The 121,896-nt window shown below is 38.6% G+C and overlaps 1 protein-coding gene across 1 annotated transcript; it reads left to right on the forward strand.

Moving 5' to 3' along the window:
- The first annotated feature begins 33,462 nt into the window (after positions 1-33,462).
- Positions 33,463-120,809, forward strand: LOC136886794 (adhesion G-protein coupled receptor G4). The gene is made up of 10 exons (XM_068230966.1): positions 33,463-33,550; positions 39,566-39,842; positions 57,741-57,986; positions 71,195-71,440; positions 71,535-71,717; positions 79,009-79,321; positions 85,459-85,810; positions 90,105-90,223; positions 106,034-106,301; positions 119,641-120,809. The coding sequence occupies exons 1-10, from the start codon at positions 33,463-33,465 to the stop codon at positions 120,657-120,659; spliced, it is 3,111 nt and encodes a 1,036-aa protein (XP_068087067.1). The 3' UTR covers positions 120,660-120,809.
- Positions 120,810-121,896: the final 1,087 nt, after the last annotated feature.

Consider the following 121,896-nt stretch of genomic DNA (forward strand, 5'->3'; position numbering starts at 1 on the left):
TGAGAGGATTCGTCATGCCGATACCTCATAATCTGCAGGCTTTGGGCTGAGCACCGGTCGTTTGGTAGGGCACGGCCCTTCAGAGCTGTTGCGCCTTGGGGTTTGGTTTGCTTCTTCTCTTCTCTGCCCCATTGCTGCTTCTCTGTCCTGTTCCTGTACGTTTCTCGGTTGGTGAGCTCTGGCATATTGGTTGGTGTATATTTATTTCTCCAGTTCTCTGTCCCTTCTTCCCTGATCCACATCTCAGTCCCATTCTTCCAGAGTTGGACAACTCAATTGGCTCCCTTCTTTCCACTCATCCTACCCACTTTATTGTCATTCTCTCCATCTCCTTCCTTATCACATGTCCAGGAAATTATGTTCTTTTAAGTTATATCATCTTCCGATATCATCCTGATCTTTTGGTTCAGTTCACCCTTTGATCTTTGTCCCATCTTTCGTCTTCCCTTTCTGGTCACAGTATCTTTCTCAGAATTTTCCTCCAGTTGCTCTGCCCCTAGAGGCATTATCTTGGCTGCGTTCATTGCTGCTGCTGCTTGAAAATGGGTTCAGTTCAATTTTTGTCTGTTTCTTCATTTGTATCAACATTACAGGGAAACTGCTGAACGGGCTTTATCTAAACTAGGTTTTTAACAGATTGTGTTGTAGGCTGTATGTTATTTATCATATGACTTTTACCTGAAAAACTACAGTATTGATTGAAAGATGAAAAAAGTACTATATACAATATATACATAAATAGACATGACAAGAATCAATACATCTATATTTTTGTGTCCAAACTATCCAGCCACTGTTTCACAGAAGGTGCAGCCTGAACTAAGTCCGTTGGATCCTAGGCTGCAGTCTGTGATGTGTTTATAGACTGCGAAGGAGCATGACAGTCACGCGGGGGGGGGGCTTTGTCCCATCTGAACAAGGAGTCTGTTCGGATCCGTCCTGCTTGGCAGATGAAATCCTGGAACAGGACTGTTTTTGCTGAGCAGAGGCCAAAGCAAATGGTTAGTGTTTGTGGTCCACTCCCCTTTCCATTTATTGAATGGATTAAAGAGGTTCTGGGTTAGTTCCTGGATGTAAACAATAGGCGGATGTGTGGCCTTCAGCCTGCCATTCTGAAAGTCTGGGATGTCGTGAAGGCTGTATGTTATTTGATTCATATACAATGTCATTGCAGTATTAAGGGGACCAAAACAGGAAATGTAAAATTTCTTCAATAATATTAGCTGCATCAAAAAGCTACGTTAAAAAAAGCCGTGCAAATTTTAAATTCAGATCTTATGTTTCTAACCTTCTTACCCTCTAAGAAATAACAGTGGAGATATTTGTGATTGTTACATTTTTCACAAACTTCCAAATAGCTTCGTAAATATTAGTTTTATCTTGAAAGCATATAGAAAGTGACTATTTTGTACTATGACATAATTGCTATAGCATGGAAAATGGCATTCTCTAATTACTCTCCACACTGTTTTATTACAAATCATCATTGAATGGTTGAATCCTGCTTCACACTAATGTAAACAGAGATCATGAATCAAGGAACACCACACTTAACCTTGTTGAACTGTTTCTCCACCTGATTGCAGCACTAGTGGTTCCGTACTCCTCTACACCATACATGTTCCTCAAGCAATCTGCCACCATAACCATGTTAAATTATCTGAAAGTTAAACAATTTCAGGTTGCGAATATCACACTATAACATCAAGTTTGTGTTACCTTCATTAATTCAGGACTACAGGACCATGTTGACGACTCTGGTAGTTTAGTGGAGTGTTGGTTGGTTCAAACAATGTCATAACTTTATGTATGCACCTTTCATATATCTTTCATAGTAACACAGAAAACAAATCAAAAGTCACTGCATGAGTCAAACATGAATGGTAACGTTACAGTTCCTTATACTGCTGCTAGATGGGACAACTGACCCATGTAAGATAGGATATGAACACTTATTTTGAAGAGAACCAAGCATGTTTTCCCCGCTTGTTCCTACCTTGATTCTCTGAACTATATCATGATAGGCAGAACATACGGCAAGGCCTACAAAAGTGTGCTCAGAGAAGTCATTAAAAGAGAATGGAAAATGATCGAGGAAAGATATGTGATGGTACGCAAAAGCTGCAATGCACCTCTCTATTAACCCAAATATTTTTAACTTTTTTTTTTTTTTTTTTTGCTAGGGGTTTTACGTCGCACCGACACAGATAGGTCTTATGGCGACGATGGGATAGGAAAGGCCTAGGAGTTGGAAGGAAGCGGCCGTGGCCTTAATTAAGGTACAGCCCCAGCATTTGCCTGGTGTGAAAATGGGAAACCACGGAAAACCATCTTCAGGGCTGCCGATAGTGGGATTCGAACCTACTATCTCCCGGATGCAAGCTAACAGCCGCGCGCCTCTACGCGCACGGCCAACTCGCCCGGTATTTTTAACTTTATCACATGAAGTCAAAGTTTTCTTAATTGGGACTGCCGAAAAAGGATTACCTTTACCTTTTTCTAACAGATATATTAATACCAATGTATGTATTTATGGTACTTCTTCACCTTCCTCTGTCTTCCACCATTTCTCTTGCATCATTATGTCCCAGTTCAGGTTTCTTCTTCTTGCACTTCTCTTTGTCCTAGGTCTCCCTCTCAGTCTCTTTCCCTCGAACTTCATCTCCATCATCTGTTTTTGTATTATTTCATCCTCCATCCTTTTTTATATGTCCAAACCATCTTAGTTTACTCCTACCAATTCTCTCATTTAAGTTCTCTATTCCGACTTCCTTTCTCATATCTTTGTTTCTCAATCTGTCTTTCCTTTCATACTTCTTATGTACTTGATTTTGCTGGCTTGAATTCTGCTTTTCTCCTTACTTGTCACTGTCCAGGTCTCATCCACATGCATCAATATGGGTGCATAATACATTCTGTACATTACCTCTGAAAATACATTGCATACATGATTTGAAATAAGTGAAAAATAAATAAATCAAAAGCTCACAAATGTGATGTGATAAATATATTAGCCCCCTTTCATATTTCGGTATCAAAAATGAAGGAACCAAATGAGTTGAGTGCTGAGACAAATAATTATAGTTTTGGATACGGGAAAAATAGTTCATTTAGCTCAAAAAGTGTCTTAGGTTACAAGGCCTCAAAACATGGCCAAAATGCTCAGTGTTCTGCAGTCAACATGTTACAAATATGCCAGTGTTCAGTGTGATAATGGGAATATTCACGAATATAGTTTTCATTATCAAGCTCATCAGCGAGGAGCATCGCTGGTGTGGACCTATTGTTCAGTCGTCGTAGTAACAAACCCGTCGACAGTGATGATAGTCGTGATTGTTTTGATAAGCTACAAGCGTGGCCATGATCAGGAAGATTGAAATGAGAAGAAAAACTTGGAGCAATGATCACTGTAAGAGTGGGGGGAGAGCAGGTTGAAAGGCTTGATTTTAACACCACTTAGCAGGAAGAAAATAAAAAAAGTGATGGCCTACGATGTCAAACTTACCAGCAATAACATTACAGTCTCTTCTGCCACCAATCATCTCAACTCCACTGTTGGCAGCCCTTAAGATGGTTTTCCGTGGTTTCCCATTTTCACACCAGACAAACGCTGGGGCTGTACCTTAAGTAAGGCTACAGCCGCTTTCTTCTCACTCCTAGGCCTTTCCTATCCCATCATCGCCATAAGACCTATCTGTGTTGGTGCGATGTAAAGCAAATTGTAATTTTTAAAAAAGTTTGGAGGACAGATGCAAGTGACAGGGAGTCATGTCTGGCAAATAGGGTGTATACTCCACTGTGCCAACCTTCGTCTTGCACTGCGCAGGTAATAGCCTCGTTTATGAACGCATAATGCCTGCTGTCACAATTTTGTTCCCTTGTGGAAACTGTTGGCACAGTTGATGTGGGAGGTCCTGGAAAAATGGAGTAAAGCCCACAACTATGGTTCTGGTGTTTCACACTTGGCGAGTAGGTACGTTGATGTGAGCGCTGCAAGTGGAACATCTAGGTATTAGGTCTGCCGGTGCTACAGTGAACTTAGTTTGGCTCTCATTTGGTGACAGATGAAATGAGAGCAGAAAAGGCTGGATATGAGTTAGAAAGCAAAGTACAGAGAATGAGTTTTTTCGTTCAGTACATCTAGCTGTTGCACTTCTTTGCTATCCTTTCCCCAGATCACATCATCTACAAATAGCAGTATCTTCATCTATTTATCTCCATAAACTTCCTTTGTTTCCTTTACAATTTTGTCCATGACCATAATAAACAAAGGTGACTGCACACCCCACTGTCTTAGTCCAGTCTTATTCCTAAACCATTCTGTCTTTCCAACTGGGGTGAGTACTCTGCTAACGCAGTTGTTGTACATTGCTTACACCATTTCTAACATTTCTCCTCGGAGTCTTTTTTTAACCATGGTTTCCCAAACCTTCTCTCTGGGTACAGTATCATATGCTTTTTCTATATCTATGAAAGCCATGACCAGATCCTTTCCATATTCCCAATTCTTTTCCATCAGCTGTCTCATGCTAAAGATTGGGTCCACTGTAGATCTTCCACTTCTAAAGCCATATTGTTCCTCTTGTAACTCTCCTTCAATCCTTCTCATTCTTTCTAATGTCCTTTCCAGCATTTTAACTACCTGCAATATAAGTGTGATTCCTCTATAGTCACCACAAACTTTCTTGTCCCCTTTCTTACATACTGGTATTATTATCCCTTTTTTCTGGTCTTCTGGTACACTTTATTAGTCGGTACAACCATTGCATACCAATAAGTCCAGCAACCTTTATCATTTCCACACTGATTTCATCCATTCCTGTTGCTTTTCCCATCTTCATCTTTTGTACCCCTAACTCCACCTCCTGCATTGTTATATCATCCTCTGTTGTTGAGTTCTCACACTATATTGCTTCTCTATCTCCCCTGCACAGTTGTTCACATTCAATAGCTTATCAAAATACTCCTTCCATGTTCTCTTTATCTCTTCTGGGTGTGTTAACAATTCCCCATCTTCCTTTTTTGTACCAGCTTTGTGATAACTCTTTCTGTCCTCTTACTTCTTATAAGTCGATACAGCATCCTTTTACTGCCACTTACATCCGCTTCCATTTTATGTGTAAATTCTTCCCAACTCTTCCTCTTTTCTTCTCCTACCACCTTCTTACATCTCCGTTTCCTGTTGAATACTTCCTTTAGCTTTCTTCTGTTTGATCTCGGTTCCATTCTCGCCAGGCTGTCTTCTTTTCTTTCACAACTTTCCTCACTTCCTCATTACACCACGGCGTCTCCTTTCCTTTCACTATTGTAGATGTCCTGCCACAAGTACTCTCTGCTGCACTAACAAATGCCTTTTTTAAATTGGCCCACTCCTCTCCTTCATTTTCCATTTCAGTAACTGGGATTTGTTGCTTTAATCACTCCTGAAAATCTTCCTGTACATTTTTGTCTTTCAATTTCCATATTTTTATTTTGCTTTCTCTTATTTCTTTTAGTTTTTCCATTTTCCCAACTGTAATTTTGCCAGCACAACTATGGTCCCCATCAAATGCTTCTCCTGGTAAAGCTGTCACGTCCATCAACATCCTGTGATTTGTCCTTTCTACCAAAAAGTAGTTAAATACTGATTTTGTTACATCACGCCACCCATATCTTGTAATATTCTTGCTATTTTTCTTTCAAAACCATGTATTCCCCACTATAAGTCCATTCCTTTCACAGAAGTCCACTAGTTCCTCTCCTTTGCGATTCTCTTTCCCATATCTATATGGTCCAATGACACGTACCTAGGCGTTCATAAAGGGTACAGATCTCTGTACATGGTTATGAGGGTATTTATGGGTTGTAGTAAGGATGTAAAGAAGAGGGCATATAAGTCTCTGGTAAGAGCCCAACTAGAGTATAGTTCCAGTGTATGGGACCCTCACCAGGATTACTTGATTCAAGAACTGGAAGAAATCCAAAGAAAAGCTGTTCAATTTATTCTGGACGGTTTCTGACAAAAGAGTAGCGTTACAAAAATGTTCCGAAGTTTGGGCTGGGAAGACTTCAGAGAAAGGAGATGAGCGGTTCGACTAAGTGGTATGTTACATGTTATGAATCTCATTATGATAACCTTATTGGAGTACAGAATGTAAACATTTTCAAACAAATTTATTAAAAACCACCATTCCAATACTTTACAGTCTTTAAGTTTAAGATATAAATGTTACATAGATGTTAAAATGGGACACTTTCAGTAGAGAGGTGGCTTGGAATGACATTAGTAGGAAAGTTCACAACATGAAGATAAAGTTGGAATTCAAGAGGACAAATTGGGGCAAACATTTGTTTATAGGAAGGGCAGTTGGGGATTGGAATAACTTACCAAGGGAGATGTTCAATAAATTTCCTATATCTGGGCAATTATTTAAGAAAAGCCTTGGAAAATAACAGATAGACAATCTGCCACCTGTGCGACTGCCCTAAATGCAGATCAGTAGTGTTTGATGTTTATGATATGTATTTAATATTGTAAATAAGTATAAGTAATGTGTAACATGATCATTAACATTATATTCAACTAGCCGATGTACCCGTGCTTCGCTACGGAATTCTACATTGCATACAGAATTCTAGTGTACACGTTGTGAGCAAGATTGTATTAAATTGCATAGCTCATAATTAACGTTACCCTAGAAACGCAACTGGGAAGTCACCAAACGTCTTTTCTCATATGAAGATTGAGTTAGGGAATTTTCACTGTAACCGTAGACCCACTTGCATACCATCAGTCACAATCAGGTTGGGGAGTTTTCCTTATAATGGTAGACACTCACTCTCCACCTGCCTTTTTACATCCTCAGAAAGACTGTCTTAGTAGTTTTCCCAACTGAAATGAACATACATTATAATGACGTCAGTAGGAATGTCGCGATTAAAAGCAATTCTTTTATGTGAAATACTCGATCAAATGAAACACCACACATTTTCTCACTTTTAATGAACAGGACTACACTGCCGATCTAACAGTCCAAAGTTCCAGAACTGGAATGACCAAGCCGCAGACAGCCGTGATCCGTGAACACTCTTTGTCCTTTTTCGGCGGGGAGAGGGTCGAATAGTGGAGACTCCCAGGGCAAAACCTATGCTCTTTTACTAATTTGTTTCCTAGGAGTACCCGATGAGTCGGAAAATATCAATTCACTACACTGGCGGCGGAAAAATCTATCTGACTTGGAGGCAAATTTTTCCTCCAAGCCAGAGGATAAACACCATCTGCACTGATAATCTGGAATAAAATGAATGTAGAATTTAATAAAAGTGAAGAAGAAGAAGAAACTTTTCTTAAGAAACGGCTCTTTTCAGGGTTCAATTTTGAGTTATTTAGTGAATTGTGGTGCTATAATTTGTAATAGCCCTAAATTGTTGTTCTAGACCAGCTCATACTACTACTACTACTACCACTACTACTACTACTACTACTACTACTACTACTACTACTACTACTACTACAAGTCAGCCTCTGCCTTAAGTATGTACACTGCTCATTCAAAACAGCGCATCAGAGTAGGAATCGAATAGCTGGAATACTATGATGAACCAGTGTGTTACGTACCAGCAGTATCAGGAAATGTATGAACCAGAGGAATGGAATGCTAAAGAAGAAAGTTTTCTAACTCTTCAGCTATTTCCCGCCAATATTCAGTCGGGCTATTATACGCGGGACGCAGTAGTAAAATCATCTATCGGAGTTGAAAGGCAGCATTAGAGACAAATAACATCACAGCAAACAATGGTCAATGTAATGTTATTGTTGATCAATGTTATCCGCTTTCGATATTGTAGGCCTTCACATTTAGTTTCCTTCTGATTCTGAAATACCACTTATCATAGTCGTTGTGGTAAAACTGAATAAAACATAAATGATCGGAAATTATATTCTTTGTAACTTTTGTTATCTAGTACTTTTCGATAGGACCCAAATTAAATTTTAGGCACCTTGCCCATAATCACAATTTCATCCAGGGTGAATAAAATTGTTTATAGCTTAGATTGTAGAATCTTATTCCCCGACTCTATATACCGATTTTCATTGAATTCTATTAACCCATTTTTTCGTGGCTCGGCGTCGATATGGACTTAGCAACAAAAATACAAATTCATAAATATCTGTGTTATCATAGCTGGTATGGTAAAAATGTATAAGATATAAATGGTCAGAAATTTAATTCTATGAAACTTTGGCTATGTAGTATTTATCGATACGACCCACTAACAATATCAATATTCGAGAATTAAATTTTAGGCCTTGCCCTAAACTACCATTTCATTCAGCGTGAATAAAATGGTTATAGCCTAGATTGTAGTGGCTCATTCTCCGACTTTGCATACCAGTTTTCAATGATATATGACCACTAATGACATAAATATTTAAGAATTAGATTTTAGGCCTTCCCCTAAACTACCATTTCACTCAAGGGGAATAAGATTATTTATAGTCTAGATTGTAGCGACTTACTCACTGACTTTGCATACCATTTTTTATTAAGATAGGACCACTAATAACATAAATATTTGAAAATTAAATTTTAGGCCTTCTCCTAATCTACCATTTCTATTCGTGTGAATAAAATTATTTATGCCTTAGATTGTAGCGACTTATTCCCCGCATCCTCGTGTCGATTTTCATTAAATTCTCTTTAGCCATTTTCTAGTGAAGCGTGTACATACATACAGACAGACAGAAATTACGGAAAAGAAGAAAGTGCATTTTCTTGTTACTGTGGACATGACCGATACAGAAATGACATTCCTTTCGAATTCTGAGCAATGTACAGACAAAACTCTTATTTTATATATATAGATTTCCTTCAGGCTCTCTAATAGGCATACGTTTCACAGCATCAGGATATTAAAATAAAAGCAAGACTTTTTTTTCTATCATATAATATCAGTACAAAAGAAAATATGGTTTAAACCAAAAAATACCTGTTTACTCATCAACCCTTAGCAAAGGTGCCAGAACACTTGTCTCAGCCCCAGTATACTGTATCTAGCCGTAGTGTTAAGCACTGGAAATATTTAGGTTGTGTGTGAATTTGTATATGATGATGCTGTTCTTGTACTATTTTCTTCCCATGGAATTGCTTGTTGTACTCTTGTTGCAGTTGTTGGGCAATTATGTTTTAACTTTACTTTATCATCACACTACTGTAAGTGATCATTGCCACCGGGATATTCCACAACAGCAACAACAACAACAACAACAACAACAACAACAACAATGTTGTTGTTGAGTCATCAGTCCATAGACTGGTTTGATGCAGCTCTCCATGCCACCCTATCCTGTGCTAACCTTTTCATTTCTACGTAACTATTGCATCCTACATCTGCTCTAATCTGTTTGTCATATTCATACCTTGGTCTACCCCTACCATTCTTGCCACCTACACTTCCTTCAAAACCGGGCAAGTTGGCCATGCGCGTAGAGGCGCGCGGCTGTGAGCTTGCATCCGGGAGATAGTAGGTTCGAATCCCACTATCGGCAGCCCTGAAAATGGTTTTCCGTGGTTTCCCATTTTCACACCAGGCAAATGCTGGGGCTGTACCTTAATTAAGGCCACGGCCGCTTCCTTCCAACTCCTAGGCCTTTCCTATCCCATCGTCGCCATAAGACCTATCTGTGTCGGTGCGACGTAAAGCCCCTAGCAAAAAAAAAACTTCCTTCAAAAACCAACTGAACAAGTCCTGGGTGTCTTAAGATGTGTCCTATCATTATATCTCTTCTTCTCGTCAAATGTAGCCAAATCGATCTCCTCTCACCAATTCGATTCAGTATCTCTTCATTCGTGATTCGATCTATCCATCTCACCTTCAGCCTTCTTCTGTAACACCACATTTCAAAAGCTTCTATTCTCTTTCTTTCTGAGCTAGTTATCGTCCATGTTTCACTTCCATACAATGCCACGCTCCACACAAAAGTCTTCAAAAACATCTTTCTAATTCTGATATCAATGTTTGAAGTGAGCAAATTTCTTTTCTTAAGAAAGCTCTTCCTTGCTTGTGCTAGTCTGCATTTTATGTCCTCCTTACTTCTGCCATCGTTGGTTATTTTACTACCCAAGTAACAATATTCATCTACTTCCTTTAAGACTTCGTTTCCTAATCTAATATTTCCTACATCACCTGCCTTCGTTCGACTGCACTCCATTACTTTTGTTTTGGACTTATTTATTTTCATCTTGTACTCCTTACCTAAGACGTCATCCATACCATTCAGCAACTTCTCTAGATCTTCTGCAGTCTCAGATAAAATAACAATATCATCGGCAAATCTCAAGGTTTTGATTTCCTCTCCTTGGACTGTGATTCCCTTTCCAAATTTCTCTTTGATTTCCTTTACTGCCTGTTCTATGTAAACATTGAAAAGGAGAGGGGACAAACTGCAGCCTTGCCTCACTCCTTTCTGGATTGCTGCTTCTTTTTCAAAGCCCTCGATTCTTATCACAGCAGACTGATTTGTATACAGGTTGTAGATAATTCTTCGTTCTCGGTATCTGATTCCTATCATCTTCAGAATCATAAATAGCCTGGTCCAATCAACATTATCGAATGCCTTTTCTAGATCTACGAATGCCATGTACGTGGGCTTGTCCTTCTTGATTCGATTTTCTAAGATCTGACGTAAAGTCAGGATTGCTTCACGTGTTCCTACATTTCTTCTGAAGCCAAATTGATCTTCCCCCAACTCAGCTTCAACTTGTTTTTCCATTCTTCTGTAAATAATACGTGTTAAAATTTTGCAGGCATGAGATACTAAACTAATAGTGCGGTAGTTTTCACACCTGTCAGCACCGGCTTTCTTGGGGATAGGTATAACAACATTCTGCCGAAAATCGGATGGGACTTCTGTCTCATAAATCTTGCACACTAAATGAAATAACCTTACCATGCTGGTTTCTCCTAAGGCAGTCAGTAATTCAGAGGGAATATCATCAATTCCAGGTGCCTTATTCCTATTTAGGTCACTCACAGCTCTGTCAAACTCTGACCTCAAAATTGGGTCTCCCATTTCATCAGCATCAACAACCTCTCATGTTCCAGAACGAAATTATCTACATCGTTACCTTGATACAACTGTTGGATATGCTCCTGCCATCTTTCTGCTTTGTCTTCTTTCCCTAGAAGTGGCTTTCCACCTGAGCTCTTAATATTCATGCACCTAGATTTCCTTTCTCCAAAGGTTTCCTTGATTTTCCTGTATGCAGCATCTACCTTTCCCAGGACCATACAGCCTTCGACATCCTTGCACTTCTCCTTCAGCCATTCTTCCTTAGCTACCTTGCACTTTCTATCCACTTCATTCTTTAATCGCCTGTATTCTTTTCTGCCCTCTTCATTTCTAGCATTCTTGTATTTTCGTCGTTCATCAATCAGGTCTAGTATCTCCTGAGTTATCCACTGATTCTTAGTTGATCTTTTTTTCCTTCCTAACATTTCTTCAGCAGCCCTACTGACTTCATTTTTCATGACTCTCCACTCTTCCTGTACTGTGTTTCCTTCGGCCTTTTCATTTAGTCCTTGTGCAACATGTTCCTTGAAACAATCCATCACACTCTTTTCTTTCAACTTGTCTAGATCCCATCTTTTTGCATTCTTTCCTTTCTTCAATTTCTTCAACTTCAGATGGCATTTCATGACCAACAAGTTGTGGTCAGAGTCCACGTCTGCTCCTGGGAAAGTTTTGCAAACCAACACCTGGTTTCTGAATCTCTGCCTAATCATAATGAAGTCTATTTGATACCTTCCAGTGTCTCCAGGTCTCGTCCACGTATACAGCCGTCGTTTGTGGTGTTTGAACCAAGTATTGGCGAGGACTAAATTATGGTCAGTGCAGAATTCAACCAGCCGACTTCCTCTTTCGTTCCTTTGTCCCAATCCAAATTCTCCTACTGTGCTACCTTCTCTTCCTTTGCCTACCACTGCGTTCCAGTCTCCCATCACAATTAGATTCTCGTCACCTTTGACATATTGTATTAAATCTTCTATCTCCTCATATATTCTTTCAATTTCTTCATCATCCGCTGAACTAGTAGGCATATAGACCTGCACTATTGTGGTGGGCATTGGTTTGGTGTCTATCTTGGCGACAATAATTCTTTCACTATGCTGGTCGTAGTAGCTTATCCGCTGCCCTATTTTCTTATTCATTATTAAACCACCTCCTGCATTACCCCTGTTTGATTTCGTGTTGATAATTCGGTAGTCGCCTGACCAAAAATCCTGTTCTTCCTGCCAACGTACTTCACTTATACCAACTACATCTAACTTTAGCCTATCCATCTCCCTTTTCAGATTCTCTAACCTACCACAACGATTCAAACTTCTAACATTCCACGCTCCGACTCGCAGAATGTCAGTATCCATCTTCCTGATGATCGCCCCCTCTCGTGTAGTCCCCACCCGGAGATCCGAATGGGGGACTAGTTTACCTCCGGAATATTTTACCCGGGAGGAAGCCATCATCAGTACATCATTCATACAGAGAGAGCTGCATGTCCTCGGGAGGTGGTTACGGCTGTAGTTTCCCGTTGCCTTCAGCCGTGTAGCAGTATCAACACAGCTAAGCCATGTTGAGTATTATTACAAGGCCGTATCAGTCAACAACAACAACAATAATAATAATAATAATAATAATAATAATAATAATAATAATAATAATAATAATAATAATAATAATAATATCATCCTTGTCCTTTTCCCTTAGTGTCTTCATGGTTGTGTTTGTTTCCTCTTCTCTCACTAACCTGTCATTCTGTTTAATCTATTGTGTGTTTCCCTGTATCTTCCTGTTTGTTGTGTATCTGTTATGATACAATCATTCTTGCAGCCTTGGCTCCTCAGTGCTGATAATAGCGCCGTCCATATCAGTGCTTCCTTTGGTCACGATGCAGGATGGAAAACCACACAGACAAGTCAGTTACATCGAGCTGTGCTGTGAGGAGAAAAAATTGAATGGGTAAGAGCTGTTTCTTGTTAACATTCAGTAGAATAACCAGACAAGTCCTTTGAAAGGAGACCCGTTATCTGAAATATTAGCTGATATATACTTAGATAATCTTATTATCATTTCTTAACAATTTGGATAATAACATTAAATTCACTAAAGAAGATGAGATCAATAGCTCTTTAAACTTCCTAGACATCAAAATCACATGAGTATCAAACAAATTCGACTTCCAAATATACAGAAAACCCACCTTTTCTCCAACTAGCATAAAAAATGATTCACTACATCCCAACTCACATAAGAAAGCCACTTATCACAGTCTAATATATAGGGCATTAAAAATCCCTATGTCTTCTAGTAGGGGCTGCCTGGCCGAGGCGGTAAAGGCGTGCTCGGTTCGCCCGGAAGGACATGGGTTCGAATCCCTGCCAGGAAGTCATAAAATTTAAGAAACGAGATTTCCACTTCCAGAGGTGCATATGGCCCTGAGGTTCACTCAGCCTACACCAAAAATGAGTACCAGGTTAATTCCTGGGGGCAAAGGCAGCCGGGCGTAGAGCTAACAACTCTACCCCATCACGTGGCGCGGTTAATAATGGTGGAAGCCTTTACCTACAACTCCTCCAAGGGCCTTCATGGCCTGTACTGAGGTGACTTTGTCTTTGTCTTCTAGTAATTTAAAATAAGAATTACAATTCATTAAAGAAATATATAAATTCAATGGATTTAATACTGATATAATTAATAAAATCATCAACAAAACCAAATTAAAACTAGCTACAAATTTAACTCCATTAAAACCCGTCGAACCAAAATACGCTAAATTCAGGTTCACTAACCATAATATACATCCAGTTACCAATCCCTTAATGAATCACGATGTAAAAATAGCCTATACTACAAAAAACACTAATCGTAACTTATTCTTTAATCATTTATCTATTAACGTCACAGATAATCGTTACTCTGGATCAGGTATATACAGATTAAAATGCTCTACTTGTAATTTTTCTTATGTTGGCCAAACTGGCTGCAGCTTTTTAACCAGATTCACCAAACATTACAATGCACTAAAACACAATAAATTCTCTGCAATGGCCAACCACCATGAGGGACACAGGGCATAAATTCACTACAATAGAACAGGACCTTCATATCCTCAAAAGAATCGTAAAAAATGAGCTCATGACAGAATACGAAAATTCCTCAACCAGCAGTTTAATAAAGATAAGAATTTAAATGATATCATTGATAAAAAAAGCCCCATATACGAATACAAGAATCAATTCCCCTCACCAATATATTCTTAAAAATTTTCAACTTTAAATTAATAAGCACTCCCACCTCCTCCATAACTAATACGCTCCTCTCTCTTCCTTCCACCGCTAGTACCTCCCATTCAAGTACAACCAATAGAGCTATAGCTACACCCACTCTAATACTGCTCCCTCCAACGGCATCCCACCGCTACAATACGCGCAGCAATACACTTTCTTCTTTCTCCCCTACCAGTAGCAGCTCCCCTCCAAGTACTGCAAACAAGCCCATAGTCACGCCTTCACAAACAGATTCCCCTCCAATTCAAACCTACAGCTATAACACACGTAGTAAGAGCTCGACAGTCGTCAATAACTTTCAGCTCATAACATAACAAGTTACCCTCACCATCGTCAAATGGTAAGTGCACACGATTTCCACCTAAAAGTTTTATTACGATTTTTTTCATACAATTAACACCACGCTTTTGGTTTCCTTTTACAAATTTTACTTCTGATCCAACATTCAACACATTAGCTACATTCTACTGTCACATTGCCTTTTCGACCAGCTTGTCAACAAACCCATAATCTCAACAACGTTATAACATCATATCAAATGAGATGGTCCATAGAGGTCCAATATAAACATATAAACCTCGTACTTCTTCATCACAGTGAACCACAACATCACCATATGCTATTGACTTTTGACTTTTAACTTACATAAATTATCATAGGTCACTTGACCATCTCTCAACTTTATTTTATTCAACATTATGTTTTAAAAATACGATTCCGATCGTCATTTTCATTATTATCTAGTTCCAACCACTAGTTGGTCAACATCATTTTACAGCAATTTTACCACTTGTCTATAACCAACTGTCGGTTTATTCATTTTGCTCATATTAATAGTCTTTTAATATTACTATTGTAAATACTTGCCTCAATTATAAACTTCTCACTCATAGCCTTGTCTTTAAAACCAACATTGTACTAGTCTTTTACCATATGTCAATTTTCTTTCAAGTCTATTCAAGGCTTTTTATAAATTTGTTTTATCTTATTTATATGTAAATCAGGTGCCTGATTTTATTTCAAGGTTAAACCCATGGCTGATGATGCCTATATGTAAGGCAAAACATGTACCATTTTATTAACATGTCAATGTAATCCAACAAAGACAAGATTTATTGTGTTGATTAGGTGAAAAAATTAATAAATTAACTTATTGTTATTATTTCAATCAATTATCATTAATACGGATCAAAAATGATATTTATCACTTGTAACAAATTGGTTTGCCGCGGATGAATTGCTTACACTCGTGGCACACGAAATACAGGATCAAAGACTCATCAACAGATACCTTCTCTTCATTGGTAGCATTTATAAGAATTGACTTGTTTAGATGATCTATAAAATTTCTCAATTTACACACTGTGTCACCTGTCAGGAGGTCCAAATTGTCACAAAATAAAGAAATCAGAATATTTGCTCAAATATATTCCTGCGCATACCGTTTCTAACATCATCTGAGTTCTCCCAGAACATCATTCTTCGTGGTAGGGGTACATACCCACTCAGGAAAAGTATGCTGAGAAAAGAGTACATCTCTTCCAACGATAATTGAAACTGTGGATTATTAGTGTAAGAGGCATAACCAAGGTTATATTTCAATATTTGAAGAACTGTATCTGCTTCGAGAAATGCATGAAAAAGATCTATAGGATGTGATTGGATCGTAAAATTTCTTTTATCTGGATGACGAACACTGGATGAAGAAGACGTTGGGAATTTCACATCACCTATTTCCCAATTGAAAGAGTAAGATTTACCTGTCCCATTAGTACAATTTGTGTCCAAGTCACTATCGTCAACCTGTTCATTTTCCGGAAGTGGTTCAGGCTCAGCACTGAATTCGAGAGGAAGTTCTGAATTGAAGTTACTCTTTATTAGTACTTGCACCACTAACTCTGCTGGAGCTTGAAGCTGAGCACGATTTAGTCTGTCAGGTTCTGAACAATCTTCATCACCAGAGTCAGCATCTTCAGGTAGCCCAATAAAGATATCAACACCTGAGTCAGGGATATCTGAAGGATTGGCCGCTTCGAGCTCATCCAGAATTTCTGCAACTGTTAATTGCTGTACTCTGCAATAAATTACAGAGCAATTATGAATACTAAGACTAATTACGTAAGATTTAAACTAAATATATGCTCATTATCGAGCTAATGTGAAAGTCAGTGATAGTTCTCGGGAAACTGGCCAGCGGGTCGTTAGCGACCCAACTAGGTTGTATTGAAAATACTGGAAATTCTAAGCAAGTGATGCGGATATCAAATTATGTATGTAAATTATTGAAGTTTTCAATTGTAAATACAGCAATGAATAACATGCCAATGAGAATAGTTGTGAATTCTACTTACATTCTTCTCCCGCGTGCAGAGGGCTGACAATCCATCTTTTTTCTGTTGACTGCAGATCAAGAATAACACAATGAATCAAATTCCCGCCTAAACGTATGACAAAATATATAATGGCTACCTTAATCAATCTTACAAGTGTCAAATGTGATAGGTTAAAGAAGGATAGCATAATTTGATGGGTTGAAAACAACCCACCTTGGCATAAATGGGATAAAGGGGATTAGTAATAATAATAATAATAATAATAATAATAATAATAATAATAATAATAATAATAATAATAATAATAACAACAACAACAACAACAGCATCCCACTAACTACTTTTCTGGTTTTCGGAGACGCTGAGGTCCCAGAATTTAGTCCCGCAGGAGTTGTTTTATGTGCCAGTAAATCTACCGACATAAGGCTGACATATTTCAGCATCTTCAAATACCACTAGACTGAGCCAGGATCGAACCTGCCAAGTTGGGGTCAGAAGGCCAGCGCCTCAACAGTTCGAGCCACTTAGTCTGACAAAGGGGGGTTAAAAGAAGTGAAAATGGGGTGAATTTTAAAATGAGTGTATCTCAAAATCTTAACATGTTACAGACATAAAAATTGGTATTTGGAATCTTCTTTAAAAATAAATTCTTAGAAAATTCACTTAAATGGAAGGGGGGGGGGAGGGGGTCAGGGGAAGGACCAAAAATGTGATTGAATACGTTGAAATGTGAAAATTGGTGCTTGGAATTTCCTTTGAAAATAAAGAAACACTTTTCTTTTTTCTGACTTGAGAGAGGACTGTTTCTCACATGTACAGTTCTGTGCTGCATGTTCCAGAGTTAGCTCTGCCAGTAGCCTGGTCATCTCAGCCCTAAAAGGCAATAGCACAATTGTTATGTACAAAGAGGTTCTGGGACAAATGAAATGCAATTTTTCAGTCAGTTTTTATACGTACATTAGGGATTTTCAGATAATGTCTTAGTGCAGTACTGAGGAGCATTAATTTTTTTCAAATTATGAAATTCTCCCGAGCAAAGCTGCAGGTAACAGCTAGTACCTAATATTAAGCCATCTTGGCACTTCATCTATTATGAGAGAGTATTTTTGGTAAGCTTCATCTTGCAAGGCAATCGTAGATTTAACGAAGTATTGAATTTTTTTTTTTAAATGGACATTATTGCAAACACTGCTCATGTTTGTTCCAGATTGTAAACACACTGCAGTGGTTGGGCTCTGAGACAAAGATAGCTGGTTTCTTTCGGGTGAACAACAACCACATTATCTATTATGGTTTGTCATCAAGGAAGGTAAGAACTCATAAATAATAATTATCAATAATAATAATTGTTACGGGGATACCCATGGAGCAGAAAGAGGTTAAAGAAGGTGCTGGGGTGAATGGGTCTATCTACAGTATCAAAAGTGAATTAAAACTTTAACTGAAGGTTATATTTTCAGAACTTCAAACTTAACAAATTTTCATTAAAACATCAGGTACAATGACAATCTTGAAACAAGTCAAGGAAAATACAAGATTTGTGAACTTTACAGATCCTGGGCTTCAAGCCCCACACTTTACAATTCCTGAGCTCCCAGCTCAAATTTTCAAAAGAGCAGGGCAGAAATCCCCCAATTCAAAGAGCACTTGCTCCCAAAATTACAAGATCTAGCCTTCAAGAGGCATTCGTTACTCTTACAACATTTTGGAAAAGAGCTAACAGGCTCTCAGTTTCTCAAGCCTACTCAGGGCAACAACAACTTTCAATCTCTGGCCTCTCAAGGCACACTTCCTAATTGAAAAAAAAGTTTTCTACAGTGGTATCTAGTACCCAACCTACAGGGCCTTTGCAAAAAGAACAGGTTAAATGAATGGCCCGAACATAAACACTGCACTCCCAGAAAATGAAAATTTAAAACCTACATGGCTCTCGGCCTATGAAACAGGGGCTAATCCCAAGCTACTTGAAGTGGCGCGAATGGAAATAACTGTAATACATTGCAAAAAGGTTGCTAAATCGCAGACACCTCAAAACAAGATGAAGGGGAGCTCGAGAGGGTAACTCACTCGCTATCCCCAATTTACAATTAAGGACTTTATGAAATTTTTACATTAGCCAAAAGAAAAGTTACATTTTAGAAAAGTATGGTTACATAATAAAGAGTCAGACCTTTCCCTCGGATTCAACTGCAGGTGTAGCAAGAAAGAATGAAGTTATGTGGCCATTACCTTATAGATGTTTTGCTGCCGACGAAAGAGGCCGCCCGTCTCCTGCTTAAGCACACACACTCAGATGGACGACGATCAATTGGCCAAGAAACGTGAAAAGCCGCAGTTTATAAACCCTCAGGGATGGTTTGAGATCATTCACGACTAATCAAAACACACCCTCTTAATTTTATTGGTTAAGTTCAAAAGTGACACTCAGAATCAAACAAGAAGCCTGTGATAGGTTGAAAATTAATTACAGAAAGTTTTGATTGGCCAGATTCAAAACTGGCGAAAAGAAAAAAGGAGGGTTACCAACCCAAAAATAAATGAACCTAGAAATACACAACTTCTTTAAATTATAACTTCTTACACCTTGCACCAGGGTGCATGATCATAGTTTTTTGGTAGTGTCATCTATGGAAGAATATCCAAACTACTTGATGAATGGCAAACAAAACAAGGAGAAATCAAGTCAGTTTAGGAAACTTCACAACAAAACAATTACTTGATTCTTCAGTGGTGACATCTTCTGATTAAAGTTCTAAGTTCCTGTTGTAGTATTTTCCACTTTTGTTCAATAGGGGAGTTTATTTGGGCGCTAATTTTGAATGCGCGGCATTGAGGTGTACCTCCCAGTACAATAATCATCATCATCCTCCTATCCCCTTATCCAGTTCCTGCCAGGTTGGAGCATTTATTGCACTTCCCCACCTTCCTCTCTCCTTCCATCATTCCTCTTCCGTCATCTTGTCCCTGTCCAAGTTTCTACTTTTTGCACTGCTTTTTATTGAATCTATCACCTTGCCCTTTCTCTCACTCTCCTATCCTCAAACTTCACCTCCATCATCTCATTTGGCATTATTTTCTCCTCCATCCTCTTTACATGTCTAAAACATATTAGTTTATTCCTATCAGTTCTCTCATTTAGGTTTTCCGTTCCAACCTCCTTTTCACATCTTCGTTTCTCAATCTGTCTTCCCTTATCTTTCCTATAATACTTCTTAGGTATTTTATTTTGCTGCCTTGAATTCTACTCTCTTCCCCATTGTCATGGTCCAGGTCTCAGCTGTACAGTCAGTATGGGTGCATAATACATTTTGTGCATTATATCTTTACACTTCCTTGGCACTTCCTCTACTCTGCCCTGCTATACCCTCTTGCTAATCTCTATGTCCAGCCTTGTATTTTGCATGAATTCACTCCCTAGGTTTTCAAAACTGCCCACAATTTCAAGGCCTTGACGACCAATTTTCACAATGCCTTCCCTGTCTTTCTCCTCTTGATATCACCATGGTCTTGTTTTTCTCTGTGCTGAATTTCATACCATACTTTTCAATATCCTTGTTCATGCATCCAGTTGCTGTTGTACATCTTTGCTGTTCGTTACCCAAATGACAATATCATTTGCAAATAGTATTAACTTCATCTCCCTATTCCCATATGCTTCCTCTATCTCGTTTACAATTTTGTCCATAACCATTATTAACAAAAGAGGTGACAGGATAGTCCAGGTGCATTTCTAAACCATTCTGTCTTTCCAACCAGAGTGTGTATGCTGCTGATGCAGTTGTTGTACATTAATAATAATATTTTTTTTTAATCTGGAAGATATCGATCTCTTGAACGACTCAATAGACTTTAGTGTACAGGCTCTCTCATATAAACTAGAGCAGCGTTTTTACTCTCCGTTTGGGGTTCTGCAGTGTGGAAGGCGCGCACATAGTTCTTGACCTTGCAAGTAGCCTGCATGTGAGTCGCAAGTCTGAAGCTCAGCTGTTAACATGGTGGGAGAGTTATCATCGCAACACCGTATATTCGTATGTAAAAGTTCTGGTTTCATCTTAATGGTTGTATGACTAGTCATAACTCTCACTAATGGTGTGCAGAAAATCCTGAGGGTGTTTATGAAGTACTTCATTATGATAGGAAGATTGGTGTTTGGTGTGCTGTTACTGCAAGACGAATAATTGGATATCTTTTTTGAAACGACAGTAAATGCAGAGAGGTACCAAGATGATATTTTGACGGCATTCTTCCATCAGTTAATGGAAGAAGAAAAATCACACGGGTGGTTTCAACAAGATTTAGCCCATGCTCATACAGATTCCCTTCTTACAATTTCAGAAGTGTTTGCAGACAGTGTTCAATGCTGTTCTATTTCCTCCTCGTTCTCCAGATCTAGCAGTCTATGATTTTTAATTGTGGGGCAAACTGAAATAAAAAGTTTATGAAACAAATCCTCACACATTGGAGGAACTGAAAGAAAACATTCCGAATGAAATCAGAAACATTAAAGTGGCAGAACTCACACGCATCAGCCAGTATGTTCTTCTCAGATACAATGCCTGTATAACGCAGGAAGGACGGCACTTCCAGCATCTTTTATACAACTTGAGGACAAGACACCAAGATGAAGATATACAGACATGGTAGGGACCGGTACACCATGCAAGGAGAAATTGTTGGAGGAGCTCCATATTCCAACCCATCCGGTTAAATTCTGTGCGTTGTGACTAATGGAGGTAGTGGGAAACCTCCACTCTTCCTCAACTTCATCACAAAATGCCAAACAATATTTGTACATGCTTAAGACAGGGCGGCCACGCACGACATAATTGCAGCTGAGGCAGCTGCCGTAGCGCAGAGGACAAATACCTTGTGTTTGGTCTAAGTTTATATTAGAGACCTTGTATATCATTGGTTTTGTTTTTGAGTGCTTTACATCATACTTGTTCCTATTGACTTGCCTTCCTCCTTGCCACGTCCTCTTCAAACCTCAATGCCAAGAACAGTCATAAAAATGTTGAGTGTCTGACATGTGAAAGCAGGTGCTGTTCTCCCTATTCGGAGAGTCTACCTTACAAGAGGTGCATCAGGCTAGTGATAGTCACATGAAAAAAAAAAAAAAATCAAATGTTGTTCTTATATATTTGATGGGTTGGAATATGCAGCTCCTCCAACGATTTCTATCCTTGCATGGTGTACCGGTCCCTACCATGTCTGTATATCTTCGTCTTGGTGTCTTGTCCTCAAGTTGTACATCCTTCGTAATCTGTTTGTGTCCTATGAGCCATGCTTCTAATATCTGTATTTCGTATTGTTTGCGATCCTACTCCAAGCAAATCTCATTCCAGCTGCCTGGATTCTGCTCACCTCTCTGTCCCAAGTTACTCACCCATACACAGCACCATCCGGATAAATTCTGTGCGCTATGACTAACGAAGATAGTGGGGAACCCCCACTCTTCCTCAACTTCATCACAAAATGCAACACAATATTTGTACAATAATGGGTACAGACATTCAGATTTTTTTTTTCCCCTTTAGAAATATTATTTAAGATATTATTCAAACAAGTAAAGTATGACAATGAAATAAAACCGTTATAAGTCTGAATACAATATTCTGAATATTTTCCACTTTCCAACCAAAGATGTTGAAGAGAGGATTCACATCTAATGGCATAATGATGTAGTATACTCAACATCAGTTGACAAAATCACATACTAGCTTTGCTCAGAAATGCAATGACAAAAGCTCAAAGCTATTTTGCCTGAACCAGAGCAGCTGATCCAGCAGCCATCTGAATTTAAATTGTCAAAGATAAGCACTATAACGTGCTCCTAATTTTTCTACTATTCTACATGATTCTACGTCTGCTACGCTCGACATGCTGCTACTAACCTCTGTGTGTGTGCTCTTTTCGCCCGTCCAGCTGATACTGTTCGCACGCCTGCCCTCCCTCCTCTCCTCCCCTATCACCTTGCTGCGCAATGTGTACCTTCTGCTCTCGTCTTCTCTGGATGTTTCCATTGTAATATAAATAAGGCCTGCTCTGGGCTCTATCGGCGAGTTGGATGAAGAAGACGATTTGTGTGGAGGGAGGACTTTCTTTTATTTGCGCTAGCGGCTGGTCCGTGTGCAATGTTTTAAAAATGGTGTTTGTTGTTCATGATTGAAGCCCAAGGACTGCTGGACGGGTGAGCGAACTTTAAATCTATATTCTCTTCCCATACTTAATTTCCTCTTTAAGGCTGTATTCCCCTATTTCATCATGCCAAACTGGCTGCTAAAGACTGTTTACGCTACCAAATATCACTGTCTGAGCTGTTGACATTGGTGTTTGTCTTGGAACCACACTACGACTTTTTTCAAATTTCGCTTTCTACTACGTGAGAATTACAGTGATATGAACCATTGGATACTAAAAGACTTGGTGAACAAACGCAAGAATAGGACTAACTGTATTCATATTAACGCCTAGCTTTTGTTCGAATTTCAGGATTGTATTAATACTTGTAGGTTCTATCTTTCCTAATTCCTGCTGCCAGCCTTAGGTACTGTTCTCTTCCTCGTCCTTCCCTTTTCCCCACATTCCTGTTCCGCGGTTCTCCTTTCTTCTTCTTTTGCGATTGTACAGTGGCCTATATGCCTGTTCAAAATTCTTTTAAAATTTTGTGTTAATGGGTAATATCTGTTTAGCATTTGTAGGATATTCCTAATGAAAACTATTGTAAAATTCATCTCTTGTTTTGATTCTAGCTGTTTTGGATAGAAAATTGTATTATTTAATGGTCGTCCCATTTATTTTAAAAATCCGAAGTATCTATTTTTGAAAATATTGTTGCTCTCTTTAATCATCTGTTCACTTTCTTTGGCATGTAAATATCGTTTTTGGTATTTGTGGTAATACATTATTATTATTATAAAAAAAGCAGTTCCTTCTCTTTCCCTGATTACTGTCACACGTATTTCCATGCCCCTTATTATCTGTACTTACCTCGGGTCCCTCTGGAAAATGGACACAGTAAAATGCTTCCTTGTGCGCTCTGCTAAAACGCTTCACTTTGAAACTGAAATCTGAGTACTTGTATACGCATGGATTTTGTGGAGAGCTGTAATCCTTTTCATGGCATGCCATACTTGGATGGACTGCTGTTTGTTTACGTTACCGCGTTAGTCGGACTAGTGTCCAAGTTTATGACTTAGTCATATTCTTCAATGATCCCTAATTATTTGTGAGTGCACTACAATTATGGCCATGTTTACTTTATTGGTTTATTGATTTGCCTTTTCCATACTGCTGCATTTCGATTATTCTGAGTGTAGGTGGTTACCCAGATATGACATCACACCCAAACTATAACGTTTCAGCACAAACAGTATAGAGTTATAAAATAGAGATCAAGGCATATGTTATGATAATATTAGGCTTCCAATGATATAATCAGTTCATTCTTGAGCTAATACCTACATCCTACAATCCACAGCCTTAGCCCTATCATATTCTGTTGCTGAATACTGCTGTCCAACCTGAATCAATAGTACTCACACTAAGATAATAAATGTACAACTCAACCAAGCTATGCAAATATACACGGGATGCATTCGGAGTACGAACACGCTATATTCTCAGCAATATTCCACCTCCAGCCCTAAGATGATCAGAAGCACTTCTAAAAACATTCAACATAATCCAGAGCTACTCATTCACCAAGATATTGCACAAACAGAACATCAACGCTCGAAATCAAGGAAACCACTGTGGCACACAGCAGTTAACTATGAAAAATCCTCCTTCAGTGTTACCAGTTCATGGAAAATCCAGTGCAAGCAGTCTTCAGTAGTCAATATGCTGTACATCTAGTTCAAGGACCTTCTTCTAAGGGAATACAAGGATTCGACTTTCCCAGACATCAGTGGAGATCATCAACCGGATACGAACCGGACAAGGCAGATGTCGGTACGGGGATGGACTACCTCTGCAAATTGTGACGGTAGTGCCTCATCCTTGCTGACTGTCTTCTTCGTGCTTTCAGAGGAACGATAACAGACATCCAATAGAGTGGGTCAGAGAACTAGACCTAGAATTTTACGAGCTTGTGACTGTGCACATTTGCCCACAAAATATATATATATGTAAATAACTTTAATTCAGCCTACAATAAATAAACAATTTAAGTAAATAAATAAAATCGACATTATTTCTACATCGTTAAGCCAGGAAAAACATATACAAGTGAAACATTATTTAAATTGAATACCCCATCAACAACAGGCAAACTGCAGAAAGTTGATAGAAGAATTTTTTGGAAAATTATTAATAAAAAACATCACATTGATGGCCAGTGGAGACTGATGCAAATTCAGTACTTTACAAGAAAAGTGAATCGATCATTGACACAATGAAAAAGTGGAGCACATATACCACTTACCAAATACTAGACTCCTGAAACAACTTTTTGATTTCTTTTGGAATAGTAAAAAAACACAGAGTTTAAAGAAATATAAATGGATTTATATGAATTGAAAATGAACTAAAGATCAAATTGAAAATAGAGAAGAGAAATGGATTCTAAATAACAAGTACACAAGACATTCACTAAAATATTGCAGCGTAAGCAGCATGTTGTATCCGTCACGGAACAAAATACTTACCGATGACAATATTTAACGTAGAAGGGAGAAGCCCACTCCAAGAGTAGATTCATCAAAAGGCCGGGAACTAGTACTCACTTAAAGCTTTAGCCCTCCTTACCATGTCATGAGAAATGAGCCACACCTTTAAACTTAAAAGGTTTTAATAAACGCAGTCATAATTACAGATAAAATTAAAATTATACTAAGTAAACAAAGAAATAGAGTGACTCAATGTCTTGTCAATTAAATTAATATTGTTGAACAAATAAAATCAGTATTTTTAGATCAAGATAAAAATTCAAGGTTGAGGTACCTCAAAACAACCTTAACTATAACCATAACCACTTATTATTATTACTATTATCATTAGTGTGTGTACCATATCCAGAACCTCAGAATTAGAACAGGCCTTGGTTAACTAGGCAAGGAATATAGTCAAATATAAATTAATTTTGCTTCTTGAACATGCACATTTAACTGGCAATAAAAAACTGACTAGCTAGCAGAATAAATAACATAGTCATCAAGCACCATTCCATCCATCATTAACATTCAAAGACAGTCATCCATTTTTCAACAACAGAGAGGGCAGAAAAACCAATCATCATCATCAAACAGAACTCGTAATCAGGCAACAAGCGGTAATAAAGGCAAGGCAGTAAGCATAGAGAAAACAAGCCTCACGGCCACTAAATAATGTTGAGGTTTCGTTTACATTAGAGAAGAACGCCTTGAAATGCAGTTTTAAATTTTTAGGCCTACATTCACCATGCAATGTTCACATAACACCTTGAATGAACTTTAACCATGGATTAAAACCATAATATAGCCTTTGAAACTTACTAGAAGGCATGTTTACTGAATTAAGATTATCATTTTAGCACATTTTGAGGATTCCAAACAGAATAATTGTGAATTACAGGTGTAGTTCATCTGCCAATTGGATGGCCACCAGAACCAGTTCCACACATAATTTTGAGTTACAGCTTACAAACGGATTACATATATATCTTGAGGTTCAGGCTACCACACTACTTAATTAGAAATAAAAATTAAATAAACTAGGTTACCGCATGGGCACGTGAAAACTGATTTGTCCTAAAAAGGAAATATCCGTAGTAAATCAAATAATAGCGGCTAGCGTCGACTTAAGGAAAACATCTTGAAAAAACGAAACCCACAAAGGTTCCTATCCAGGATCAAAATCCTCTCTTGCAGACATCCTTTTCTGCCACACAAACCAATTTGCTTCCGATTCAGAAACCATCTTGACCTCGATTACAAAGGTCATTATTTACTTGTCCAGTTCAACTATTTGCTTTATTGACGCAGTTCAGACTGGCAGCCACAAGGAGTGCCACCAGCTGGCTGAGGCTTTATTAACAAGCAGCGCCAACAGCCAGCGCTGTGATGCTCACTAGTTTCAATTCATAATGTGATATGAATTTCAAATCACTTGCAAAAGGAGTCCAAGTTCCTTAATAATGTCTCAATATCTACAAAAGAATGGGCCGCAAGATCATCCAGAATGAAGAAGTTTTGGGAAAGGGAAAAGTTGTCAAGTGTGAATCCTTTATGTTTCCAAGGAAGTTTTTAACCATATTCCGGAATGCTGTCCATGCCGATCGCTCTGCAGCGCACATAACATCTTCAAAATTAGCATCAGAAAGAAGTTTTCTGATATCTGGACCTGTGAAAATACCCTCCTTGATTTTGGAATTACTGATGCCTGGGAATCGATGACACAGGTACTGAAAGCATTCACCGTCATTGTTTAGGGCCTTAATGAATAGCTTCATAAACTCTAGTTTGATATGAAGCGGAGGTAGCAGTATTTTTCTCTTGTGAACAAGAGTTTCTTGTTTTATGTTTTTCGACCCTCCAATCCATTTTCTACATGGCCATTCTTTTTGAGTCCAGTGATGTAACCTTGCTCGACTGCCCCACTCACACAGAAAGCAGGAGTGTTTTATGTAACCTCCTTGTAAACCTTACAGAATACCTATCACTTTGAAATCACCACACACTTGCCACTTGTGTTCCTGGTACTTTAGTTTACACAACAGCATTTCAAGATTTCCATATGTTTCTCACATAATAACTGAATGAGCAACGAGAATGGATGAAAGTTTGTTTTCATTTGAAGAAGGACGCACTTCAAACTACGCTTGGAAGTGTCAATGAAAAGTCTCCAGTCAATAGCGTCATACTGTGGTGCTCCTAGTTTTAAGATGTTTCTCACATAATAACTGAATGAGCAACGGGAATGGATGAAAGTTTGTTTTCATTTGAAGAAGGACGCACTTCAAACTACGCTTGGAAGTGTCAATGAAAAGTCTCCAGTCAATAGCGTCATACTGTGGTGCTCCTAGTTTTAAGATGTTTCTCACATAATAACTGAATGAGCAACGGGAATGGATGAAAGTTTGTTTTCATTTGAAGAAGGACGCACTTCAAACTACGCTTGGAAGTGTCAATGAAAAGTCTCCAGTCAATAGCGTCATACTGTGGTGCTCCTAGTTTTAAGATGTTTCTCACATAATAACTGAATGAGCAACGGGAATGGATGAAAGTTTGTTTTCATTTGAAGAAGGACGCACTCCAAACTACGCTTGGAAGTGTCAATGAAAAGTCTCCAGTCAATAGCGTCATACTGTGGTGCTCCTAGTTTTAAGATAACCTCTGGAACGTTGTTGAAGTAAACCAAGGCTCCCTCTTCAGGAATGAAGGGTGTTCATGATGTCTGTACCAATAGTACATCGTCCCTGGTGCCAACATGTTCCTTTCATGAAGTCTAGAGCCGAGTAACTCGGCAGATTCCTTTGAAAGGCCAAAATCTCAAACGAAGTCATTTAATGCACTTTACTCGAAAAGTCTCAGTTCTTTTTCAATACATTCAGGGGAGAAATCACAGTTAGAGTTAGTGCCCACCATTTCTACGTCAGATTCAGAAGAGGGACAATCCTATAAATGTTCTGAACACTGTGGTACTGGTGCATCAGGGCCATGAGGAACGGGTAAAATTGCAGATCGAATATTGTTTGGATAAACAATGTTACCTTTGTTGCTGCTGTTAAATCCCTTCACATTCAGAGAACAGAAGTAGCAGTGAGTACTATAACTGGGGGTTCTCGCCACACCATTGGAATACTGAAAGGCAACACAGTTCTCTTGCCTTAACTGCTCTATACAGGTTCTACAAGCTTTATGTGGTGCCCGCGACTTGTCTTGGTCTCCAAGTTTCTAGCCAAGGTAGGCATAGTAGGCCTTTCTCACGAACTCAGTTATATTGAGCCGCTGTTTCATTGGCACGAAACTTCCACATACATAACAGAATGTATCTGGATTGTTCTTGCAACCACGTAGTGGCATGTTGATAGATGTAAGTTCAATAAAAATATTAACACAGTATCTCACTCACATATAGAACGCATATGAAGACAAAAATCTCTTTTCACTAGCAACCATAACACAACTCAGACTGTCGCGGACGAAGCCACTCACGCAAAACCGCGTGTTGCCGGCTCTATACTGAGCATGATAATACAGGACTACGAGATGGCTGGAGGGCATCGAATTATTAAAATAAATTAATAAAAGAATATGGAAATCTAAATTAAAGCAACACTCTTCCTAACAACATAAGAAGTGCATTAGTGCATGTGATGAAATAAACGTAATATAGGATTTTTGAGAAAGTGTGATATGATGGGGAAAAATTTAACATTGGATCCTTGCATTTCAATGGTGTTTATTGGTTTCTATATTAACTCTTGAACTGCTAGACAGAAGTTTCCTCCTGCTTGGATTCATTTGGTTATATCTTATCTATTGAGCTTTGCTGCCATTTTACTTGTTAATTGTTTCACTTTTATGAGGATACTTCTGTCCTATTCACTTGCCCCTCATAACTCTCGTTTTGTGAATCTTGCTCATTACTGTAATGATGATAAGTTTGTCAATATTCAAATTGAACTGTAACAACAAAGTCTCCTTGTGATTGCAGTCATGCGTCAGTGTGGGCAGCAAATGTGGTGCTGCTCTATGTCCTCGTGGTGCTTTTTACGTATGTTGGGGCCATTAAGGAAAAAAGTAAGTATTCACTTTGGTTATAGCATACATTTACTCTCATAATTTTCCTTACTTTTCTAAAAATTTGGAGCTATTTTACCAAGAGAATAACCTATATGAAGTGTCAAGATAGATCAGAATGAGGAGAGGGCAAAATGGAGGTCAGTGATCTGCAACCTGACCCAGTAAATCCCTGAACAAGGGTGAAAGAAGAAGAGAAGAAAATTTTGAAAGGTGGTAGTGATTACTGTTTTAAGGGGAAGTACCATGGCCTTCAGATACACACAGCTCAGTAGGCTGGATGGCCTAAAGTAACACGTGCTTCAGAGAAGTAAGCTCACAGGACAAAAAGTTAGTCACCCCTGGGGAAATCTTCACAAGCATCATTTAATACTGTGTAACTCCGCCTGGATTTGGTTAGGAAGTGAGTCCACAAGGTTGTGCAGGTACGTCGCATCCAGGAGGATTTGATTGTGCAATTCCTCCAAATTACTGGGATGCTGATGTTGGTATTTTACCCACTGTTCCAACATGTCCCACAGATTTCAATGGGATTCAAGACAGGTGATTTTGCAGGCTAATCGAGATGTAATAGAGTGAGGGAGTGTTCATAAAACTAGTCACACATGCGTCCAACCTGATTAACTCCGCTATTGTCATCTTCAAAAGTCGGAATATCAATAGCATACTCATCATGCAGATGTTGACTGAAAGGCAACATCTGATCATCCAGAATGTCTAAATAAACATTCTGGTTCATGTTAGTGGTCACCTCAGTGAGCAGATCCAATCCATATGAAAAACACCCCCGAAACATCACAGATCCACCTCTGTCTTGAATCTGACCTTGTGCACATCCAAGATGAAATGCTTTATTTGGCCTTTGGTGCAGTCGACAACTTGCGTCATTGGAATACAGGGAAAAATATGATTTGTCGGACCACATTACATTCCGCCGCCAGTCAGCTACTGACTGTCCACATTTGATTATTTCTAGCCTATTGAAGACGTACAGCTTTGTGCCTGTGTGAGCAATGGCATCTTGCGAGGTAACGAGCTCCAGATGTTCATTGCATGCAGTTCCCAGCGCATGTTCTCTTGCCAACAGGTTGGTATGGACCTACATTCACTGACTGCAGCAATTCCTATCGAGTTTGGAAGTGATTTTGATTCACGAGCCGGGAAACGTGTCTCCAGTCCCTCTCAGTCAGGATCTTCTTCCAGCTACAATTCTGACGTCTTGGCTTTTTGACCATGTTTAGTACACCACTGCTTGTAGACACGTTGAACAGTTTGTTGGGAAACACTAACAAATCCAGAAACTTCATGCACCTTTTTGCCACTGTCACATCCTTACATCTACCCATATGGATGTACACTGTCTGCTGGAAACATCAAAGTCTCACTGATCACTACTGTCTTATGCTCACGTAGAGGCAGCACGCGTGCGGTTGAGCATGGGACTCATTTGCTTTGCCATCCATACAAGATTAATGATCCATCTGTGCGTACGCACTGGGGTGACAATATTTTTGTCTGGTGATCTTACATTATCAGCCCAAACTGTCAATATGTTGGGGAGTGTTATTTTCCAATGTTATGATTTAGCCTCACAGTTATTTTTATTAGGCTATCACTCGTTAACAAGTATGATTGTCTTTCAAAAGTAAAGTTCAAATCACATGAGTTCTTTAATGGTTGTATAATTCAAGCCTGGAACCACAGACTCTTCCCTAATTTTGGCACACGGTGTCTTGTGTAGCCACTGGTCCTTGAGGGTTGATACTTCTGCTATTCATATGCTTTTTCCTAGCATTGTGTTTGTCGGACTGAAGTTTTCTCAGCTGTACTCCAAGGGATGGATGCCCTTGTTGGAAGGGGCGACTCCATTCTGGATGAGTGGATGCCACAACCACCCAGTTTACAGGGTCATTTCGACATTTCATGACATTCATCTCTAGAACATCTTTATAGCGTTATTGTAGCCCTCCCTATTTTCTCTGTCCAACCTTCAACTGATAATACACAGTTTATTTGAGAGACGTAACTAAGGCATGAGAATTGCATGACTGTCCATTGAAGCTGGTGTTTTATTATGAGAACCTCAATGCTTGTTGTATTAGCTTGTACCAAAATACTTATGTTAGTGTGTGTCTTGCCACTTTATTCCTAGGATTCTCCTAATGCAGCATTGATGGATACCTGCCAACCCTTCCGAATTTACCTGGAAAATTTCTGTTTTTAACTTGTCCTCCGATTTATTTTAACTTCTTCCTATTTTTGACCAATATAATGGTCAGTAAAAATAAATTCTTGTGCTTGTGCAATTCAAACAACATCCTTTTCAAGCGTATTTATCTGATACTTTATTTGGCGAGTGTATCGTGTTTCCTGCTCGCTACAGCACTGTGTATGTTTTACAGCTGGGAATTCGGGATGGCAGTCATCCTACAAGTGAGAGAGACTAGCGTACACTAGAGACTCCATTAATTGGGATGAAAGAATGAGTTTGTTACTATGTGATTCATGCACTGTTAACATTGTTTCTGCGCGTAGTTTCTTTGGAGTTGTAGGCCATGTTTTTTTGTTGCAGTTCTGTGCTTTTCCCCTTGTTGAAGTCATATGTAAAGAATGTATGAGACATATTGATGTGTTTTTTATGTGGTAATATCCCCTGCGAACCATGTGACCTTGCGCGTAAGAAGGCTTGCGCGTCGCAATGAAGCAGATAGCCGAGCTGCAGGTGCAATCATATTGGACGGATATCTGTTGAGAGACCAGACTAACGAATAGTTCATCGAAAAAGGAGTAGCAACCTTTCGGAAATTGCAAGGGTGGCAGTCTGGATCATTGTCTGATATGGCTTTGTAATAATACTCAACATGGCTTAGCTTTGTTGATACTGCTACACAACTGAAAGCAATGGGAAACTACAGCCGTAACTAACTCCCGAGGACATGCAGCTCTCTCTGTAAGAATAATGTACTGATGATGGCTTCCTTCCGGGTAAAATATTCTGGAGGTAAACTAGTCCCCCATTCGGATCTGCGGGTGGGGACTACACGAGAGGGGGCGATCATCAGGAAGATGGATACTGACATTCTGCAAGTCGGAGCGTGGAATATTAGAAGTTTGAATTGTTGTGGTATGTTAGAGAATCTAAAAAGGGAGATGGATAGACTAAAGTTAGATGTAGTTGGTATAAGTGAAGTATATTGGCAGGAGGAAGAGGATTTTTGGTCAGGCAAGTATCGAATTATGACCACAAAATCAAACAGGGGAAATGCAGGAGTTGGTTTAATAATGGTAGAAGTAAGGAGGATAAAAAATGCATACTAGTACATGCAAGGAAGAGCTTTCTTAAGAAAAGAAATTTGCTCGCTTCAAACACTGATATAGGAATTAGAAAGATATTTCTGAAGACTTTCATCTGGAGTATGTGGAATTGTATGTAAGTAAAACATGGACAATAACTAGCTCGGAAAGAAAGAGAATAGAAGCTTTTGAAACGTGGTGTTACAGAAGAATGTTGAAGGTGAGATGGATAGATCAAATCACGAATGAAGAGATACTGAATCGAATCAGGGAGAGGAGATTGATTTGGCTAAATTTGACGAGAAGAAGAGATAGAATGATAGGACACATCTTAAGACACCCAGAACTTGTACTTGTACAGTTGGTTTTTGAAGGAAGTGTAGGTGGTAAGAACGGTAGTGGTAGACCAAGGTATGAATATGACAAGCAGATTAAAGCAGATGTAGTATGCAATAGTTACGTAGAAATGAAAAGGTTAGCACAGGATAGGGTGGCATGGAAAGCTACATCAGACCAGTCTATGGACTGATGACTCAAACAACACGTCGTGTATTTCAGTGCACTATCAAAGGGTAGAGATGGGTCCACCTATCCAATACCATAAGCTTATATATTGTCTTATAAAACTGGGACTAGTTTCGATTTCATATATATATTGGGTCATCTACAGCCACGCTACACTTGAAAGACATAAGGTTTGTTCCAACAAGAACGGGAACAGTTTGCAAACTGGCTGACGCATGCGCAGTACAGAAAGAGCGTTCCAACAAACTTCAAACTCAAACATGGACTCGGAGTCGGTTGTTCCAGCAGACTATGGACCATTCCTGAACCAGTTTGTGGTCTGGCAAAGCAGTTCGTGCTCCAGAACAAGTACTGTTCGTCAGAGACATGCGCAGTACACCAAAATAAGTGTGAGCTGTGCATTATGGACCATAGCTGTCGCTTGGTGAAGCGTGAACAGCTGATCGGTATCATCTGGCGCGAGCAGACGACACGTTACATGTACAATTAAATAGAAGTACGGCATTGTTATACAACACGGATAGGTCTTATGGCAACGATGAGGGAGGAAGGGGCTAGGAGTGGGAAGGAAGCGGCCGTGGCCTTAATTAAGGTACAGCCCCAGCATTTGCCTGGTGTGAAAATGGGAAACCACGGAAAACCATCTTCAGGGCTGCCGACAGTGGGGTTCGAACCCACGATCTCCCGAATACTGGATACTGGCCACACTTAAGCGACTGCAGCTATTGAGCTTGGTAAAAAGTTATACAGTTAGAAAGTCATATTTGACTACACGCCGATAAAAAAGAGGCACGAGATAAAAACGAGAATGATGCATGACGATTTTGAAGGCGCTTACTTGAGCCACTAGTCACTGGGACATTCTATAACCAATAAAGTTGAAATAAATATCACATCAAAACCGCTGTGGTTGATGCCGAACTATGTTGTGGCTGAAGATGACCCAGTATATATGAGATAGAAACTAGTCCCAATTTTATAAGACAATATACAAGCTTATGGTATTGAATAGTGGACCCTTCTCTACCCTTTGATAGTGATCAGTTGTTAATACGGACCATAATGAAACTCTAACTTATGATATTTTCAGTGCATGTGTGTTCATTCTTTGTTCATAATTTTAATGACTTCAGTGTAATTTAGACAGTTGTGTCTGTGACAGTTTCTGGTATATTCTGTTCACATTATGGCCACAAAACATAACAAATGTAATCTCCAAGTGTTCAGAGCTACATTTAAAATTCAGTTTCTGTTCAGTTTACAGTCTAATAAAGGAAACTGTTATTCATTTTGTTCCACGTTTATTACATGTTATTGTAGCCATTTTTATGTTTTATTGGTTTAAGATTTTAAATGTTATGGTCAATTTGCATAGTAACTGTCTTTCTTTCACCGAGACCATGACGCAATATACGTGATGAAATCCAAAAATTAAAAATCTTCTTATTTTTGATTTCTAAAAGTTGGCAAGTATGGCTGATGGTATTTTTCCAGATATATGAAGTGCTTTCTGTATGTAACCCAAGTTTCACAACCATAAAATGACTTTGTATACATACAGCTTAGTTTGAGTACTGATGTTATGGTTGTCAAACACCCTAATTCGCATACGACCATACGCTGCGCTGGCACATTTGAAGCGATATTGAATTCTAGCTCACAGTAGAGCATTAGTGAACATTCCAGATGCATGTTGTTTGTTAGGGTGTGCGGGGAAAGTCAAAGAATGGATTTGTTTTGTGGGACTGCATGCGTGCTGTAATTTTCTTAGTGCCATGTGCAAGAGGGATTATCTTGTAAGAAGGATTAGAACAGTGAGTGAAAGTGTCCATGCTGTTGAGGGTGCAAGAAAGTTTTATGGAAACGGAATAAGAGATATAATGGTACTGCACAGTTTATTTAAGTTTTTCCTCATTCCACCATTCAAAGCTTTCTCCTTTAGAGTCTACCATATAGCAGAGATACTGCCAAGACACCGGAAGTTTGGACTGAACATCTACTTCTCCAAAGCACCAGCCAATTTGCTGAGCTGTACATGTCGCAAGCAGTGGTACAACTGAACAACTATCATCTCTGGACAATGACAGAAAAGGTATCGGCGAAAGAAAGGCAGAGGCCAAGGTGGGTCTTGCAAAGCACGTGTAATGCAGACCTATGATATTCGGCATCAGAATCCAACGAGAGGTGAGGAACATATATCAAGTAGGCGTAAAGAATACTAGGCTCGCTTAGGAGTCTGTGGTTACCCAACCTGGTGAAGCTGGGAATTCATACTGACCCGTCAGGTTTTCAATTCGTCTACTATTTTTTTTTTTAATATGTCTGATTGTCCTGACATTTTTTTTCAGACTCTACTATTCTTTCAAGTTTTCTTCCTGAAGAAAACTGCAGATATGAAATTTATTCTGTTTTAAATATGAAACACTGCTGATGGCTAAGTCATAGAACATTGTTTCTCCATGCTTCTGTTGGCAATAGTACATACAAGTTTTTGTTTGGCACAGCCATAATCCATTGCAGCTGTTGAATGTGTTTTTTCTTTAATAAATGCAGCACCATGCACAAATGAGAAAAATAGACTCGAAACTGATACTGTGCAAGCCCTAACCATTTTAATTTAAAGAATTTGACTTGTGCTGAGTTCTTTGCCAAAATATCAAAAGTTATAAAAACATACATAAAACATAAATAATTCCGTGAACCTAAAAATATGAACTTTACTCTTGTACATTTTGAAGTAGAATGTTCCCATTTGAAATGTAATTGTGACATAATTTATGATATGTGAGGAATTTATTTCCAAATTTTTATTATGTTCCAGTTTCTTACAAAATGATGATGATGATGCTTGTTGTTTAATGGGGCCTAACATCTAAGTCTTCAGCCAATAATGGTAAGAAATGAGATGAAACCTAATGACAATTTAAAAGTCCAAAAGCATCCACTGACCAGAAATCAGAACGTGATGACGAAGAATGAATGGGTGAATATGAATTTAAAACAATGAGTGGATCCGACCTGCAGTGCTGCACATTCCCAGAACTATCGTAAAACAATAGTGTTAGTGACTAAGGGACTGCTGCTAAAACATAATCCTGAATCGATGATGCTTGTTCTCTAAAGGGGTCCAAAATCCAGAGTATCGGGCCCTCATAATGGTACTTACTGCTAGTAAAGTAGAACTATGGTATTTGTCATGTTGTGGTACTAATCAAAAGTAGCGTAGACTCACGGTATTCCACACATTATGGTACTACTCACAAAGTAATACGCACGTGTAATGCAGACCTATGATATTCCTTACGTTGTGGTGCCACTTACAGGCAATGCAAACCTTTGGTGTTCCTCACATAGGTGTACTTATCACAGGGACTCGTGCTAACCCGTGGTGTTCCTCACATAGTGGGTACTAATCATAGGCAACGCATACCTACGGTGTTGTTTATAAGTTTCATTTCTGTATTGATAGATATTACTTTACAAAAAACAATATATATATGAGTCTCCACCTTATCAATACAAATTTATTTTACATAAGCAGGTAAATATAGTCAGGACTAGTTTCGACCCCTAGGGGGTCATCCTCAGTTGACATGCATTAAAAATGTATTATTTACAAAAACATCACATGTAGTGGTAAAAGCTTAAATTAATTTGAACCGATCATTAATGTTGGTATGTCTGGTACATTTGGGCTATTGTATGTGTCAATTTTGAGTTTTTAGCACACAGTGTGAAGGTAGTTGGTTGACTAGTGTGCATCATCCATGAAGACACATATTATTTTTTATGCTACTACCATCCAATTTTTGGGTTATACAATGTGGAATATACATACATTTGTGCAAATCAACAGTGGCAAGTTTAACAATATACATTTAAAGTTGGTTCATAAATTACACAAATTGGCTATTGATTAGTCATATGAAAATGTAGGACATTGGTTTGAACACTTTTGACTGAAATATCAATGTAACACCTTACAGGCATATATCTTAGATGCTAAAATCAGTTTATAAAGCCTGTTACTCTTGATTGAGTCTTGGAATATGGTTAAAAATTTTTAAAATAAAAACTATTTGCTTAGTATAGGCATTAAATAATGCTGTTAAAATGGACATATAGCTAAAACAGTGGTATATGTATGCCATATATGCCTGGTTAAAAACACATTACATTAATGTTATTGATATGTGGTGCTACATGTACATTGTTTTGGAATAAATGGGGTTGACGAATTTTTCACAACAGTCTTAGATATAGTGTTCCGATAAAATGGGTCCATAAAAATATTTATATGTAAAAAACGGTTAGGTAAGTATTTGAATAATCCGCTGCAGATCAGGTAATACTTAGTTATGTATCTGGAGATATTTTAGGCAGCTACTAATGTTGGAGTTATTAGAAATCTTGAATATATTAATGGAGCATGTTTTTCCATCCGTATGTCGTGATGTTTTAAGTTGGTGACATTTGTCAGAACGTGTTGAAATTCCTCCCCTCCAACCCCACTCCCATTACTAACACTCCACCCATTCCCCCAAACCTCCCCTCTACCGCCGCTAACTACAATCTCAGAGCAACACGTATCAGATCTCAACAGGCAGCTACAAAGAATGCACGGTTCCAACACCTTACGTAAGTAAAACGACATACGATTTACTATTACACTTTCATACCACACCATTATCACACTTATTATTTCTATTTCCAGATACTGTACCTTGTTTTTACAACATATACGCTTCCATGATAAAATCAACGTGCATCAAGACGCATAATTTCAACACGTTCTGACAAATGTCACCAACTTAAAACATCACGACATACGGATGGAAAAACATGCTCCATTAATATATTCAAGATTTCTAATAACTCCAACATTAGTAGCTGCCTAAAATATCTCCAGATACATAACTAAGTATTACCTGATCTGCAGCGGATTATTCAAATACTTACCTAACCGTTTTTTACATATAAATATTTTTATGGACCCATTTTATCGGAACACTATATCTAAGACTGTTGTGAAAAATTCGTCAACCCCATTTATTCCAAAACAATGTACATGTAGCACCACATATCAATAACATTAATGTAATGTGTTTTTAACCAGGCATATATGGCATACATATACCACTGTTTTAGCTATATGTCCATTTTAACAGCATTATTTAATGCCTATACTAAGCAAATAGTTTTTATTTTAAAAATTTTTAACCATATTCCAAGACTCAATCAAGAGTAACAGGCTTTATAAACTGATTTTAGCATCTAAGATATATGCCTGTAAGGTGTTACATTGATATTTCAGTCAAAAGTGTTCAAACCAATGTCCTACATTTTCATATGACTAATCAATAGCCAATTTGTGTAATTTATGAACCAACTTTAAATGTATATTGTTAAACTTGCCACTGTTGATTTGCACAAATGTATGTATATTCCACATTGTATAACCCAAAAATTGGATGGTAGTAGCATAAAAAATAATATGTGTCTTCATGGATGATGCACACTAGTCAACCAACTACCTTCACACTGTGTGCTAAAAACTCAAAATTGACACATACAATAGCCCAAATGTACCAGACATACCAACATTAATGATCGGTTCAAATTAATTTAAGCTTTTACCACTACATGTGATGTTTTTGTAAATAATACATTTTTAATGCATGTCAACTGAGGATGACCCCCTAGGGGTCGAAACTAGTCTTGACTATATTTACCTGCTTATGTAAAATAAATTTGTATTGATAAGGTGGAGACTCATATATATATTGTTTTTTGTAAAGTACCTACGGTGTTGCTAATATAGTGGTACTGATCACAGGCAATGCCAGACCCGTGGTGCTTCTCACATAATGGTACTAATTACAGGCAACGAAGGCCCGTGGTGTTTCGTATGTAGTAGTACTAATCACAGGTACTGTAAATCCCACCCTGATTCACACTCTGTTGCTACTAATCAAAAACCTATTGTGTACCTAACATAGTGGTACTACTCGCAAGTAAAAGTAACCCATGTTGTTCCCCGCATGATGGTACTAATTACAAGAAGTCACATGGTTCTAATTCGATCATCCCTTGGTCGCCCCTTTTAGTCTCCTGTTACGACAGGCAGGGGATACTGTCGGTGTATTTTCTGTCTGCATCTCCCACCCACAAGGGGTTATTACAAAATGTCCTAGATCCTAATTTTTGAAAGATAAGTGATAGGAACCTTGTCATATTCATGTTGTTGTCACTTGATTGATTGACTTTTTTGTTCCTTTATATCTTTGTCCACTAAGTCCAGGATGTTGTCCCTCTGTGGGAAGACAATGAGCTGGTGAGTTTGATGTGCTTGTCTGCCCACAGACTGCCTGCAAGGAGATGAGCCATTCTTCAATGCCACCTTCTGTGCGTACTGGCACAGAAGCCACCTCAACTGGGAGAGGGCTGTTCAACTCTGCATGCTCCTTGGCTCTCGGGACACTCTGGTGGATGTCATACCCAGGGCAAAGAGTAACCTAATGGAGAAGTTTCTACGTGAGGAGAACCTGACCAATCTCTGGATCCCTGTGAACCAGCCGGTGGCTAGTAGACCCCTTAAGTACGAGCTCATCAACCGTGATGGGGAATTTCCAGTACACTGGTGAGGAAACTATCTCTCTTATTAAAGTTGAACATTTAAATCCACCAGTCAATACTTTGTGATTTTTATCTCAATATTAGAGCAACATTGTAAAACAATGGGACAGGGAGCTGAAGTTCTTGCCATTTGCAGATATTGTGTACTCTGTAGGCACATGGACAACAACAAAACGTGATGAAAGCATAATCCAAGCAGCCAAGAAGTTGGTTGAAAACAATTGAGAATAGTACAGTGTGTTACAACTGAATCTCTGCAGTGAGCCAGGCTGGCATTGATGCTGCATATCTTGACAACGCTCGAGCCGAGCGGGATGCAACGCTGTTGTTAAAAATGTTGGGAGAAGTGGTCAATGGCGGGCAGGACTTACGATGCTTACTACAGATGGGTGAACATTTTTAGTGGGATGGTTTTTTTTTTTGGCAAGGTGACAAATGCACAAAGACAGTGAAGAGAAGATTTCGTGAATGGTTTCACGACTTTGTTCCACTGCATCGTGATACTGTGCAAGATTTAATAAATAAATTTTGTTGCTGCGCTACCATACTCGATGCTCTGAAGAGCAGTAGACTACCAATTTTAACGGAAGAGAAGCTTTTCAATGTTTCCGTCAGAATTCTTAATTGTCTGTCTAAATCCATGCGGAAATTGTCACAACAGTGCCTTCTCAGTGACGGGTGCAATGCCCATTGACCAACAGAGCACTCTGCTTCCCTGTAGGCCTCTACGCAACAGTCTTTTCATTGTTTGGGTTACTATTTGGAGTCATCCTTCTCATAAGATCATAACTTAATAATCTGCTTAATTCTTAAGGTTTCTGATGGACACCTGCCCAATCCAAGTTGTTCCAGAATATTCTCATTCCTAATAATGTCTCTCCTTGTCATTTAGAAACAACAACTGAAGAACTTCATTTCAGTGGCCTGTAAGAAATGTTTGGCAGGTCCAGTTGAAGTAGCCACTTCCAGTCTGTAAGTTAGAAGTGTTATGAGATACATTTTACACAGTGTGATTATAGAAGGTTGAGGAGCTGTGTCATCTCAAAGTGCTCGACGAACAAAGTGGTAGAATTTCAATGCAGCTTGTTTCTAATCACCCTTTTCTTGCTTAATATTTGCATGTATTTCCACACAATAAAGAAATAAATAAATGTCCTTTCGACAGTGTTATGGAGATGGTTGGCTCGGAGTTAGCTCCTAAACCGGAAGCTGGGACCTGGTCCAAGAACGAACTTTGCAACTTTTCATTTTGCACTTTTCAGTTCAGATTTTATTGCACCATCACTTTTCAGATTTAGCTTCCAAAGTGAAAAGTTAGTTTTTTTTGTTTTTTTTTTTCACTTTTCAAGCCTGTTATTTTCTTCCATTTGTATAGAAATGCAAAATGCAAAGAATTTTTTTTTTTTTACTAGTGACTTTATGTCACACCGACACAGATAGGTCTTATGGCGACGATGGGATAGGAAAGGCCTAGGAGTTGAAAGGAAGCGGCCATGGCCTTAATTAAGGTACAGATCCAGCATTTGCCTGGTGTGAAAATGGGAAACTACGGAAAACCATCTTCAGGGCTGCCAACAGTGGGATTCGAACCCACTATCTCCCGGACGCAAGCTCACAGCCGCGTGCCTCTAACCGCACCACCAACTCGCCCGGTAAGTGCAAAGAAATGACGTGAAAAGTTTTCATAAATCTCGCAAAGAGATGATTCCCTTTTTCATCTGTTAATTAACAAGTATGTTCACTAGTTTCTTGGTGTAGAAGTTACGACGACAGCTTTTGTTATCATCAAGTGAGGACAGTGATGAAGAATCCAACAAGAGAATGTACAAAGAAAGGCTTAATTTTCATACTCTCGCTTTGACAGAATTTTGCAAGTGTTTTCGTATTACCCCTACACAGGCTGAGTATATTCTTGAAATGATTGGTCATTTATTGGAACATCCAACAAGAAGAAGTCAATTCCTTTTCGAAAAAGAACAAATTCTTATATGCTTACATTGGTTAGAAAATGGTGCCCAGCTGCATGGTGTAGCAGCACTGCATGGGACATCAAAATCAATTATTTGCAGAACTGTTACCAAAGTCGTAGATGTTATAGGAAATGTAATATTTCCTAACATAGTACATTTGCCTGATAATCCACATAATATAGCGATGGAATATTTAATGAAGGGTGAATTTCCTTCTGTGTGTGGATGTGTTGATGGTACTATTGTTAATATTGATGCGTGACATCATTGGAGAGGTTATTTTTAAAGTTGCCAAAAGGATGTTTTTTTATATACTAAAAACTTCATATTTGGTCCGTATTGAAAGGAGACTAACATACTAATGGTCTATATTTTGTATTGTAATATACAGTATATATCTTTGTTCATTTGGTTATTCTGGCTGATGATGGTGTCCAAAGACATCGAAACCGGTCCCTAATAAAAATGTTGTGATCTTGTATTAGCGACATATTTTGTATTGATGTAAGGTGGAACATTTGAATGGGTGCTCGCAAAAACGGCCTAACCAACATTTTGTCAGAACAGAGATAAATCAACTTTTGCAAATGTCAAAAAAACCGAGCTTGATAGCTGCAGTCGCTGAAGTGCGGCCAGTATCCAGTATTTGGGAGATAGTAGGTTCGAACCCTACTGTCGGCAGCCCTGAAGATGGTTTTCCGTGGTTTCCCATTTTTACACCAGGCAAATGCTGGGGCTGTACCTTAATTAAGGCCGCTCCTTCCCACTCCTAGCCCTTCCCTGTCCCATCGTCACAATAAGACCTATCTGTGTCGGTGCGACGTAAAGCAACTAGCAAAAAAAAAAAGTCAAAAAAAAAAAATTATACCATAAAATTAATATTTGTTTCATTATTTTATCTTGATGTAGTACCTTTAAATTATCAATACCATATATTGGAACTGTATTAAAAATGAAAAGTGACTGGAAAGATAGGAATATAAGAAATGGAAGAAAATTGACTTCTGAGTTGACCTAGCTATAGGTAATAGTTTAGCTTAGATTCGTAACCAAACTTCATTTTATGATCATACAATACGAAAAGAGGGGTTTTATACAGTAAAGTAGACATAAAGATGCCGGCCCCTGGAGGCCCCGGGTTCGATTACTGGCCAGGTCAAGGATTTTTCTCTCGATCTGAGGGCTAGTTCGAGGTCCACTCAGCCTACGTGATTAGAATTGAGGAGATAACTGACGGTGAGATAGTGGCCCCGGTTTAGAAAGTCCAGAATAACGGCCGAGATGATGCGCCGTGCTGACCACGAGGCTCCTTGTAACCTGTAGGCCTTCGGACTGAGCAGCGGTCACTGGGCAGGCTAGAGCCCTTTCAAGGGTGTAGGTGCCGTAGGTTTTTTTAAAGACTTATTTTGAAATATGACATAACTTTCCCTCATGGGACAATCATCAGTCATATGGGTCATATTCTAATGCATTGGAAAATGATTCCTCTTGGCCATTGCCAGCTGTCAGTTCTCTGTAATACTGGTGATATCTTGCAGGGACATATTCAAGTAGCTCAAGCAAGTCCTTAAGCTGTACTTTGGTGACAGCTGAACACTAGCAAGTGATGGCCGACCACCATTACTGTTCCTTTGTGAAGGTCAACACAGTCATATTCCTCAACAATACCACATATATATTTAAAAAATACTTAAATGGTACACTCTCTTAAATAGTACGCCTGAAACTTTACTAATTAGTACTCTTTACTTATTTACTGATTTCATTCTCTTGGTTACTTTTTCTAGCAAAGACTGAGTGCTCACAAACTTATCACTTGCCATTTTTACTCCTTGAAATGGCTTTCTTACTCTAGCACTTTTTACTAAATCCATCCATCTGGCACAAAAACACAACAAACACCCACAGCCTCTAGTATGCATGGGAATAAGGTTTGCTAACCTACATATACAACAACGCCATCTTTACGGCCTCCTCTGTAAACGTCTGTTAGCCTGATTTTGCAATAACAAAATTGGTCTAAATAAAATGGCATAAAGTTCAAAGCGTTTTATCTCATGACACAGGATTACCTCTTGTTACCCCAACTCACAGAAGATACTTCAAACCTTCCGCAATGGTTAGCCCTTTTTTTCGAGCACCCATTCATTTGTACTCTCCTTTATTGTATGTTAAAAAGGATGTCCCATTTCTCCTTGAACTTCTAACACAGCGAGCTTCTTGTAATCGTCTTTCTTTCCGATGATAAAAGTTTAAAACTACCGGTACCACAGTTATACTGTTGAGTTCGCTGCAAAAAATAAAGCATTGAAAACATGGATTAATATACAGTTTTCCCATTGAATAAACTTGATCGGATCAATCATTCGCAAAGACTTTTCACATTGCAAAGAAATTGAAAGGTAAAACCTAGATCATGGAGGAACAGAAAAACTTTGCACTTTGCAAGAATTCTTAGTCTCAGCAGTGCAACAGAACAAAGGACTCCATTACTTCCCTCTTGAAGTTAAGTGAACAACCATTCTTGAGAATCAAGTTATGTAATCAGAATTTATTTTTGAGGCTCTTGCCGTTCTTTTCCTTATCTCTTTATCCAGCCTTTCCCAAATTTCAGACTCAAAATATACTTTATTTCCAGACCTGTAGTGAATATGTCACAAAAATACTTAAGCTTAAACATCATATTAAATTTACACAACATATTTCTTGTCTCTTTTATAAATTGCTTTACGTCGCACTGATACAGATAGACTGGGAAGGAAGTGGTACGGCCTTAATTAAGGCACAGTCCCAGCATTTGCCTGGTGCAAAAATGGGAAACCATGGAAAACCATCTTCAGGGCTGCCGACAGTGGGATTCGAACCCTCTATCTCCCAAATACTGGATACTGTTACATGTAATGAACTTCATGGTGGTCCGTATTGAAAATTGTATATTATCTTAAAACAATTAACTTTATTAAAATGGTCAACCTATTCAATATAATACATTCATAAGAATGTTTATAACTTGTCCATGTCTTTTTTTACAAGTTGCTTTACACTGCACCGATACAGATAGGTCTTATGGCGATGATGGGACAGGAAAGGGCTAGGACTGGGAAGGAAGTGGCCATGGCCTTAATTAAGGCACAGTCCCAGCATTTTCCTGGTGTGAAAATGGGAAACCATGGAAATTCATCTTCAGGCTGCCGACAGTGGGATTTGAACTCTCTCTCTCTCCCGAATACTGGATACGGGCCGCACTTAAGCATCTGCAGCTATCGAGCTCGGTTTACGTAACAAACATATTGAAACAGGGATGCCCGTACTTCAGTTTTGCGGAGAGCATGGATAACGCCAAGGCGTGTACGGTTCATGCTTTGGAGAGTACGAGAGAAGGGTAGTGAAATTTCATATTTAAAGTGGAACTTGAAATTTATTCAAAAGAAATGCATAGAAATTATATCACCTTTTACAGACCTTTTACAGACGGCTGTTGTCAGCCCTTGATGTTGATGGAGACTCGAACCTGGGGCGGTCGTCTGATGATAGTGCAGCGTGGAATAATTGTTAAGTTTTGTATTCCACAAAGTCCTATTAAAGGAGCAGAGAAATGTAGAACTTTCGCACAGAATGTCAATGGAATCTGATACGACACTTCTCTACCACACTGCACTGCGAATTAAGACAAGACACTGTTTGCTGGTCGAATAGGTTCCACTGTAAATGGTGTTGGACGCACATTTGAGGGGGAAAAAAAAAAAAGATGAGTTCAAAGACACAGTTCTGTGAGAATAATGCAATAGGCACTATTGAACTTGAAATGATAAGCAATGAAAATAATCTGGAACTTTCCGAGATGCGATAGTTTAGCACTTCACTCAATCTCAAAAGAAAATAAACGAAGTTCTTTGGACATAGTCTCTGCACTGTTTGCAATGAGTACATGCAATGTCCTAGCACACACACTCGTAGAAATAAATTAAAGTCTCTGCGAAGACAGAAAGAAACAGTTTATGACAGTCTCATGAAAGAGAACCAAGTTCTGTTACGACTCGGTCTTAACAAAATCACGTAATTTCTCAGAGGAAAAATTTTCACTGAGGCACAATATTACACGTAAATTCAGACATAGTCTTTATGAGGGAAATTGACATAGTCCCTCGAAAAGAATATTCCATGAATCAGCACTGTCCTTGAAAGGAAATATCGGCACAGTTTTATGAATTTAAATATTAGCACAGTTCTGTGAAATGGGTTGACACAGTCTTTTAGAAATGAAGATTGGCACAGATTTATGCAAAGAAAATGTTGACACTGTTTTTCTCACGGATTGACACAGTCTTTGAAAGAAAAGTAGGCACTGTTCTTTACGAAATAAAGTGACACTGACCATAAAAGAATTATGTCGCTAGGGCACAATTCTTACGAAACAGCCTAACAGAGTCTCTTGTAGAGGAAACAGCTAAAGCACAGTCTTTATGGCCTAAGTCCTTTAAGCACAGTTTCAAAATGTACAGTCTCTTCAATTACACAATTCACAAAAAAAATGAAGTTACACGGCTCGACAGACTAATATTAACAAGAATAAGCTTTCACTTACATGCAAATTTAAAGTCCACAGAGAAGCTTTCAACACTAGTATTACGTACTTTCGAACCCCGGTCCTCAGCCGGACAGAGTAACGAACCGTATCACATAGTGAGGCGACTGGTTCACGACGATGTGCTCGCTCGCACACACACACTGAGGCATCCAGTGACACACTGACCCACTCAAGGCTGGCAACTTCCTTTCATTGCCGAAGATCGGACGGCGAGACTGTAAATGTGAGCATCTTAAAAAATTCATATCTTGGCCATCCTTCCACAGATTTTAATGACATTTTGGTTAGTAGCATTTATTGTCCAGGCCTACAAGGTGACGTTCTCGAAATTATGATTTAACCTTCCGTTCGTGATGAAATGCCATAGAACCAAAGAGAACTTTTGGTGTGACGTCACTTGGCCTTGGCTGGCACTCTGGAGCAGCGCTTGCTTGCCTGCTGTCCCCCACAATGCCTGCATGCTCGGCGCTCATTTTGAATCCGTACAGCCGGGTGTTAGCGAGTTCTTCTCAAGAAATACCTGAACGCGAATGCTCGCAGGGCATTCCCGTTTCAATATGCATGTGATATTCTTGAAATTGATCAAAATTCACCAAAAGAATATGAAACTTACGGAGCTAATCATTTTTCAATGTTTAGGTTGGTTGTTTTATGTGCATTGTTGCTTACCAATAAGATAACTTAACATACCTGCCAACTTTCCTGATTTAGTCTGGAGACTCCCAATTTCCGACAGTTTTACGTGCCTCCCAATTATTCTATTATTTCTCCTGATTTTAGCTTGTATTTTGGTGAACTTCAAATATTCGTTTTCAAATACCACCATTTCAGCTTTGTACACCAGTGGCCGGAAGTCCTTCGCTCATTGGCCGCTTTCAAATGAAATAATTATTTTCACCATGTTGGTTAATCCTGTCCGTATTCACTTATATTCAACTTTATATAGAACACTTTCCCATCTTGTCAATACTTTTTTTCTTATACTTCATTACCATACATGTTTCGAGAGGTAATTACTCTCTTCTTCAGCGGTGCCAAAACATCAATAATCTTTGAACTTGGTACACTGGTACATATATACAGGGTCTTTGTTTATGCTTGGCAGGGACTTTATCGCTTGAACTTGGCCGTCGTTGACAGGCCACTACCGGCCCCTGGCGTGCGTGGTTTCCGGCACTTCTCCAGTTGCTGAGAGCTGAGCTCCGAGATAGTAGCGTGTTCAATGAAGCTACTGCATACTAGATGTCGTATTGTATAGTGTTTTCAAAATCAAATCAAAATCTCTTTATTTGCAAATGAGGTGTCTACCTCGGTGACAAATGGTACACTAAAATACATTATTGTCAAGCACTAAATATTAAATTAACAAGAGAAGAAAATTTTCCTATAATACAATATTATACAATTTACGCTAACAATGTTTTCTATAAAACACACAGCTCATCCTTAATAAATTTATATTATTTACAAAATTCTACTTATAATATCTCCTGTACTACTTACAAATATAGTCAACTGATATACAGTATGGGGAATTACTTCAAATGATACTATACAACTGGTATAAGATTAATATTTACATTGCATTTATTTATTTACTTTTTTTTTTTTTTTTACCCGTTCTGGATCCTAAGTAGCATAACGACCTGCTGCGTCTTAACCAGAGCCCCTTTTGCCACCACTTTTCAGAGTTCCTGAAAGGCCTTCACAGCTACCGTAGCGGTCCCAGGGCCCTCTAAGTCCCCACTGTACTTCACCCCTACAGGCAGTCCCCTACTTTGGCTGTCCAAACTCCTTAGACCAGGGGATAGAATTAATTTATTCACTCACATTTTTTTAAATTTACAATAACCTGCACTAGTCGAATGCCCTCTAATGCTTCATTTATTTTCTCTGTTGCTGTTTATTCTCTTCTTGAATATCTGTACAGATTTTGGAGAAGGATCAAACACTACCCCTGGTAAACTGTTCCACTCCTTCACACCCTTCCCAATGAATGAAAATTTACCCCAATCGCTTCTGCTAAAATTCCTTCTAATTTTATATTTGTGGTCAGTCCTGCCGATATAATTATTTTCCAACTGAAGCCTCTCACGGATATCTCCCCATGCTTCTTCTCCTGTATAGGCTCTATATAATCCTATAAGTCTAGTTTTCTCCCTTCTCTTACTTAAAGTTTCCCACCCAAGTTCCTTTAATATTTCTGATACACTACTCTTTCTCCTGAAATCCCCTGTTACAAATCTTGCTGCTTTCCTCTGCACACTATCTATTTCTTTTATTAGGTATTCTTGGTGAGGATCCCAAACACTGTTTGCATATTCCAATAATGGACGAACCATACTCAAGTAACTTTTTTCTTTTAATTCTTTGTTGCATCCTTTAAGTAGCCTCATTATGACATGTAACGATCTGTATGCTTTCCCAACAATGTCATCAATATGACCCTTCCAGTGCAGATTACTGTCAAATCTCACACCTAAGTATTTGCACTTGCCATCTTTTGGGATAACTACCTCATCCAAAGTATATTCAAATTCAGTTTTAAAGCTCCTGTTTGTAAAAGTTGTAACAGTTGATTTGCCTCCATTAACCTTCATATTATTTTCTTCAACCCATTGTTGGATACTTTCAAGGTCCCTTTGTAATTCTGAACAATCCTCAATGTTGTTTATTTCCCTATAAACAATTATGTCATCTGCATACAATCTTTTTGATGTTATATTGTTCCCTAAATCATTTGCGTATATTAAGAAAAGTAACGGACCGATTATACTACCCTGTGCAATTCCCTTCCAAACTTTCTCTTTCTGAGATACATTATTTCCTACTTTGACTTTCTGAACCCTTGAATTTAGAAATGTTTTTATCCAACGTGTAACCCTTACGTCCAATCCTATTCCCTCCAATTTCTTTAATAATATTCCATGTTCCACTCTATCAAAGGCTTTGGAAAGATCTATGGCTATGCAATCTAACTGACCTCCTGAATCCAACTGATGTCCTGTATAGTGCTGTAATGTTGTGAAATATTCGTTATGTGAACGTGTATATCTGCACATGTAATTAACATGAAAATCATGCGCTAGGACAAGACAAAAGTTTCGAGCGAAATGTCCGGGTAGACCCATTCCTATCAATCGGACAATAAAACAACTGGCCAAGAGATTCAAACCTACAGGTTCAGTAAACAATAAATATAGACGTAAAGCCAATCAATAAATGAAAAAAGGTTCAACCTAATCGATACTTTCTCTTTTTTATTTAGCCTTGGGCTATTTATAAAGACATTAATAATCACAGAACATGTTTCGATTGCTTAGCAGTCATCATCAGCTGTTTTACATGTAGCTTAGGTAAAAATAGCATAAAATCAAACTCATACTTTACATTGAGGGCAGTTGTTAGTTGGAAATTAAACTTAATATTAAAAACACTTATTGGACTAAAATATCTTAGGTTCAATATAAGTCCTGAGAGCATTTCCAATAAAATCACTTGCTGTTAAAAACTTGGAGATTTTTGGTAAAATGCTCCTGTTGAAATGTTTATGAAGTGTTTATGTCTTCTTAAAACGGCTTCTAGTTTTCTTCCCCATCACTTGTCTCTTATTAGGTGGAAAAGTCAACAGCGGGCCACACTTTAGTCCAATAAATGTTTTTAATATTAAGTTTAATGTCCAACTAACAACTGCCCTCAATGCACTCCCCCCCCCCCCCCCCTCTCACCTATACGCTTTCTACTAACACCTGTTTTTAATGTTTTAATGTAAATTATGAGTTTGATTTTATGCTATTTTTACCTAAGCTACATGTAAAACAGCTGATGATGATTGCTAAGCAATCGAAACATGTTCTGTGATTATTAATGTCTTTATAAATAGCCCAAGGCTAAATAAAAAAAAAAAAGTATCGATTAGGTGGAACCTCTTTTCATTTATTGATTGGATTACATTATCGATATGGGCATGAAGTGGATAGTTTGTAATAGACGTAAAGGTTGTTATCTCCTTACTGAAGCGTGTTTGGTACGAGGATCATAAGTAAAAATCTGTGGCCCCCTCGTAGCCCAGATTTAACAGCATGTGATTTTTATTTGTGGGGAATGTTAAAAAAATGTAGTTTATGGGAACAACCCTCACACACTAAATGAACTTAAAGACAATATAAGACAATATAAGAGTTGCAATTGCATCTATCAGTGCTGAAGAACTTGATAGAGTAACCGAAAACTTCATTACGAGATGCCGATTATTTTGGCAGCGCATGGGGCACATTTTCAGCATAAACTGTAAAAATGGTGAGTAAAATGCATGATAATGATTTTTGAGCATAAACTGTAAACATGGTGAGTAAAATGCATGATAATGATTTTGAGCACTGTATTCTGCCGTACATATGTACGTGCAGTAGCCAGCAACTGAACCGTCACTGGCGGCCAAGGTCGAGCGAGAAAGCCCTGCCAAGCATAAATAAAGACCCTGTACTTATCAACAGAAAAATTATATCCAAATCTTAAAATGGTTAAAATATTTCCTTGTGTTTCAACCTTTTACTTATTTACTTTGTCATTTTTTACAGACTTTAAAATAGAAATTTTCAAATTATAAATGAATAAAATCTTTTAAATTAGTCACTAAATGCTGAAATTTTAAATCTGTTCTGCTTTTGGAACTTACATCCTTATTTACATCTAAAAAGAAATAAAAATGTTTCCTTGTGTCTAAATTTATATTTGTCATTTATTAAAACACTTGAAATAGAATAATTTTCAATTTGTAAGTAAATAAATAAATAACTACATAACACCTATTAAGTTAGTCATTATGTTGAACTTAAAATATTTTCTGCTCTCCTCTTGAAAATTACTCCTTTCCTTAAGTCTGCTATATTTCTGAGACCTCTCATATAAATTGGAAATTTCCTCCTCTTAATCCTGTCTGACCAAACGACCCAATTTAACTGTCCAATTCTTCAGTTTCAACTGGTTACCAAATTGTCAATTGACAACAAGGAAAGAGCAAGAACATGTTTGTTTGATTCAGACTAGTGTAATAATATTTCATTTGTGGATAAATTTGGTTTCCTTCCAACTCTCAAATACCACTCTTATCATAGTCGGTAGGGTAAAACTGTATGAAATATAAATGATCATAAATTGTTTTCTCTATGAATTCTGTTATGTAGTACTTTTCAATAGGACCAATAACATAGGTATTTAAGAATTAAATTTTAGGCACCTTCCACTGAACTACCATTTCATCCAGTGTGAATGAAATTGTTTATAGCTTAGACTGTAGTTGCTTATTTCCTGACTATATACCAATTTTCATTAAATTCTGTGTACCCATTTTCTCGTGGCTTGGTATTCATGTGGACTTGGCAACAAAAATACATACAACATCATCATATACCTTTATACCTTTCAGCATTCAGTCTGCAAGCCACTTTCAATTTACTAAACATTGCCACAATCCTCTATCTGCAACTAGTGCTGTGGCCTCATTTAGTTCTATACTCTTATTATAAATCCTTAGAAAGTGAGTCTAATCATCATCGTCTTGGTCTCCTTCTACTCCTCTTACCTTCCATATTCCATTATTCTCCTAGGTAACCTATCCTCCTATATTTGTCTCATATGACTCCACCATTGAAGCTTGTTTATGCGTACAGCTTCATCCATCGAGTTCATTCCTAACTTAGCCTTTATCTCCTCGTTTTGAGTACCCTCCTGCCATTGTTCCCACCCGTTTGTACCAGCAATCATTCTCGCTACTTTCATGCCTGTTACTTCTAACTTATGAATAAGATATCCTGAGTCCACTCGGCTCTTGCTCCCGCAAAGCAAAGTTGGTCTGAAAACAGACCGATGTAAAAATAGTTACGTCCAGGAGCTGACTTCCTACTTACAGAACACTGTTGATCGCAACTGCGAGCTCACTGCATTAGCTTTACTACACCTTGATTTAATCACACTTAGCATACTACTATCCTGGGAGAACACACAACCTAAATACTTAAACTTATCTACCTGTTCTAGCTTTGTATCACCAATCTTACATTCAATTCTGATGAATTTCTTACCTATTGACATCAATTTAGTCTTCGAGAGGCTAATTTTCATACCATACACATTGCACCTGTTTTCAAGTTCCAAGATATTAGAATGCAGTCTCTGAGCACAATCTGCCATTAAGACAAAGTCATCAGCATAGGCCAGACTGCTTACTACATTTACACCTAACTGAATCCCTGCCTGCCACTTTATACCTTTCAGCAGATGATTGATTTTAATAATCTACTCTTAATTCCATAGTCCCCCAGTATGGCAAACATCTTTTCCCAAGGTATGCTTATGCTTTCTCTCGATCTACAAAACATGAAAACCACTGTCTATTCCTCTCGTAGCATTTTTCAACTACCTGGCACATACTGAAAATCTGATCCTGACAGCCCCTCGATGGTCTAAAACCACACTGGTTTTCATCCAACTTCCTCTCAACCACTGATCGCACCCTCCCTTCAAAGATGCCAGTGAATACTTTGCCTGGTATACTAATCAATGAGATACCTCGATAGTTGTTGTGTACCTTCCTGTTCCCTTGCATATAGATAGGTGCAATTACTGTTTTTGTCCAATCTTAAGGTACCTTACCAACACTCCATCCTAATCTTACTACTCTATGAAGCCATTTCATCCCTGCCTTCCTACTATACTTCACCATTTCATGTCGATCTACAAAACATGAAAACAGCTGTCTATTCCTCTCGTAGCATTTTTCAACTACCTGGCACATACTGAAAATCTGATCCTGACAGCCCCTCGATGGTCTGAAACCACACTGGTTTTCATCCAACTTCCTCTCAACCACTGATCGCACCCTCCCTTCCAAGATGCCAGTGAATACTTTGCCTGGTATACTAATCAATGAGATACCTCGATAGTTGTTGCTTTATGACAATGGAGTTTACCATCCTTTCCACTTCCTCAAGCGTAATTTCACCGATATAATTTTCTTCCTCCCCATGAGCTTGGTTGTTTGCGACATCACCAGAAAGATTTCCTTTTACGTTGAGAATATTTTCAAAATATTCCCTCAACTTTCCAGTGATTCCCTGGGATCTATTACGAGTTCACCTGAATTACACAAAACACTGTTTATTTCCTTTTACCCTCCCTTCCTAAGATTCTTTATTACTGTCCAGAAAGGTTTCCCTGCTGGTTGACCTAGCCTTTCCAGGTTATTACCAAATTCTTCCCACGATCTTTTTGGATTCAACAACTATTTGTTTCGCTCTGTTTCTTTCATCTACATGCAATTCCCTCTCTGCATCGGCCCTTATTTGGAGCCATTTCCGATAAGCCTTATTTTTACGTTTACAGGCTGCTCTCACTTCATCATTCCACCAAGATGTTAGCTTTTTTCCATCTTTACACTCAGTCATTCCTAGGCATTCCCTTGCTGTTCCTAGCATCCCTGTATGCCACCCATTCTCTTTCTATACCCTGAACTTGCTTTCTGTCTACTGTTTGAAACTTCTTACTAATCATATCCATGTACTTCTGTCTAATTTCCTCGTCCTGGAAATTTTCTACCCTTATTCATTCGCAGACAGATTTCACTTTCTCTATCCTAGGTCTAGGGATACTTAGTTCACTACAGATCAGATAGTGGTATGTATCATCGAAAAATCCCCGGAAAACTTGTACATTCCTAACAGATTTCCTGAATTAGAAGTCAGTTAAGAAAAAGTCTATTATGGATCTGGTACCCCTAGCCTCCCATGTGTAGTGGTGAATAGCCTTGTGCTTGAAAAATGTATTCATAACTGCTAAGTCCATACTAGCACAGAAGTCTAGTAAACACTTCCCATTCCCATTAGCTTCCATATCTTCCCCATATTTACCATTCATCCTTTCGTATTCATCAGTTCTATTTCCAACTCTCGCATTGACATACCCATTAGCACTATCCTATCTTTGCTGTTGACTCTGACTACGATGTCACTCATTGCTTCATAAAACTTGTCAACTTCATCCTGTACCCTCACATGGTGAATACACCGAGAGTTTTCTTGTCCTAATTCCTCCAACTGCCAAATCTACTCACATCATTCGCTCATTTACGTGCCTAACAGAAACTATGTTGCGTGCAATGGTATTCCTGATAAAGAGCCCTACCCCACACTCTGCCCTTCCCTTACTAACACCCATCAAGTACACTTTATAATCTCCTATTTCTTCCTCGTTATCTCCCCTTACCCGAATATCACTTACTCCTAGCACATCCAAATGCATCCTATTTGCTGACTCAGTCAGATCTACTACCTTTCTTCCATAAGCCCCATTAATATTGATAGCTCCCCATCGAAATCCATTTTGTTCGCCAAGTTGTTTTTCCAAGGAGTCCCTCGCCTGTCAAATGGGAGTTGGACTCCGTTACTCCCACAAGTCCGAGGCTTGCTCAAAATGTTCTGAGCTTGGTAATTTCATGAAGCAGGATGCTACCCTACTTACACCAAGTCCAAGTGAGGATCTCTCCCCTAACAGGTTAGGGACCATCGGTGAATTGTATAGTTCTAGCTGTCTGAGTACAAGGAGGACCATGACTCAGAATATGTCCGAGATGCCCACTCCCATTCCATAGCAACTGGTATCCTGGTTCTAAGGACCACTTACTAGGCCACTCAGCCTTTGCCCATGGTTCACGAACTAGGACGTGTCTACAGTAACCCACACTATGAACCATACGAAAATACAAATTCATGAATATCTTTGTTATCATAGCCAGTATGCAGGGGCGTATTCTCCTTGAATGCAAGGCATTCACTGCATGCGTTATGATAACACAAAGAACTGTCTGATGTACGATTTTAGGTTGTTTTAAGTCAAATATTAACGATTTCATCTCTCAGAAGTTCAAAAGGTCCGCGCAACAGTACTAGTTCCGTTGCTTGACTACGTGTGGTGCTGGTGTAGTCTCGCCGTCTACTCCTCTCTAGGAAGAAAGAGACAGCATGGCGCAGTTAAGGATGCAAGGCATTCAATCTTAAAATTGCATTCGGTGGCAGACGTAGTTCTGAAACCCTCCGAACGATGTCGCTGCAATTGAAACTTGGTCAGAATTTGTCACCCCATACCAGTGCTACCCTCTGCCATCTGTTAGCAACTTGGAGAAAGTCGACATCTTTAGCAGCGAACAGGACCCACAGATTATCCCCCAGCGAGAACCCAACGTGACGAAACTGACCAATGCCACTGAGGTGACTTTCTTCCAGTGCTTCAGTTGTGGCTAACTAGTGAGTTAATTCATTGTGTGTTTTGCTGATTAGTGAGTTCATTCTGTGTGTGCTGTTCCTGTGCTATTCGTCATTTTCGGTCTTTAATTATATTTTGCGCTTATTGTGGTATTAACGATGGATGAGTCTAAAACGGATATAATTGTAAATCAGTTTACTGGCCGTTCGTTTGATGAAAAGATTCAAATAGTTCAAGCCGGGAGACCTCTACCTTCCCTCGTATATTTCTTCTTTACCGGGCGAGTTGGCCGTGCGTGTAGAGGCGCGCGGCTGTGAGCTTGCATCCGGGAGATAGTAGGTTCGAATCCCACTATCGGCAGCCCTGAAGATGGTTTTCCGTGGTTTCCCATTTTCACACCAGGCAAATGCTGGGGCTGTACCTTAATTAAGGCCACGGCCGCTTCCTTCCAACTCCTAGGCCTTTCCTATCCCATTGTCGCAATAAGACCTATCTGTGTCGGTGCGACGTAAAGCCCGTAGCAAAAAAAATTCTTCTTCTTCTCCTTCTTCTTAATCTGCTTACCATCCAGGGTTGGCTTTTCCCTCGGCTTTTCGGACTCAGCGAGGGATCCCACCTGTACCGCCTCAAGGGCAGTGTCCTGGAGCTTCAGACTCTGCGTCGGGGACAAAACTGGGGAGGATGACCAGTACCTCGCCCAGGCGGCCTCACCTGCTATGCTGAACAGGGGCCTTGCGGGGGTTGGGAATATTGGAAGGGATAGACAAGGAAGAGGGAAGGAAGCGGCCGTGGCCTGAAGTTAGGTACCATCCCGGCATTTGCCTGGAGAAGTGGGAAACCACGGAAAACCACTTCCAGAATGGCTGAGGTGGGAATCGAACCCACCTCTACTCAGTTGACCTCCCGAGGCTGAGTGAACCCCGTTCCAGCCCTCGTACCACTTTTCAAATTTCGTGGCAGAGCCGGGAATCGAACCCGGACCTCCGGGGGTGGCAGCTAATCACACTAACCACTACACCACAGAGGCGGACTCTGGTAAATTTAAAAATAGAAAACAAGAATTGTGTACGCACGTTCAATCCAGGAACTTACAGTAAAACTGTTTGGCTCGAGTTCACTTACATGTAATTAGGGTGAGTAGAATTGAAATTTACTTAATACATTGTGTTAACTGCATGGTTACTAGTTGCATGCCTCAGTGGAGATTCCAGGATACGCCACTGCCAGTATGCTAAAAATGTTTTAAGACATAAATGATCAGAAATGTAATTATACATGCCTTTAGTTATGTAGTATTTATTGCTTCAACCACTAATAACATAAATATTTGAGAATTAAATTTTAGGCCTTCCTCTAAGCTACCATTTTGCTCAGCGTGAATAAAATTATTTATAACCTAGATTGTAGTGGCTCAATCCCTGACTTTACAACAGGTTTTCATAAAATTCTCTTCAGCCGTTTTCTCATGATGCGTGTACATACATACAGACGGACAGACGTAAATTACGGAAAAGTAAAAAGTGCATTTCCTTGTTACAGGGGACACGACCGATACAGAAATACAATTCTCTTTAAATTTGGAGCAATGTACAGACAAAACTCTTATTTTATGTATATATAGATATGCATTTGCTAAATAATGGCATCTAAGTGCATGATTGGTTCACACTTGTGGAGCATGCGTTCATACTATTTTTGGCTTGTCAGAGCCCGATAACATACTTCCTGTGACCGAATAGAGATGTGCAATTGTTAGCGTTGTAGCCTCATATAGCAACAGTCGGATTTTGAGACAATGACTGTTGTAATATATACCATAGTACTCCCGTATTGTGCAAGACATGTAGAATAAGCAGTTTTGACCAATTGTATCTCCTGATTTTTCTTGATTTTCATATCAAAATCTCCTGAAGTTTGGTTTTGTGAAGTTGGCAGGTATGCTTTAATTATGTACAAACTATGAAGTAATAAAATATAATGTTACTTAAATGCAAGCCCACATGTTTCTCTCTGTCTCAGTACAAATATAAGTCTAACTACCTTCCTACACTGCTTGCTCTAAATAGGTGTCTTTGTCTCTTATCAGGAATGAAACACCACAGTCGGCTGACATTCCCTGGACTAAGGAACCACGAAAGGGCTCCTGTGTTTTACTCACGTCAGACTCAGAAAACGGACTCAGTCTCCGCATGGAGGACTGTTCGTGCCGCCACTCGGTCATGTGCATTACAACGCTCATATACGACGACATGGTTAAGGATGCCCTGGCGGAGAGGGAGAGGGTGCTTGCCAAGTTTCAACATCCTGACCCTGAGCCCACACTACACTTCAGGTGACTTTTTTTTTATTGATAACTGGAGCTTAAGGCCAATTTACACAGGGAAAGTGTAGAGGAGTCAAGTGGCAAGTTGCCGCCAAGCTTCCCTTTGTAAAAGGGAGAGGCAAGTCAAGTTGTTAATTTTCATTCAAGCGAAAGGAAACTTGATGAACTATTTTTGTATCCACTTTACTCCACTACTGTCCTTGTTTAACCTCAATGTCCTTTTTCGCTCACTTGATCTCACAATATGGTTTTAAGGCATAATCTTTTAAATCAAATGCCATTATTAAGTTCTTAGAGGTGTACAAAAAATATGAAATTCTAGGCACAGTGATTAAATGGATAAAAACAAATGGCTTGTCCATGAACTGAAAGACCATGACTTCAATGACACAGACTTCGGCCTATTCCCAGTTACCTAAGGTTGACAGTTCATGTGGAGGGAGATATTCTCTATTGCGTGCTTCTCTGGTGGTATTTACTGTGATGTCTTGTTTATGAGATGATCACAAAGTTAGAGGAATTAACTGTGTGTCCAAACCTTGTCCCATTTTTCTAAGGGGTCAGATGTGAACTGCGATAAAACTTTGTAGCAAGTTTTTACGACTGGATGCTCTTCTGAACATCAACCTCATCAGAGGAGTTAATGAGACGAAACGAATGGTGTGATATATACCATAGTAGGATGGTAGAGGGTGAAATCCAGTGCCGGCACATAGCCTAACAACAAGGGGTCTGCTCAAGGCTTAACATATCCATCCGGCAGACGAATCACCATCAACAGCGACAAATGCCTTTGTTCTATATACAGTAAAACCTCGTTAAGACATTTCTGCTGGGGCAACAAAACAGAACGTGTTAAGTGAGAAAACGTACTACTGAATATAGCCAAAACTGGTTAGGACGTTTTTGTGGGTACTGAAAGAAAAATAACATCCAGGAGGAAATGTGCTAAAAATTAAAAACAATTACGCTTTTAAATTTAAGATTAGGTTTGAACATAAAAATAATCATGATAAAAACAAAGAAACAAGTGTTTACAATTATAATTAATGAAATAATACATTTTAAGATCACCAACATAACAAAACATCAAGGAAAAACTTTCTTAGAGACGCGAACTATACACGTTGCTTATAATTATGTTTGAATGCCCAACATCTGGGCTATCTGCACATGTTTCATGTGTGGATTAGCATCCACTTTCTCAATAAACTTTAATTTTTTATCATTTGTAAACTGTCTAGCTTTCTTCTCCATAACTGAATGTCCTGCAAACCACTATGCATAAGTACAGTACACCTAATTTCTGTATGTTGTTACACAATTCACTTTCTTTCTCTCTCTCTCTCTCTCTAGTCATTAGCTGTGAAGCTAGATGGCAGTAGGTCTCCATTCTTCACGTTTCTCTGTTTTTCTTTTCAGTTCATAGAAGGAGTCACATCTCATGGCATCTAATATTTGCATCATGTACTCTAGTCTTGATTGTCGTCTATAATTTTTTCCTTTTATGAAACCCTCTATTATTTTCTTCGGTAACCCATCATGTCTAAGTTCATGGCCTATTAGATGATCACACCGTCTTTTTATTTGTGTCATAAAACACCAAGGCCGCACACTGCTGGCTGCGCAGAAGCGTGTGATGGGGGAGAGATATGTCCATGCGCGTACCGCCATGTTGTGGGCGCTCCTCAGCTTGATGAGGAGATCGTATGGAATTCATGCATTAACTTACATTTCGCACATATGAGAACACCCGCCCTAGTAAATTAATGACAGCCTACACTGACTACCGTGTACACACACAATAAATATACATAAAATCAAGACTGTGGTGGTATTAAAAGATACTTCTGTATAAAATCTGAACAATCTACACGAATCCTTTGGATAGCCCAGAGGTAGTGCACATAAAAAAATGATTTTTTTTTTTGCTATTGGCTTTACATCGCACCGACACAGATAGGTCTTATGGCGATGATGGGACAGGAAAGGGCTAGGACTGGGAAGGAAGCGGCCGTGGCGTTAACGTACAACCCCAGCATTTGCCTGGTGTGAAAATGGGAAACCACGGAAAACCATCTTCAGGGCTGCCGACAGTGGGGTTTGAACCATAAATGAAATTTAAAAAACCTTTAGGAGACAGGGTGAGAAGACTGAAAGAATACACTACTGCAAAAATGAATATACAGTATATAAATAAGTACATATTTGAATTTCAGTCCCCCAAAACAGGAAATAACGAGCCATATATAGGCCTAACGGCACCTCAAAAATGATCATGTCGCTCACTTTAATATAAGGGGTCATGTTGTAACTGATTTGTTTGAACATTCGGAGTATATACATGTAGCCTAATTGAAACCTAGTCTCTACACTTTAGCTTTACTGAAAATACGAAGATATGTTCAAATGACAGCAGTCTACAACTTCAGTGTGATTACATATCGTGAGATAAAAATCACTTGTCTCTCAGCAGACTGGAGAACACATTAATGACATATTTACGAAATCCTGTACTGATAGCAATAATCTTCAATATCAACACAAAGGAAACCTGTGAAATAAAATCTTTCTGTGAAAGACAGATAGCTATGATTCCTCTCTGATAAGTTATTACAGCAAATTTTACCCACTTCTCTGAACAGATTGTTTAAAAAGTGCATGACTACAGAAATCTTTGTAAAACAATCAGATAAATTTATTTTTATAATTTTCTGAATATGAAATGCCAGTTCTGCAGTGTAGGGGTAGCGTGTGTACCTTTTACCCGGATGCCTCGGGTTCAATTCCCGGCCAGGTCAGAGATTTTTACCTGGATCTGAGGGCTGGTTCGAGGTCCACTCAGCCTATGTGATTACAATCGCGGGGCTATCTGACTGTGAGATAACGGCAGAGAGGATTCATCGTGCTGACCACTTGACACCTCATAATCTTTCTTTTTTACAATGGGCTTTACGTCGCACCGACACAGAGAGGTCTTATGACGATGATGGGAGAGGAAAGGCCTAAGAGTGGAAAGGAAGCGGCCGTGGCCTTAATTAAGGAACAGCCCCAGCATTTGCCTGGTGTGAAAATGTGAAACCATGGAAAACCATCTTCAGGGCTGCCGACAGTGGGGTTCGAACCAACTATCTCCCGGATGCAAGCTCATAGTTGCATGCCCCTGACCGCACAGCCATCTTGCCTGGTGTCTCATAATCTGCAGGCCTTCAGGCTGAGCAGCAGCCGCTTGGTAGGTCGTGGTCTTTCGGGCCTGTGGTGCCATGGGTTTTGGTTTGGATATGAAATAACGTCATTGGATGAGTAGAAGTTAAATTATTTCTGTCTGATTTGGATTTAGGTAAATGCTGCCTGACATTCGTTACACTGGTGGTGGTAGTCTGCCTCTATTGTGTATTTCTTAAAATGAAATTAATGTCTAGGGTTAGTTTGAGTTTCTCTGAGTGGTTTAGGCTTAAGTAGAAATGTTATAATTTAAGATGTAAAACCCTCCTCAAAATATTTTCTTCTTAAATACCTGTATTACCGCTTTTACGAACTCAATCTAAATAAACATTATCTGAGCACAAATAAAAATTGAAAAGTGCATTCTAATTTTTCACTAATATGAGCACCTTGATTTACACCAGAAAGAAAATACAGTAAATGAAGTTGAAAGTAAAGCACTGCAAAAAGAGTAACATGGTAGTTGAATAGTTATTTTGATTAGCATTTTCTAATGAAGACTAGAACTGACAAGATTGTAATGAGCTTTATTTAGACTTCATATTGTCAGATTTTTCTAGAATAGTGTATTAACAATTTTATTTTCTTATTATAAAGCAAGTGTGAAAAAATGGAAAACTTAGACTTATGATACTAATACAGTAAATCATTTTTCAGTTCATGGATAATAATTTGAAGCAATACCTTACCCTAATATTAAAAGGGTTTTATCAAGCTTTATCAATCATATCTTATGGATTCTAGGCCCAGGTTTATCAAATTTTTAATACCGGCGCACAGTCTGTAGGAAAAATATGTAGTCTTTTTCAGAACAATTATCCCCAATGAATTGGAAAAAGGCAAACAGAAAAAAGAAGAAGGAAAAGCCTAAACATTCTAAATTTAATGTCCATGTGTTCTCTGAATCAACTACCCTATAACCTGTTCAGTTCTCCATTATTTTATAACTTTATTTCATTTTATGGTAATTGGAAGTTATTTTCTAACAGTTCAATTTCTACTCACATGTGAAAAGAGATACCAGATCCCTTCTGATAGCAATATGTGCAAACGAAGGCTCGTGAATATCTTTCTATTCCACACGTAAGACCTAACTTTTAAGCCTAATATTGTCGGTCAATTTAACTACCGTAATGTATCAGCTCCCACATTCCTTGTAAATATTTGACAATATATTATCACTCCATCACATAGATCCACTAACAGACATGCACGGGACTGTAAACATTACCACGTGCTAGCCATGCATTTGAAGCTGAAGCGCCCACAACATGGTGATGCGCAAAAGTGTTCAATATTCCTCATAGTATCAGCATGTTCTGTGAGTCTAGGTAAGTAATACTAAAGTCTTTGTAAAACACCTCGTCGTTCTTGATGACGCTCACTGCAGCTGTGGGCCAACACACTAGGGCCGTGAAACTAAGTTCTCTACCAAATCCTCACCCAGGCCAGTCGCAACATGGCTGGGAACGCTAACTGAATTTTTTTGTGGTGGGAATGTTACGAATGTAGTAAAGAGTGGTGTAAATGTGTTATCCAGGTTTCTTTAATGTATGTAATAGGAGATGGACTGAGACTTTGGAATAATGATGTAATAGCCAGGGAAACGCACTAGAGAGGGACCTTTTAACCAATTTCAACTGTATTATACAAATAAAAACTATCTAACAGGGATCTGGAAAAAAACAGATACGAATTTTTCTGAAATGAGGGTATTTTAAGTCACATATCCGCGGTTACAGTGAAAACTATATCTACCATTTATAAAGATGAGAGGAAAATATTAAAAGGTGTGAAAGCATGAGAGAACAAATATGAAATCCTTTTCTGCAGTGGTTATAATATAAGTGCACTAAATGGTGTGAAAAATACTAAACAACAAATATGAAAATGTTCACGGGGGCCAATAAATATAGCAAAGTATTATTGCAGATCACACTCTTTCTAAAATAAATGTTCATAGGAAACTTTTATTTCAGAGCAGTGGGTTTTTAAATATTATTTTCTGGTCACACTCTTAGACAATTAATTTAAGGTTACACTCTACCACGAGTGACTGAGAAGAATGTGTTTGGCCGTCATTTTGAATAAACTTCAAATAACCTGAATGATCGAGTCGTAACATAAAGGTGTAAGTTCAACATTCACGACTTCTGTGCACTTTAAGATGCAGACACCAGTCCATTTTCTGACAGATTTTAATTTTGTCTTCATTATTAAGGAATTCCACAACTTTTTCCGTATCCATAACTAGGCTATTGCATGAAACATATGCACCATGCTAGTCAGTTTCATGAGATAATGTTCCTAATCGAGATATAGGCTGCCATATCACGTGACAAATCTTTGCTACAATTCACTGTACGACTCAACACAAAATAAATTTCTAACTTCTGAATGAAATGCGAAATACAAGCACAAACAGGCTCACTTTGTTACTCAGCAACCTTGCTGCTAACTGGCAAGCAAAACTGAACATTCTTGAGGCTAACGGCTCGCTCCCTGAAAATGCTTCTTATCCTTTGAAGTTCAGGACGGCCTTTTCCGATAATCACGTAGCTGCTGCGATGTGTCTTACCCAAGTCGGAAATCAAGTTTCTTTCACAAGGATGACAAAACATTTTCAGGACTAGGAAGTATGTCATCGTACTATGCGGTAATAGGTAAAATTCATTACGCGACAAAGCGAGGTATTTTTACATAGATTAATACGATGAAACTCGGGACTTTGAATTTATAATGTGCTAAATAGGAAAACATGTTAATGAGGAACGCACTAACCATGTTTTACTGTAAACACTGTGGACAGGTTTGGAACTGAATCCAAGCTTTTGGCACGCAACCTAGTATAGAAATTGTATACCACCACCTTTCCTGCTCTGATGAGAATGTTTGCGACCAACAGGACTCGAGTCGGCTAAGCGTGATATCAGACCATCTAGACTTGACACCTTAACGATCCTGGCCACAAAGCGGGGTAAGTTAGAGGAATATCCCAAACCCAGCTGGGGTCTGAACCTAGGACTCTGAACCGAAGGGCATTATGTTACGATAGACGTTCAGAGAAGAAATGGGAAACTATTTCGACAAGTTGTTAAATGGCAGTGAAGAAGAGAAGCTTGAAAACAATGAACCTATCAAACATGGAGAAGAAGAAAGACCAATTACGTGGTCAGAAACAGAAAATGCCCTGAAGCTTATGAGAGGAGGAAAATCACCAGGAGTAATCAATCAATCAATACTGATCTGCATTTAGGGCAGTCGCCCAGGTGGTAGATTCCCTATCTGTTGTTTTCCTAGCCTTTTCCTAAATGATTTCAAAGAAATGGGAAATTTATTAAATGTCTCCCTTGGTAAGTTATTCCAATCCCTGACTCCTCTTCCTATAAATGAATATTTGCCCCAGTTTGTCCTCTTGAATTTCAACTTTATCTTCATATTATGATCTTTCCTACTTTTATGAACGCCACTCAAACTTATTCGTCTACTAATGTCATTCCACGCCATCTCTCCGCTGACAGCTCGGAACATACCACTTAATGATGTAGATGTTGATTCCCATAGGGAACCTAAAATATTTGTCCTGAATGAGTAAATTTATAATACCAATATAATGGTCCGTTATTGGACATTATAAATTTTCCAGCTAACTAATTCTTGGTTGCCTGCGTTTCGCCCTTGTGTGCTAAGTTAGGCTCCTGGAAAATTTATAATGTCCAATAACGGACCATTATATTGGTATTACATACCACTTAGTCGAGCAGCTCTTCTTCTTTCTCTCAATTCTTCCCAACCCAAACTTTGCAACATTTTTGTAATCCTACTCTTTTGTCGGAAATCGCCCAGAACAAATCGAGCTGCTTTTCTTTGGATTTTTTCCGATTCTTGAATCAGGTAATCCTGGTGAGGGTCCCATACACTGGAACCATACTCTAGTTGGGGTCTTACCAGAGACTTATATGCCCTCTCCTTTACATCCTTACTACAACCCCTAAACACCCTCATAACCATGTGCAGAGATCTGTACCCTTTATTTACAATCCCATTTATGTGATTACCCCAATGAAGGTCTTTCCTTATATTAATACCTAGATACTTACAATGATCCCCAACAGGAAATTTCACCCCATCAACGCAGTAATTAAAACTGCGAGGACTTTTTCTATTTGTGAAACTCACAACCTGACTTTTAACCCCGTTTATCAACATACCATTGCCTGCTGTCCATCTCACTTTTTGTTATGATCTTTTCCAATATCTTGAGACACTATGGTAGCAGGGTAATTCCTCTGTAGTTTGCACAACTTTCCAATGGATGGATTATCTGCAGATATAATCAAAGCTGCAGGCATACAAGGTCTTCAGTGCCTACATCGAACACTAGGAGTAATCTGGAGAGAAAATAAAATACCAGATAAATGGAAAAAAGGATTGATCCTACCACTATTCAAGAAAGGAAGCAGAAGAAAGTTGTGCAAACTACAGAGGAATTACCCTGCTACCACAGTGTCTCAAGATATTGGAAATGATCATAGCAAAAAGATTAAGAACATGGATAGAACATCAGTTTGAAGAACAACACGGCTTCAGAGGCAACAGAGGAACAATAGACTCAATTTTTGCCATTAGACACTAATGGAAAAGTACTGGGGAAAAGGGAAAGATCTGATAGTAGTGTTCCTTGATATAGAAAAGCCTATGGCAGTGTTCAAGGAGCAAAATATGGGAATGTCTGCATAAACTAAGAGCTCCAAGTTCTCTAATTCATAAGATCCAACTGCTATATGAAAACTGTGAAAGTAGTGTACAAATAGGGAATGGTAGATCTGAATTGTTCCAAACAAAGAGAGATGTACAACGAGGCAGTGCACTATCTCCAATACTTTTCCTTGTGCTCATGGATCTAATCGTTAAAGAAATTAAAGCTGCAGAACCTGGAGATTTGAATGCAGTAGTGTTTGCAGATGATGTTGCCATTTGGGGAGAAACAGGGCAAGAAGTCCAAAGGAAATTAGATTGCTGGCTCAACAAATTTAAGGAATATAAGTTAACGGTAAGTAAGAATAAAACAGTAGCAATGAAATCGAGTAGAACACCCAGCGAATGTGATCTCAAACTTCATGGAGAGATAATTGAATGTGTGAAGCTTTCTTGAAAGTATTGTATTGAACCAGGGGAGTGCTAAATTGGAAATCTAGAACAGAGTGACAAAAAGTTCCACGTTCTTCTATCAGGTACGAAATCTAGTGTGGGACAAAGCAGTTCCCATAAAAGCCAAACAAACAATGTTCAAATCTTACCTCCTGCCAATCATGACATATGGGTTAGAGACCTGTGTGTTATTGAAAAGAGGCGTCAGCAAACTGCAAGCATGTGAAATGAAATTTTTATGATCTGCTATGCAAAAAACAAGAAGAGAGAGAATTAGTAATTAGTGCATTAGAAATGACGTGCAAGTGATCTGTACGATGGAAGAAAGACTACACATTGCACGGTTGAAATGGTTTGGGCATGTGCAAAGCATGGAAGAGACTAGAACCCCCAGATAATACTTGGAAATGGCAGTACCTGGAAGGAGACCTGTTGGACGTCCCAGAAGAAGGTGGCTGGACCAAATAAATGCAGACCTTATCGAGAAAGGAACAACACTGCAGGATGTGAAAGAAAGATGGCAGGAACTCATGGAGGCACATTGTCCACAAAAGTCCTACCCGGACCACTGGAAGGATACCCAGATGATGATGATGATGATGAGACATTCGGAGTTATCCCATACAAATACTGTACTGTAGGGATTTGAAGCTGTCACAACAGAGTAGAGACTGGGGTGTTAGGGCTGCTGTACTTCCAACTTTGTTCTAGTAGCTATACCACTCTCGTTATAATTTCTGGAAGATATTACCAATCTTATGAATTGCAAGTTGAGTTGTTGTAGAGGTCACATTGTACAGGTCTCCTTCACTAACCTAGGTTTTCCTCTTCCTAGGCTTTTGTTTGTACATCTTGGAGCAACAGTGCAATAATCCGCTGTATACTGGCTTGGATTCCGTACCTTAGGTATTTTAAAGTCAGTATGCAATTAAATAAGCTTAACTACATTACATACTGTTCCTCTTCTATATACTGTATTTACTGTAAGTTAACAAAAATAACAACTATCGAGCGAGTTGGCCGTGTGGTTAGGGGCGCACAGCTGTGTGCTTGCATTCAGGAGATAGTGGGTTCGAACCCCATTGTGGGCAACTTTGAAGATGGTTTTCCGTGGTTTCTCATTTTCAGACCAGGCTATATGTTAACTAAAGCCATGGCCACTTCCATCCCACTCCTAGCACTTTCCTATCCCATCGTTGCCATAAGACCTATCTGTCTCGATGCAACATAAACCAAATAGTAAAAAAAGAAACAACTACTACTACTAATGGCGATGATGATGATCTACATAAGTGGTGCCGAAACGCTGCACAGTTTAGAATACGATGATCCATCACAAAAATATTTCTGCTGTCTGTAAAACTATTAATTTTACTAAGTGTCAGGTACAGTAGACACATAACTCTACCACTGAGTACCCATGGCCTTCTAAGAATTCAAAGGCTCACATCTTTTGATGCCATTCTGTGGATTTGAGAATTGTTTTTGTAGAGGCCAGTAGGCCAGTACAGGGACATTTTCTTTTATCTATTCAGGGGAATGTTGCTCACGCTGCAAGCCTGCCTCCTGTCAAGTAGAATGTCATTCTCTCTTCACTAGAACTAGTGATGTTACACAGAGGGACTGTACAACCATAAAAATTTCAATATGATAGATCCGTATTGAACTGTGATTAATTGTATTTAAATATTTTATTATTATGGTCCACCTTTTCAGTACAAAATGTACAATGTTTTACTTTACATTTACATTCAGGGACAGGGTCATCATCAGCCTTAAAGCAAATCAACACAAACACATTGAAGAAAATAAACAATGTATAGGCACAAAGATCTTAAAAAACTGTATGCGCAACTCGTAGAATTGAAGTTAAGACTAGTTACATAAAATAAAATTCTGTTGAAAGTTCAAGCAATTTAAGACACAGTGTAGTGTCAATGAAATAAAAATGAAATATACATACCATGTAAGAATTTAAGGTAAGGTTTAAGAAATGCGCTGCACTACGTTAAAAAGTTGCTCTTTGATAGAGATTCATAAAAATCCGGGGCACCACACTACATTAAAATATTGTTTGCAATGGAGATCCTTAAATTGCTGGCCAAGGATGATGCGTAGAAGTTCAATAAAGGTTGAAAGATGATGATTGTTGCGTATGGAGGTCTAAATACATAATAGTAATTAAGGGTGGTTGGATTTCGCAGTTCAGTGTGGACTGTACAGTTGACTTGGATAAATGACAGCTAAGATTGAGTTATGTTAGGGGGAAGAATATACTTAAATGACATATGTCGTATGGGAATCACCTCGTATTGCAACAAGTTGAGCAAAGCTGGAAATGAAGCGTGAATGAGGAGTGGCATGGATGAGGTTTCAACGAACCCTTGAGAAGGAGGTGTGGGGAGGAAGAGAGGAGAGAGGAAGGAAGTGAAGCGGAAAGAAAAGGTGGGCGGGTGTCAAGGCGGGGCTGAGGGATTCTTCACATCGCCAAATTCATAAACAAGCTGCATATAATAGCATGGTTTATCGAGCCTTTACCGTACCAATGCCCAAAAGTGATCTTAAAAAAGAATTGAACAATATTCGTATGATTGCAAAAATTAGTGGATACAATAGTTATTTCATTGAAAGAATTATCAATAAATACAAATATCGCCCTTTAACCACTTTGAAAAAAGAAAAACCCAATGTTACTTTATTTTCTACCTTCACGTTCAACAAAGAAATTTATAGTCAGTAACATTTAAAAAACATCATGTTAAAATAGCCTTTAAACCTATCGAAACATCATGTTAAAATAGCCTTTAAAACTATCAATAATAATGCAACAATCTTACACAACTCTGCTTCTATTAATAAGACTAATAGTTTTTCAAAATCAGGAGTATATAGGATAAAATTCATCAGCTGTAATTTTTCTTCTGTTTGACAGACTGGAAGGACCTTTAACAAAAGATACTTGGGACATGTCAATGCCCTAAAATACAATAAATTTTCAGCAGTAGGACAACACATGCACAATTACAAACACAAGTTTACTGACATTAAGCAGGATATGGAAATCCTCGAAGTTATGAATAAAGGACCCCTCCTTAACATAGCGGAAAACTGCTTTATAAATTTGGACCAATATTTTAATCCAAATTACAATCTTACTGACATTTCCAAAAAACCGAATATTCTATTTGACCTGCTCATTCATATTTTCAGAAACACAAAATCAAATAGTCGAGGTCCAATTTTTCGTTCTATTTACAGTACTTAGGCAATCGTCTATATTCCCGAATCCCTCAGCCCCAACTTGACTGCCCCACCCCCGCCTTTTCACTAATGTTTCTTCGTTGAACGTGAAGGTAGAAAATAAAGTAACATTGGGTTTTTCCTTTTTCAAAGTGATTAAAGGGCGATATTTGTATTTATTGATAATTCTTTCAATGAAATAACTATTGTATCCACTAATTTTTGCAATCATACGAATATTGTTCAATTCTTTTTTAAGATCACTTTTGGGCATTGGTACAGTAAAGGCTCGATAAACCATGTATTTTATGCCGCTCGTTTATGGATTTGGGGATGTGAAGAATCCCTCAGCCCCGCCTTGACACCCGCCCCCCTTTCCTTTCCGCTTAACTTCCTTCCTCTCTCCTCTCTTCCTCCCCACACCTCCTTCTCAAGGGTTCGTTGAAACCTCATCCATGCCACTCCTCATTCATGCTTCATTTCCAGCTTTGCTCAACTTGTTGCAACACGAGGTGATTCCCATACGACATATGTCATTTAAGTATATTCTTCCCCCTAACATAACTCAATCTTAGCTGTCATTTATCCAAGTCAACTGTACAGTCCACACTGAACTGCGAAATCCAACCACCCTTAATTACTATTATGTATTTAGACCTCCATACGCAACAATCATCATGTTTCAAGATTCTTAAAACAGAAGAGCCTTTCTAACATCATGCATCGCATTCATGTATGCTGAATATATGAATATCTTGAGAGGACAGCGTGACTTCAGCTCAGTTGAATTTTGAATAGAAAGCATCATATTTAAGGAGCCAGCCTTGATTGAACTTCTATGCATCATCCTTGACCAGCAATTTAAGGATCTCCATCGCAAACAACATTTTAATGTAGTGCGGCGCACTAGATTTTTATGAATCTCTATCAAAGACCAACTGTTTAACGTAGTGCAGCGCATTTCTTAAACCTTACCTTAATTTCTTACATGGTATGTATATTTCATTTTTATGTCATTGACACTGCAGTGTGTCTTAAATTGCTTGAACTTACAACGGAATTTTATTTTATGTAACTAGTCTTAACTTCAACTCGATGAGTTGCGCATACCGTTTTTTAAGACCTTTGTGTCTATACATTGTTTATTTTCTTCGATGTATTTGTGTTGATTTGCTTTAAGGCTGATGATCACCTACAGTTAGGTTGAAACTAATCCCTGAACACAAATGTAATGTAAAACATTGTACAGTTTGTATTGAAAAGGTGGACATTAATAATAAAATATTTAAATACTACTGTACAACCAGTTGCTGTGGCTATGTAGCCTACAGGCCAGATCAAGACATGGACTCTGAAGGCCGAGATTTATGCGTAGGGAGGGGTGTTTGTGTGAAGTGAAGCAGCGTGGTTACTGTTGTGTTCATTACTGTTAGGGTGCGAATGCAAGACAACCCTTGGTTTTGCACATGAGATTCTGAGAGAAAAAAATCGTCTTGGATTCGGAGAAATATAGTATTTCTGCAAAGCACGTTACTTTAGGCCACGCAACTTAGCAAAACGTATCTGAAGCATGTGGTACAATATACATGGTGTTGTTCCAGATACAACACGGAAGGAAACGAACTGTACCTGCGAGTGGACCATCCTGAGAGAGTGCACCAAAACTCAACCAAGTGCTATCTCGAGGGTGCTCCACTCGAGAAGACCGACACCAGCACTGTTGAGCTACACCCAACAAAGGACGCCGCTGAGTTCCTGGTCTATACAAAGCACGAGGGATACATAACGTGCCAAGCTCGGGTCTCTGACAGTCTGCAGCTGGTCAGGACAGAGAGGATTCTGAGGAGGTGAGTCATTTCTACGCAATAAGTGGTTGTGTTTTACAACTGTGTTTAGAAGTTATGGACTGCTGTGGTCCTAATGTTGTACCATGTTTTACAGATCCACAAAGGAGGGGCAAACATATGTGCTGGCCATTAGGTATCGCTCCATATTATGCCGCAAAGGCTTCTGTGATCCTGCCGATCTAAACTACCTCGAGATTGTTACTGCTAGTAGAGTACGCAACAAACTCAAGACAAAGATGCGTGCTGATTCGGTACATGCGGTGAAGGTCGACTATCGGTGAGAAAACTGACCATATCTAGAGATAAAAGCTGTTGCATCTCATGTTTTTATAATGTTACCCATACGTAATACTGGAAAGGAACAACCAAGTGATATACTGTATAGGAAAATAGGATAAAGACGAGGACAAAAGTTTTGTTATATTGGCCCATTCCCTTTACAGTGGAACCTTAATTCTCTGTTTTTTGAGGGACCACAGAAAAAAAAACCGTACAACACGGGAAAACGGAAAATCCGGGAATGAATGAACCATCAACAATTTGGTTAACATCACAACAATGAAATATGTATAGTTATAATCTTATAAAGACTCCTAAACTAAACTAAACCAAACCACAGCCCCAATGGGCCCTCCGCCTACCAAGCGACCGCCCTCGGTCTGAAGGCCTGCAGATTACGAGGTGACGTATGGTCAGTGTGACTAATCCTCTCGGCTGTTATTCCGGGCTCTCTAGACTGGGGCCGCCCTCTCACCATTCAATAGCTCGCTCCTCAATTAAAGGTAATCGTAGAATGAGTGAACCTGGAACCAGCCCTTATATAGAGGTAAAAATGGCTGACCTGGTCGATAATCGAACCCGGGCCCTCCAGGTGAGAGGCAAGCAAGTTAGACCGTGGGACCAGCTTCAAACATGAATTACTGGTACGCGACTTAACAATCTCGAAACTTTACATTCAATTTTACTTGGGAAACTTTGTCAGTTTTGCTCTGAAATCTTCTTTCAGTTCAGCAACTTTGATCAGTCAGAGCCAAACTCTTTGAAAAACCTAATACCCGTAACGGCAAGCCAAACAACAATTGACCACAGGTAGTTGTTAATTCTTCAATCTAATAAAATAAAGCACATTAGATACAAAAACGCCCAACATGATGACAAAATCCTCTTTTTTTTATCTTCCATTCTTGTTTGGTCACCGGTATACTGTTCGTTGTTAGTTTATAGAAAACTTTTACCGCATAAATTAGGCCTACATCGGCTTTTCAAGGTTATGTTGAACTTGGAAATATGGTTATGAATTGTTTCGAATGTAAGTATCGATCTTCAAGTTCTCGAATGCATTAAATTCAGTTCTGCCTGTCACTAATCACAATCAAATTGGAAAGAGAAAAAATATCATTAACACTTCCGAAATTACGATTATTCATGACCTTAAACTCAGCTGAAAAGCGTGCTCGCTGTACAAGTCGGTACGAGTGCGAAATGATACAAAGCTTAAATGTAACGTACGCAAATAAAACGACTGAAGTTTTTACAACATTTTAACACAAAAGCGTGAAATTCCCAGTCTTATATTAGTACAAAAACAGTAATAGGCAATCCCAAAACCTACCATGGCTTTATGTATGTTAGGTGCAACATCTGTTCTGGTCTCGATAACATAATCATGTACGATATTAAAATACTACTGTAAATTTGTATTACTTAAAGAAGGAGCAGTTTCGATTCCTGCCTGAAAGCCAGTGACTATACAGTGTCTTGAGGGAAATGCCGAAAACCTGTTCGGCGATACACTAGAAAAAAGTAAAAAGATAAACTTCTAACCCTGGACATAATGTACACGTTTTGCAAGTACAAACATTTGACTAAATTTGTTCTGTCTTCAAGTAGAGTTGTCGAAATGTGCTATGTCTCCTTACAATTGTTCTGGACACTTTCTGCTTTATGATTTCCTCGGATTCTCTAAACAATACCACCCGAATGCAATGCTAAGATGGTTCCTTATGCAAGTTCGCCGCCGATCGCTTTTCCAGTACAGTACTTCCTCAAATTACCGCAATGACGAGATGTTAACACCAAGATCCGTAAGTATGCTGTAGCCGTCCTTTCGTGAGATGCAGTTTCTTGAAAAATGCATGATCGAGGATTTTGTGTTGATGGGACTGAAATTTCTGGACGGTTGATCCGGGAAATAGTTTCTTCGAGGAATGGATAATGCAGGATTTTTACTACGTGATTTAATTAGGATGCTCATGGGACCAGTAATTTGAACGCCCAATAGGGAAAACGTAGTTTCCGGGAACTTAGGATCGAGGTTCTACTGTATTCGATTTTATCTATTTAAAGTTTTTTTGCCTCTTCCATTTTTCTGTTTGTTCCTTTTTCTTCTTATCCTCTCCACATGCATCAAGACTGAAGATCTGTCATGATAACACCTCCTCTGCTCTCTTGGTGAAGCTGGCTGGGGGCTGAGAACTAGATGTAACAGAACTGGGGATAATGAGGGGAGATCGCCCCTTCTTTCTTCATAGATCTGTAATTATTAAACATCGGATCTTAAGGGTTTTACCTATTATTTTCTGTAAAACCCTCTCAAGCCTGTCTGTGACAATTATCTGTATTATGTACCTACCACCACACTAAATGAAAATTTTATAGTGCCTATACGCGCCTATTTCAATGTTATAATCTATTTTTTACCTTTCTGATCCCATAAGAACGTTTTTTCCTTTTAAATCTGGTATCAACAGCTCACTGCAGTTGAACGAGGCCATATAATAGGGCTACATGAAGGTGGATTTTCCTTCTGCACTACTGCAGAACGACTTGGCAGGAATGTCTCCACTGTGCATTCGTGCTGGCAGCAGTGATCACGAGAAGGTACGCTTGCAAGAAGACTGGGCTCCGGACGTCACTGTGGCATCACCGAGAGGGAGGACCGCCGCATTCGGCGTATGGCTGTGACGCAGCGGACTGCGCTGCAGCAGCAATTTGAGCGGCAGTTGGCAACACAGTGACACAATGAACAGTTAGAAATCGATTACTTTTTTTTTTTGCTAGTGGCCTAGGAGTTGGAAGGAAGCGGCCATGGCCTTAATTAAGGTACAGCCCCAGCATTAGCCTGGTGTGAAAATGGGAAACCAGGGAATACCATCTTCACTGCTGCCGACTGTGGGATTCGAACCCACTATCTTCCAGATTGCAAACTCCCAACCGCGTGCTCTTAACCGCACAGCCAACTCACCTGGTAATTTTTTAAGATGTTCATTCACGTAGGGCATCTGAAATATTTGTTCCGAATGAGTAAATTTATAATACCAGTATAATGGTCCGTTATTGGACATTATAAATTTTCCAGCTGACTCATTCCTGGCTGCCAGCATTTCGCTCCCGTGTGGTAGGCTGGCCAGCGTCTTGGTAGGTGTGTTAGGTACCAAATGATGAGCCCAGCCTAGCACACAGGGACGAAATGCTGGCAACCAGGAATGAGTTAGCTGGAAAATTTATAATGTCCAATAACAGACCATTTATATTGGTATCACCTGGTGAAATTGGTTACTTGAAGGACAGCTCTGAGCCAGACACCCTGCGGCATGCCTTCTGCTTACCCCAAACTATCGCTGTCTGCGTCTTCAGCGGTGTCAAGCGAGAGCTCATTGGAGGATGGAGTGGAGGTCCGTTGTGCTTTCCGATGAAAGGCGGTTCTGCCTTGGTGCAAGTGATGGTCGTGTGTTGGTTGGGAGGAGGCCAGGTGAGCGCCTGCGTTCCAGTTCTCTGTGGCGTCGACAAATTGGACCTACACCGGGAAATCTGGGGAGCAATTTCCTATGACAGCAGTAGCATCCCACGCACCCTGACTGCAGATGAGAACGTCCATCTGGTGATTCGACCTGCTGTGCTGCCATTCATGAACAGCATTCCCAGGGGTGTTTTCCAACAGGATAATGCACTCCCCCATGCCACTGCTGTAACCCAATGTGCTCTACAGAGTGTCGACATGTTGCCTTGGCCTGTTCGATCCCCCGATCTGTCCCCAATCGAGCACGTATGGGACGGCATTGGACGACAACTACGGCATCATCCACAACCAGCTTTAACCGTCCCTGTATTGACCAACCACGTGCAACAGGCATGGAACTCCATCCCAAAAGCTGACATCTGGCACCTGTACGACACAATACTGGCACGTTTGCATGCCTGCATTCAACAGAGGTGATTACACCAGTTAGTACGGACCAGCATGGCACATTTGTGATGGCTTTTCTCATGCAGATATTAACCTGTGGTCTTGTACCTTTAATCAATTAAATATGTTATCTCGGCAAATATAATGCCAAAATTTCCGTATTCTACATTCCTTATTTCATGGTGTTTGGATATTTTCTTCTGCCAGTGTATTTTTAATTTATTATTATTTTGAACTTGTATAGTACTTCTTCGTTAATTTCATTGCACCTATTAAACAAATAAGAATCTATTTTTATACATCTTTTCCACCTACATAGGCGTCTAAAACTTATCCTTTTGGAACCTAAAGATCCGATGTCTAGTAATTATATAAGAGCTGGAAAGGAACAAACAATTGTCAAGTAAAGTCAAGTCAGATAGAAAGAGAGAGGAATAAGGAAGGAACACACATAATTGGACGAACATAATGGCAGCTCTGTGTGGGAAGAGGGAGCATCATCCTAAAGAGGATGGAGGAGGAAAGAATTTATTACAGATCTTCCTCGTCAACACTCAATATTACATCCAATTAAGATGAAATTTTAAGTAGAGATGTTTCGATCCGGCATAGGGTTATCCTTGGTAAAATAAATATAATAAACTAAAAGTATTAGACACACAATATGAAGTGCCTGTTAAAAAGTGTTTGCATAAAAAAAAACGTGATGTGAGTTAAAATTATGACGCGGTGGTTGTTAAAACAGTATTTGAGCTGGAGGTATGTTGTAATTCTCGTTGTCCCCACTGTAGCTGTACACTGTTGACTTAGTTATTGTGTTCATTCATAGGCTGACACGTGTAAGATGTTACTGAAGTTGAACCGTCCATTTTCTAGTGTTACACGGCCCACTTGTATTGCCCATGTTCTCTGACTACAGAGTCCAGCTCTTGACCGATGTGCTCCCACAGTTGAAACATGCGACATGTTGTTAGGAGGAGGTGGAGTGCAGAAATGGAGCACTAACTGAAACCAAGTGTAATAATTGTGAATTCTTCTGGTCTTGTTTCTTGCTGAAAATAATTGGAACGATAGTTTCCCATATTACCGTATTTTCTTGCGTAATTAACACACTTTTTTGGCAAAAAATACAGGCGAAAACTTTGGATGTATAAATTAGTCCAGCAAATCAGATATTTAAAAAATTATTTATAATTCATTTACATTTAGAAGATACATTAAATATAATATAAACACAATTGGTTCAACTCATTTGCATTTATAGTTATTTGGTGTAAAATTTCGGCATGTGAACTTTTCTGAAAAGTCAAAGGATTCATCAGGTAAGCTGGATACATGGGTTTGAAATACCGACGCTGCAAAATATTCTTTCTGTTATGAGCTGACAATACGACCTGAAGTGAAATAAACATGAACTAATAAAAATACGCTGGGCATCAAAGGAGGGACCGTGCTAGACTTCTCCAAACCATTCGTAGATTGATGTAGATTCCCTAAGAACCTAGACCGCCGGGCCTTGTGGACAAAGGCAGTTAAGAGGAAGAACTCGACACCTGGTGTTCGTTGCGTTATTTGTACGGAGTACTTAAGCCCCGACCAAGTGAATAATACATACTTAACCAGGCCAAAACTGAGAGAGAATGCCTTCCCTGCCTACCCAAGCTACTTACGGCCATCAGCGCCTTAATAATAATAATATTTGCTTTACATCCGGCTAAATACTTTTACGGCTTTTGGAAACTGCTACTGCCGGAATTTAGTCCTGCAGGAGTTCTTTTACATCTCAGTAAATCTACTGACACGAGGCTCAGGAATGTTCAGTTTTGCTTGCTGGTTAGCAGCGAGATTGTTGACTAACACAGTGAGCCTATTTGTGCTTGTATTTCGTATTCCATTCAGAAGTTAGAAATTTAATTTGTGTTGATTGGTACAGTGAAGGGTAGCGAATATTTGTCATGTGTTATGGTAGCCTATATCTGGAATAGGAACATAATCAGATGAAACTGACTAGCGTGGTGCATATCTGTCTTGATATAGCCTAGTTACGGATATGCAAAAAGTCATGAAATTCATTAATAATGAAGACAAAATTAAAATCTGTCAGAAAGTGGACTGGTGTCTGAATCTTAAAGCGTGCAGACATCGCAAATGTTGAACTCGCATCTTTGAGTTTCAACTCGATCACTCAAGTTCACCGAAGTTAATTCAAAATGGCAGCCAAAGTCATTGCTCCCGGTTGCCACATGTTCAAGTGTAACCTCCAATTCATTGTCTAAGGGTGTGATCAGAAAATAATGTTTAATAACCCACTGCTCCAAAATAAAAGGCTTCTACTAACATTTGTTTTAGAAAGAGTATGATCTGCAATAATGCTGTACTTTGGTATTTTTATTGGCCCCCTGTGCATGTTTTCGTATTTGTCTTGTGTTTTTCAGACATTTCAGTGCACTTGTTATTTTATAAGCCCCAGTGGAAAAGGTTTTAATTTTTGTTCTCTCGTTTTTTTTCACTCCTTTTAATACTTTCCTTTCATCTTTAGAAATGGTAGATATAGTTTTCACTGCACCCGAGAATACACAACGTAAAATTCCCTTATATCGGAAAATATCGTATCTAGTGTTTCCATATTCCTGTTGGATAGTTGGATAGTTTTTATTCGTATATTCAGTAGTACGTTTCCTTGCTTAAAAAATTCTAGTTTGTTGTTCCCCTGCAGAAATGTCTTAGCGAGACTTTACTGTGATTTGCTCTTAAAAGCCTTCCCTTTCTGTCACAAGAAAGCCTACCACCAAAGGGGTTAAAGGACACTTCTGATGAAAGACCTCTCTCTGTCTGGTTCATTTTAGTCAGATCTTGGTCCATACACTGGGCTGTTTGATGGGGTAAGAAAACATTAATAATAATAATAATAATAATAATAATAATAATAATAATAATAATAATAATGTTATTGGCTTTACGTCCCACTAACTACATTTTTCGGTTTTCGGAGACGCCGAGGTGCCGGAATTTAGTCCCGCAGGAGTTCTTTTACGTGCCAGTAAATCTACCGACACGAGGCTGACGTATTTGAGCACCTTCAAATACCTCCGGACTGAGCCAGGATCGAACCTGCCAAGTTGGGGTCAGAAGGCCAGCACCTCAACCGTCTGAGCCACTTAGCCCGGCATAAGAAAACAGCAGCCATAGAAGTGCTTATTGCATATAATCTACTGAAGATAAATGTATGCTTCCCTGGATCTATTTTGTAAATTCTGTTAGACCTAGAGGTAGATAAGCCTTCACATACTACCACACTCTGAAACTTTCCCTCTTGATAAAATTACTATAGATTGTTTTGTGTGTCCAAAGAGGCTAACATTGATCCTCAAATCTGCTTTAGGAACGACACAAATGTGGTCATCACATTCAGAGTTCAGCTGCCAGAAGAATACGTCAAGGAGTTGTCCGCTATTAACCGCACTATACTGTCTGCATTGAACACATCTTGTGTGCTGACGGTGCGCAGTGCAGAGTTTTGCCCTGTGGAGACCAAGGAAGGGCTAACCTGGCCATCGACTAGAACCGGACACACTGCAGTCCCCCAGAGTCCTTGCAGGCACTTGGATGGAGTCCCGGTCAATCGTCAGTGCAAGGGAGATTTCATTGATGGAGCCTACTGGGAAGACCCCACACGGTGGTCTCCCGGACAGATGGTGAGTTTATCAACCATATTCAATTCTTTCAACCAACAACAGTTTGTGCTACAGCACTCCATGCAAACAGTACGCTACGCTTTTCGACCAGACTAGACCTTGTGGCAGCAGTAGGAGAGGTCCGCTCCTGACCTGCACGGAATCTACTACTGAGCGAAAATACATATTTAAGCAGATATCAACTGTTATGAAATTCTACGAATGTTAAACATATGATCAATGGAAGAGAGGTTGTAGACATGATGAATGGAAGACAATTACTATGTCTACAGGAAGCAGATGGAAAGTTAATATGGCTAAGGAATTGCTGTATAGTGAAAGAGGCTGCATGAAGTTTGTGCTGGCAAATGATCAGAAATTGGGTGTAAAATTGGATCTATAGATTGTTCTGAACATCATGTGTCGGCTCTGAAGAAGAGGAGGAACGATCTAAGATGAGCTCAGTAATATGCCTGGTGATGATTTGAATGGTCACATAGAGCATAATAGAGATAGTGAAAGGAAAAGAATACATGGGGGTTGAGCTTACAGAGATCAGAATCAGGAAGAAGAAAGAGTGGCAGAATTTGCCTTAGCAGCAGATCTGGCTCCAATCAGTTCACGTGACAGAAGGAGCGGTCAAATAGATTTGTGTGTAGAAGACAGAATGTTAACGAGGTGAAGAAATGGAGACACTACAGGCTCACATCTCAGTGTGTTGGTAATTGACTGTGATTTTGGAGTAGAAAACTCGAGGAGGAAAAGGAAGTAATATATACTGTACGTGAACCTTTTCTTGATAACTGAGCTCCCTAGTGGTGAATCGGTACACCTCGGTTATCTTCGAGATTTGCATCGGCAACCTTTGAAACACAAACTATGAATCGTTATGCATTGCCATGAGACATCTGGCATACACTTTACGTACTAGTACTGTTGTTGTTTACATAGTACCGGGTGAGTTGCCGGTGTGGTTAGGAGCGTGCAGCTGTAAACTCGCATCCGGGAGATAGTGGGTTCGAACCCCACTGTCGGAAGCCCTGAGGATTGTTTTCCGTGGTTTCCCATTTTCACACCAGGCAAATGCTGGGGCTGTACCTTAATTAAGCCATGGCCGCTTCCTTCCCATTCCTGGGCCGTTCCTGTCCCATCGTCAACATAAGACCTACCTGTGTCGGTGCGACGTAAAGCAACTAGCAAACAAAAATTTAAAAAAAAAAAATGTTTACACAGCAAAGCCAAACTACAGAATTCATGCTAGGAACAAGATTTGCATCGAGACATGTTATATAATGTGTCTGTGTGACACAGTTGTTGGCTTAAGATAATAAAAGTTTAGAAAATTCATATTGATCAATCATAGTATCGATTCAATTTAGATTTCATTTTCGTTCAGTTGGCAGTATAACCAGAACCACGAGAGCTCCCTCCTTACTCCTCACCCCCCGTAAAACCTGGTATCAAGAAAAGATTCGCATATAGTACTTCACTATGCAAGCAGACATCATGGATGCATGGGAGATAGAAATATTGTGTATACAGGAAACTAGATTGGAAGGGAATATAGGCACTCTTGGCATCCTTTTGGGCAAGACCGCTGTTCTATCTTAAATGTTATTATTTGTAATGGCTGTCCAGCTTCATGGCTAAATGGTTAGCGTGCTGGTGTTTCGCCACAGGGGTCCCGGGTTCGATTCCTGGCAGGTCGGGAATTTTACAAATAAACAAGGGAATTATAAGGTCCACCTATTCAATACTGAAGAAACTTACGTGATAGATACTACAAGTCTGTTAAATCTTCACATTTCATTTATTTAGTCATATGGGACCGGTTTCGACAAAAATTGTATGTCATTATCAGCTAAGACAAAGACATAGGAATACATTAAAATTTCCATCTCTAGTAAAATTATACCCATAATTTATAAAATTATTCATATTAGGGCTAAAATATTTATACAAACGTGAACTGGTAATTGTATTACATCGGTGTATGTTTTATATGATGAGGTGTACATTTTACTACAAAGCGTATTGTAAAAATATTTTTAGCATACCTCTCAATTACAATTATTATGGTGTACACCTCATCATATAAAACATACACCGATGTAATACGATTACCAGTTCACGTTTGTATAAATATTTTAACCCTAATATGAATAATTTTGTAAATTATGGGTATAATTTTACTAGAGATGTAAATTTTAATGTATTCCTATGTCTTTGTTTTCTTTTCTTAGCTGATAATGACATACAATTTTTGTCGAAACTGGACCCATATGACTAAATAAATGAAATGTGAAGATTTAACAGACTTGTAGAATCTATCACGTAAGTTTCTTCAGTATTGAATAGGTGGACCTTATAATTCCCTTGCTTATTTGTGAATCTCGATTCAATACAGAACCAACAATGAAGTTTTTTACTTCAAATCGGGAATTTGAACCGTAATTGGTTAATTCTGCTGGCACGGGGGCTGTGTGTATGTGTCGTCTGCAACTTCATTTCATTCTCATCATGACGCGCAGGTCGCCTATGGGTGTCAATTTAAATTACCTGTACCTGGCAAGCCGAACTTGTCCTCTGACACTCCTGGCACTAAAAGCCATACGCCATTTCATTGTAATGGCTTGGTGTTTGCGACACCTGAGAAAAGTGTATCTTTATGTTTGTATACTGTAAATATTCACTTGATGATATGCTATAAATTTCATGTATCATGTGAGGCCGGATCTCAAGGAATGCTGCTGTGCAAAACTTCCATTAGGAAGTTATGTCAAACAACTCATTCCATAGTTTCCCCCCAAACTTGTTTTAACTAACCCTCAGAAAATGCTCAGACATTTCTGAAATAATTCTTCAAGGGTTATAGCCATTGTAGAAACAATTTATGCCAAAATAAAAGTACTAGTTTTTGTAGCAACTGTAGGTAAGCGCGTACACATAATAATAATAATAATAATAATAATAATAATAATAATAATAATAATAATAATAATAATAATAATAACAATAATAACAATAATAACAATAATAATAATAATAATAATAATAACAATGATGATGATGATGATAATAATAATAATGGAATAAAACCAAATATTTAATGCCATGTTTGCATTTTGACAACTTTAAACTTACAGGTCTAACAAACGACAACTATGGAAGGATTGTGGAATGAACCCTAATGAGGCCATGAGATCGTATGTCGTAGGGAAAGGGAAATGTGCGTCAACCACCCTTGAGCTCAAATGTATTAAAAATTAACAAATGAAAAGATACAAATTCAAAATAGAACAAAAACAAATGACATAGCCGATGACAATTAAGCACATTTAAAATAAAGGATATTTAAATAAATTTAAAAACACTGATGATATGGATAAATTTTAACATAAGAGTTGATGAAGATTTACAGTAAGGCGAACTCCAAAAACAGTTACATTTACGTCAATTACAACTACAACTCTTCTGATAGTGGATTAGGTTACAAATTTAAAACAAAATTAGAGTTCCCTCAATAAACACAAATGTTGCTGTGACCGTCCATCGAGACACGGTCATTCAAAATTAAAATTGATGAATGTGGAAATCTAGAGGAAAACTCTGTTACGTGTAAACAAATTATATTACCATCGAAAGTTACATAAAATAAGAAAGGGCCGAAACACAAGAATCAATTTAAATGAAGTGAAAAGCAATAACCTAGCGCTTACCGTAAGAGACCGGGGAACCAAAGCGGCCGCTGAGGCGATCAGAATTCAAAGACCCGTACAAATTGCCTTGCACACCCGAGAAGCCCAAAACCGGAAATCGTGCGATTACAAGATAACCAATGAAAACACGGAATTTCCCTAGACCTATGTATTCACTGATGGGAAAGTCTGACCAATCCCAACTCTTCAGATTTCCGCAGGGGAAGTTTGAGAGAGTTCGACTGCAAAAGATGTAGAAATTTTGTTATTAAAATTACACGTGTGAGTACAGGCTGTCACAAAAGTTTGTTATCAGTTTGGATGCAAGTTACAACAGATCGATTACACAACCACAACTACAGGAAATTTTAAATACCCATCAGTTACAATAAGTAAAAAAAATTAACTTTCAACATATTCTTCAGTAATGTTTTTGTCATGAGTCCTAAAATCCTTATCCTAATTAACATTTTCTAAATCACATAAATTCTCAAAACATACATATTTTGCATAAGGTTTTACATAAAATTCTAAAATGATGACAAGGCCAAAATTAAATAACAAGGATTTTTGTGGCTTCACTGATCTCTGCACTCGGCTGTTTAACGTCGGTTACAGTTTTCTAATGTTAATCAGTATTTTAAAATATTGTTACGCCTCTTAATAATATAGTGACAGGGATTTATTATTATAATATAAAACAAAAGCTACAAGGTTTCCACGTATTGAATACTATTTATTGTACAGACTTGCTAGAGACCATCATCAGTCAAAATCATTAACATCAAGGCAAGACATGAATTATAGATAGATAAAATTTATGAAGCAAGCGTGTGGTGTTGATATTTGGTACAAGACAGGTAAAGATTTGAATGTTAAATACTCATCATGATCACGCCTTGTGTAAGTTCTCAAACTTTTCTCTCAGTTTGAGGAATGAACTTCACAAAAGACCAGGTGAAACGCTTAAAATACTAGCACTTGAAGAATCTTCTTGAAGTCAGTTCATTTGAACAGAATAATGTGCATGGGAAAGTGCTAAGATCTCTAGCAAGACTGAAAAAGATCCCTACTGAGAGGGACCGAAGACGTGTTTCACGGTTTGTAAATCAAAATCGCTTCCAAACCCGACAGGAATTACTGCTGTCAGTGAATGAAGGTCCATCCCAACCTGTTAGTGACAGAACATTACGACAGGAACTGTGCGCATGAACATTCATAGCCTGTCACCACTAAGAGGCCATTGCTCACACAGACACATAACGCTGCGCGTCTTCAGTGGGCTAGAAATCATTGAACGTGGACAGTAGCTGACTGGCGGAACGTAATGTAGTCTGATGAATCACATTTTTGTCTGTATTCCATGATGATGCCCTTTATTTAAAGGGGCCCCTGTTTGTATTCCAATGACGCACGTCGTCGAGCTCACTGGAGGCCAAATGAAGCATTTCATCCTGGAAGTGGGCAAGCCGGAGGTGGGTCTGTGATTATTGAGCGTGTTTTTCGTATCGTGGATTTGGCCCGCTCACTGAGGTGACCACTAACATGAACCAGCATGTTTATTTAAACATTCTGGATGATCAGGTGTTGCCTTTCAGTCAACATCTGCATGATGAGTTTGCTATTGATACCAAATTTTTCAAAATGACAACAGCAAAGTTATCCATATATGACTGGTTTTATGAATAGTCCCCGACCTTATTACATCTCGATTGGCCTGCAAAATCACCTACTTGAACCCCATTGAAAATCTGTGGCACATGTTGGAACAGCGGGTAAAGCACCGATATCAGGATACTTGCAATTTGGTGGAACTGTGTGATCAAATCCTCAGCGAGTGGCTTAACCTGAATGCGTTGTATCTGCATAACATTGTGGACTCACTTTCTAACCGAATCCAGGTGGTTATCAAGTCCAGAGGCAGAGTTACATGGTAAATAAATGATGCTTGTAATGATTTCTCCAGGGGCGACTAATTTTTTGTCCGGTGAGCTTATCATACTTGGTTATTAGAGCAGCACTTGCATTATTCTTGCAATACAGCAGGATCCTCGCGTTTGGTCTGTCTTCATCATAACAGATGATCAGCCTCAGTGAGACAAGAATTGTTCATATCAGCATCCACTTGATCCTTCCACTTGTTTTTGATTGATGCTGTGCTACCTGCCATGTACATGGTTATCTTAGTCACCAATCTGTTTTTGTGTGGCCACATCATCTGAGGCATGACTGAGATTTTTGTAGATAATGGTGCCACAGCAAAGGTGTTTTACACACCCTCTTGAGTTTAGTCACTTCAACTGACCAGCAGAGCATTTCTATTGCATGTAGAATTTGCGCATGATGCTGAGTTGCTGGCTCCACTTCATAACATAAGGCAGCACCCAATGTTTTGATTCACAAAAATGGCTGTTTCATGACAAAACCTTGGTAGTTTGTGATTTTTTTTTCTTCCTTCAGTGTTACGAGTCTGAACGTGAGGATAAAATCCAACATCTGACCAGGAGAAACATATCTGCCGAAGAGAAGCTGAAGAAGTTGAGGACTGTACTTGACTCCGAGCCCAGGCATCAGCTGAAAGTCAGCGAGATCAGAGCAATTTCAGAGATTTTCTCCAGCGTAACGACAGAGGGATTGAGCGATGCCGAAGTGCCAACCATTGCCTCCATCACCAACAGCGTCATACTGCTCTCCAAGAACGAGAGTGGGTCTGGGTCGCTGGCCACTCTGCAGGAAGAGTTCAACACAAGCAACAGCATACTGGCCTCTCTGGACAACATGTTAAGTGGAGTGCATCTGTCATCAGACAGAGGTAAGGACACTTCTCTGTTCCTGACAAGTAACAGAAAATCTCCCTTTGTGACAGAGTGTTGACCTCCAGATTGCAACAGGTAGTAGGTTATTTTGTCGGGCATTCCTTGCCATATGATGTCATCTCCAGTGATACATTTCGGGTTTACTGAAGAAAACAATTAAAACTAAGACACTGATTACCCAACAGAGATCCATTTCTATGCCATTTGTTAAGTAAAATGGACCATTGTAATTGACACACTGCCAGAATTAATGATGTCAAATCTTAATGCGTGCACATGGTAGCTGAGGCTGCACAATTCTTCTTCTTTTGTTTTTGGCCGAGTGTGGACCACGTTAATTCGAATACAGCTTCATCTTTTTCTGGGATTTAATCCTTCGTCCTTTTCAATCTGATCTCCTCCTCTCTTCTGTCCACAGTAGTTGGTTGTGGGATTTAATTTTTTCTTTAAACCTCTTGGTGGTCTTGATCCTCAGCTTGTAACCATCCCACTGTGAGCTCGCACCTAGGAGATAGTGGGCTTGAACCCCACTGTCGGTAGCCCTGAAGATGGTTTTCCGCGGTTTTCCATTTTCACACCAGGCAAATGCTGGAGCTGTATACCTTCAATAAGGCCACGGCCACTTCCTTCCCATTCCTAGGCCTTTCCTATCCCATCATCGTCATAAGACCTATCTGTGTCGGTGCGTCGTAAAGCAACTAGCAAAAAAAAAAAAAAAGTAACCATCCCTGTTGTTGATTTCCATTCCCTGTATTCTCGTTTCTTCCACCTCCCGATACTAGCACACCGTAATTTTCCTGGTCTCAGAAACCTTATTATCTGGTTGGTAAGTTTTCCCGAGTTTATTCTGTAGATATGTCCGAAGAACATGGCTCTTCTCTTCCGGATGGTATCCGAGATCTTTTCCCTCTTGAGGTATAATTCTTGGTTTCCTTTTTTTCTGTATGATCCATCCTGTGTTCTTTGGGTTCCCAGTATCTTCCTCAGAATCTCTCTCTCCACCAGCTCCAACTTCTTGACCTGTCCTGTTTTTATCAGGTTCAAACATTCAGCTGGGCTGTTCACTGTCCAGTTGTGTCCGAGTTTTCCATTAATCGAGATATTCTTCTTGTTGTAAGTGTTTGTAGTTAGTTTATATGCCAAATTCATTTTGTTGATTTTCGATAACAGTGCCTCTCTTTCCGACAGGTTATTGTCTATCTACTCCCCCAGATATTTGAATTTTTCCACTTTCTGAATCATTTCTCTCCAAACTAACATTCATCTGGGTGTCTTCTTGTTGGACATCCTGGAGTTGGACAATTTGGTTCTGTGCCTCCTCTAGTAACTCTGACAGAACCACAATGTCATCCGCAAAGGCTAAACAGTCAACTCCAATTCGTCTGTTCCTGCATCCCTTTGGTATACTGCCAATTCCTTGCATTTTGTGGTGCCACTCTCTAATCACTTTGTCAAGAGCAGAGTTGAATAGTTTGAATTCCAAAAATTTCCCATAGGAACCCTCTGAACTTGACCTTGGGTGTTGTGCCAGTTTAAGATTTTATTATTTTATTATTATTTATAATTATAATATTATTATCGTGGCACTATGGTTAGCAGTTCAGATGTTGGAATCACAGAAATATAATGTTTTATTACAACTGAAGTAACAGAGAAGAGAGATCCTTCCTCAGTGTTTGCCAGGGACCCACCATCCCACAGCAAGAAGTATTCCTACTTATATAATAGAATTAAAACCAAACACCCCGAAACCATAGCGAATAGAAGGTAAAATTGTGATCTCTCCCCTAGTTCATCGGATTCTCCGCTAGTCTGCTCTTCCAGCAGTAAGTGAGCTTGAGCTTATAAGTCAGCACATGGATAAAAGACTATTATTGCAAGCAAAATACAGTAAAACCTCGTTAAGATGTTTCTGCAGGGGACAAGGAAAATGAACATATTAAGCGAGAAAACGTACTAATGAATACACAAATAAAAACTATCTAACAGGGATATGGAAACACTAGATATGATTTTTTTCCAATATCACGGCATTTGATACAGATGTTGATACCCATATGGAACCTGAAATATTTGTCCCGAATGAGTAAATTTATAATACCAATATTTTTGAAAATGAGACAAAGTCTTTCGTAGTGTACTGGCACTGCCGGTGGCTCCAAGTAACCTACACAGTATGCACTAGCCATGCGTTTTGGTAGGTGTGCTATTTACCAACTGATGAACCCAACTTATCACACTGGGGAGAAACGCTGGCAACCAGGAATGAGTTACTGGAAAATTTATAATGTCCAATAACGGACCAACCATATTGGTATTATATACCATTTAATCAAGTAGCACGCCTCCTTTCTCCCAAGTCTCCCTAGCCCAAACTTTCCAACATTTTTGTAACGCTACTCTTTTGTCGGAAATCACCCAGAACTAATCGAGCTGCTTTTCTTCGCATTTTTCCCACTTCTCGAATCAAGTAATCCTGGTGAAGGTCCCATACACTGGAACCATACTCTAGTTGGGGTCTTACCAGAGACTATTTTTTTTCTATTTTGCTTTACGTGGCACCGACACAGGTAGTACTTATGGCGATGATTGGATAGGAAAGGCCCAGGAATGGGAAGGAAGCGGCCGTGGCCTTAATTAAGGTACAGCTCCAACATTTGCCTGGTGTGAAAATGGGAAACCAAGGAAAACCATCTTCAGGGCTGCCGACAGTGGGGTTCGAGCCCACTATCTCCTAGGTGCGAGCTCACAGTGGGATGGTTACAAGCTGAGGATCAAGACCACTCCAGTCGCCCGGGTGTGGTTAACAAGACTCCTCCACTCCTTTCTGTCCTTCCACTTTTCCTGCTCCATTACTTCCGCCACATCCAATCCAGCTTCTCTAATGTCCTTCCAAATCTGATCCATCCACATTCTTCTCGGTCTTCCAACTGGTCTCATTCCCTTAACTTCTCTTTCCAATTTCCTTCTTGCTACCCATTCTTTTCCCATACTTTTTACATGTCCGAACCATCTCAGTCTTGCTTTCTTTATGTTAACACGTCTTTGATTTTAATATTTTGAATTTCTTCTTGTCTTTTTAAACAATGTTCTTAAAAATTTCATCCAATCTTACTATCTTGTCTCCTATTATTTACCAGCGCTTCTAGTCTGTATGTTACAATTGGTATGAAATAGTGTTTATATAATGTTAATTTCGTTCTCTTGGGTACTTTGTCATCCCATAAAAGGTCTCTCTTAAATGTTGTACCTTTACTTAGTCTGTTATTAATTCCAGGGTTGATTTCATTACTTCCATTAATAATGCTACCCAGATATGTAAACTGTTCTACATTTTCCAACAGTTCTCTATCTATGTTCACATCCTTACTATAACCCCTAAATACCCTTATAAACACGTGCAGAGATCTGTACCCTTTATTTACAATTACATTTATGTAATTGCCCCAATGAAGATCTTTCTTTATATTAACACCTAGGTACTTACAGTGATCACCCATAAGGAACTCTCACCCCATGAATGCAGTAATTAAACAGAGGAATTTTCCTATTTGTGAAACTCACAACATTATTTTTAATCTCTTCTATCATCATACCATTGCCTGCTGTCCATCTCACAACACTGTCGCTCATTTTACAGTTGCTCACAATCTTGTAACTTTTTATTACTCTATACAAAATTACATCATCCGCAAAAAGCCTTATATCCGATTCCAGTTCTTTACTCGTATCATTTATATAAATATATAAGAAAACAAAGGTCCAATAATACTGCCTTGAGGAATTCCCCCTCTTAATGATTACAGCATGAGATAAAGCTTAACCTACTCTAATTCTCCGAGTTCTATTTTCTAGAAATATAGCCACCCATTCAGTCACTCTTTTCTCTAGTGGAATTGCACTCATTTTTGCCACCTGGACGACTGCCCTAAATGCAGATCAGTAGAGAATGATTGATTGATTTCCCAGTAGTCTCCCATAATACACCCTGTCAAATGCGTTAGATAGGTCAATGGTGATAAGAGTCCATTTCACCTCCTGAATCTAGGATATTCACTATATCTTGCTGGAATCCTACAAGTTGAGGTTCGGTGGAATAACCTTCCCTAAACCCAAACGGCCTTCCATCAAACCAGTTATTAATGCATAAGCAATGAGCTTCATTGTTAGTGTCTGTATTGATGGATATGACTCCTTAATTTTGCAAACATGTCCAATATAATCAGAAAGAGTGCGTTACCAAAGCTAACATGTAACTCATGTTGGTCTGATAACATCTTTCTCCCCCAGAAATGTCTGTGGAGAGCCAGTTTGCAACATTTGTCATGGATATAGACAGTTCTCTGTGGGACACAGCGTCAGCTATCCGAGGTGTTGCGACTACAAAGATTTCCAACCTTCAGGAGGGAGTAAGTACTACACTAAGATTATCAGCCTTTGTAAAGGTATCACTATTTTTTTTTTGCTATTTGCTTTACGTCGCACCGACACAGATAGGTCTTATGGCGACGATGGGATAGGAAAGGCCTAGGAATTGGAGGGAAGCGGCCGTGGCCTTAATTAAAGTACAGCCCCGGCATTTGCCTGGTGTGAAAATGGGAAACCACGGAAAACCATCTTCAGGGCTGCCGACAGTGGGGCTCGAACCCACTATCTGCCTATTACTGGATACTGGCCGCAATTAAGCAACTGCAGCTATCGAGCTCGGTAGGTATCACTTTTAACCCATTTGATAATGACTGTTAATTAGAAAAAGCAGTGATACAGTTCTTATGCTATTGATTTGTTTCACTTGTCATTTTCCAGATTACCATATTTCTCCGAATCCAAGACGATCCTGAATGCAAGACATCCCCAATTTTTCCTTCAAAAAAATTAAATCAGGCTTTAAAAAAAGTGCTTCATAAAATCATACGAATGCTCTTCTTGTACAGTACGCATTTTTAGACTATATTTGTCTTTAGGCCTACGCCGAACATTGGCTTTAGTTATGCCATATTGTTTTTGTGGCTGCACAACTGTTCTTTATTTCCGCAGGTTTAATAACCATTAACTTAAAATTGGCATCATAATATCAAAGAGAACACATTAAAAATTTGCCGGCAATACCTGTTCAACGTGTGTCTACAATACGAAAATATTCTTGCTGTCTATAAAACTTTATTTTACTAAGCGTCAGGTACAATAGACGTATTATAATTCTTTCACTGAGTAGCTGTGGCCTTTCTAAGAATTCAAAGGCTCGCATGTTTTGATGCCATTCTGCCATTTCTGTAGAGGCTAATAGAATGTCATTCTCTCTTCACTATTTCCTGAGATCCAGTCACGTTATACAGAGGCACTGTACAACTGGCTGCCATGTCTAGCAACGTATTTAAAGATAAAAATTTCATAATGTTCCATATTGAACTGTATCACAATTAAATTGAAATAAGACATAAAATGGTTCAACCTATTCAATACAAGTAAATAAGAAATGTAGTGTTACATTCTTATTAGATTAAAAGCGGTACCAGTTCCAACCACCAATCTGGGTCATCATCAGCCAATTGAAAATACAAAAACAATGCATAGGAAAACAAGAAATTAAAGGATAAGTCTTTCAAAAGCAGTTGAAGAGGCAATATAAAACAATAAGGATTAGCACTGTGCAATTTTAAATCATAAAATCCAGAAGAAGTTGAAGATCAGTCACTTATATGAAGCACGGCGCAAGCCCCTGAAGAGCAGTACAACACACGCAATGTCCAGCTCTGTGCCTCAAAATGTTTATGAGAGAGGTGAACAGTTCAGTCAACCAGCCTGCATACACTGTCAGGCGCGAAGTCACAACACAATTTAATAAATATCAAGTCCCAAAAATGTGTAGAAGTCGAAGACACATCGTTTAATTGAAGTGAGATGCTAGTTCCTGAGGATCAGCGCAACATAGGCCTAATCAATGTCCAGCACAGTACTTTTAAATGACGATGAAACTCGGTGAATAGCTTAATGATCAAGGCTGCTAATGCTTCAGTCATAAAAATATATATAATACAATTTAATATAACTGGTGTATGTATCAATGTTTTAATAATTAATGTTATTTGTTTTACGTCCCACTAACTACTTTTTAAGGTCTTCGGAGACGCCGAGGTGCCGGAATTTAGTCCCGCAGGAGTTCTTTAACGTGCCAGTAAATCTACCGACACGGGGCTGTCGTATTTGAGCACCTTCAAATACCACCGGACTGAGCCAGAATCGAACCTGCCAAGTTGGGGTTAGAAGGCCAGCACCTTAACCGTCTGAGCCACTCAGCCCGGCAGTATCAATGTTAATAGGATCTTGTAGATTCTTAAGAGATGTGGAACAGTTGATGTAAAAAACAATTGCGAAAAGAAAAATGGTAAAAAGCGCAATATTGGAAACAAATGAAAAATACATATGCATAGCATGTTATTTCTTGAAGATAAGAATTCGGGTCATACTTGAGGTAGCTTAAGGTAGCGTAAGGTATGAGTAAGGTAAATTTGAACTGTAGGTGGTAATATAGTATACAGTTCAATTCGGATAATAGATTTTTTTTCTTCGAGAGGAGAGGTGAAAAGAAAAGATAGGATAAGGTAATACAGGAGGAGGATTAGTAGATAAGAGAAGATTAAAAGAACTGGAAGTTAAAAGAAGATAGGAAAGTATAGGATAGGGAAGTAAAGGAGGGGTAGTTTAGGGTGGGTTATTGGAGGTAGAAAATGTGGGTTGGAACTGTGTAAGGCATGAAAAATTGAATTCGGGTTTAGAAATCTAGCATTTTTGAGAAGAAGAATTAGAAAATCGAAAAGAATATTGGGTTTTTCAGAAATGTCGTTTAAATTAATTAGGGCTGAAGTATTGGTCAAGGTGAATAAAACAATTTTCAGTAGTGGTTAGAAGGGGGCCTTTGTTAATGATTTTAAGTATTTTTAATGTCTTTTTTAATATTGGTGAAATTATGTTTGGAATGTTGTATGTGTTGTCCTATAGCAGAGAATCTGTTATATTTAATGGTGTTGATATGTTTGGAGTATCTGATATTAAAGTTGCGTCCAGAATGTCCGATGTACGAGGAGCTGCAGTTGTTACATTTGAATCTGTATACTCCAGATTTAGAAAAAGTATTAGATTTATTTAGTGATTTAGAGTTGTGTATTATATCAAGATTTCTGTTATTGGTTCTAAAAGAAATTTTCATGTTGTGTTTTTTAAGAACATTGGTTATTTTATAAGCATCTCGAGTGAAAGTAAAACTAGAAAATGCAGTGGGTTTGGTTTTGTCTTTTGTTAACGTAGTTTTACGATGATGTTTGAATTTGTTGATGATACGGTTTATGAAAATGTTGTTAAAGCCATTAAAATTAGTGATAGTATGGATGGTGTTCAATTTGTTATTTAAATCTTTTTTAGACATAGGGGTGTTGAAGGCACGAAAAATTAAGCTGTTATAAGTAGTACGTTTATGTGCTTGAGGGTGTGAAGAATCCTGCCATATTGTGGTTGCTGTTTGAGTGTGTTTTCTGAAAATTTTGTAAGTTAAAGAAGAAGGATGTCTTGTTTCCCTATCCATTGTTTTGCTGCCAGTGGTGCCCATTACTGTTAGGTCGCGAATGCAAGGCGACCCTTAATTTTTCACACGAGATTCTGAGAAAAAAATTGTCTTGGATTCAGAGAAATATGGTAATATCACATTTACAGATCCGCTAATGTATTTATAGGCCGCATTATCACCGAAGGTCATTCCTGCAATTCATATGTCGCTCTGTAAAAGTGGAGATCATCCGTAGATTACACAAGCCCTTTTCCATTTTGTTTGGCATTTGTACCTGCAGCTTTGCCTGTGTTTTTTAAATCAACCGTTAGATGCTTTTTATTTAAAAGCAAAAGAGCATTAGGCCTATATATATATTAACACACATAATTTTTACACAAATTGTATGAATTATACTTTTTAAATTATATTTTTACTTTCAGTGTTTAAGATATCAGGTTGGTGGATGTTGCAAGTAATATTAAAACAATATAAAAGACCCTATTATATTCAAAAAGTTATTTTTTCTTACAGAGCTTTCAGATATACTGTATTAAGTGTCCTTCCATTTGGTGCTGAGATGTATAGTGTGTTTGCCTTTCCAGCTCTTGAACAACCCACGTACTCTGGTCGTTCTTCATTTTTGAGTCCAATAGATTCAATAGTCCTGTCACGGTCGCCAGGTAACGTACTCATACAGATGCACATGAGATGTTGTCAGTTGATACAATTATATTTTCATATATATTTATAAATTAATACACACGTAACCTTAATCACTGTATCACAAAACAAAAACACTTCACTTTAGAATATCAACAAAGCTGCCATCTTTAAACAGTTGGCAATGGACACCAAATACCACAGAGGTTACACTTTGAACCACAGATGATGACTGATCAATTCAACATGGAGACTGCCTAACTCGGCATGTCAGCCACGTGCTACAATAACTCTCTTCCAGACCACAACTTAAGTAACTCAATAACTCACTCCATCATCAAGATCGTCTCTTTAAATATATGCTGGCCAGTCTTCCAGAAAGATACGTTACAAAAAAACTACCTTCTTGAATATTCTAGAGTGCGTAATCCGTAGGTCATAATACAGACCCGGCGAGTTGGCCATGCGGTTAGGAGCGCAGCTTTGAGCTTACATCCGGGAGATAGTGGGTTCGAATCCCACTGTCGGCAGCCCTGAAGATGGTTTTCCGTGGTTTCCCATTTTCACACCAGGCAAATGCTGGGGCTGTACCTTAATTAAGGCCACGGCCTCTTTCTTCCCATTCCTAGGCCTTTCCTGTACCATCGTCACCATAAGACCTATCTGTGTCGGTGCGACGTAAAGCAAAATAGCCACACAAAAAAAAATGTACAGAATATTCTCAATTGTTCTAGTGTCTATACCATTCTGGAAGTTACAGCGTGTTTCACAATTATTACAGATTACAAATTATACAGGTAAGAATAAATTATAATATCAAAATCAAATCAAAAATCAAAATCTCTTTATTTGCAAATGAGGTGTCTACCTCGGTGGCAAATGGTACACTAAAATACATTATTGTCAAGCACTAAATATTAAATTAACAAGAGAAGAAAATTTTTCCTATAATACAATATTATACAATTTACGCTAACAATGTTTTCTATTAAACACACAGCTCATCCTTAATAAATTTATATTGTTTACAAAATTCTACTTATAATATCTCCTGTACTACTTACAAATATAGTCAACTGATATACAGTATGTGGAATTACTTCAAATGATACTATACAACTGGTATAACATTAATATTTACATTGCATTTATTTATTTACTTTTTTTTTTTTTTTTTTTTTTACCCGTTCTGGATCCTAAGTAGCATAACGACCTGCTGCGTCTTAACCAGAGCCCCTTTTGCCACCACTTTTCTGAGTTCCTGAAGGGCCTTCACAGCTACCGTAGCGGTCCCAGGGCCCTCGAAGTCCCCACTGTACTTCACCCCTACAAGCAGTCCCCTACTTTGGCTGTCCAAACTCCTTAGACCAGGGGATGGAATTAATTTTTTTTATTTACAATAACCTGCACTGGTCGAATGCCCTCTAACACTTCATTTATTTTCTCTGTTGCTGTTTATTCTCTTCTTGAATATCTGTACAGATTTTGGAAAAGGATCAAACACTACCCCTGGTAAACTGTTCCACTCCTTCACACCCTTCCCAATGAATGAAAATTTACCCCAATCGCTTCTGCTAAAATTCCTTCTAATTTTATATTTGTGGTCAGTCCTGCCGATATAATTATTTTCCAACTGAAGCCTCTCACGGATATCTCCCCATGCTTCTTCTCCTGTATAGGCTCTATATAATCCTGTAAGTCTAGTTTTCTCCCTTCTCTTACTTAAAGTTTCCCACCCAAGTTCCTTTAACATTTCTGATACACTACTGTTTCTCCTGAAATCCCCTGTTACAAATCTTGCTGCTTTCCTTTGCACACTATCTATTTCTTTTATTAAGTATTCTTGGAGAGGATCCCAAACACTGTTTGCATATTCCAATAATGGACGAACCATACTCAAGTAACTTTTTTCTTTTAATTCTTTGTTGCATCCTTTAAGTAGCCTCATTATGACATGTAATGATCTGTATGCTTTCCCAACAATGTCATCAATATGACCCTTCCAGTGCAAATTACTTTCAAATCTCAAACCTAAGTATTTGCACTTGCCATCTTTTGGGATAACTACCTCATCCAAAGTATATTCAAAGTCAGTTTTAAAGCTCCTGTTTGTAAAAGTTGTAACAGTTGATTTGCCTCCATTAACCTTCATATTATTTTCTTCAACCCATTGTTGGATACTTTCAAGGTCCCTTTGTAATTCTGAACAATCCTCAATGTTGTTTATTTCTCTATAAACAATTATGTCATCTGCATACAATCTTATTTTTGATGTTATATTGTTCCCTAAATCATTTGCGTACATTAAGAAAAGTAACGGACCGATTATACTACCCTGTGCAATTCCCTTCCAGACTTTCTCTTCCTGAGATACATTATTTCCTACTTTGACTTTCTGAACCCTTGAATTTAGAAATGCTTTTATCCAACGTGTAACCCTTATGTCCAATCCTATTCCCTCCAATTTCTTTAATAATATTCCATGTTCCACTCTATGAAAGGCTTTGGAAAGATCTATGGCTATGCAATCTAACTTACCTCCTGAATCCAACTGATCTGATATGTCCTGCTGAAATCCCACCAGTTGTGCCTCACAAGAAAATTTCTTTCTAAATCCATACTGGCTCCTCATGAACCAATTTTTATCATCACATATCCCTCTGATGTACTTCGATATTAAACTCTCCAGAATTTTACAAACTATACTGGTCAGGCTGATTGGTCTGTAGTTCTCTGGTTTCCTTTTATCACCCTTTCCTTTATAAATTGGTATTATTATAGATTCCTTCCATTCCTTTGGTATTACACTATTATTTATGACATAGTCAAAGAGAAATTTTAAATAAGGCACTATGTACCACCCCATTATCTTTAATAGCTCCCCAGTAATTTGATCACTTCCTGCAGCTTTTCCTTGCTGAAGTAGTTGGATTTCTCTGAAAATATCTTCGTTTGTGAATGAGAAGCTTCTTGTTTCCCTCTGTCTCTCTCCCTCTCTATCTTCTGTGTCGGTTTCCAACTCTTGACAATCATCTACTGAATCTCTAAATTCCCTACTAAATAGGTTTGCTTTCTCAGTATCTGTTAAATAGTGTTCACCCCCTTCTCCCACCATTGTACGAATTTGGATTCCTTTTCCTTTTTGATTCCTGATATATGAATACAGCTTTTTCCATTTCCCTTTGTGGTCATTACCCTCTTGAAGTATGCCATTCTTATAATTCTCTTTTGCTTCCTTTTTCACTCTATTCAGTTCCCTCATTAGCTGTTTTCTAGTTTCTCTACTCTCCCTACCCTCTTTGATTTTCCTGTTTACTATTCTACATTTTCTTTTTAATTTTCTTATTTCCCTTGTATAATAAACAGGGTCTGAGGTCATTTCCCCTTCTTAACAGGTACAAATCTCTTCTCTCCTTCCCAAATAATTCCTTTAAATTTAGCCCAAAGTGTATCCACGTTACTCCCTTCACTTATCCAACAACTGAATTGTGATTTAAGGTAAGTCCCAAATTCATCAACTTTAGTTTTTCTGTACAATTTCTTGTCTTGTGTAACCCTCTTATTAAGCCGTTTTGGTACGAGTCCTACATCCATTATTACAGCCTTATGGTCTCCTATTCCTTCAATTACCTCAGTTTTATCAACAATTTCCCATGGTTTAACCAAGAATACATCTAGTAAGTTATTGAGACGAGTCTGTTCTTGTACTACTTGTGTAAATCCTCCCTCCCAAATTAACTTATTTGCCAGTTTCTGTTCATGGGCTTCACTTGCAGCTCCTTTCCATTCAACTTCAGGCAAATTTAGATCTCCCCCAATTATTACCATATCATTATTATTGTTTTTACGAGTATAATCTATTATTTTTTCAAAGATTTCCATGTCTCTTTCCTCTCTTCCAGGCCTGTATGTTCCTATAATTCCCACCTCCTTCATATTATCACAAACTAATTTTATCCGTAATATTTCATCCCTTTCATCGGTAAACCATTCATGTGAACAGTAAGTTTCCTTCACCAGAATAAACACCCCCCCTCCCTTTTTATCTCCTCGGTCTCTACGATAGACTGTGTACCCTTCTGGAAATACTAAGATATTAAGATATTAAGACATACAGAAGAACTGAATATCTATGCAAATAATCTGAAGTGTTTTAGGTAGTGATGCAAGTTTTCTGTACCTCTGTGTTTGGTCTCATTTGTACTTTGGTGTAGATTGGGTTTAGCCCTCGTTTTATCATGTATCCTTGGATGATTTTCTCTCAATTCAAATTCTGTTTCATAAAGTTTGACAACAAAAAACAATAAGAATTCACAGATAAATTATAATGTAGATACAACCTCTAAATAAGAGTTTCTAAAACAGAATTCTTCAAAGTTCAAAGGTAAAAAAAAAAATTAAAAAAAATAAAATAAATAATAATCAATCAATTTCCACTGCTGCCTTAATACTGCTACAGTACTTAAGCACTTTCACTATCTTTATTAAAAATTTTGCAATATTACTTTCACCTTCATTGGTTTCACCACATTTTTCTTGTTTTAACCACTTTAGTAAAGTAGTTTTGCTTCATATTTCAGTACCTACTGCTATTGCAATCAAGATTCTGTTTCAAACATAACCTATTTCTTGATATGAATCTCGTTAACATAAAACATAGATTAAATCTTAGTTTCAATACTAAGCATTAAGATATTGTATTACTATTACCAATTAACATTCATCTTGGTTTGGTGGAAGCAGACGACAATGATTAATGTCAGACGAAGCAATTCATTGTTGAAGCACATTTTTCCTTTGTAACATGCGGCAGAAAGAAATATCTTTCTTCAATATTATCGTCTCACCCATTACTAGGTGTATCATATGAGATTATTTTCTAGTACCTGACTGATTCAGTAAATTTATAGAACTTTTAAACAATTATAGGATTGCTCTTTTAAGAGCCAGTGCATACCGCCATAGATTTGCTGGTTTTAAAACTTCTGGTAATCTATTCAGGCAATTCAATAACTGCCGGTAGTAAGTGCCAGTGAGTACAAGCCCAACGAAAGACCTGCCTATGACAGTGTGCCAGAAGGTATGGGTGTGCTAAATTTCCTGATTAATAAATTAAGGCTGCTCTACCAAAAATGCTTTAGTTGTGTCCAAGTAGGGGATAAAGGAGTCCAGCAGGGAAATAAATGCCTTGTCACCGCTCCTTTGAGCATTGTCATGGATCGGATCATAAAATCTATTAAAGATCATTGCAAAGAGCCTCACACTCTAATATTTGCCGATGATGTTCTGATCTGGGGAAAAATGAAGCAGAAGTACAGGAGAAACTAAATCTCTGGAATGGCAAGTTTAAAGTATATCAGTCTGTTGAAATGAGGCACAGTTTCAAACATTTTCCTGGAGGGAACTCTGTTACAATCTGTTCCTAACTTCAGATACCTTGGAAGTATTATTTCAAAAGATAACATGGTAAACCAAGAAATACAGTACTTAATAGGACTTCAAAAGTTTCCCAAGTGAGAAATCTGCTCTGGGATGATCAAATACCCCAGAAAGCAAAATTGACCATGTTTTATATTTACTTCATTCAGTTCTCATCCATGGACTCTAAACATGTACCCTCTATAACAAGGCTAATAGTAAAATCCAGTCAACAGAAATGAAATTCAGCAGAACAATGACCCAAAAGACCATGAAGGACAAGATTGGAAATGAAGGAAACAGGAAGGAAGTTGCATCAAAATACCTGTTACCGAGCTTTTAGGAAGACGTAGGCTACAATGTTTTAGACATGTTAGGAGGATGGACAAAACGAAAACAGTAAGGAATTACTTTGACCCGTAGGGAGGCCAAGAAATTGACGGATAGACACTGAAATCAGAGGTCAGCAAAAGGAATGTCAAGTGGGAGGTCATAGAGGAACGGAAACTATACCTTGACTGGAAGAAGTGCTGACTGCTTGCACATCACACTCGAAAAACTGGAGCTGGAAAATGATGATGATGATGATGATGATGATGATGATGATGATGATATCTAAAATTTCAACATGTCATATTATTCACAACCAATGAAAAACATATCCACTGGAACATTTCATCCGCTATGTCAGAAAAGAAATACTGTTGTAATGTGTATCCAGATATGTTAACATATTTTAGTGCCAAAGAATTAGATATGCAAATTTATTCCTCCTTATTTGTATAAACACCAATTAAACTTACAGGTCGTTCGAGGCCTCACAGAGTAGTGTAAATAAAACTTGCACTCGATCAACTCAACTTACTACCGTACGCATTATCTGTAATGGTTGACCATGCGTAATGAGATTGTTCACCGCTGGCACCAAGTGACTATTGGTCACTGTCTTTGTATGCAATGATGCTGTCCAAGTCCCGTCTTCACATCACCGATATTCCTTATTCTTATTAAAAGAGTGAAAGTGGTAACAATAGTTGTTTACAAGAAACATTAGTTTTGTCCAATCACTGCATATGATTTCCGCCGTAGTCAACTCTGATAAATATCTAGTAATTATATGCTGTAATCAGCTCAGAAAACTCTAGACAATTTTTTTTACGAATACAAGTTACTGTGGAAAACTCCCGCCATGTTAAGGCATCAAGTCTATGGTCTGACACCGTGGTTAGCCGGTTCGAGTCCCATTGGTAGGAAAAAAAATTCACCATCAGAATGTTGGCCAGTAGGGTAGGAGAGGTGGTGGTATAAATCACTATATTACATACCAAGAGCCTGGACTCAGTTCTAGACCTCTCCACAGTGAGGGCATATTACTCTGTTGATGGCGATTTGTCCGTCAGATGGAGATGTAAAGCCTAGATCAGGGTGCTATTTGACAGAAGTAGACTACCGTATGCACCTCTCCTTTCCTACTGTCATATCTCACGAGCTACGCAGGAAAATGTAGATATGTGTTAGGGCTTAGAAGACGAAAGAGTGAGTAGAGATTATTTCATTGTTCCCCTCTCCACTTATGACAGTGCAGTGGTTGCATCCTTTCATTCCACCCACGCAAGAGAAAAAGAGTTCCAGAAAATAAAAAACTTTCCCTTTCTAAACTAATGTTTTCCTGTTAAAATTATTTGCTATAGCTTCATTTATAGCCTCTCTTATTTGGTGTAATGCATCCAACATCAACATCTTCCAAAAACATGCCTTTCCATCCATCAAAATGGCATCGTTCTTCCGTCCTTACGATGTGCAGTGGTTGTCTGGTTACAGGTATTTATTTGTCAACGCAAAATTGATTACGCTAATTTGAGATAAATGCCAGGCTCAAAACATATCCGTGTTAAAAAGGAATAATCAGCTGTAATGCTTTGTTTCCGAACAAAAACGTGAATTTGCATAGTTTTAGAAATCTTGTCTATTTTTCATGATGGTTGTGTGCTGTTGTGCCCCAACTAACCTTGTGTACCAGCCATTCACATTACACTACCATCTGCCGGACTTGTTCTCCACAGACTGACTGCCATTTTGAACGATCAGCTGACTCTCTCGGTCACCTGACGTCGCTCTAATGTCTTACACATTCTAGAATGAACTGTCAGTCATATAAAAATGCCTCACGTCGCGCAGCTGGGCAAGTTGAACGAGAGGCCATTCCCCGCTGGATGTGCGAGCACACCACACTGGACAGAGCTGGTTTCTCTAGTCCCTTCGACTGCTGCCGTTTTGGTTTCAGGTGAGACATAGAGATAAACTCATGTAAAACACACTTGCGTTCATCTTTCTAAATAATCACGGAGTTGGGAGAGTCACGCAATTCCACGGCACTAATATCCATTTGTGTTTTTGGCTACTAATCCTTAACGCAAGCTTGGACTTGCATGCTTTACCTATTTTGAACTACTTCACTCTTCAAGCAAATTCTATCTTCATGTGCCTGCCGTTACTCTTATTAGAACTCTTTCTGCGTCAGTTGTGTCTCTCAGTTTCCTCATTCCCGTCCTGCCTCCACCCCTCATCTTGTTTGAAATTTTGTACAATTGTATGGTATTAGGTACCGGTATTTAAAATTTAGGACTGAATTGTGATTAACTTAACTATCATTTGATCAATCTCACTGTTGATTCTTTTGAACTGTGTTACTTATTCAGTTAAATTTATGAGACTTATTAACGATTTGGCATAAGTGTTTCCACGTCTATCCATCTGTATTAACTATGCAATGTATTTAAACTAAACACATAACATACACTTCCATATTTGTCTCAGTATCCATCGAATTATATTTGTTATGCTTTGTACCTGCTGGTCACTTGTGTTCATACATGTATATCATATTCTAGTAAAAGGTTGTTATTATTATCATCAAAATTATCTTTTCATTTAGTTGCACATCTTGTTACCATCCTCTACGTCCCCGAACCCTCTGGCCTATATTCCACTGCGCATAAAAGTGTTTAATTATTATTATTATTATCATTATCAGTAATATTGAAGTTAAACCTGTACTCTGTCATTGAACAGTAGCTTTGGCCTAACATACGATCAACACATGGTGCCAGAGTACTATAATAACGTAGTAACAGTTGATAACAACATATAACAGTTCGTAAGAACATAATAGCAGTACCCTAACATAAAATGTTAAAACAAACAAATGTAACAACAGGGCAGCAGCAGCAGCACAAATGTAACAGTTGATTACGTGGTAGCTGCTGCAATTTCTTTCTTCTTTCTCCCAGCATTTTCTGTTCTTCAATCAACCTCTATTTTTCACTTGCTGTTAAACTTTTCAGCACACATTTCTTCTCCATAGCGATGGCGTTACCGTTCTGAGCAGAGCTCAACTAATCCAGCAGGTCAGAAGCTCCCTATACAGTAGAATTCCATTCGTCAGGCATCCGACAGTCCGGAACGCCCGGCACCATTCCAGGATTTTTAAAATGTTATTATCTCTTAATAATGATCTCTCGTGAACAATTGATGCATTATTTGTCAAAACCAATCGAAGTGTATTTTTTATTATTTCAAATTTAATAGTGCAAATGTATCTGATAAAATCCATTTGCTATGCATTGATTTACTTAAATATCTCTACAGTATCTCTGGAAATATTCAGCCTAGAAGGCTGTGTGCTATACTGAGTACTGGAAAGCCAACCATATGATTTAAAAAAAACAGATTTCAATAATTGAATGTACGGGCCACTTTCAAAAACGGATGGGAACATGCCTTCAAAAATTGAAGCGGACAGAACGAAAAGAGAAGTTGTAGATGGAAAGACTCTTAAATGTTAAAGGAAGACCTACAGATAAAAACATCAACGACATTATTGTGGAAATTAAATAACTAGAAAGGAGGTTCAACCTATTCAATACTCAAAAGAAAGAAACGTAGCAATCACATTTCTATTTAAATGGGACCGGTTTCGACCTTAGTCTAGGTCATCATCAGCCATAAAAAACATGTAAAATGTTTATGAATGTTGGAGGTCAGTTTTTCACTCTGTTAGGCACAAAGACACGACATCACATACTGTTCTGCACAAAGTCACAACATTAATAATCAACTTGCGAAGATCAAAAAGGCTTGAATTCGCAGACGAACAGATCTGTAGAAGAAAGCCGCCAGCTCCCGGTGACTACGCGGCACACTCAAGGTCACGCGCTGCGGCCAAACACCAAAGTAGAGTAGAGAACGTTTCGAAGGTCCAGAACCTGTCACGGCTGCGGAAAGCCAAGTACGTATATAAAAATATACGATGCCAATTAGTATAACCGAATGAGCACCCGTACTCCAGCTAAGATCTTGGTAAACAGTTGACTTGAAAAAACAATTGTAGAGAGAAGAAAAAAATGTAGTAAAAAGCGCAATATCGGAAAACAAATGAAAACTTATATGCACAGTGCGCTATTTAAAAAAAAAAAAATTTTTAGGTTATGATTGAAGTAGTCGAAGTTGGCGCAAGACAAAAATATTTTGAAAGAGGAGAATAAATTAAACGAGGAAGAGAGATAGTGAAATAAGAGAAAGAATAAAAGAAATTGAAGTTAGATGGTAATGAGGAAAGATAAGATAGGGAAATGAAGGAGGGGTAGTTTAAGGTGGGTTAGGAGGGTGGGTTATTGGAGGTAGAAAATGTGGGTGGGAACTATGTAAGACATGGAAAATAGAATTGGGGTTTTGGAATTTGGAATTTTTGAGAAGAAGAATTAGGAAATCAAAAAGGATATTGGGTTTTTCAGAAATGTCGTTTAAATTGAAATTAGGGTTGAAGTACTGGTCAAGGTGGATAAAGCAATTTTCAGTAATGTTTAAGAGGGGGCCTTTGTTAATGATTTTAAGTATGTTTATGTCATTGTCAATACTGGTGAAACTATGTTTGGAGTCTTGTATGTGCTGTCCTATGGCAGAGAATCTGTTGTATTTAATGGCGTTGACATGTTCAGAGTACCTGATATTGAAGTTGCGGCCAGTTTGTCCGACGTAGGAGGAACTGCAGTTGTTGCATTTAAATCTGTATACACCAGATTTAGAAAAGGCATTAGACTTATTTAGAGATTTAGAGTTGTGTAAGATATCAAGACTTCTATTGTTAGTTCTAAAAGAAATTTTCATATTATGTTTTTTAAAGATATTAGTTATTTTATAAGCATCCTGAGTAAAAGTGAAGGTGGAAAAAGCAGTTGGTTTTATTGTGTCTTTAGATAAAGTGGTTTTTGGACGGTGTTTGAATTTGTTGATGATGCGGTTAATGAAGGAGTTGTTAAAGCCATTAAATTTAGCAATGTTGCGGATGGTGTTTAATTCATTATTTAAATCTTTTTTGGACATAGGGGTGTTGAAGGCACGAAAAATTAAGCTGTTATAAGTAGCACGTTTATGAGCTTGGGGGTGCGAAGAATCTTGTCTTATTGTAGTTGCTGTTTGGATTGGTTTTCTGAAAATTTTGTAAGATAAAGAAGAAGCATGTCTAGTAATAGTTAGGTCTAGAAAATTAAGAGTTTGGTTGTGTTCTGATTCGAGGGTGAATTTAATGTTAGAGTCTAAGTTGTTGAGATGAAGAAGTGTAGAGGCTGCGTTGGTTGATTCCTCATTTAATATTACCAATGTGTCGTCGACATATCTCGCCCAAAAGAGGATGTTGGAGAAATTATTATTATTATTAATTCTTGTGTTTTCTAAGAAGTCGAGGTAAATTTCAGCAAGAATGCCAGAAGCAGGTGAGCCCATAGCCAAGCCATCTTGTTGATAAATGGTGTTGTCAAAGGTAAAATAATTATTGTTGAGAACTAATTTTAAAATAGACATGAAGTCTTGAATTTCAAGTTTACTTAGGTTACTGAATTTGTTTAGGTTGTTGTTTATAATGGCTGATGATGACCTAGACTAAGGTCGAAACCGGTCCCATTTAAATAGAAATGTGATTGCTACGTTTCTTTCTTTTGAGTATTGAATAGGTTGAACCTCCTTTCTAGTTATTTAATTTTTAACATCAATAATTTCAATACGGAACAATGAAATTTTTATCTTTAAATTATTGTGGAATGGCAATAAGAAACAACACGTTTGAAAAGAGGAGTGTGTTATTAAACTAATGATTCTGCTGATCAACATTTTACTGCAAAACCTCATGTTACAGCTGTTTTCGCTGTACGCCTTAACCTATATCGTAGTAAGAGGTACCGCCCGATAGTCCGGCATTTTCGGTAATCCGGCACTGGGCCGGTCCCGAACTATTGGACTTCTACTGTACTAAAGAGCTCAACCAGGGTTGCGAAGTAGTGTAAAGGAGGGTTTTAAGCTGCTGTGATATGTGGCTAGTCAAATAATACACTCTCACTAAAATATAAAGAATACTTATACTTGTTTAAGGAGACAACTTGCTACTATAGGAGCTAGTTCTGTGTGGGGATAATAGGGTATGCATAAGGGTAATGTTCTGCAGAACTTAGAGTTACAGAAAAATGTTTCCTACCTGAGCGTGAAATGTCCTTAGAGATGTTTCAAAGTTCAGTTACTAGATGTTTGACTGTATTCTCTCTTTCAGGACATCCAAACATTGTCAATGATAGACAGTCTGGATTATATTCCGGGCTCTGATGTCGTGTCAGCAGTGCTGTTGCCCGACTCCTTGTTCTTCAACGAGTCTAGTCGACATCGCTTAGTCTTCAATATCTTCACTTCCCCAGAGCTGTTTGGAGCAAACTCGTCATCCCCTTTCCAGCCACAGCACATCATCAGTGTGACGGTGAACGGCACACGACAGATGCTGGACAGCCCTTTGCGCCTCCTCTTCAAGAAAGGGGTTCCGTCAGGTATGTTAAATGACAGCCCCTCTGAACACGTGGAGAAATGCATCTGTAAAGACAAGAGTTTGCACAACTCTTTCCCTATCAGTACTGGGTTGGGAGCACTGATATTTAACAATATCTGAAATTCTTAAGAAATTGCTAAATGTTGTGGACAGAGTCTTAGAAAAAAGTAAACTATTAAAATAAATAAATCCAAAACAAACACAATGGAAATCCAGTTGATTGAAGATAGGTGATGCAAGAAATACTGGAATAGGAAGTATACTTGGATAGAGAATAACCAACAATGGTGAAAGTAAAGAGGACAAACTGTTCTACAGTACCCACAGATGGCAACGAACATCACTTGGTTGATTACATTGGTTCTCTCTTTGTAAATTGAAATTATATTTTTCTGTTATAGTGGAAGCAATTTCCTTTCAGTTTCGACTCAGATAAGAGTATGTTGGTAATTTTACGCTGCTGAAGAAGAGAACCCTTTAAGTTTCACAAAACATATACGGCTTTTAATAATGACGAACTGCTAATAGTATTAACGACGTATTTAAATAAATGAATTATGATTAAGCCTTTCTTTGACAGATCTGTCATTCCTGTTTCATACAACATGTCTCCTAGGTAATAACCCAATGTGCTCCTAGACGGCAAACTGGATAAATTATTTTGTGTGTAAGCAGTTTAACCCTTCAGAGAAATAAATTGCTAGATAATGAAGTTTTCTGACCAATGGGATGACAGCTTGTTGTGATTTTAACATTTGGCCCAGTATGAGTCTTCAAGATTCTGCTCATTGGTGTCTATTATTGGTTTTAAATTAGTATGATAGTGATTGCTGAACTCATCCGCCTTCGCTTTCTCTACTTCCAAATCAGATTAACAGCTTCTTTGTTTTCTAATTGGCACACCACAATTTCAGCCACAAACTGTTCTGTCTTTGTTGGCTTCAAGGCACTTCTTGGTTGCCTGTACTCCAACAGACCACGGGAACTACCAGCCAGCAGACCGAAATAAGCATTGTTATCGTAAACACCTGATTCATCATCAAAATTCTCCTCTCTCTTCCTCTTCTTTCCAATGTTTTGCTCTAGTTCATGTTTCCTTATTGGTTGCCTTGCTAGTTTGCTTGGGATAATCTTTAAATATGGAAGGAAATATATTTTCTTTCAATTTCCTTATTTTTAGTCCGGAGCGGTAATCTTCTTCAGCAAAATGCAGACTACACATAAATGATGTTCTGAATTCAAAATTTGGAACCAAACTGTCCCGTGAGATATTTTTCATCCTTTTCCGTCTTAGCTCTGCATCACATGGGAATTCGTGAAACGAAATGCCTTTACTTTTCCCGCTCTGGCTTTTGCAATACGGCACACAGCAATAAACCACTGTGTAAATAATATACCGGTACCTGCAAGTGAAAAATTATTCTGTATTTAGATGATAGCCACTTTTCAGTTTATAAGTAGACTATGTATTGAATAGAATAGAATAATTTTTGTTGTCGTTAGGCAACTGGCAGTTGCAATGAACAGAGTCAATGGTGCATGGTTACAAAACATTACAAGTATCTCATTAAGCATAGAAAGTAAATACAACTATATACATAAAAGTTAAAGTAATAACACTATTTGTCCAAGAAAGTGATAAATAACTAATAATTTACCAACGTGTAGGATGGTGTTGGCCTTTATTACCCCCCTTGAAACAGTGTTATTTTTTCTTTAAATTCAGATACTGAGTAGAAGCTATTGGATGTCAACCAATTTTTAGGGTTCTTTTGAAGTTACATGGGGGCATATCCTTTACTTGGGCAGGTAGTTTGTTGAATAATTTAATGCCATTACACCTACAGTTTTCTTGTGTTTTTCTCAGCCTGTCTGTCTGTTAGGTCATCAGCCCAGAGGCTGGTTGGATCCTCAAATAGCATCACCAAAGGCTATGCATTCATAGGGAAACCACAAAAACCAATGGCAGTACCAAAATGAGGCATACTAGGCAGATGAGGAGTGAGGTAGTTTGCCATTGCTTTCCTCACTGGGCCAGACAGTGCTATTGTAGCACAACTAACCCTACGAGCAACACCTTTCATGACACTCAGACACACTGGTTGTGCTCTGAATGTCATTAATAAGCACTACCTATACCCCAGCAGCTTCCATATTGTCACAGCCATGGATGAGACTGGGACTTCAGTGGAAGCTACACTTTGCTCTGGCCTGTGCCAAGAGATGAATGCAAAAGTACTGTATCCATCAAGAAATGACAGCAGGCAGTTTCTCAGCCTAACATGTGGTAAATCTAAATCGTTCCTATATCTTGTGCCATATGAGTGTACATTTCTGGGAGTTGTTAGGTCAATGAGATTTTATTCAGTATTGAGTAAACTATGATAAATGTATAATGACGGAAGAGTCATAATTGCAAGGTCTTGGAACATAGGTCTACATCACTCCCTTGTGGCCTTACCTTTAATACATCTTCTTGCCTTCTTTTGTCACTTGAACACATCTTGAGCCCCTGTTGAGTTACCCGATAACATGGTACCATATGATAAGTGTGAGTGAAAGAAGGCATAGTATGCACTCATCCTCTGACTACTACTAACTGATCCTTTAAGTCTGTGAAGCAAAAATATCACTCTAGCCAGTTTTGTACATAACTTTTGCGTGTGTGTGTTTCAGGTTAATGTACAATCCAGATACAATCCCAATAATTTGACAGAATTTTAGTCATTATTACCCAGATCTGAATTAATTAAATGGAAATAGATCACTTCTGTCTTGTTATTACTTAGGATAAGTTTATTTGCCTGCAACCAAGAGGATGATTTGTGTAGCATTTCTATCCTTTCCTCATCAACATATTTTAAGTCTCTATTGCTTGTTATGATAGTAATATCATCTGCACAGAGCACTGACCTACAGGGTAAATTACTGACAATATCATTTATATAAAGAAAGAAGAGGTAAGTTCCTATAACTGAACCCTAAACCACATCTGTTTTTACTTTGAGAGCCCCAGATCATTGATTTTCAACCAGTACAATTTGATACCTGTCATTGAGGTAGGATGTAATTAATAATAACTCTAAATCTTACACGCCATAGTAGCTAAGCTTACTTATTAGTATATTGTGCGGTACTGAATCAACAGCTTTACTGAGGTCTAACAGTGTAGTACTTGTAATGTGGTGAGACTCAAAGCCTTGAATTAGTTCAGTCACAACAGCTTCTAAGGCTTTAATGGTGGATTTATTTGTTCTGAACCCAAACTGTGTGGCATTTAGTAAATTATACTTTTCAATTATACTTTATACAATGTTCTATTATCTTAGATATGATTGGAACAATTGAAATGGGTCGATAACTGCCTGGATCCATATCATCTCCATTCTTAAACACAGGAATTGTAACTGTAATTTTTAGACCATCTGGGAAAGTCCCCTTAGCCAGTATCCAATTGATGAGGCGAGTTAGAGGAATTATTATTATGTCAATAATTTCTTTTAGAATAAAATTACTTATGCCATAGTAGTCTTCACAGTTTGAACAATTTAGTTCTGAAACTATTTTGCAGACTTTCTTAGGGCTTATAACTTGCCATTTAAAGGGGGGGGTCTGTTATTTTCAGGAGTTACACTATTCTTTAGTAGATTGTTGTATGCAGTTTCATTGTCTCCAGAGGTGTTACCGATATTCGTATGTTTGGCACTGTTTATAAAGTATTCATTAAGTACATTCGGTTCTATTGGCACAGAATTCTCCCTCTCCCCCCCCCCCCCCCCCGATTTCATTGTTTATGATGGACCAGGCCGCCTTACATTTATTTTTAGAGTTATTAATAAAATAATCATTAGCTTGTTGTTTTGCCAGTTGAATTTCCTTATGGTAGATTTTTTAATGAGGGTATAATTTTCTTTATCTGTTTGTTTTCCTTGCTTTGCTTTATTTTACTAGATCATCATTAAATTCCTGATGTTGTGATGCGAGGAGCGTAGCATTTCCCTTTATGCTTCCTTGATCTGTTAATTACCTTCGTAGTTCTAGGACAGCACTCTTCCACACAATAACCTAGTAACTGTATAAAATTTTCAGTTGCTTCCGAGGCATTATTTGAGTTTATTTATATATTATTATTTATTTACATACTTTATGCCCACATTGGAGCACTTAAATCAATACATTTGAGTTAATTTCTTCTTTTTCTTCTCCCAGAACTTTCTCATCCTCTCCGACCTGGAAGCCCTTTGTGTGTCTGATATAGTATATTGTTTCTGTTCAACTGTTTTTAGTTTGAGAATTATGCTTTCGTTCTTCAAAATCCTCTTCTCTTTTCTGTCTTTGATTTGTTGCCGAGTTATATCCAATTCTTCCAAATCATCCTGAACTTCTTTGAACCAATTATTATTGATTTTATTTTTCAAAAAGTAATCAAATAGTTGTTTCGATATCCTGGTGTCTGGTAATCTTGATATGTGACAGAAAAAGGAAATTCTTCTCCAGTTAGCCTACGCAGTGGCCTCCACGGTATGCACTAGCCAGCGTATTGGTAGGTGTGCTAGGTACCAACTGATGAGCCCACCCTAGCACACGAGGGCGAAACGCTGGCAACCAAGAATGAGCTAGCTGGAAAATTTATAATGTCCAATAACGGACCATTTATATTGGTATTATAAATTTGCTCATTCAGGACAAATATTTCAGATTCCCTATGGGAATCAACATCTATATCATCTGATGGCCAAGCAGGCATCAATTTTTAGTGATGAGACAAAGTCTCTTAGTGCATTGGCACTGCCGGTGGCTCCAGTTAGCCTACGCAGTGGCCTCCACGGTATGCACTAGCCAGCGTATTGGTAGGTGTGCTAGGTACCAACTGATGAGCCCACCCTAGCACACGAGGGCGAAACGCTGGCAACCAAGAATGAGCTAGCTGGAAAATTTATAATGTCCAATAACTGACCATTTATATTGGTATTATAAATTTGCTCATTCAGGACAAATATTTCAGATTCCCTATGGGAATCAACATCTATATCATCTGATGGCCAAGCAGGCATCAATTTTTAGTGATGAGACAAAGTCTCTTAGTGCATTGGCACTGCCGGTGGCTCCAGTTAGCCTACGCAGTGGCCTCCACGGTATGCACTAGCCAGCGTCTTGGTAGGTGTGCTAGGTACCAACTGATGAGCCCACCCTAGCACACGAGGGCGAAACGCTGGCAACCAAGAATGAGCTAGCTGGAAAATTTATAATGTCCAATAACGGACCATTTATATTGGTATTATAAATTTGCTCATTCAGGACAAATATTTCAGATTCCCTATGGGAATCAACATCTATATCATCTGATGGCCAAGCAGGCATCAATTTTTAGTGATGAGACAAAGTCTCTTAGTGCATTGGCACTGCCGGTGGCTCCAGTTAGCCTACGCAGTGGCCTCCACGGTATGCACTAGCCAGCGTATTGGTAGGTGTGCTAGGTACCAACTGATGAGCCCACCCTAGCACACGAGGGCGAAACGCTGGCAACCAAGAATGAGCTAGCTGGAAAATTTATAATGTCCAATAACAGACCATTTATATTGGTATTATAAATTTGCTCATTCAGGACAAATATTTCAGATTCCCTATGGGAATCAACATCTATATCATACATAGACATTTCTAAAACTTTTACATAATCTCTTGATTTTATATTTACATCATGTACAGCTTTGTTCACACACGAGTCCTCTAAAAGGACATACCTAAGTAGAACATTAACTACAATTAATTTTGAGTCAGGTAGTTAGGAAATCTTACCTCCGAGGGTCATTATTAACCTCTTAACTGGGTATTATTGATGTGCATGGTGTAACCTGCCGTGTATTTTTTCAGCAGATTGTTGTTACAGGTAAGATAGGCAGAAAAGTTAGTAATATCACTAATATCATTCATTTGAGATACAAAAAGTAAAATAAAGGCGTTTTAATTAATTAATTTTAATGTTAGAGAAATGTTCAACCATTTTTACATTAACTGCAAGGTCATTTATCTGGTTGGAATTTGAGAGTTTGGCCCATATTTTATAGCTGAAAGTTGAAACAAATAAAAGCAAGGGGTATTTATAAATATCATATCATGCAAGTGACATTCTGAACCATTTTTCATTAACTGCAAGGTCATTTACCTGGTTGAAATTTGAGTGTTTTGTTCATATGTTAGCACTTAAAATTTAAAAAAATGAAAGAAAGGAATATTTACAAAACACATATCATGTTAGTGACATTGCCAAAGATTTTACATTAACTTCATGGTCCGTTACATCATTTACCTCACTAGAACTGCAGTGAATTATCTCAGAGATAATTTGTGAATATTTGAATTTATAATTCTGCTTTTACAATACTTTAATTGTCTTCATTAAAAAGACTACATTAAATTATACTCGTGAAACATGTTTCGTCCTCTTATGGGACGTCTTCAGTCACAAATACAAAACATTAAAAATAAGGTGAGGACACGTTGAAATAAGTGAATAAAAAGTCTTTGCATCCTGTGACGTGGCATGATGGCGTCTTGTCAATCTTCAATGTTAAAATGGTGCGACGTGAACATGATATGAAGCATGAAGTCCAATTAAAATCACAGATTAATTTGTTGTTCAAAACAACGAATTTTCAATTATAAAACAATGTGAGTGGCTGTGCGAATAAAATTATATGCATATTGCGCATAAGACAGTGTGGTGATAACACCACATTAAAATAGCTTTCTTGATTAAGAGGTGGAGTTATACTGATGATGCAAGTTGAACTTGATTATGTGTTGACAATAGGGGCCTAAAAAGAAAAAGAAAAATATGAAAGAATTGAGGAACCAGTTCAATTAAAATATGGACTAAGTGCCCATCCAGTCACTCGCCTCCTTGCCCGTCCTACGTTGACCACTCCACCTCAAGTGCTAGTGAGGGGAGGTTGAAGGGAGTTTGACGTAAGGGGAGAGGCGTGAGGTAGAGTATTACTCATGCGCCTTCGTGAAAAGAATTTATTGATTAACTCCTCAAAAAGTATATTGATATCCTCCGATATCTCATTAAGATTATAAATTTGGGTTGAATTTTTTATCAATATTTATAAAAAATGTTTTCCAAAATATTCAATAGATTTCCTTTCTTACATAAATGAAGAATTTGAAGATCTTGTTGTATGCCTGTGAATGTATGATTGGTATCGTCCATATGTGAACCGAATGCTGAGAATCTGCTGTACTTTGACGCATTAACATGTTCATTATACCTTATGTTAAAATTGCGGCCTGTCTGTCCAATATAACTGGTGGAACACTGCTGGCACTTTAATTTGTAAACACCTGATTTCTGAAATTTGCTATTGTCGTTATTGATGGTGTGCTGATTAAAGAAAAGATGGGCGTTGTTATTGGTTGTTTTAAAGGAAACATTCATATTAAGTTTCTTGAAAACATTCGTGATTTCGTATGTTTTTCTGTGACTAAAGATGAAAAGGGCGTAACTATCTTCTTTCTTTTTGGTATCCTTGGTTAATGTGGAAAATGATTTCTTTTCAATTTTGTTAATAATTTTGTCCACAAATTGCCTGTTGAACCCGTTTCTTTTTGCTATAAAATAAATAGTATCCAACTCATTTTTACGATCTTCTTCTGACATGGGTATATTATAAGCTCTGTGAATCATACAGTAAAAGGAGGCCCTCTTATATGCTGCTGGGTTTACGGAACTTTGTCTAATTACGTTTGCTGTTTGAGTGGGTTTCCTGAATATTTTAAACCTAAGTTTATTAGAGTCATTAATAATTGTAATGTCAAGAAAATTTAATGCTTTATTATTTTCATTTTCGAAAGAAAATTTAATCTGCGAATCCATATTGTTTAATTGTTCTAATACCTCCTGTCCATTAGTAATGCTATGGTCAGTTATTGTAAACGTATCATCTACGTATCTCAACCAGCTTATTATTCCTTTAATGTTATTGATTTTACTATTTTCAAGAAAATCCATATAAATTTCCGCCATAATTCCCAAAGCTGGGGCCCCCATAGGAAGACCTTCCTGTTTATATATTTGGCCGTTGAAGGTAAAGTAATTATTAGCGGTGACGAACTCCAAAATATTAATAAAATCGGCGATCTCTTGCCTACTCAAATTACTGTATTTAAGTAGATTATTCTTTACAGGATTTATCATTTTTGATACTGGAATATTCATACATGTTTTTGACGCCAATTGAATACATCTTATGGTTTGACTGCATGTTTAAATCTTTAATACGATCGCAAAATTCTTTGGAATTCTTAATAGACTTATTACCCTTAAATCTATAAAGTTTTTTTTAAAATTGTGTATAAATCTAGACGTCTTATATGTATATTCTCTTTATGTACCTTCGGTAGTGCCCTAGCCATCGGAATACCCGGGTTCATATTAATAAGTTTCTGGGACTCCCTTTCATTAAGGAGGAAAGAAGATCGTTTAAGAAGTTGCTTTACGTTTCTCTGGATGATATTCGTCGGGTCTTTTTTATAATTTTGAATGAATTCTCTGCGAAAAAGGTTTCGGTTTTCTGTATGTATGATTCTTTATTCATCATGACCGTCATATTCCCTTTGTCCGCCTTAGTCACAATCAAACCATTCTCCTTAATTTTCTGTTTCAGTGAAGCTATTGTTTGGTTATGATGTGTAGAAGCTCTATCTTTGTTATTATTTATTAAATTAGAAAGTTTTTTTCTTTATATTATATCTAGTCTCAGTTTGGTTCTCTATCGGTAACTTTTAAATTGCATTTTCGGCTTCCGCTGTGATCGTGATCGCGTCTTTAAGTTTGAATTGAACGGACCAATTGAGTTTGGGACCTTTCTCCATAACATTTACTTCAGACTTATTAAAACGGGTCTCTAAACGATAAATAACAGGCTCTTGAAATACAGGAATGGTCGAATGAGTCGGATTGTTATTATCCGTAGACGAAGGAGAATCAGTCTCAGTCTCAGTTCTCTTACTATTGCACCTAAGTGTATTGGTTTTTTTTTGACTAACTTGTTCTGTTTATCTACAAGAAGGTATGCGATTTTATCATTTACGTAATTTTGAAAAGAATTCCATTCTAATGGGGCAATGGAGGAAGACGCAACGAGATGGGCCTCATATAACTGAGTGTTGAGTAATGCTTTTTTCCTATAAAGAAATTTAATTTCGTTCCTAATCCATAGAGTGTTGGATTTATCTTGTGTCTTTCTATGCCAGTACGACAAGACATTCCTGTTTTGAACAGATTTCAAAAAATTAGGGATAAGTCCCTCCTTGAGACAATTTTACAGGAATAGAATGTCCTTACCTATTTTCGCAATTTTTGGTCTTATGATTTAAATATTTGTTAGCTCTACCTGCCTGGTTGGTATCAACATTGCATGTTATAAACTTCATATTAGAGCCCGTATTGTCAAGGTATCAACTTGTGAAAATTTGAATTTATAATTCCACCTTTACAATACTTTAATTGTCTTTATTAAAAAGACTACATCAAATTATACTCGTGAAACATGAATGTCCTCTTATGGGACATCTTCAGTCACAAATACAAAACATTAAAAATAAGGCGAGGACACGTTGAAATAAGTGAATAAAAAGTCTTTGTATCCTGTGACGCGGAGGAACCCGTTCAGTTAAAATATGAACTAAGTGCCCATCCAGTCACTCACCTCCTTGCCTGTCCTATGTCGACCACTCCACCTCAAGTGCTAAAGCTAACTGAGTGACGTCCTCGAAGGTCGTTGAGGACCAACTGTGAGGAGAAGTTGAGGGGAGTTTCATGTAAGGGCAGAGGCGTGAGGTTCCTCAATTCATTCATATTTTTCTTTTTCTTTTTAGGCCCCTATTGTTCAACTTACATCATCAGTATAACTCCACCTCTTAATCAAGAAAGCTATTTTAATGTGGCGTTATCACCACACTGTTTTATGTACAATATGCATATAATTTTATTCGCACAGCCCCTCACGTTGTTTTATAATTGAAAATTCGTTGTTTTGAACAACAATTTAATCTGTGATTTTAATTGGACTTCATGCTTCATATCATGTTCACGTCGCACCATTTTAACATTGAAGATTGACAAGACGCCATCACGCTGCGTCACAGGATACAAAGACCTTTTATTCACTTATTTCAACGTGTCCTCGCCTTATTTTTAATGTTTTGTATTTGTGACTGAAGATGTTCCATAAGTGGACGAAACATGTTTCACGAGTATAATAAAATGTAGTCTTTTTAATAAAGACAATTAAAGTATTGTAAAGGTGGAATTATAAATTCAAATTTTCACAAATTAATACTTTGACAATACGGACTCTAATATGAAGTTTATAACGTGCAATCAGAGATAATTTGCGAAAAGTCAGGGGTTGTGATCCTTTCCCGTTTTTGAGAAGTACATACTGTTTTCTGGCTTATGAATTATCCCCTGCAGCATTAGAATTCCAGTTCAAGTTTTTATCTCAGTTGGATTTGTATGCACCCAATCTCTCGCTCGTGACCAGGGTTTCAAATTCGGATGGGCTTCTATTATCTGTTTAGCATACACATTGGTCTGTTCGGCAATAAGTTGAAACATATCACCACCTATGAACTGTTCAAAATATTCCAACACATTGGATTCACCGTCGAAGTCCACATTTACATCACTAGCACCAGAAAATACAAATTTCTGACGTGAAACACCACGCGGTGGAAAAGTTTGAAACAAGTCTAGCACTTCGTCTTCATCTGATTCGTCATGTTGTTCACCTTGCTCTTCACTCTCACTTTCTGAACCACTTTCGCTATCAGACTCACCTTCATCTGTATCAAACCACTCATCTTTGAATTTCTGAGAAGATAAATTGTCACAATCATTCTCTAAGTGTTGAATAATCTCTATTTCTTCGAGCGTTTCGAACTTACGCTTTGAACTAGATGTTGCCATATTTGGCCTACTGCAGACAAGTAAAACCGCACAGCTGTAAATTAAAAAAAATAAATAAAAGAAGCTTCAAGAAGCGTGACATGTGGTATTTGCTGTCATCGAGCAGGAAAAACATCAATTAAGACGACAATGCACGATGCGGCGAAGTAGCCTTTCATACCCAGGAGATATTCGCGTAAAAGATGAGTACGTATATATTCGTCATGCCCACTACCTTGTAACATTCAGCGTATGAATATATACGTCATGCCCAGTTAAGAGGTTAATTCCTCACCTTTATTTGTAGCAATGTCATTTGAACCACTCACAATCACCACATAATTGTCCTTCTCTAACTCTGGATCACAACTTGAAAGGTTTCCTGTTTTGGCACCTGGTTTTACTAATCCTCAAACCTCAGTTTTGGATTCTGCAGCTCATCCTTGATGCCTTCTGCCGTACCCCGCCCTTGACTGTCTGCGTAGAGATGAATGTTTGGGGATCTTGACTTTCCGTTGGTTTCCTTCTTCTGTGGGTTACCTCCACTGGATTTAAGATTATTCAGAAAAATGTATGTGTCTTCTGGGACTTGTTGCAATGACTGAAATCTATTTTGGCACTGCAAAGAGTTTTTTTCCCAGTTTTAAGTGGTGCATAGTTTCTCCCGTATGTTTAACATTAGGCCTAAAATGGCTACGCGTGACTTGCGTCCACGGTGATCTTTCTTCTCCAATTTCTTCTTTAACTTCCAGTTTCTTTATTCTGTCCTTTAAGCTTTCATTTTCAAATTTCAGAGCACATAAGTTTTCTTGCAGCACCCCTAAAATCTTAAGTATAGTTTCGTAAGTCTCTCTTTCTTGTTGTTCTGCCTCACTATCAGTTTGTTTACACTCCGGACATAGCCACACACTTTCTTCGATATCCGTCCTATTTACAATATTTGCACAACGAAAATGGCACCATTCATCACACTTTTGACACAGAATCCAATTTTTTACTACTCTTCTGAATTTGCCACATTTTTCATTGCATCTTACACTGTTATCCACTGCAGATATCACAGACTCACACACAATAGCCACCTTCTTCTCAGTTCCAACAATCATTGTATTAGCTGAATGAAAATAGTCTATAATATGGCCGGGTTATTTTGCTGGGTCTTAATTCAATTAAAGTAAAAGTCGTGCGAATTAATCACCACAGTAAACGGGCGTGCAGTTTTACATGCACACGAATATTATAACACTTTAAATGTACATATATATAGACTACTATACGTACTGGTACCTTTCAATATTTCCGGAATTATGCTAAATTCTCGTACATGTCACTCTGAAGAAAACTAGCACTACAGTATTTCACACCAAACCACACACAATATGTACTCTTATAGTATGAAACACCAGCTAATTTAAATGTAAAACCACGGTCTCAGCCTTGAGCAATAGGGTTCCTGGATCATATAAACGCAGAGATGACATCCTGTTAGTGCTCCTGCGGGAAATACGGTAACCATAACATGTTCGCTCAAAAGTACAGGAAGTGTGGAGAGGCGTGTAGTGCATAACAGAAGGTAACAGTCTAAGGGAGGTGCCTTAATACCAGGTTCCCGTCTCAACTTGTCCTTTATAAAGGGTCCGTTATTGGACATTTTAATTTTTTTCAGCTAACTCATTCCTAGTTGCCAGCGTTTCACCCTCGTGCGCTAGGTTGCACTGGCCAGGGTTTTGGTAAGTGTGCTAGGTACATTATTCAGAAAAATTGATGCCTCTTTTTCTGGGACTTGTTGCAATGACTGAAATCTATTTTGGCACTGCAAAGAGTTTTTTCCCGACTGTTCGTTGTCCATCCTGGGACTGTGCGGTTTATTTGTGACAGCCGTTGTGATACCCGAGTGGCGCAAAGGCACCGGCAAGAAACTCCAGCTTCACTTCTCCAATAACAGACCATTTATAGTGGTATTATAAATTTACTCATTCAGGACAAGTATTTCAGATTGCCTATGGGAATCAACTTCTATATCATCAACTTGTCCTTTCTGATCTTCTAGATAGGAGACCTGAGAAACTTCATCTCTGATGCCTGCAGTCTGGTAAAGATCGGAATGAAGTAGCTAAAGAAGTTGTCTGGTAGGTACGTAACACTGTCCACTCTGTCCAAATGGTGGTATTCACTGCTACCATCGCGGTCTTAGTATCGCTGATCTTCCAGGTATGACATCAGCCAAGGCAACTGGACTGGGTTCACTCAATGTTTCCCATAGTGATAGCAGAAGTGCTGGACTTGACTGTTGGTTGTAAATGATAATGAGTGCTCCTCTCCAACTTTTACAGACCTTGCACAACATCTGGGCCAATGTTGTAGTGTAACTTTCTTGTTATTACAGGACTCGAGAATCCATGCGTCTTCTGGGACTTTCAAGCCAATGACAACAAGGGAACGTGGTCAAGTAAAGGCTGTGAGCTGGCGGAGGAGAGCAAGAGCCTAGATTACGACGTGTGCATGTGCGGACACCTGACTCACTTCACCAGGCTGATCCAGACACGTAGTTCTGAAGAAGAGGAACCTGCTCCGCTTCTGTACATAAGCATCATTGGCTGTTCATTGTCCATCCTGGGACTGTGCGGTATATTTGTGACAGCCGCTGTAATACCCGAGTGGCGCAAAGGCACCGGCAAGAAACTCCAGCTTCACTTCTCAATGGCTGTGCTGATGCTCATGTGTAGCTTCTTGATGCTGGCTGCCGGTGGCGACCACGAGGAGTGGAGCGCTCTGTGTGTTGCGTCGGGGGTGCTGACCCACTTCTCCGTGTTGGCCATCTACATGTGGACGCTAGCCATAGCATGGTACCAGTATCGCCGCCTCACGAATCCTCTGAAAGCTCTACACCACGTTCCTCATTACCTGTTGATAACTGCGCTTGTAGCCTGGGGCACTCCCTTCACTCTGTGTTCAGTTGTCCTGGCCACCGACATAGACACGTACGGTCCGCCCCACTGCTACCCCTATGGGAAAAATCATCTAACTTTGGTCTACATCCCCGTGTGCTTCATACTGGTCGTCAACATAGTCATATTTTTGCTCATTGTCTGGTCCATATTTGATTGTCGGAAATGTGTGATGAAAAGTGATTGCCAGGTGAACACCAACCCCTTAGACATTCACCGTATCAAACTGCGACTCATCTCATCCCTCTACCTCTTCGTCCTCTTAAATCTCTGCTGGGTGTTCGGTTTCCTAGGTTGGGAGTATCTGTTCTGTATCACTGCTACCATGCAGGGAGTTTCTTTATTCCTTTTTTTTGTAATCTTAAACAAACCAACACGGGAAAGGTGGCGTCGTGTGCTTAACAAACGGGCAGTTGAATTGCACAGCTTGTCCTCTACTGTAGTTGAAGGAAAGTGACTTGCAGTCAGAGAAATAAATATATATTATTAGGTGGGTGACCTGCCATGTTATGGTGACAGATTACGCACACTGCAGAGCTTTTGTTTTTGACATGTATAATTTTAAGATTTGTGTTAATGTCTTTGAAATGGTGGGAGCTGTTGTATACTGCTGTTCTCTGAATGCCAATTGAATTTACCAGTATTTGGTACAAAAGGTTGTTGTTACTTCTATTGATTTATGTTTAAAGCAATTTATTTTCTTTTAGTTTCTAGTGTTGCCTAGACCAGAGAATCTGTATTGTTCAATAACATCTATGCCCTATCTAAGTAAATCATCTTTAAAACGGGCAAATCAGCAGCATCTGTGCTCCAGTGGAGTGACTGCAAATGGCGTCTGCTCTCCATATTAGGGGAGCCTAAATATTACCTTAAAGGAATAACACCTCTTTTAAAAAAACCTTGGTCCAGCTGACCCGGCTGGTTGTCTCATGTAAGGGTCCCTTGCCAAGGTTACGGCGAAGTCCTTAATGGCTGCTTCAACGGAGAAGGTGACCTTTGGAACAGCGCAGCAGGCAGATGAGACAATAGTTGAAGAGAACCAACGACCTAGATGGTAGAGGAAGGTTAATACCACAATGGCAGATAGGCCGGATGAGTTGTCTGCAGGCAGTGTCTGTACTCCATGTTAGGAGCGGCTGCAGGGGCGTCTGTTCTCCATGTTAGGAGCAGCCTAGTTGATATGAGGAAGGACAGGGGAACCCACCTCATTACCTTTCCCAAGACAACCCAATGGCTTTGCTCAATTCTAAATGTTCGTACCTACTATTAAATATAATTCCGGAGTTTCAAGTCCCCCAATCGGATCTCTGGGGGAGGGGGGGACAGGGTTGAGAGAAGCCTCAAATCAAAGATGTTCGCTTCGCAGAGAGATATTATGTGGAACCCGGAATGTGAGGGGTTTACTACAGACTGGCAAACTATCAATTGTTGAGAGAGAAATGACACTACGCGGCGTGAAGATCATGGGACTGTGTGAGACACACTGGAAAGGTGCTGGGCATTTCACCACTACCAATGGTAACACAGTATATTTCTCCGGACATAATCATCAAAGTCGAAATGGTGTAGCAGTCGTCGTTCCACAGAAGTTATGTAGCACAGTCATTGGATACTATCCAGTTAATGATAGAATTATTTCCATCAAGATAAATTCAACACCTTGTAAATTAAATATTGTACAGGAGTATGCACCA

Source organism: Anabrus simplex, chromosome X (genome assembly GCF_040414725.1).
Source record: "Anabrus simplex isolate iqAnaSimp1 chromosome X, ASM4041472v1, whole genome shotgun sequence".
NCBI lineage: Eukaryota > Metazoa > Arthropoda > Insecta > Orthoptera > Tettigoniidae > Anabrus > Anabrus simplex.

What these genes read in the sequence shown, in the direction of transcription:
- LOC136886794 (XM_068230966.1), top strand. Translation starts at nt 33,463, where the DNA reads ATGGACTCGGAGTCGGTTGTTCCAGCAGACTATGGACCATTCCTGAAC. An exon ending in CAGTTCGTGCTCCAGAACAA is followed by an intron (nt 33,551 to 39,565) that starts GTACTGTTCGTC and finishes GTCTGCCCACAG; the next exon opens with ACTGCCTGCAAGGAGATGAG. An exon ending in GCGGTGAAGGTCGACTATCG is followed by an intron (nt 71,718 to 79,008) that starts GTGAGAAAACTG and finishes AATCTGCTTTAG; the next exon opens with GAACGACACAAATGTGGTCA.